This window comes from Lissotriton vulgaris, chromosome 3_1 (genome assembly GCF_964263255.1).
Source record: "Lissotriton vulgaris chromosome 3_1, aLisVul1.2, whole genome shotgun sequence".
Taxonomy (NCBI): domain Eukaryota; kingdom Metazoa; phylum Chordata; class Amphibia; order Caudata; family Salamandridae; genus Lissotriton; species Lissotriton vulgaris.
Genome location: NC_141689.1, coordinates 1,061,631,460 through 1,061,775,638, shown reverse-complemented (window position 1 = coordinate 1,061,775,638; position 144,179 = coordinate 1,061,631,460).

The following is a 144,179-nucleotide window of genomic DNA, read 5'->3' as shown; positions in this document are numbered from 1 at the left end:
TAATAAATCATTGTGTGTATAATTAAATGATTAACGAACCACTGAATTTAGAGTGATGATAAGATGCGTAACATGTTTGTGATACTGATTTCAAGTAAAAAGAAAAGATCACATACCTGAATGTCTGAAGCTGTTTTACGAGACAGTTTTATAATACTACTCAATCAATATAAATTCTATGTATACTATGATGCACTAAGGGATATGTAAACTGACTTGGACTATTATGACTATTCTGTGCCCTTGAGACGACATTGTTGGGCCTTCTCCTGGGTGGGCACGCCCTGGGAGCAATGCTGCCTTACATCTGTTGCTCAGCCTTGGAGTCTGTGACATTGGGCCCCAGGGCCTCTTGCCCCTCCTGCTGGGACCCTCGGCTGCTCATGCTGCTCCTGACATCTGGGAGCAAGTGAGCCAAGTGGTAACTCCCTGGACCTGCTTCCCCTGACTTCAACATTTGGCTTCCGCCCTTCGAGGCCAGATCTCCATGCCATGGGGAAGGACATAGGACCATCGACACATGCACAAACTAAGATGGAGAGATTTTCCACGGCCCGCATGAGAATGCAGAGTGGCAGAGGCCTCCTACTCTGACTGGCGAGTGGTAGAGCCCACAGATTTCACTGCCATACTGCAATCTATCCAGGCATTCCAGGACGCAGTTGAAAAAGGATAGGTGAGGTCAATGTGGACATTTCACTCCTCCAGCAAGACCTCTGGACTTGGGCCTTAGAGTAAATGCAGTGGACTAGAGGATCTCAACAGTGTAAGACGACATAAATTCACTCAAAACCAAAGTGGCCATCTACTATCCCTCACCGGCAGCCTGCAAAAGCATGCATTGGATGCCGAGAATAGATCAGCAACCTATGGTTCATGGGTTTTCTGGAGGAATCGGAATCCTCAGACCCTGTAGACTTTGTGTGTGGCTGACTACAGTTCTGGCTGCCCAAAGAAGCCATCTCACAGTGGTTTGTGATAAAAAGGGTCCACAGTATACTGGCCCAACGCCCTCCGCTAGAGGCACCCCGGCATCTGCCGATTGCTCAGATGCTTTATTACCAAGATAGCGACTCCACCTTGCTCGAGGCCATAAAGAGTAGGGACGCTGACATTTCAAGCTTCATTGATCACGCTATTCCCAGTCTGCACCTGTGAGAGTATATCATTCAACAAGGTGAAACAGAAGTTGTGAGCCATCAACCTTAAACACATGCTCATCTTTTAGGTAAAACTCAAGGTCCTACACAAGGGCCACTGTCACTTCTTTGACACTCCGGAGAAGGAATGGGAGTGGGCCGCCTAGTGAGTGCCTCTAGGCCACTCCAGGATGGACTCTCAGACATCCCTCAAAACAAGAGCATCACTGAGACCTCAGCCTCTGAAATCTAGGGAGCAGTAGCATGCTAGGTCACATCGAACACACGGCAACTTGGAGGTCTCCCCAGAATCTTCTGACACAGAGATCGAGGAGCACAGTCAATTGGCCATTCTGCAATCGCTGCAGGGATTCCCTCCTGATGGGGGCATACCCAGAGGGAGAGGAGACCTGCCTGGTGATTCTACAGGTGGGAGAGTGGGTGGAATTTAATGATCAGCTTCCAATCATGTGTCAACGAATGCTGCCAGCGAAGCTACCACTAGCGATACCCCTAGGACCAGCTACCTTTCTTTTGAGTTAACTGTTGGGTTTTGGGGTTTTTGGGTGACAGATGCTTCAGGGGAGGAAGTATGAGGTGGGTAGAGTTGGGAGATTAAAGACTGATTAGTTTCTCATTTCTATTGGTTTGTTTAGCTTGTTTAACCCACCTGCTGACTACTACACCAATGCTACTCACACAACCACAACCAGTGTCCACTCCCCAGCGTGAGCATGACCAATACACTATATATAAATGGAGACCCATAAGACCCTCACTTGGAATGTCAACAGCCTGCTAGATCGTATTAAAAGGACAGCAGCCCTGTGGTGCCCCAAGCACCTCCGTCCATTGGTACTGGTGCTCCAAGAAACACACCATCTGGGCTTGAACTGCCCTATCCTAAAACGATTTGGGTATGACAGAGTATTTAATGCTGAGTTCACCCAGGGCTCCAGTTGGGTGGCAATACTTCTGCATAAGTTCTTCCCTTTCTCAGTTACTTGTATGAATACTAACCCCCTGGGCAGATACATGGGAGTGGAGGACCTGCTAGAGGGATGCCCCAGCAATATCCTAAGCGTTTACATTTCCCCACACCTACCAACCCAAACTTATGAGGCCCTTAGGGACCTACTATCAGCCTTTCATGTAAGTCTTACTATTATGGGGAATGATTTTAGCGCCACTCCTAATTCCGAAATTGATACCACTGGAACCCCCATGGTGCATCGTTCCATGTGTGTGCGAGTAAACTTCAGGGGTGGATGGAGTTCTGTGATCTCTGTGAAATATGGAGGACCATGCACCTCTGGGATACAGTGTATACCCACACAGCTGTGTCTCACAAGAGGCTTTTCCCACATAGACCTTCTCCTGGTCCATGCAACCAACATGCAATATATTACCTGGGTGGATATCCTTCCTAGAGGTATCTCTGACCATTCTTCCATCGAACATTGCTTTGGTGGGCGTAGCCCTGTGGCACTCTCCCATCGGACTTTGCTTTGGTGGCTGTACCCTTTGGCACACCCCACTTGGCGCCTGAATACCTGCTTCCTACAAGATGACAGGTGTGTGGACTGTCATGCCACTGAGCTACAAGCGTACTTTGATGCTAATGCTGGCTCGGTGGACTCAGCAAGCATCCTTTGGGCCACTGTGAAGGCCCCAATGCAAGTGGTTGCCAAGGGCTACATGCGAGGGACGGAAAAAGCCTAGCAGGTAATGATTAACCCATAGATTCAGGTCTCTACCCTTGAATGCCAATATGTTAACAACCCCACGGGCGACATCAAGTTGAACTGGTTAGATCCACCCTTAAGCAGACAGCCCTTGAAGAAACTCGACTGTGTTAGAGGGCCTCTACCCGGCAGGTGGATGAGTTTGGGGACTAATCCTGAAACTCCTCTACTGGGTAGCTACCAGAAACATGGCAAATAGAATAGTACCTGAGATTATGGACTCTGATTGGCTCCTTCATCTCAACTCTATTGCAATAGAGGCCACACTAGCCGAATACTAGTATAGGCTGTACGCCCAGCGTCCTCTCCTGACTCTTCAGCGTTGTATGCCTCTTCTGACTCCCACAGCTGTCATCTTCGAGCGGATGGCTCTCAGTGGAGGAGATACAGGAAGCAGTAACTAGGTTGTCTTCGGGGAAAACTCCCTGGCCAGACCAGATGGCTATCCGCTTGAATAGTGCTGAAAGCAGTCAGGGACTTCCCCTTGCTTGAATATTGATTTAACCAAGAACTCATGAAGTTTTCAAAGAACTGAGTCTTTGATGACATTATTATGTCCAACCTTACGTCAAATTCGGCACCTTCAATGTATAAATATGCCCTCACTTGCCCAGGCAAACACACAGTGGTTTGGAGCAGTTCAACTATCTACCTACACAACACAGCTCGCCGAAGCAAGTGCTGAAGGAAGCCGACCCTCCAGCAGATGCACTGAGAGCGACGCTGTCTTTTCTCTTGCCGAGAAATCCAGCTCCAGTGTTTCCAATCTGCCCTTGCGGGTTGTTGGAAAATCGAGTCCGAGAGAGAGATACCAGACCTCCTTCATTCTAAACCAAGGTACGGAGCTGATTAGACCCTTAGAGAATTCTTGGATAGGTTCTTGGCAAAAGAATACTGAAACTAAGCTACACCTCACTTACTTCTTCCCTTGTACTAGACCTAGGTTAGGTACACCGGGGTAGGCGTATTTTAGTAGCACCAGTTGAGTACTTTTAGACTTTATTTATTAATGTATGTATTCTATGTATTTTATGGCTTAGAAACCATATCATGCTTTTACAGTATTATTTTATAATACTCTTCACACTGTACGCATTGTACTTTGCATCCAGTATTACGATTGTGGCAGTTCATTTCTCCTGCATGAGAAAGAAGACTGTTCAATAAATACTTTTTATTGAAAAAGCCAGTCTTTCTATTTCTCTGCACCTCTGGTGAAATAAGCATGCACGATTGACTAGGTGAAATATCGATCTATTGTTTCCGCGACTCTAGAGATACATTTCTTATTCTTGGGAAACAAAGTTGTCATGTTTATGCGGTTGTCAGAAACTAATCCCTTCTTTTTCATTCGAGAACGTTTCTAGTGACCTCTGAGCTAGCTGTCACTCACAATTAAGTCTAATATATTCAATAGAGACCTAGTAGACCACAGTCCTACGTCAAATCTATAGTATATATTATTCCAATGGTCAGATCCTATTGGGAGTATAGGAACTACACTACAATACATTCAAATATATATATTCATTTTTATAAAATAACAGATTTTAATATTTTCCCTATACTTTCCCATAAGGAGAGCTCCTCCATGGTGGCAGAAATCTCCGCTCACATGAAAAAAGTTACTAGTGCTGACTTAACACTCAGCAATTAATGTTGAAGGAGGCTCCAACTCCTGATTTGTGGGAGTGGGGATGCGCTATCCTATACCTAGGTGTAAAACTAAATTGGAAATTGTGAATGCAAAAAATTGTAGACTTGCACCTTGGTATAATGACAAATATTCAAGCAAGAAAATATACCTGTGTATATTGGCCTTTGTGAATAAGTCCCAAAGCGTGTACTGTGACTTCAGATACAAGAGTATTTCTTCTATTGATCATAATTTCATTTAAGCATGTAGCTCCTTTCCACATTTCCACAAAATGATTATTCTTTGCAAAGAATAATCATTTTGTGGAAATAATCGCCATTTTTTGCATTTGTAAAAGAAGTTTGTGCATAATTGTTTGTTTAACTGTATATATGTTATTTGTATAGTAGTTGTAAATAGGTGTCATTGTGTCTTGTAAATTGTTGTAAAGTGTTCTTCTCGCCTTTAAAATAGTTCAATATTGAAAATAAGTTCAAAAGGGCTAAATAAATTTACACTTACAAACAAATGATTCATTTTTTGTTTGTGGTCTCAAAATGTTTAGAGACTAAACAGTTGAGAGGGCCAGCAACTTCTTTTTCCTTGTGATATATATTGGTCCAGCTGCCCCCTCGTCCCAGGACCAGACTCCGTTGTTTTACAAACATCGATTTAATGGCATACAGTCATAGTGAGAAATAAGAAAGCAGTTTGACAGACTTTGACATGCTGGTGTTGTATGCAGTACATAACATGGATTGTATGATGCAGAAGTTTTCATGAATGGTTTTTCATTAAGCAATGTATGAAAAATCGCCAAACCCACCTTTGTCACCAAAGTGCGAAACATTTTTACTGCCTTCCTACGCTGTAGAATCCTTGTAAATAGGTGGATACTCGGGCCAAACTGGTGTTTCCCCTGGAGGCTGGAACTGTAGGGCCGGTTTTGCAGCAGTGGGGGCTGGCTTTGTTACTGGGGGCTGGTTTTGCAGAGGTTCTGCTATCAGCCCCCAGTAACAGAAGCATCACATAAGTGTTCCAGCCTCCCTGGATCAGGCAGTCCTTCCCCAGGGTAGGTCCGAGAAAATTGCCAGGGCTGCTTTGGGTTCTCACTTCAGCCCTGGGAATACTTATCAGCTCACAACATCCACCTTGTCAACCATCTCGCTGTCAAAAACTGTTTGAAAGTGACTTGCTCATTGTGCTATACTTCCTCTATAGGGAAATCCTCATTATTATCTTGTTGAAGCCAACCATTAATGTCACAAGACATTTGTAAACAAGGGCTTCCACCTCTTCGATGAAAACATCATTGATTAGCGTAAGGACCTTGGTAGCCCCTCATCGATGAGCAGAAAAGACCACTTCTCAAATGTATTTTCTCTATGATGACCCCTCCATGTACCAATATACAGATCTGGACACACACCTTATGCCATCTGCAATCCCTTTAGTTGCATGGGTGTTATGCATCAGGATTCCATCACAGCTTACTGTGTAAATGTTACTGGTAGAAAAGCCAAAAGAATTGGCATATTTCATTCACAGAAGAGTAGAAGATCCAGGAAAGTGACGCATTTTTGATTCATTGATGAGGAGGAAAGCTATTGTGCAGAACAGAATAAAACATTTTTCTAACCTGTTCATACACAACACTATTATCAGAGTTCCAGGATCTATCCATTTAGGTTCAGGCATATTGAATGAATTTTAGACAAAGTTCCTTACCACACTAAGAAGAGGAAGGTGATATGCATGCAGCCAAAAAGTGCCATGAGGACATTAAACCCGAAAAAGACATATCGGACAATGAGTGAGAGGATTATGCTGTCCTAGATAAGGGTATACAATAGCTGCCACCTGTTAACTCTTCCACACATGAAATCCCTGCATTCCATTTCCTATTTAAACGACCTGTTGCAAAATGTGATTTGCCCATTCTGGCCCAAGTGAAAATGTGATTTGCCCATGATGGCGCCAGAGAAGAAATGCTTCTTGAAGACCTTTAAAGAAAAAACAAGAAAAACAAATAAATCCACCCCAGAGCGTATCTACACATTGGTGGGCAGGCGCTAGTCATAATATTGAGTATTTCAGCAGTGATTATCAGATGGAAAAAAGAAACGAAGATCTGGACTCCAGCATGTCTAATGAGAAGCCCAGTCTCCCCTTGACAAAAACCGTCCTGACTATAATGATTAGTGCCCAAAAGCCTTCAATGTCTTTGTCACCTTAGCACCTTTGAAAAGTCTTGTAGTCAAATATGGTCATAATTTGTCATCCTTCATTAATTTGGTATCCAGAACATGAAAATATAGGATGCAAAGCAACTGAAGAAAGGGCAGTTATGACTGCCACTATCATAGAAATAGAAATAGAACTCATAGAGACAGCCTTGAATATTTGGTATTCTTTAAATATATCATTTGAAATCTCAAATTGGTGTGTGTTATACCCTTTTCTTTACTAGAATCATTGGTATGTGTTACATGTAAACCATATGTTTCTTGAACATTTAAAAGCAATTGAGATTCCCGACAGAACCATTTGTTTTGCTTAATACGTATACCCAGGTTCAGAGAGACACCGGGTCGCCCCATTATTTTTTCTAAAATACTAAGCTATCATAGAGACAGCGATGGATAGTTCAATTGCCACACTCACCTCCCCGTCATCAGACTTGTTATGCAAGTGGGAAGGGACATGTTGAATCTTTTGGAGACATGGATATCGATGAGACAGATGGGTCTTGGATTTTTCGAATCCACACACTCACGGGAATCCAAAGAAAGACCATGGCCACCTCTTCCAAACAATATTTACAAGCACCTGATGTCTTTAGGAGAATGATATCTTTGTCATGCTCTTTAATGGCTCCAAGGAAAAGAGACCACATGTCAAAAGAGCAAGGGGGTTTACTCCTAATACTACGTACTAAGGACGAAAAAAAGTGGCTGTGCCTATATTTGGAGGAACGTATTTGTCACTGGACTATCTATGGCAGAATTTCCCCGGGCCACAGGGATAGAATGATTGGATGAAATTCTACTGATGAGTGGATAATCATCCACAAATCTGAGGGTTTGCCGTTTCCAGTCAAGTTTAAATTGTCTCTGAGACTTTCGGGCAATCAAATCTGGTGGGATCATCTTCCGGGCTGTGCTAACAAGCAAACTGTTTCTTATCATGAAACAGCATGATGGATTGTGGCTTGCATCGTGCTCTGTCATAAAAAGTCAGTTAGCCACTCTGTACAAAAGTACAGCATTATGAAATGTGCAAAGCTGCAAGGTAAATAAATATGTGCCACATTCACACAGCATTACTGTTTGAATATGCAGCCCAAGGCAGAGTACTTTGTTTGTTGGCATTAATAAGAAATCTGTTTTTATTAAAGTGAAGAGTCATTCCCACCTTGCCTGTCTCCTTGTACGGTTTGGTACTCATAATCAAAGCATCTGAATCTATGAGAAATGTAATGATGGAGTAGAAACAGTCACTTAACGGTAATGTCAGCCACAGCTTTAAGTGGGCCGGGTCCTGCCAGTGCTCAGCACCAGGCAGTTCTTGAAAGCAGGTGCTGAGACGGATCCGTAATAGCCTCTCCATTTTTGCCCTCGCCCTCAGGGAGAAAAAAAAATCTTAACTCTGCAGCAGTACTGCCATTCAGTGCCTTTGAGGTAACTTCAAAGAGACTCATTTTAGTTCTTTCGCAGTCTCATCATTTCGGAACTGAAGCATTTTCAATATTATATACAACGAAGCCATAGAGCCATAGTTGTTGCTTATTTATCTTATGCAACTAGCAACCATGGAGAAAGCTAATAGTCCTGGCGTGTTGTATTTATAATGCTACTTGTGTCATATATCTGGATGCAATTACAGAAACATCAAACTACCAGTCGGGCGGCACTCTATGCCAAGCCAAGCGTTTTTTAGCTTATGTGTTTTAAGCCACGCCCCTGATTACATCGGCCACACCCCTTTGAGACATCCCCCCCCCAGTTTTTTTCATCCCACTTATCCTGAATTATGTTATTACTGTATCATTGAAAGATCCATGTGCGACCTCTCCTTTTCTACGAGGGTTTGATCTATCCCCTAGTGGGCACTACGAGAAAAAGAAGGTTTGATGTTCTCAAGGTGGTGTTTCTAGCCCCTGCTCATCGTTGGTGAAGTGCATACCAAACAATGCGGTCGATAGGCTACGAAACACTGTTGCTTATTATTTCACAGGTGTTTCCAGCAGTCTTATGGCGATGAATAATGAAAGCAGGCGAATTTATAAAAGATACCAGTAGTTACAGGTATGCAGTATTTTCTTTCAACATACTAAGAAAGATATACATACAGTTAAACTCCTGTGATAGAATTACATTAAAAGTATTTACACCCCGTGTACCTTTTTACAGTATTGCAAATTTTACAGGAAGAAAAAAATGACATTTTTATTCATGTATGATTGTATTGCATTTGTCAGTAAACCGGACACCCCTGCCTGCCTGGCTATATATTGCTAGTGGATTAAAAAGTGAAACCCCGCACAAAGACATCAGCCTAGTTAGTGAAGATGGCGTCTGCATCATCACCAGACTCTCCTGCAGGTCAGTTTTTAAGGTAGGTTCGTTTAATCTCATCCTTGGTAGTAGACTAAAAGCATGAGAATTAGTGTTTTTGAGGATAAATACTATATCTCTACCCCCATCAAAAGTTTATAAAGAAGCTTTATTTTAGTTATTTAAATTGATCTTTTAGGTCATACTTAGGCGTTCCTGTTTTCAGTTCCTTTTATTGGTAAATTCTGGTGGGGTTTTTTCATTGTTTTCAATACCTTTAAAAAAAACAGTGGTTATCAGTTGTTACACATTTTCGTGGCATTTAAAACAACAGAACCAATGTTTTTCCAATGTTTATAGAATGTTTTGCTTTTGTTATTGCTTGCTTTCTGCACTGGTTGTGCTTGGGTATAGTCAGGGATATGTGAGGTCCAAATATATTTTTACAAATCAAAATGACTGTAGTACACTATACAGTAATTCTTTAGTAAGTCTTCGGTCATGCGTGCTCGCTCTTTCCTTCCCATTTAAACATTTATCTGTGAAAAGGCCCTCTCAAATTTGGCACTTGAGCTGGGCGACGCCAAAACAGCTAGTACACAATTTGCTAACTCTGGCCACTGGCATAGCCCTTGCCAATATTGGTGCACCTGAAGATTGCAATTCTCTGGGACAGGTTCTGCAACATATGATTTGAGCTAAGCGCATGTGCCTCAGTTATTAAAGCAGTAAAAAATTAGGTAGTACTTTTCAAAGTCCGGGGAACATTCCCCTTTATGGAAGGGATCTAGAACTTGTGCAGAATACCTTAGTGAGGCTTTATTGACTTCAAATGTCATGGTTGGTGTAGGGGCACGTCTAGGCATCATTGCACACCATTTCTCATGCACTGTAAAATAAAATCCCCTGCATTGCTCCTCAACATTTCTTTGCTTACGAAGTGGCAAGAATTCTAACATGGAACATGTTGCAGTGCCAACGTCACTAAAAGTGTCGCCCAGCCTACTCTCGCGGAGATATTTCCAATCTACACCAATTACAATGAATGCTTGGTAGACAAGGGTGTTTTCAGACTCTAGTTTTTTGATCATGTTAACTACAGCAGTCATGTTTTTCTGTAAAAACCTAAGAATGCAGTAGAGTATACTATCAGTATGGAACCAAAGATCCTCACATTTCTTGCCTTTGGCATCACCACTAAGCAGAAATTCTGTAAACAGTCACCACATGGATAATGTAGCATTCACGGCCTCTAGGACCGAGAACCACCAGCAGAATTACGCGCTTGGGATGACTCTTTTCTTTGATGCTACACAAAGCACAAAATGAGAAATATTTGCATTCTAGTTCCTGAGCATAATGAAACAGTTCACCAGAATGGACTACAAAGTCAGTAGCATTCTTAATTAACTTTGAAGATTGTAAAGATGCTTTCAGCATACCATCTAGCAAGTGGCAAGGATCTCTGAAAGTGGCAAGGATCTCTGACAGTGAAGCACTTCAGCTCAGGGATCGATTTTGAACGGTTGTCACATAACCTTTTCATATACGTGGCTGAATTACTGCAAATACAAACAACATCACTCCAATCATTGTTGAATTTTGTAACAACTTTTTGCAGCAACATTCCAAGTGACACTGCGTTCCTTGTTTTCCAAACGTCTGGTGGCATGTTTTCACGTCTATCTCAGATGCTTGGTGACAGCACTTTTTTAAAATAGGCCTGTCATTACACCTTGCATTGAATGTTTAATGGGGTGTTTGGCAATTTACCTACTATTAATACTAACTCACTGGAGAAGGGGACTGATGTATCAAGGGTTTTACCCATACTCTGTATGTGGGTAAATGTGATGCTACATATTGGGAAAGATTCTTATGAAACTAGCCATTTTACCTATCAGTGAAAGAATTAAACTAGTCAAAATATCAAACATGATTTTGATATTTCTGATTCTGTACAGTTTATAAAATAAATAAGCCCTAAAGCATGCTTCTAATCCCTGCCTCTTTAGACCAGAGATCGCAAAACTGATAAAAGCAAAAGGAAGAAGCCACAATATTTTAGTGACATCCCTAAGCAACAAAACTTAAGCAGAATAATGTTAGCCCAGTCTTTCTTGCTGCAGTCTTTTATAACAAAGTTGCATTCTATCGGCCCCTTCAGAAAGAAATACAAATGACTCTTTCACTCACCTTTTCCTCTCTTTGAATGGCATTTAGTTTGTGGTTGCGAAGGTGTTTTTTCAGTGTTCATATATTTACACTGGTGAGGGCTATTTTCCTTTCGGTGGGGTTTTATCAGTTATTATAGGTTTAAACCTATAACAGGACAGCCTACTCATACTTCACAAACCGGAAGTTGTTGCTGTTTAGCATGATTGCGTAATGTAAAGCCAACTGTCTTATGGCAGTTTAGCAAATAGCTCTTGCTTTGCTCCTTTCCATGTCCTTTGGTTGTATTGTATACTGTTCATGCTGCATGGCGATCGGTCCCCTTTTGATGGCCAGTAAATAACAAGAATTATCCCATCAAATGGATTTGTTTGGGCAGTATGGCTGAAATCTAGGTTTAAGTATTGCAGAAGGTATGGGGCTCTGTTGAATTCAAAATGCTCTGTTCAAGCTAGGATCGGTGCTGTACCTGCTCTGTGTTATGTCAACGCCGGAGTAATGTGAAACTAAATATGTTGCAGTTTGGTGAAAAAAATATCCAAACACCAAAGAAGCAGAGGCACGTGACCCTTATCCTTGATAATGGTCACTTGGACCCTATTGAAATGTGGTCACACGATACAATAAGCTTTATTCGAACATTATACAATGGTCGTAAAAGCAGTACATTACAAGAACACATAATAAAAAAATAAACACAATAAAAAATTAAAATCATAAAAAACCCAAGTACATTAAAATGTTACATTCATCATCCCAACCCCATTAAAAAAAACACATTTAATTCCTCACACGTAAAGAATTTTTAAGAAACAGACAGTGTCATGAAACACTGGAGCGCTCTGCTTCTGTAAGTACAATAAGGCCAATTTACACTTCAACAATCCTGAGCCCCTTAAAAGACAGGAATTAGAAAATGGCTGGTGAATCATGAGTAAAATCTACAGAAAAATACAAAATGGAGCAGGTTTTGTGGAGAGCATTCATCGCCCGAGCAGGGAGGATGGATGCCTGAAGTGAGAAGCACAACTGCCATCTAATAAACCCTAATGGGAATCTAATAAGGAGAATCCAATCCCAAGAGTGAAATGCAGAATATAGATAGGTCTCTAGGCATAGGCTAATTTGGAATCAAATGTATTAATTGTTCTGGGTATTCACTAATTCAACCGACTCCCATTCTTGCTGTCTAAGATCCTTAAAGGCTTTTTCATCCATAGTCTTTCATCTTCAGGCTGGCTCTCCGGTTTAAAAAAAAAAAAAAAAAAAGTCGTTGGGGCGTGGCTTCTAGGGCGAAGATGGCGGACGCGGCTCTGTAGAGCTCCTGCCCGCCCGATCCTTATCCGCTAATTTATCCTTGCCCTACACCCTCTACCCTCGTCTCTACTGGTGCAGGAGTTTGCTGGAGTCCGGCGGAACACGGTGGTGTGGTTGTTGGAGCCCCGGACCTCCGCCGGCGCGGCCGTTGGAGTCCGTGCATGCTGGGCCTACTTGCCGCGTGGTGAGCCGGGACCTCGATTTTTTGTCCTGCCCGCCGGATATCCCTGGACGCCGGCTAGGCGTCATTCATCTCAGCCCGCACCACTGGAGCGGAGTCACTGGAGCTGTGGGACGAAGGGCCCGTTGGCCGCATCCGGTGGAGTGGTGTCCCGACGAATCGGTTGTGCGGACCCGAAGTTCATCCTGGTTGGCCTGCCCTAACGGACTCGAGGGGTCTGCTGCGCTACCTAGGGCGGACGGACTGGAGGCGCCAATCCGGCGGTTCCGCCCTGGGCCCCTGCCTTGTGATACCCGCGCCTTGGTGGAGTGCCTTTCCCGTGGTTCTGGCCTGTATCCCGACGGGCTGGGGGCGAGCTGGTCCCGAGGGATTGGTGTGCCGCGGAAGCCCCGGACCCTGCCCGCTGACTGTTCACGCGGGGTGACCCGTAGCGGGTGCATATCACCGGACTACCCCGGCGGCGGCCATGACGAGAGGCAGAGGCGGCCTTACTGCCGCCACGACGGGGCCCATCGACAAGTTCACCGGCCTCGGGGGTGGTGCCGGGGCAGCCGGAGGGGGTCAGACTGCTGGCCCGGACAATGCAGCGCTGCTGACGGCCATCACACAATCTCGCGATATGCTGGATGCGAAGATCGGCGCGGTGGGCGCCGATGTGAAGCTGTTGCGCCAGGACCTTCACAACGCGGTCGCTCGCATCACGGAGGCAGAGACCAGGGTCACGACGGTGGAGGGCGACGTCGGCGCCCTGAAGAAGAGAGTCGCCGACCTGGAGCAGACGCAGCGGGGCCTGGCGCTCCGTGTGGAGGATGCCGAAGGGCGGGCACGACGGAATAATCTGCGTTTTGTCGGCTTTCCGGAGGACTGCGAGAAGGGGCCTATGGATGTTTTCCTATCCCGGTGGCTGGAGAGTTGGCTACCCCCGGACGCCCTGTCGCGCTGTTTCGTGGTGGAGCGCGCCCACCGCGCCTTGACACAAAAGCCGCCGGCTGGGGAGCGGCCTCGCCCGATCATTGCTCGGATCCTTAACTACCACGACAGGGACGTCATCCTCCGGGAGGCTCGACTCAAGGACACCCTGCTGTTTGATAACTGTAAAATTATGATCTTCCCGGACTATACCAAGCTGGTCCAGCAGCAGAGACATTCCTTTCTGGCGGCCAAGGCCAAGCTGCGGGGCCTGAAGATCCAATACTCGCTGCTCTACCCGGCCCGCCTCCGCGTAATCTTCAACTCGAAGACCCACTTTTTTGATTCTCCGGAAGCTGTCTTCGCCTGGACTGACGAGACGGTCCGGCTTCGACCACATGTCCAGCCGGGGCTTCACTCCGGTTCCTCACGCAGTTCTTCTCAGGAACGGAGCGACCACCCGAACAAAGGGAAGCGGCATCGCAAGTCTCGTTCGAGGCGGAGGTCCTTGTCCCGAGACCCCCTCTTGGGGGACACACAGCCGGAGACGGATCACTCTGGCAGGGGGCCCTGACTACTGTTCACCGACTTTTGGCTCCTTGCTTTTCTTCTGTGGCCGTCCGCTGCGGCGACCGCCTGCCAGTCGACGGTTCAGGCATAACCTGGTGCAGTATTACCTGGCTCTTTGGCTTATGCTTGGGACTCAAGTGAACTAATGCTCTTTATCATGCACTGTTTTTGATTGTGCCTTATTCTGGGGGGGTGGGTTGGGGCATGTTCTAAGAGCTGCCTCCTCCTGTTGGGTCTGGGGGGTGTGTTTGGGAGTGTGCTTGGTTGGTGGTAGGGGGGTTGTTTGGGATCCATTGGCATGTCTGACTTTCGGCGCTATGTTCTGGGCCTGAAGTACCGCATGCCGCGACAGATACTTCATCGTTTCTTGAGGTATTGGGGTGGGGGAAGGGGGTCATGGGTTGTTGGATGGCTTGTTGGGGGGGTCTGTTCTTCGGGGGTTGTGGGTATCGGGGTCCTGTTTTATGGGGTGCACGTGGTCTTCCTGAACTTTGCAACTGTGGGGTCTGGGGCCTGGGCCGGGAGCCGGGATTGTGGGGCTGGGTGCGTTGTGCTAATGGTTGATGTCCCTCATTTAGCGCCTTCTAGCGCTTCCATGCATGTTCTTAGCTGGAATGTCCGGGGACTCTTGGACAAGATTAAACGGGGGGCGGTGCTTCGCTGGGCTAAGAGGGACCTGGCGGATGTGCTCCTTCTTCAAGAAACGCACATGCTAGGTACGAAGGCTCTGAGTCTGCAGCGCTTTGGCTTTCATCAGGTGTTCCATGCCGGGTTTACTAGGGGCTCCAGGGGGGTGGCCATTCTTATTCATAGGCGGCTGGCATATACTCACGAGCGTCAATGGCTCGACCCCCAGGGGCGTTTTGTGTTTGTTCAGGGGAAGGTTGGTGCGGAGCCTGTGGTATTTGGCTGTGTGTATGCTCCCCCCCCCCTGCAATGGGCCTTAGCTGAACGGTTGTTTGCCTTATGGACTGAACTCCCCCACTCCCTGGTTGTGATTGGTGGCGACTGGAACGATGTAGTGGATGTGGCTTTGGACCGGCAGTGGAGGCCCGGAGTGGCGCCTGTGTCCTCCCCTACGCGGTTGGGGGCTATGATTGATGGCCTGGGATGGGCAGATGTGTGGAGGCACTTGCATGCGGAGCGGCGAGAGTACACCTATGTCTCGGCTGTCCATGGCTCCCTTTCGCGCCTGGATTGTGTGTTTGTTCCGAGGGCCTTCCTTGCTAGAGTGAAGGGGGCGGCGATTCGGCCTCGCGGGCTCTCTGATCATTCCCCTGTGGCAGTCCAAATAGATCTGCACAAGGCACGCCAACCTTTCAGATGGCGGATGTCCACGTGGCACCTGCAGTGCCCTGATTACTCCCAGCATCTTCGTGGCGCGATCGCCCAATATTGGCAGGACAACCTTGCCGAGGGTATGGACGCGGTGACCGTCTGGGAGGCCATGAAGCCCACCCTGCGGGGTATAGATATTGCTTGGTGTGCATCTGCTCGCCGGACTCGGCTGGAAAGCATTGTTGCTGCTGCAGGGCGGGTGGAAGAACTTGAGGCTCGCCACAGAGAGACAGCTGATGATATCGCACTGCGGCTGCTCCTGCAGGCGCAGCAGTCTTACTCCTCGGTCTTATTAGACGAGGCTCGCCAGGCGTGGTTGGCCACCCGTAGCCGGGTGTACCAGTGGGGCGACAAGTCTTGCATCATGCTCCATAGGCTTTGTCAATAGAATTTGCAGCCTCTTACACTGCCGGGTCTTGTCGATGACGCAGGAGTGGCGATCACGGACCCGGCAACTCTTGCCACGAGCTTTGCGCTCTACTATGGGCGTCAATATGCCTCCCGGGAGACTCTCTCCCCTGCTGATATCGCGGATTATCTCGCGTCGGTTCCCCCATCTGCTGTGTCCGATGAGGTGCGCGATGCCCTGGATCTTCCATTGACGGCTGAGGAGCTAGGTGACGCGCTGGGTCAACTAAATGTAGGCAAGGCGCCGGGGCCGAGCGGATTCCCCAGCGAATTCTACACGAAATTCCATCTGCAGCTCGGGCCGCATTACTTGCGTGCCCTGGAGCAGGCGCGAGAACATGGCCGCCTCCCACCGGATTGGCACCATGCCGAAATCGTGGTGTTCCTGAAGCCGGGTAGGCCCCCAGATCGCCATGAATCTTATCGCCCCATATCCCTTATTAACTTCGAAGCCAAGCTCCTGGCCAAGGCGCTCGCGAACCGCTTGCTTCCACACATTTCAGCCCTTGTTCACCCTGATCAGGCAGGCTTTATGCCGCGCCGGGCAACGAGGCACAATATACGGCGGGCGCAGGCTACGATAGAAGCGATCGGGTCTTCGGAGGATCAGGCGGCGCTACTGTTGGCCGACATCGACAGTGCCTTTGATTCGGTCAGCTGGACCTTTCTTTTTACCCTTTTACCGCTGCTGAACCTCGGCCCGGTCTTCATCTCCTATGTCCGGCTGCTCTATACTGAGGTCACAGCCTCGGTGCGTGTCTCGGGGGCGGCTTCGGCTCGGTTCCCAGTGACCAGGGGCACGCGTCAAGGGTGTCCGCTCTCCCCTTACCTTTTCGCGCTGGCCATGGAGCCGCTGGCCGCCAGGGTACGCCATGATGTGCTCTATCGTGGCTTTGTATGGGGTGCGGATCATTCGGACCGCATAGCTTTATATGCGGACGACGTGCTGTTCTTCATGACTGACCTGCAGCGTACGGGCCTTCGTGTCCTGGAACTAATGCAGGACTTTGGTCGGGCGTCGGGGCTCTTCCTTAACCCACGCAAGTCGACCCTATGGGTGCTGGGGGGTGGCGCAGTGGAGTGTCGTTGGGCTGCATCCCTTCAGGTGGCTGTGGAGGGTGTGAAGTACCTGGGTTTTTTCCTCTCTGCTTCGCCCACAGTGGCGTGGGACCGGAACATCCAGCCGGTATGGGACCAGGTCCAGATGGACGTCAAGACATGGACGCGTATGCCTCTTAACATCTACGGCCGGTCGGCCATCTTTAAGATGGTGGCCTTGCCCCGTCTCCTCTACCAACTACAGAATCATCCCTTTCCGATTGATCCGCAGTGGTTCCGTAGTGTTGACTCTGTGCTGGGCCGGTTTCTGTGGGCTGGGGGTGCCTCCAGCGTGGCGCTACGCACATGCTTCCTCTCTACATACTGCGGCGGCTTGGCGACTGCGGATATTTTGTCCTACTATCAGGCCTCCCATCTCCTTGTGCTTAATGAGTGGTGGTATGGGGACCGCAGTGATCCGGCCTATGCCCTGGAACATTCTCTAATGGGTGACGCCTCCCTCCACACATTGCTGTACTCGGCCAGGCGGAAGCGACTGCTTCCCAGGGTCACCCAGGTGGTTTTCGCGGTCTGGCGGCGGGCCCTGCACCGTATGGGTTGGTGGGGTAGGCTGACCGCCGAGACTCCGTTGTGGCGTAATGGCCTGCTACCGGCGTTGGCGTCTTTGCAGGGGTTCGACGGCTGGGACGCGATCGGGGTCTCCTCCCTCGGGCATGTCCTCTCTGGCACTACCCTTAAATCCATTCAGGATCTCAGCTCTGAATTCAACATGCCCAGGTCCCAGTTCTTCCGTTACCTCCAATTTCGCCACGCTCTTACTCCTAGCCTGGTGGGCTTAGAGCAGCTCCCTGACTTCAGTCCCATCGAGGCGAAACTCTTTATGGGAGATCTGGGTGACAAGAAGGTCTCCCAGATATACCGTTCTCTGGTCACGCACTGCTCCCCTTCGCTCTCGACATTGAAGGCCTCGTGGGAGAATGATGTTGGTCCCCTGGATGAGGACGACTGGCGCGAGGCCCTTGAATCTCCCCGTGGTGCTGCTATAGCTGTCCGCGTCCCCTTCATCCGGTTCAAATACCGCCACCGAGCTTATTTCACTAGGGACCGTTTGTGGCGGGCGGGCCTTATTGCAACTCCGGTGTGCCTGAGGTGTGGTTCTGAAAGGGGCACCCTTTTTCATACTGTGTGGTCCTGTGAGAGACTAACTCGATTCTGGGCCGGGGTATGGGACTGTCTGTCTGAGGTGTTGGGGTGGGACCTGCCTCGTACCCCTAGATTGGGCCTGCTTCATGTTCTGGAAAACATTGGGGGCAACGTTTACAAGCGCCATTTGTTGTTGCTGGGGCTTGTGGTGGCGAAGAGGGATCTGGCGCAGGCCTGGAAGAGCGAGCGCGCCCCCCCACTTAGTGCCTGGAAGGCGGGCCTGGACTTCCTCATGGGTTTGGAGCAGCCTGTTTTCGAAGCTCGGGGGTGTCCCCGCAAACATTACAAAATTTGGAAACGGTGGGCGGACTACAGGGGCCTGACCCTCGACCCCCCCATGGACGTTGATAATGCACTGCCACTGGATGTTGATCCCACGCCCTAGGCTGCTGGCCGGCTCCACCTTTGTATGCCATCTCATGTTGCTGAACTGTGATCACGTGCACCGGGTTAGGGTGGGATAAGGGGTGGGTAGCTGCGGGAGGGGTTGGCGGGAGTTTTTGGGGTTGGGTGGGATTTGGTAGCTAGAAATATCTCGTTCTATAACACTGGGTTCAATGCTATGTCAATGCTGTGTCTTTTCGTATCTGTCGTTGACAGTCTCCTCCTGACTGTGGAGGGCTGTACTGAAACTTGCTTGAACTCATAATAAAAATAGTTTTGAAAAAAAAAAGTAGTTGGCCTGCCCCAGAGAAATACATGTCTTCCTAATATATTGTAGCCCCGGAATGAAATTGCCCCTGGCACAAGATAAGCAATCCTCAATACTTTCTCTATTAAACACAGCATGGGTGATTGCTCCAGACAGAGCACCACAACAAAAGAGAACAAGATTTATATGGTCTTTGACATACTCAGGACCTAATTCCACGTGCAATATATAAGAAAGCAGCTGGGCAGGAGGCCAAGTAGTCTTCTTCTACAGACCCTGTTTTCCTCTGCCTGGTGACTTTTGTAAAACCCCAAAGGCTTGACCCATATGGTAAAACAGAATGCAATTTCTCCTGTAAACCTCTAAAAAGGGGGCCATCAGCTTCTTGCCAATACTGGAAACTCAGTTGGTCAGTAACCCAACACTGCATAAAATGTGACCCAGCCTTAGAGATACATGAGGACCAAGAACCTAGAGAATTACAGGTGACTCCAAATATGAAAACTCACATGATGTTAGAATGGGCTTATCGACTATAGACAGTTGCCTCATTTTAGCACTCCTCAGATGACATGCCATCATGTAAATTTCATTGTCATTAACCTCCAGCTTCAAATTAGTAAAAATTTCAATGTAACTCACTATTAGGATTTTGAGCCCCCGGGCTGTCCTAGAGATCAAGACGGCATTGTACGCATAGGCTAGCACTGAGATCGGTGCATTTTTTTTTATAGCTAGGGTATCTATGCCTTGGCCGTCAGTGCCTTCTCCAACCCAGTGACATATATTAAAAAAAGGAATTGGTACGAGAACACACTTGGTGTACCCCTTGACCTAGCCCTAATAGGTCAGTGCACTACTTTTATTTATCAGTATCTCACCACAGCCAAGAAATCATAATGGAGAGCCCAGAGGAATGCCAGGAGTTTTTTTTTCGACCCCAATAGTCTCCAGTTGTTTCAATCTCCGTAGACCTGTTCCAACCCATTCTACAGTTTTGAAAGTACACACATATCCTCAACCCAAGTGACCAGCCTTTCAAGGGCAATCCTCCATACGATCATGACCATAGAATCTAAAAGAGATATTGGCTTACATCATCTTGTGGAGTTCTGGACTTTTTGGTTCCGTCCAGAGGTGTCAGGGATAACACCCGAAGACCCCGGAGTTCTACCTGTCTCGGTGCACAAATAAACAGAAACACGGGCTTCTCGATGGTGGCGTCAAAGACCAAAGGTTTATTACTGCAGGGACACAGAAGTCACAGAAACTACACACGGGCAGTGTCTAGGAGCCTGTTCGATTTGTACAAAAAGGGTTGCTCCTTATATACTAAAAATTGGGCTTGAGGCAAATTCTTTACATGTAATACATTCCCAAACCTTTGTGTCCTAAACAATAAATATTTGGCGTTGCACAGGAATCGTCGACAATGTCTGATGTCAAAACATTACGAACGAGGGGTTCCCACTTTTCCATCATAATCTCATGTCAACTTTTCATTCAAGACCCGGACCGCCTCATCGTAAATTTCGTTACCTCCCCCTAATAAAGGCCCAGAAGGAAAGGAGCAGAGCCAGGTGCAGAAGATAGAAAAGTAGGATAAGAGATGTTTGTGGGTCGTAAATGGGCAAGGCTACCAGCTTCGGCCGCCTAATCATGATCAGGCCAACGAACACGAGAACCAGTATAGCAGGACTGGCCTCAGGCAGAGGAGGCAGCTTCTGCCGAGTCATGCAGCCATGGCGTGTTCTGTTCTAAGGTGCACGTGTCACTGGAGAGGTGAATCTCCGGCTAAAGCCTACGTGTCCTTAATCGAAATGAAGTAATCAGAGGTCATTGCGTGTCCATTGTCTATGTGAGGGCAAGAAACACAAAATGGCTGCCATAATCTAAGATGGATGCCATGGGTAGATCAGAAATGTGTTTGTAACAGGAGTACTCTTACTCGTAGCATAGCGAAAACACCAGGATATGCTAAATGGATCATTTGCGGTTCACTGATACCAAAATTATGTATTTACGACAATGCTGAAAACACGGGTTCAAATCGTCACGGAACCTCACTTGTACCATTGGGCTTCCCCCTTTTAACCCCCTCCATGCTCATGACGGAACGGTTCCGTCATGAGCATAAGGTGGCCTGTGCTTATGACGGAACCGTTCCGTCATGGTTCCATAGACCCAATGGAACGTTCAGCACCGGGGGAAAATCTGCGCAGCACAGAAGGGGTTAAAGACTGATACTATGATGAGCATTTTCCAAGACTGTACTTAACCAGCTTTCAAATGGATATATATAGGTCCATTGGGACCCCGCCAGGCCCATGCACTTTTTTTTCGGGACTAATATTAATGGCCTCTATCACTTCTTTCAAAGAAAATTAGATATCTAGAGGACAGACTGGCAGCAACTGTGCACAAATTGCATTATTTATTTCACCAGAGGTATAAATCTTGCTGAAACGGCTAACCCACTGATCAGGGCTTATATAAACATCTAGTGTACTGTGACCACCTTTCTACAGTCTGGAATTATTAGCAGTATGCCAGAATAGTTTGACATCTTTCATTTTACAGGTGTAAACTAATTTTTCCGAGGCCGTCACTGAAAGGCCTTCACTGGCTTCCCATCCATGGCTGAATCAAGTTTAAAATATGCTATCTGATTCATAAAACCATCAACGATAGCGGGCCCAAGTATATGACTGTAAGCCTTTTCTCCTATCGACCCAGTAGATCCCTGCGTTCAAGTGGGAAGGCCCTGTTAGTAGTGCCTCGGGTCAACAAACTCTAAACTGGGGGCAAATCTTTTGCCTACGTAGCCCAGCATCTCTGGAACTCGCTCCCCAGTGCCTTACGTATGTGCTCTAACTTGGTTAATTTCAGAAAATTATTAAAAACATAACTTTTTAAAGATTGATTAACAGGAGTACTCTTACTCGTAGCATAGCGAAAACACCAGGATATGCTAAATGGATCATTTGCGGTTCACTGATACCAAAATTATGTATTTACGACAATGCTGAAAACACGGGTTCAAATCGTCACGGAACCTCAGACCCTCCTTTTGCCCTTACATAGGCAATTACTCAGTCTATGTCAGAGTCTAATTCTATGCTCATTAGGTCAGTGACATGCTGTTGTATCATCATCCTCTCTCGCGCCTTTTCTCCAAACGCAGGTGGTTTTCTGAAACATGTTGCAGCACAGAGACTACACAAAGCTGGACCACACTGGATAATCAGGCAGCATGAGAATAGGAATACTAAGATGACACCAATGACCATCAGAACCTTCCATCCCCACGCTGATATCAGAGTCCAAAACCACTCCATGAAGGACCAGTTTCCCTTGTCTACGTGTATAGAGTCGGAAATCTTGTGTAGCTTAGAGATCGCCTCATAGACTGTTGGAGCGTTATTGGGAATAAAGACACAGCAGCTCGATTGGATCATTCTGCATACCCCACCTCGATCTGCAAGTATTACGTCTAGAACCATACGGTTCTGCAACGTCATGAGTCGATCCGCCTGAAGCTCAGCTGTCAAGTTGCTAAGGGCACCAGCAGTTTCGGTAATAGTAGATTCAACTACCCGTGTTAGCTGACGTAGATTTCTACTATTGGCCATAGGCCCCCAGAACGGAAGGAAACCTTTGAAGAAGTCTCCAGCTTCCTGACCAGCGGTATCTTCCTTACTGAAGACACCTCTTGCTACTCTGGTCTTGTGATAGTCTGAAGAAGCAGTGTACGTTGGAGGCAACAGTCGAGCAATATAACATGAACCTGAAAAGTCAGCAGGCAACCATGTATACGCTCTGTCTTGACAAATGAAGTAGGTACCCCTAGCAGTAAGAAAGGCAGGGGAAGAGTTAGACGGAAACACGTAAGTCTCAACGCACTCACTCCTCCCTAGCTGAGCTCTCGGATTTCTCCCATTACCTTGCAAACAGACCTGACCTCGGTGAGGCACGACCCAGACTGGAGTGGAGCTTTTACGCTTGCTTTCTCCCAAACTAAGGCGATACTCTGTAGAATTCCAACTCAAATATACCCGTAATTCATCTCTAGGGTAAGATGGAGTATTATTGACGTCTTTTATCATGTCAGTAATTCCCTGGACTAAAGCTTTGTTGGCAGAGTTGTATTTAGTGGAACGTGGTAGACGCGGAGGATAGGTCTCAAGGGCATAGGCAAAAATGGTCTGAAAGGCCTGAAATGATCCATTATAGCTGAATGGCAAAACCAGATAGGGAATGCCTTTATCCATAGTGTTGGGTAACAAACCATACACCCAGCAGTCTGTAGTGTTGACTACCAGTTGGTGTTGGTGCAAGAGTTGTACAAATGTGTTATTGATAAACTCTGAGCGTCGAGCTTGTTCGTGTTCAGGAAATGAATGAAAAGAATGCATAGAAGAAACAGTAGAAGTAGCAGGATCAAGGGGAGGTACTGTAGTTACCGGCATAAAAATTAAATTCACACCAAAAACGATTCCACCCACCAACGTTATCAAAACAATTAAAAATGTAATAGCACATTGCATCAGAAAACATTTGCTATGAAGAATTCTGTAAAGTCTATTTCTGCGAACATAAATTACATTTTCTCGTTGCAGCTCAGGAAGCTCCATCTTCTACAATCCGCTCGCGACCACTGATGATGTGTACGTAGATGAAAATGCCTCTATCAGCCCTGGGAGTTCCCAGAACTAACAGAAAGATCGACCTTGTGTCTGACCCCCGCAGATTCAACTAGGCACACAGCCACGACCCTACGGCTACCCAGACGGCAAGGCAATTTTAAAACAATAAAACAATAGCAAACTTCCTGGCTGGAGGCAAAGTGCCAGAATTTCAAATGTGTAAAATAGGCAGTTTCCTGCTTTATTTGTCCATATTGCGAGATCGTAAATTGTATCTCAGTTTTGCAGGAGCTGTTTGATCTGGAAACAGTGTATTTTCAGCAGACGTTGCAATGTTTAAGTTCGCAGATGGCAAAGTTTCTTCTGATGCAGAGGACAAATGTTCAGAATTCAAAGGAGTAATTTCAGGAGGAGAGTCAGAGTTCGATGTGTCAGTTATTAGTTCGGCATCGCTGAAAGGGATGAACCTGGGAATCTGTTCAAACTCAGAGGCACTGATTCCCTTCTTCACCCAGTTATCGTAAGGAAGTGGCAGGGGCACACGTTTGACGTGCGTCGTGTGAATCCAGTTCTTCTGACCGGCCACACGAATAGCAGTTCTCGTCGCTAGCAGCACCTGGAAGGGGCCGACGAATCTGGGTTGAAGATTTTTCGTTCTTGCAAAATTCCGTACAACAACGTAGTCCCCTGGTTTCAGCTGATGACCTGGACTCTCCGGTGGCTTTGGCAATGCATCGAAAACCTGTTGGTGAATAAGACTCAATTTAGCAGTCAAGTCGTAAAGGTAATCAATCAACATTGGATATTCCAGAGAACAGAATTCTTTTGGCCTTGGCACTCCCCAAACATTAGCGGGACGACCAAAGACTATTTCATAAGGACTAAGCCCTACTCTAGAATGTACAGTTGCTCTCGTGGATAACAAAGCCAAGGGTAGTGCATCTGGCCAGGACAAACCCGTGGATGCCTGTATTTTAGCAAGTTTTAGTTTGAGGGTGCCATTGTAACCCTCAACTAAACCAGCAGACTGGGGATGGTTCGCACTGTGAAATTTCTGCCTGATCCCTAAACCGGCACACACACTCTGCATAACTTTCCCTACGAACTCACTTCCGTTATCTGACCATACAATCCGTGGCATTCCATACCTAGGGAAGTATTCTTTGAGAAGAATTTTGGCAGTTGACAAGGCAGTGTTGTCCTTCAGTGGATATGCTTCGATCCATCTGGAGAAAGCACAAACTACCACTAGGACGTATTTTAGGTTGTTGCAACGATCCATGTGAATGAAGTCTAACTGGATCACTTCAAAGGGGCAAGAAGGAGGAGCGAAGTGACCAGCAGGTGTAGGGATTCCCTTGCCAGGATTATGCATCAGGCATACCATACAATTTTTCACCACTCTCTCTGCACACTTACTAATCCCATCATTCTTCCAGACTGGAGCCAACATCTTACAAATCCCTTTAGAACTAATGTGCGCTGCTCCATGCGCCATTGTAACCACTGCAAGCACATACGCATCAGGCAACATCCAACGCTGTTGTTCCGACAAATCAATCCAACACCCACTTGAGTCCAATTTACCCGTACTCTCTTTCCATGCAAGCTTTTCCTCCTCAGTCGCTTCCTTCTGAATTTCTTTCACGCTTTCTACTGTGTCCTCACACATTCCAGACTCCGAAATCCATCTTGCAGACGTTGCAACATACATCCTACTCATCATATTCCTAGCTGTCTGTTTAGCGGTCTCATCAGCAAAAGCATTCCCACGACCAACATCATCCGTGATTGCTTTATGAGCGCTGCATTTCACAATCGCAACTTCAGTCGGCAAGGTTAGAGATTCCAACAAGTCGTTAACTAGTTGACCATGTTGAATCTTAGTCCCATGGGACGTAATGAAACCTCTCTCTTTCCACAAACGGCCAAAACTATGGGCCACGCCGAACGCGTACTGACTATCTGTGAACACATTCACTCTCTTTCCCTTTGCTAAAACACACGCTCTCGTTAGAGCGATCAATTCTGCAGCTTGGGCAGAATTCTGACTCACTCTTGCAGTCTCCACAATCGTACTCAGAGTCGTTACTGCATAGGCAGCAGTCACATCACCATTCTCCAATTTAAAGCATGACCCATCAACATACAACGTGCCATCTGGATCTGACAACGGAGTGTCTTTTAAATCAATTCGTCCTTTTGTCTCTTCCTCGGTTCTGAAACAACAATCATGGGGTTCAGAATCACTCGACTCCTGATTAGTCGGCAACAATGTTGCTGGATTCAATACATTGCATCTTTTGATCTGTATATGACTTGCTAGCAGTGTCAGCTCGTAGCCAGATAATCTAGCACTGGTAAGGTGTTGCGTCTTAGTTCGATTCATGAGTGTGTCCACAGCATGAGGAACCATGACCACTAGCATGTTATTCATCACCAAACCAGCAGATTGTCGAATGGAAGCCGCAGCTGCTGCTGTAGCTCTCAAACAACTAGGCAACGCTCTAGCTACCGGATCTAGTGTTGATGAAAAATACGCACAAGGGCGTTGTTTATCACCAAATCTCTGTGTCAGAACACTCAACGCGCAACCTTCTCTCTCGTGAACATAGAGCGTGAATGGCTTGCTGTAAACGGGTGTACCCAATACAGGAGCTGAACATAGTGCATTTCGTAACTCAGAAAAACTCTACTGACATTCAGCGGACCATGGCACGGACTCGGAACATTTTTCCCAGTCAAGGCTACCAATGATTTTGCTAAAAGAGAAAAATTTGGGATCCATTGCCTACAGTATGAGGTAATATCTAAAAAGGCACGTACTTCTCTCTGTGTGCGAGGAACATTCATCTGTGTAATTGCTTTTATTCTCTCTGGGGTCAACTTCCTTCCCTCCTTTGACAAGAGATGACCTAGGTAGGTTACTTCTTGGCAACAATATTGCATTTTCGAAGGTGACACCTTGTGATTCAAACTAGACAAATGATGCAATAAAGAAGTTGTAGCTGCTTTGCAAGTTTCCTGGAAAGGGGCGACCATTCGGTCCCCCCGAACGTATGGCGGAGTACCACGATCCCCCCGGGAAGCCATCTTGGGCGGGAGGCGAGTCTCGGCTGGTATGCCCGAAGCGGCGTAGCCGGGGCGCGCTCTTTTCCCGCCCTGGAGTGGGCTGGCCTAGACACTGACGTGGCCGGCCACGCCCTTTGGGGCAGGCAGGGGCGGGTTTACGCCCGCCCTGAAGACGGATAAAAGGAGCAACAAGCCAAGAAAGCATCCTCTTGTTCCTGTGCTCTAAAGCTGCACCTCCTCGCTGCACGTGAGCTCGAGACGGAACGAAGAGCCAATTTTGAGCGTGGTAATCTTTCTTTTTGTCTTACAGATACTCTGTCGGAGAATGCCTAAGAAAGTCGGAAAGCGAATGACTACCGACCAGATGCTGCGTATACTCATGAAAGAAGTGACCGATCTGAAGAAACGGATGGCGGATAGAGACGGGGAAGGGGGGCCGAAACGACCTTTGGCAGGAGCAGCTCCGGGAGGAAAAGGCAAGAGGCCCAGAAGGGGAGCAGCTGGGGGGGACATCCCGGTTCCCTGTGCCCCACTCGAAGAGCCAACTCCGGTGCCGGCAGAGGGGAATCCGATTCCCGTGGTGATCACCCCCGTGTCCGGGGGGGATATGCCGCCCGAGCTGGCAGCACAATTAGCAGCGTGGTTGGGGAAAGAAAGCGAGGGCGCCACGGCTGACGACGCACGGGTGTTGATGAAGCAACTGCGTGAAACGAGGGAGGCGGCGAAGGCATCATCGCCAGTTATCACGCCGGCTGCGGCAGTAGAAAAACCACCAGGAACAGGTCCAGCCGCAGATACAGCTTCCGGTTCAGGTAAGCGGCCATTGCCGATTGCGAGGGATGAGTCTGCACCTTCACGAAGGGAAAAGTTGGGTCAACATGTCCCTCTGGCTATTAAGGAGAAGATATGGGCAAATGAGTATATAAACATCTTCTCGTTGCTTACCGATCATTATGAGATGGAGCATGTTAAGAGCCAAAAGGAGCTCATGCATCCGAGTGTTTGGCGCGCAAAGATGGCCGCCTTTAAAGTTGATGAAAACATTGGCACTTGGGGGAAGGCGTGGGGAATTTTTACCTCCATCATGGGCGAACGTAGACCCGAGTTGCTGTCCGAATTGCCGATATACCAGACACGGATCATGGAATATTCTGTATCATATGGGGGCAATCAGTGGTTCTGTTACGATAATATTTTTAGAAAAGCAAAGGAACACGATAAAAACTTAACTTGGGATTGTTACGATTCTGTTTCATGGTCAAAAATGGAGAGTACTGGTATGTTAAAAGTACCATTAGTAGGGAGTAGCGGGGGTGAATCCTCCCGCCAATATGCCGGGACCCCCTTTCGATCAGGTACAGGTAACGAATACAACTCGAGGCCGAACGGCAACACAGGTAAAAGGGGGATTTGTTGGAACTTCAACAGAGGTAAATGTACGAGGCCCCAGGGGTCATGTAAATTCCATCACGAATGTGGAGGGTGTGGGCAGCCATCCCATCCGGAGTCCATGTGCAGAGCCAAAACGGGTGATAACGGGGGGAGAGGAGGCGCCAAACAGGTCTAAAATAGTCCGAGGGGCGCCTTTACCTACTCCGGTTGATACCTTGGCAATGATTCCTTGGCTCAGCAAATACCCGGATCACGCTTCCGCTGGGGTGTTGAGGAACGGGTTTTCATATGGTTTCCGCATCCCAGTGGGGGAGTTTCGGGGTGTAAGAAAATGTAAAAATCAAATATCGGTCTTGCAACATACGACCGTGGTACAGGAAAAGATTGGGAAAGAGGTTACTCGAGGTCGAGTCGCCGGTCCATTTGATGAGCCACCGTGTGCTAACTTTGTTTGTTCTCCTTTGGGGGTGGTCCCTAAGAAGGACCCGGGTGAGTTCCGACTGATACATAATTTATCAGCCCCACGTGGTCTGTCCGTAAATGATGCAATAGACCCGGATGTGTGTTCGGTGCGGTACGCATCTTTCGATGAGGCCGTGGCCATGTTGAATCGCCTAGGGCCCGGGGCGCTGATGGCAAAGTCAGATATTGAGTCAGCGTTCCGGTTGCTCCCGGTACACCCAGACGATCAGCGTCTCCTTGGTTTCATGTTTCAGGGTCAGTATTACATGGATAGATGTATGCCAATGGGTTGCTCTATTTCTTGTGCATATTTTGAACAGTTCAGTTGTTTTCTGCAATGGGTCCTCACAAAGAAGACGGGTTTACAGCATGTCATGCATTATCTCGATGATTTTTTGTTTCTGGGGGCGGCCGGGGGTCCGGAATGTGGACAGGCTTTGAATGAATTTTGTACTTTAATGAAGCATTTCGGTGTGCCATTGGCACCAGGTAAGACTGTGGGTCCCTCGACTTGCCTCGAGTTCCTGGGGATCGAACTCGACTCTGTGGAAGGTTGTTTTAGATTACCTAAAGAGAAGGTGATAAGATTCAGGGCTGCCCTGGAAGCTTGTATTAGCGAGTCCAAGGTCAGGCTGCATCAGTTGCAACAATTGGTGGGACAGCTGAATTTTGCCCTGAGAGTCATGCCGATGGCCCGCCCCTTTTCCCGCTCGATCGCTCAAGCCATGGTCGGCCTGAAGGAGGGTCATCATCGCACACGGTTATCGGCAGAGGTTTGTCAGGACATGCGCATTTGGTTGGCATTTCTGGCGGATTTCAATGGTCGAATTGTCTGGAACAAACCGGCGGTGTCCTCCGAGGAGCTGGGGCTGTGGACAGATTCGGCAGGGAGCACTGGTTTTGGTGCCATATTCGGCACACGATGGTCGGCTCAAAAATGGCCGTTATGGTGGCATGAGTGTGGACTGACAAGTAACATTGCCTTTTTGGAACTTTTTGCCATTCTTGTGGCCCTGAAAACTTGGCCCGAAGGGTTCAGAGATCACTCTGTGGTGTTTTGGTCTGATAACATGACCGTGGTTGAGTGTATCAACAGCCAGGCAGCACGATGCAAATGGATTCTGAGATTGCTCAAAGAAATTGTGTTATTATGTATGCAGTTGAACGTACTATTCAAAGCAAGACATGTGCCAGGGGTAAAGAATAAAGCGGCTGATGCGCTTTCTCGTTTTCGTATGCAGGCCTTCTGGGGTTTTCTGCCCACAGCGGACCCGGTGGCGGCACCCTTCCCCGAAGCTCTCTGGTCTCTCGGTGCCCCGAATTACAGAACCTCGTGGGAGAGAGTTTAGCACCCAGGACGAGGAAGGCATACCAAGGGGCGTTCCGATCCTACTGGGCCTTTGTGGGGGATGCTAGGAGGGAGCTTTGGGGCCAGGAAGAACTAGTAGTGGATTTTCTGCTGTCCTTACATCAGGCAGGCAAATCAGTGGCTACGGCCCAGAGGCATCGGGCCGCCATTTCCTTTATGGCAAGGGCTCATGGGATCCAGGACCCGACGGCGTCTTTCGTTGTGCAAAAAGCGCTACGTGGGTGGCAACGCCTTGAGGGTCGCAGAGTAGATGAAAGGCGCCCGATAGGTCTGGATAGGTTGGCTTTGTTGTTATCTGTACTTCCTGCAACGTGTTCATCCCAGTATGAAGCAGTGTTATTCCGAGCCGCTTTTGTGCTAGCATTCCATGGGGCTATGCGGGTAAGCGAACTAGTGGCAAGGAACAAGCAGGATACCATGGGGGGACTGTGCCGAGAGCACGTTCAGGTCAGGGGGGAGACAATGACTGTCTCATTTGTCAAGTCCAAGACCGATCAGGGTTCGATGGGGGACTGCATAATGATACAAAGGATTCCCGGGTCGTCCATGTGCCCGGTGGGTTGCGTTGAGGAATATTTAGCGCAAAGGGTGGCATCATGGGGGGGGACCTTGTTGAGACACGCTGACGCCACCCCACTGACGAGGTTTCAGTTTCAGCGGGTGTTTGCGATGTCGATTTCTGCCGCGGGCATGAACCCCGGCGAGTTTGGGACCCATTACTTTCGGATAGGGGCTGCTACCGAGGCTACAGCCAGGGGTCTGAATGTCGATCAAGTAAAACGTGTGGGGCGTTGGTCCTCGAATTGTTATAAAAGGTATGTGCGGTTGCACATGTTGTGAAGCTGTAATGATGTACTCACGCTTCTTGTTTTTGTTTGGTTTCAGTTGCGCAAGCCTACGAGGCGGGGCGGACTGTGCAGTCGACCCAACACCGGGCCAGCGGTCAGACATCACCGGCTGCGAAAAAGGAGGTGTGGGTCGTGGGCCACTCATACGTGAGGCGTGCCGCGGACGTATTCAAAGCAGGTGACATGATTCACGTGGCTGGGGAATACGGATACAGTGTGTCCTTCTACGGAAAGGGCGGGCTCTGTATTGACCAGTTTCGATCATTTTTCGAGGGTTTGTTAGGGCGGACAAGGTCACCGCCGTCTGTAGTCATAGTACATCTTGGGGGCAATGATTTGGTGACCACTGGTAGACGACTTCTTCTTGAGGCGATGCTTTCCACGGTAAGTTGGTTAGCGAGAAGAGTTCCAGGGTGCACAATTGCATGGTCCCATATGATCCCACGGAAAGTGTGGCGGGGGGCTCTTTCGGTCTCTGCTCTGAATCATTCAGTAAGGAAAATTAATAATAAAGTGAGTAGACTGTTCCGTTCAAGTACACTGCATTCTATTTCGCATGGTTGTATTAAAGGGGACAGTATGTATTTGGGGGATGGTGTTCATTTGTCTCGAATGGGGAACGAGTTACTCATAGGAGACCTGATAGCTTGGTTAAAAACTTTATTACATGACCTTTAGGCAGGAGTGTTGTGGGGGGTCCGGATAGCAGGTCAACTATCCGGCCTGTGGCGGTAAGGTCATGATCGGTGAGCAGTAATTGGAAGATCCCTATGGGTGGGCGTCACCCATTACGGATGGGAGCGCTCAAGGGAGGTGGCCATTGGCCCCTCAACGGGGAGGCGGTCCCTTCTAAGGATGGGCCGCCGAAAGAAAAGGAAAGGCGGTCAAGGCCCCTTCCTGGGTAGGAGGGGCTACAGCCCCCTCCTGGGGAATTTCCCGGGGCCAGGACATCTGCGACGGCAGATGTGGTAAGTTGTGTGGGGTTTGGGAGGGGGTCTACGCTACCTTCTAGATACCTCACACGAGTCCTCGGACGACCTTTAAATGGCGTCGAGTTTATTGGGGCCCCCGTCAAGTCAAGGGAAATTGGTAAATGCACTTGAGGTACACCTCTGTGCGGTCGCCCCTCACAAGTGAGGGGGATATGTCTGGTTTAGGGATCTTGACACCGGTTACGACCTTGCCGTTGGCCCTTAAACGTTAGGATGTACAATTTCAAGTTAAATGTTTTGTAGGATGTTAGTTCGGCTAGGAGAACCTTTGTATTAGAGAATATGTTAAGGTTAGCCAAACATCGCAATGTGGAAATGAAATTGTACATTAATATGAAACTGTTATTTTAATGTTTTAATTTTGTTTCATATTTTAATAAATACGGCCGGGAGGGTCACTCCCTCCCGTCTTCCAAAAGTTCAGAACCGTTTCCGGTGTCCCATCCTTGGGGATTGTGTTGAGAGGGGGTGGCGGGTATCTCAGCCATATGGAAAGGGGCGGCCATTCGGTCCCCCCGAACGTATGGCGGAGTACCACGATCCCCCCGGGAAGCCATCTTGGGCGGGAGGCGAGTCTCGGCTGGTATGCCCGAAGCGGCGTAGCCGGGGCGCGCTCTTTTCCCGCCCTGGAGTGGGCTGGCCTAGACACTGACGCGGCCGGCCACGCCCTTTGGGGCAGGCAGGGGCGGGTTTACGCCCGCCCTGAAGACGGATAAAAGGAGCAACAAGCCAAGAAAGCATCCTCTTGTTCCTGTGCTCTAAAGCTGCACCTCCTCGCTGCACGTGAGCTCGAGACGGAACGAAGAGCCAATTTTGACCCACCCACCAGCCCCTGAGGACAGCAAGTGGTTTTGAATAAAGTTTGATGTGGTAACGCTAATTTTTTGCAGGTTGTGATGATTGTCGTGATAACTTTGAATATGCAATAAAGAATGGTCAAATTGTAGTATGTTTTGCAAATAAAGTAATGATGCACTAGTGTTGATCAGTAATCATGCCTTTTAATAAGTGGTAATTGTTACTGTCTTTTAGTAATTTAGTCATTTAGTAATTTAGTTAGAATTGTCGTATTTATTTTGTTCGGGCGGTAAGGTCATGATCGGTGAGCAGTAATTGGAAGATCCCTATGGGTGGGCGTCACCCATTACGGATGGGAGCGCTCAAGGGAGGTGGCCATTGGCCCCTCAACGGGGAGGCGGTCCCTTCTAAGGATGGGCCGACGAAAGAAAAGGAAAGGCGGTCAAGGCCCCTTCCTGGGTAGGAGGGGCTACAGCCCCCTCCTGGGGAATTTCCCGGGGCCAGGACATCTGCGACGGCAGATGTGGTAAGTTGTGTGGGGTTTGGGAGGGGGTCTACGCTACCTTCTAGATACCTCACACGAGTCCTCGGACGACCTTTAAATGGCGTCGAGTTTATTGGGGCCCCCGTCAAGTCAAGGGAAATTGGTAAATGCACTTGAGGTACACCTCTGTGCGGTCGCCCCTCACAAGTGAGGGGGATATGTCTGGTTTAGGGATCTTGACACCGGTTACGACCTTGCCGTTGTCCCTTAAACGTTAGGATGTACAATTTCAAGTTAAATGTTTTGTAGGATGTTAGTTCGGCTAGGAGAACCTTTGTATTAGAGAATATGTTAAGGTTAGCCAAACATCGCAATGTGGAAATGAAATTGTACATTAATATGAAACTGTTATTTTAATGTTTTAATTTTGTTTCATATTTTAATAAATACGGCCGGGAGGGTCACTCCCTCCCGTCTTCCAAAAGTTCAGAACCGTTTCCGGTGTCCCATCCTTGGGGATTGTGTTGAGAGGGGGTGGCGGGTATCTCAGCCATATTGTCATCGGCAGCCACTAGAAGATCATCTACATACTGCACTAAAGCAGAACCAGGAGGAAGTACAAAGGAATCTAACTGGCTTTTTAATGCTTGACTGTAAATGGATGGGCTCTCACAATAGCCTTGTGGAGCACGTTTAAATCTGAAGCTTCGACCTCCTAGAGAGAAGCCGAAAATATCTCTGCTTTCCTCGGCTATCGGAATGCTGAAAAAGGCATTCTTCAAGTCGATGACTGAAAACCATGTGGCTGTTGCAGGAATCAACGTTAACAATGCAGTGATGTCTGGAACCACAGGAAACTGTGGAATCACAATTTTATTAACCTCTCTGAGATCGATAACAAACCTATATACTGGAGGCTTTGAAGGATCAGTACGCTTCAGAATTGGCAATACAGGACTGTTACAGACATTTCCTCTAGTTTCTTCAACCACGTCTTTCTTAATCAAATCTTGCACAATCAATAAAAGTGCACGTTCACCTTCACTAGAGATTTTGTATTGTGGGATTCGTGGAAATTTTACATTTGCTTTCAAAGTGACTACATATGGTGGAATTTCTAAAAGACCTACATCGTTAGGACCAGTCGCCCAAAGAGTATCAGGGAGAGAACGCAGCTCTGGTGGGAGCGCATCCATCGACAAGTACATTGGAGAGGTGATTCTTCTACCCAATGTAAGCTGTACTCCTTCCGGAGAACAGTACAATGTCGCATATAGTCGTTTTAACAAGTCTAAACCAAGCAGATTTTCATTACAACCTGTCGTCAAAATCAAGTGTGCTTTCAATTGACGGGGTCCAACAGAAATAGACAAAGGACCAGATACGGGGTTGTAAACAGGGGCGCCTGAAAAACCTACAGAAACATTTGTTAAGCCAGACAAAGGTGCGCCAGGGAGTTTCTCATGTATGATAGAACTTTTTGCTGCACCAGTATCCAACAGAAACGGTTAGACTACACCTGATGTTGCTACTGAGACATAAGGCCCACTCTGATCCACTGGAACTGATACTACTCCCTCTCTTTGTCCATGGCTGTCCTAGTACTCATTTTGCTGAAATCCCTCATCATTTTCACAATAGTCTTCAACATGATATTGCTGAGATCTATTTTGTTGAGCAGACTGTCCATTTCGTTGGTCAAAATGATTAGAAGGGCGATCATTTGTCTGTGGAGGCATAGCACCTCGTCCTCGACCCCTAGAATTTTGCACAAAACCACCACGACCTCTCTGAGCAGCTGCAGCGTTATTCTGTGCTAAGACTGGACACTCATTCTTATAATGACCTTCTTTCTTACAATACGCACATTGATTCCACTGGTATTGCGGTCTCTGAGAACCATAATCTGTCCTTTGATATGACCCTTGCTGTGTATTAGTCTGATTTGTGCGAGGCGGATATGCTTGCTGCAAAAGAACTTTAGTTTTTAAATCTTTCGTTTTCTTCTCTGACTTTTCCTTCTCCTCTTTATCCCTGTTTTCATAGTACTGGGCAGTTGCAAGAATTTGCGCAGTCGTAGAGACAGCCCAAGCACTTTCGGAATCTTTCAATTTATTACTAAGTTCTGGCAACAAATTGTGTACAAATTTATCAACGAATAGTCTCTGTCCTCTTTCTGTGCTCATATCCTGACCACTGTGATCTACAAAAGTCTCTTCGAACCTTGTGAAAAAGTCGGAGACACTTTCGTCTTTCTTTTGCCTGCATGCGGACAACTTGTCCCAGTTAACGCGCAATGCTGGCATCAGAGTCTTCATTAAGTCAATTATTCTACCTGGTAGGTTAGCAATTAGAGGTTCGGGTTTGGAACCACCTATTTGCTGACCATCCGCTGCAATTATAGCTGCCCAATCACCACCTAGGGCAACTGGATGATTCTCTTTTCGAATTTTTGCCCAAATTGGTTGCGGAACTACATTCCCGAATAACATGTCAATGTCCGCTAAATTCATCACACAAGCTTCAACTGTCTGCGCTAACTCCTTATAATATCCGGCTGGATTCTTACGCGGATCTGGCAAGGCCTGTTTCACTGCTAACACTTCGGCTCGTTTCCACGGAATGTGTATCCACACTCTCTGGAATTGCGCCGGAGCGGCAACAACACCATTCGGTACGTCAGCTTGTACAGCTTCGCGCCAAATTGGAGGAACCTCCCTCATTGGATATTGGCGATTCTGCTTAGTACTACTCTTCTCTAACTCCCTTGGTGAACGAAGTGATGGATCATTCCTATAACTTAAAATCAGTTCCATCGCTTCTTTTATATCCTGACCAACTATCATACCAGCAGCAAACTCTTTCTGAACACTAATTAATTCTTCTAAATTTGATTCAGAGTCATCTTCTTCTAATTCCTCACGTAAAAGGGAGCACATTTCGTCGAACACATATGGTTGTGTTGGTTCTTTCCATTGCATAAATGTATCTAATACATCTCTAGTACTATATCTCCTACTCTTCGAAATCCATCTAAGAGCTGTGGAATCTAATATTCCCCGTTCTTCAGTACTGGGAAGCTGACTGCGTCTCTGTACAGAGTCAGAAGTAGGAGTCTTAATCAGATTTTTATAGAAGGGAGATAGAATATTCGAGACAGAATCAGTGATTCTCCGACGAACAGAAAGTGGAGTCATAATACTGGCAGAAGCAGAAAACACGGTAGCAGTTGGAACAGATAGAACAGAAACAGTAGGAGTATCAGGCAAAGTAGCTTGTGAACTAGCAGGTGTAAGTGATACAGGTATAGGCAAAGAAGTCGGCAACCCTAGAAGAGGGGGTGCCGAAGGAACATTAACATTGACAACAGGAGGTACAGGAGCTTGATTCTGGGGAGCAGGAGCAGGAATACCAGGTTGTCCAGCAACCGGTAATTGAACATCACCCTGTGCATACGGTGGGGGTGACCGTAACAAGTAAGACAACAGAGGATCATTTTCGGGGTCCTCTACTATCTTAGCTGTACTCGATGGCAAGGCAGGATAGCACTTGTCTATCGCTAAATTACGCTCTCTATTGGCCACCTCCATTGCTTTCTCGGATTCGTTGACTTGCAGCTGCTTGACAGACTGCTCTAAAGTCAACTCTTGCTCTTTCTGTTCTTTCTTCAACTTTTTAATTTCTCTCTGTTTAGATTCTTTTCGCCAATAACGAAGAGAATCAAACATTGCCAGCCGGGCTTTCTTCTTGAACAATTTCGTTTCTAAATTATCAATGACTTGGGGTTCAAAACTACCATGCAGTGGCCAACTAAGGACACCGTCTTTTTCTGTATATCGGACCCATACCTCATTATAAGATATAGGACCCACTCCAAACTTACAATATAGATCATATAGAGGAGTTCCGATCGGAGGAACCAGACATGAGTCTTCCAACCGGGAATCACTGTTGCAACCAAAACACGATAACATACAATTTTTCCGACTTACCATTTTATAACCCGGAACACAGAACAAACAAAAACACGAACAGAAATGTGCACTCGAACCAAGAACTTAGGCCTACCAAAAGCGAACAAATGTATCGATACCCAAAACTAAACCAATAGATTATCGTAACTAGAACAACCAGTGATAATCTTACGAAACCAAACCAAACCAAGAACTAAAAGGATCTTATCCAAACAGGAACCACCCTTACGAAGTAACCAACTAGCAACCACTTAATACTTAACTGAGGCACTGAAGACGTCACCAAGGAGAAACCCGTCACGTCTCGCCGTACTAAGGACTGCACCTCGGGTCCAAGACAGGGCGACGGTCAAGGCAACGGACCACTGCAGCCGTCCTGAACGGGAACCCTCGTGTAAGAGAACGTCGGGCCACTTTTGCAATATGCCGGGATCGATGAAGTGGGGCGCCTCCCTCAGGAATCTTCACACGAAGCTTCTCGAACTCTTCAGGCTTTTGGACCGGTACCGAATGACGTCGCCCTACGTTGGGCGCCAATTGGAGTTCTGGACTTTTTGGTTCCGTCCAGAGGTGTCAGGGATAACACCCGAAGACCCCGGAGTTCTACCTGTCTCGGTGCACAAATAAACAGAAACACGGGCTTCTCGATGGTGGCGTTAAAGACCAAAGGTTTATTACTGCAGGGACACAGAAGTCACAGAAACTACACACGGGCAGTGTCTAGGAGCCTGTTCGATTTGTAAAAAAAGGGTTGCTCCTTATATACTAAAAATTGGGCTTGAGGCAAATTCTTTACATGTAATACATTCCCAAACCTTTGTGTCCTAAACAATAAATATTTGGCGTTGCACAGGAATCGTCGACAATGTCTGATGTCAAAACATTACGAACGAGGGGTTTCCACTTTTCCATCATAATCTCATGTCAACTTTTCATTCAAGACCCGGAACGCCTCATCGTAAATTTCGTTACCTCCCCCTAATAAAGGCCCAGAAGGAAAGGAGCAGAGCCAGGTGCAGAAGATAGAAAAGTAGGATAAGAGATGTTTGTGGGTCGTAAATGGGCAAGGCTACCAGCTTCGGCCGCCTAATCATGATCAGGCCAACGAACACGAGAACCAGTATAGCAGGACTGGCCTCAGGCAGAGGAGGCAGCTTCTGCCGAGTCATGCAGCCATGGCGTGTTCTGTTCTAAGGTGCACGTGTCACTGGAGAGGTGAATCTCCGGCTAAAGCCTACGTGTCCTTAATCGAAATGAAGTAATCAGAGGTCATTGCGTGTCCATTGTCTATGTGAGGGCAAGAAACACAAAATGGCTGCCATAATCTAAGATGGATGCCATGGGTAGATCAGAAATGTGTTTGTAACAGGAGTACTCTTACTCGTAGCATAGCGAAAACACCAGGATATGCTAAATGGATCATTTGCGGTTCACTGATACCAAAATTATGTATTTACGACAATGCTGAAAACACAGGTTCAAATCGTCACGGAACCTCACTTGTACCATTGGGCTTCCCCCTTTTAACCCCTTCCATGCTCATGACGGAACGGTTCCGTCATGAGCATAAGGTGGCCTGTGCTTATGACGGAACCGTTCCGTCATGGTTCCATAGACCCAATGGAACGTTCAGCACCGGGGGAAAATCTGCGCAGCACAGAAGGGGTTAAAGACTGATACTATGATGAGCATTTTCCAAGACTGTACTTAACCAGCTTTAAAATGGATATATATAGGTCCATTGGGACCCCGCCAGGCCCATGCACTTTTTTTTCGGGACTAATATTAATGGCCTCTATCACTTCTTTCAAAGAAAATTAGATATCTAGAGGACAGACTGGCAGCAACTGTGCACAAATTGCATTATTTATTTCACCAGAGGTATAAATCTTGCTGAAACGGCTAACCGACTGATCAGGGCTTATATAAACATCTAGTGTACTGTGACCACCTTTCTACAGTCTGGAATTATTAGCAGTATGCCAGAATAGTTTGACATCTTTCATTTTACAGGTGTAAACTAATTTTTCCGAGGCCGTCACTGAAAGGCCTTCACTGGCTTCCCATCCATGGCTGAATCAAGTTTAAAATATGCTATCTGATTCACAAAACCATCAACGATAGCGGGCCCAAGTATATGACTGTAAGCCTTTTCTCCTATCGACCCAGTAGATCCCTGCGTTCAAGTGGGAAGGCCCTGTTAGTAGTGCCTCGGGTCAACAAACTCTAAACTGGGGGCAAATCTTTTGCCTACGTAGCCCAGCATCTCTGGAACTCGCTCCCCAGTGCCTTACGTATGTGCTCTAACTTGGTTAATTTCAGAAAATTATTAAAAACATAACTTTTTAAAGATTGATTGCCCTCACTGCCTCCTCGCTTCTATCCGCTACTAGCATGAACATATCCCTGATGGGGTGAGTCCAGCGCTCTACAAATCCCTCATTCATTCATTCATTACGATGGAATTCTAGTTTTCTTTTCTTCAGACTTGATGTATACTCCTTCCTAGACCTGGAAATAGAGACACGACCCCTAGGTTCAGCCTGGAGAGCCCAGTGGAGTTGGACAACAGCCTTTCTACAACTATCCTCTAGCCAAGATGGGACCCTACCACCAGACCTCTGGCAGATTTCATTTAAAGGTCTGACAACTTGACCCAACTTTATATCCCGACACCAACTGCAGGCCCTCTAAATTAAGTGTTAACCTGCTGTTAATAAGAATCTGGTGCTCTGTGCTGAATCTAAGCAGAATCCCAGCCATATTTACCCTCCTCCAAATTAGTCTTCTGTCATTGTATTTGGTATCCAGATCACTCCAGCCTCCCTTCAAATCAGGCTGTTTCCCTACTGGAATTACCACAGCAATTGTTAGTTGATTATGGTCATTGTGCACACTGAGTTCAATTGCTCCATCGACTAACCGAGTCTCAAGGAGCCTGGAGACAAATATATAGTCAATCACTGATTGGCAGTCACCAGAAACATAGGTAAGGATGTTATGATATGAGTAACCTTTTAGCTCCATAGCATTACACTAATCAAACTTGGAGATGTATAGAGACAGACAGCTTCCACAACGGTCTAGTTTCTGGAGGCTGGCTTCCTCAAACAGCCTTTCATTAAAGATTTTGGATTCACCACCTAGCTTACCATTAAAATCACCAGCTAACATCACAATGGATCCCCTATTTGTATTAACATGCCCATCAATAGAATTATCAACAAAATCAAAAAGATGGATAAGATTAGGGTTAGTCACAGACGTGAAATTATTATTATAAAACTTAATAATAAACAAATCAAATTTGCTATCCCACATCAAATAGAATGCCTTGATCAAATACTAACCAGTGTTAATCAATTTTACAAGGCATCCCAGGGTTGTCTTAACACGTCACACAAATTTAGCTTCCTCATTGAGCCATTTTGTGTATGTGAGAGAAGTGTGTAGTGCTTCTGCCCTTCAGTGTCACTTGTTTGTGAGGGGAGCTTGAATTGCTACTACAACATAGTATCAATTGTGTGTTTGTGCCACACACTCTCTCCAGTACCATCTCTCTCTGCTTTAGAAGCTTACATTTCTCCTGTCTGTACTGTATCTTTTCAGTGTTTGTGTGGGAATCTTGGGTTGTGCCATGCCTGCCCATTCGGTGTTTGAGGGAACCATACATTGCTTCTGCCTGTATTATTTCTGTTGTGGTTGTGAGGACAATTCACTGGTGCTGTCCTGGACATAATGTATCTTTCATTTGCAGTCAAGCATTAGAAAACCTTTTCACTATACAACAAACACAACTATTGACTTAGGCAATATTAGTTAACCAATATTTTGGAGAAAGGCATGGATGCAGAATGTTTAAAATGTATGATTTATAAGAGGCATCAAAAAGCATCTGCCAATGCTTATGGTTTGTTTATGAAGTAAGAATGTTAAACTAAAGGAGTTGTAAAGCAGCTCTGATGGTTTACAAGCAGTAACATGTGAGTTGCATCATTTAGGGATTTATCCTCAGACATTTTAGGTGACTAGAAGAGAACCCTCTTCCAAAACTATTAGCTAAAAAATCATTGGCAAAGCCAATAGGTCTTGCTTTTGCATACTGGCACTGCTTAATTAAAAAAAGGAAAACACATGCTACTTCTTAATCATGACAGCCACATGCTTAAAATTAAAACTTTAAAGTAAAAAAAAATTACCATTACATGTTATTTAATAGAATAATATGGGTGCTTCTCAACACAAGCATACTTAAAACTAGGGGTGGGCAGTACTTGTGGAGTTTCACTCTGCGGAATTCTGTTGGGTTACATAAAAACTCTGCGAGAACCTATGGTGTTCCGCCAATGAATGGAATTATACATGCCAATTTAGCGCCACTAGTGCAAGCAGTGCTGAAAATCAGAACAAACTGTAGAGTGAGTTGATTCTGATGCTGCTAGAGTAGAAAATCTACTTGAGCACTGCAAATGCACTTGAGAAGCAACCCTCCTACTGCAACAGCTTACGACCGTAGGCATCAGAAAATGGTGCTAGGGAACTCCAAATCTCACACACATTTTTGGAGCCTTGTAGGAAAAAAGTTCACCACGTTGAACTTTTTAAAGATTGATTGCCCTCACTGCCTCCTCCTCACTGAGGAATTTGGCTGGAATTCCAATTGCCAAATTCCACCATTTCCATGGGTGGAATGAAATATTCCGCCCTCCTTGACTTAAACACTTTTTAGAAAATAAATATTTTATTTTTGAAACCATAACAAACAGTTACAGTGTGTCAGTAATAATCCATAAGCACACAAAGCAGTACGGTGCAGTGCACAAAAATTATTGTTATTCTAACAACAGTAAAACATGTGTAGCCATGCATAGGATTACATAGTTAAGACTATACTCACTCCATTGAGTGCACATTATCCCCATCAACTATATCCATTCCATGGTATTTTCACCAAAGACCCCAGATCTTAGCAAACGTATTTGGGGAACCTCTAATCATATATGTATCTTTCTCTGCTGCCATGTAGAGGTCCATTCCCATTCTCCCTTCCTGTGGCATGGAGGCTCTGGTGCTCCCCAGTGTTTGGCCAGATTCCTCTTTGGGACGACCAAACTTAAGTTGTAGAAGAGAAGCTGGGCTCTTGGGAGATCTACCTCTGTAGGATTGCCAAGGAAGATGTATTTAGGGTCTGCCTGGAGGGGTGCTGAAAGGATCTTGGCTAGCTCATCTAGAAGGTTTCCCCAATATACTTGAATGTCGAGGCAATTCCACAGCGTATGAAAGAATGTGCCATATTGTTTCCCGGATCTCAGGCAGTTTAGAAATACTTTTGACTTCTATTGCATATCACAGGAAAATAGCATTCTTATTGAGGTAAACAAAAGTTACTATTGGTTAAAGAAAGTTTAAAAATGATAACAAATGGAAACAAAAATGCACTGGCAATGTAGTGTGTCAACCAAACAGCCCTGGCATTGAAGTACACTTCTTTTTAGGCAAATGCACACATGTAATCAAGTCACAGTGCAAGAGAACTACATTGCTGAAATGGAGTGATCCACTGCCCCATGCTGTTTGCCATGGTGGGCAGAAGCAAGATGTAAGTGACAGTTGAACAGACCACTGGATGAAGAGAGCTGGTCTAAAGCCCTTTATTATAATACAGTGATAGCTGTTTCCCCTTTACCCTGTCCTCTTCCAGCTCCTTCTCTCTGCTTCCCTTATAGACAGTTCTTGTTGTGCCCAGTGAGCCAGCAGGACTTGTGACCCAGTTATACAAGGAAGAAGACATTGAGAGAAAATCTCACTGTCATGCCTATCAGGCATAAGGGTATTACAGGTACTGTGACCATGGCAATTTGCTCTGATTTTCCTTTGGTAGGACACAGTGTTCTCCCCTCACTTACAATTAGGTATTTTCCAATACAGAGGGCTGCTAATTAGTCTCCCTGAGACTGCCATTTGGCATATGTTAGCGGCAGGGGTTTTGACTGTAAGTCCTGTAGTGAGAGTGTGAAGGGCACTTTTGGAACATCAGTCTTTTGCCTCTCTGGAGCCTGGTAGACACCCAGACAAGGACAAATGAAAAGAGATCTGTCCCAAATTGGTTTTGAAAGGGCAGACAGAGAATCCACATCCTCTGCCATTCGTGTATAAGAGTACGTGTTAACCGACTAGTGGGTCCGGTCCCATGTTCTTATGGGCCAAGGGGTAGAGCTTCACAGAGTACCCAGAAGACTACTGTGCAAACAGAGCTGAGGTCTGCCTGACTTCCAGCTTCCCAAAGGTGATGGTACATCACCTGGAGTCTGATCTGAAGAGGTGCTGCTTGTCCTGGAAGATTGAGGAGTCCTGCCCAAGTGAGGGGGAAGGAGAAAACTGACCCTACATAAGTGGTGTGGACAGGAGCAATAGACCCTTGTGCTGTGGTCCTTTCATCAGAGACTCAAAGCTCATGTTACTGGTACACTATAGCCTGGTAGCCAGTCATTGAACTCCTCAGCTAAATCACAGCACTTCTGGATCATGTCCCAGTAGTCTCTGCTATTATTACCATAGTCGTAACGATGGCACTTACCCAATTGTGTCAGATCGGTCTTACCGACTGAAGAAGGGATAGAGGATGTCCTGCAGCTCCTGCTTTGTGTATATAATTAGGGCTGATGTGACCATGGCACCAACTGACCCTGGCCTAAGCTGTCACAGCTACCCAAGAATAATCCCGCAAACCCTTGGAGCCCACGCCTGGGTACCCTGCTGACCTGCCTGAGTAGCTAGCCTTGCACTGATCCAGAGCATGCTGAATGGACTTCACCACTCTAAAGAGCAATGGTGCTGCCTAGAGGGACACTGTGCCGAAGCACTGAGTGGCTGCTGTGGCCGATCTGATTTGGCCATCTGTGCCCCTAAGCAATTCATGTTTTTAAATCTCTGACAGAGTTCTGCACCCTGAGGAGTACTGTGACATCACTACATCCCAGTCAGCCCTTGTGCAGCTTATATTGAGTTTAATCAGATAGGAGTAACCAGGACCTCTGTGTCTGTCAGGCCCATCTGTCACTGTCCACCAAGAGCACAGAACAGGGTCACCATCAGAATCCAGTCACTCCCGCAGATGTCTTCAGGATTGTGCCAAGCTGCCTGTACCTGCTTGACTGGAGCAGTTCTTCTCAGCAGAACTCCAGTGAGCCAGACTTTAAGCAGAAGATCCTCCTCAGCCAGACACTATTTGGTTCTTCCAGCTAGAGAGAGACTACATGTACTAGCTACTATGCTACTAGACCAAAGATTGTCAGAATGGGGAATGGTAAATTGTGAACAATGACCAAATTTGAAGCCTATTGGACTTGCACCTGTACATAGGGTATCTGATACCTTCTTGGGTTGTGTGTGGTATTGTGCCTTAAACAGAACAAAGTACTTTTATTTACTTAAGAGAAGAACTGGACTAAGCAATCACATTATTGATCTGCTAGGTGCATTTTTCAATTTTGAGCCTGCTGTACTTCTACACTAAACTGCCTGAGGAGCCTGTGGATGATCACTATCAAGCCTGCTGAGAGTCAAGTGGGGAACTGGTTGTACTACTTGGCCCATTTCTTAGAGCCATAGTAGATCCAACTTCGGAATAATAGAGGCAAATGACTCCAGCCCCTGCAACTGTAGCCAACTAAGCCCCTGGTGCCACCAGAATGGTATCTGACAACTCCTTTAGAAGTATTTAGGTTCTGTTGAATGCTGTTCGTGTTGGCCTAGCTGCAGCAGTATTGCAACAGATTATGCCGAAGATTCTAGAAAGTCTCCTGAATGTGTTTTTTCTAGGGATGACATCCCGGTTTATAGGGATGACTTTGACCAACATTACATTACTTTAGTCAAAGCATAGGGAGGCTGGTCTTGCGTCGAGGAGGATTTAATGCCAGATTGATATGTGTTCAGTGTTTTATTTATGCCATTCTTTATTCAAGGATGGCATAAGACCCAAAATTGACTTGGTTGAAGCTTTTGGGAAAGCTCCTTCTCCTGTAGATAAAGATAAGCTCAAAATCTTTCTAGGCTTACCTGAGTATTCAAATTTTTAAAAAGGTTTTATAAACTTTGGGGAACTTTTTTGGGCTGTTCTTAGAAACATTGTGCATGTTGTGGTCCGATAGCTGCCACGTGGCACTCTCTAAGGTCAAACAGGAAATATTCACGGTTCCCACTTCATGGAGAATCGATAGCCTGAACCTGGAGCATTGGTGTGTTTCGGGGCTATGTAAAATTTTAAATTGTATCTGCGGTTTTTACATTTTGTTGTATGTGCAGAATACAAAGAGTTAGTATTTGCTTTCATCATGAAAGGTGCTGAACAAACCACCCAGTGTGTGACTTGGTGGTTGTAATTTGTGCATTGAACAGTTGCATAGGCTAAGTAACCTTGCCACAGGCTGCCTGTCATGCATGCCTGTAATTACCAGTGACAGTGGACAAGTCTATCAATGATGTGCTCCTGGCTGTGGTAGTCAAAGATATTTTTGAGTGTACAGGGGAAGCCAGAGATGAGGCAAATATGAATTCAAAGACTGTTAAAGAATGGATTAAAAAATTGCCGGCCTGGTAAAGATAACGTGTCAGTGAATATTCATGTGGTACTGGCAGGTAAGGGATGAGTTCAGCTTAGACAGTGAGGAGCTGCTCCATGGGCAGAAGGTAGTGCCGACAACTTCAATGAACAATATTACTGATCCTACTCATGGAGGACACACAGAGGGGAATTAAACTAAGAATAAAGTTAGGTCACAGTATTGTGATGAAGAATGGATTCGCTTATAGAACAGAAATTCAGATTGTGCATTTATTGTGCAGCCTGGGATACGGTCAGAGTGGTGTGCACACCCTTTCTGCCTCCATTATACCTGTTAGACTGTTAGATAATCCTTGGAGTATGCTATCTCTTGACATCTTTGGAACAGTATGTTTGTCTAGGAGCAAAGAGGAAATTCGACATTGTTCTAATAGACTACCATACGAGATGGGAAACAACCTTTACAACGCAACTTTTACAGCGCACTATCATTACAACAAAACTTTTACAATGCAACATCCATTACAATGCATGCCATTACAATTCAACCATTACAACGCATGACACTACAATGCATACCACTACAACGCATGTTATTACAACGCAGTCATTACAAGGCATACTATTACAACGCATACCATCACAACGCATAGTACCCTTACACTATCCAGCACTTACCCTACTGTTATCCCCCCTGAAGTTAGAATTGTAATTTTTACCCCTACACTATCCAACACTTACCCTACTGTTACACCCCCTGGAGTTAGAATAGTAATTTTTACCCCTACACTATCCAACACTTACCCTACTGTTGCACCCCCTGGAGTTAGAATAGTAATTTTTACCCCTACACTATCCAATGCTTACCATACATGCAATGTAATGGTATGCGTTGTAATGGTATGCGTTGTAAAGGTAGTATGCGTTGTAATGGAGTGCGTTGTAAAGGTAGTTTTTAAAAATTTACTGTAATGGCATGCGTTGTAATGGAATGCGTTGTAATGGATGTTGCATTGTAAAAAATGCGTTGTAAAGGTTTGTGTTGTAACGTCATACATTCATACGAGATGAGTGGTTACCAGGATGGTAAATAGTGCCACCCTTAGGGTTAATAAGGTATTTCTGAGATTCTAATCACAGATAACGGTGGATAGCTAACCTCAGAGTGCATGAAAGGCTTCCGTCAAGAAATGTAAAAAAAAATCTCAGGTCAGTCTTTGCTGTCCGAGAGCAAATGGGTTGGTTGAAAGAATAAATAGAATGGATAAAGAATGCATGCAGTGTAGCACAGTTGAATAGTATTCTGATAAGTAAGCCTTTCACAAAATAAAATGAGTATACCGCACTACATCTAACACTGTCAGTGGTGTATCTCCATTTTTGTTCCTAAGAGCATGAAGGCCTGTACCAAATTCAACCCTGGTTTATTGACAGAAAGAGAGAAGTGGTAAAAATGGAAAGCATCTGTGAAAAAGTGGAGAGGAAAAAAGAAAAAGAAAAAGCATGTTAAAATCACCAGAAGTATCTTAAAGAGATTAAATGGAGGGTGGTCATCATGGCCTATACGTTAGTTATCTTCATCCAGAAGCAGGCACATGAGTCTGGGGGATCTGAAGGCAGATCAAGGAAAAGAAATACAACATTTAATTACAGATGAAAGACTGGAGAAAGGTATAATAGACAGGGAAGAACAGGAACAGGAAGAAACACAGATTAAAACCAGGAAAAGGGAAGAATTGTGGGTTTTAAAAGCAAAAACTAAAGAAAAACCGGTAGGCACACAGGAGAGGAAGCATGCTGAGACCTGGAAAGAGTTCATAACTCATGACTGCGAGGAAGCTGGAACAAGGAAGCTGGAACACCCACTTCATGGACAACAAAAGAACTGTAGGAGTCTAGGCATGGTGCACAAATGACAAACCCACGATAAGAGGGAGGAATCCGATTTTCAGAGAAGAGTGGACCACTGAGGAGACTTAAGATGCCAAAGAGACAGACCAGAAGTAGGAGTATGGTGAAGAATGGCAGAATTCCTGTTACTCCGCCAAGAGGAACACCTACTACCTTCCATGGCTCATGGGCAAGTGACCTGGAGCATAAACGAAGGAGAGGAGGAGGAAAATGGGAGCTCTTCTGGAAAAGAATAATTCAAGTGTCTTGTAATTAAAGACAAGGTGCTATAAATAAAAGCAGTATTAGGGATCTATATGTACATGGTGAATGGCCTTAAATTTATACATTAGGAATTTACCTTTATAGAAGCATATTGGAAAAACAGGCCTTAAGAAGAAGGCAATGTAGGGGAACAGTGATAAAATATTAGCTTAGGTTTAACGCAATCTCCGACTTCTTTGGAACGATTTGAGTAGTAAGAACAGATACCATTAATCACCATTCGTGTCCTTAAAAGTGACAGGTCCCCTCGCAGGCCCCCGCCCCTATAGTGTGTCCTTAAAAGTGACATGTGTGGCTGCAAAGTGACATGTTTGTGTGTCCTTAAAAGTGCCAGCTGCGTGTCCTTAAAAGTGACAGGCCTCAAGCCCCCCAGGATGGCTGTAGATGCTATCTGGCCCCAAGGGGCTTGCATAGGGCGGTGCTTCTTTTGGAGACATCGGCGAACCATAGCCCTAAGACGCGTGTATGACATTGTTGTGAGTCGAGGGGCACACCTCTTTTTAGGATCTGTTTAGAATACATATAAGGCATCCTTAAGAGGATTGTACAGCAACAAAATACAACCCGGTCATAAAAAGCCCAATGTGGGGTGGCTCCCAGACCACTGTCGATAGATATTACCGCAGCTTAACACCCCTGGTGATGGATGAGAATGCTCAACAAGAAACACCTAGGGGTATGGCCTCGACGTTACTGGTTTTGGCGATGACTGGTTTCGGCGTATGGAAGCTCACAGTTTCAAGGATTGCGTATATGAGTGAGGCAACGTGTAATGACAGTGCATATGAAGGATTCCGTTTTGTGGAGCTGGACGGTTTGGAAGGTACGATAGTTCAACCTGACTCCCCCGTCTATGAAGACCTGGGCTTTCAGGAGGAAGCGGCTCCTGAGAAGGGCATTGTGCAACGGTCGGGTACAAGCGTCAAAGATGATTGGTCTTCGCAGGACATTAGCGACTCCCAAGATTTCAGAGCCACCGAAGAGAGCGGTGAAAATGCTGATGTTAGTAAGAAAATTTTATGACACGGCTGTTACATACTGGTCTATTTTATTTCTCCAACTAAAATAACGGCCTGTCAATCTTTCTTCTTTTACTCCTAGGGAGCAACCCCAAAAAGAACTCAGGTCGTGGAGCCTCCTACAAAAGCGGACAGCGTAACTTTTTACTGTCTATGTTGTGCCTAACAGACTGAAAGTTCCACAAGTTAAAGTGCTGATGTTCCTGTGAAGAGTGACTATGTCTCTAAGAGTGACGTGGATGTACAAGAAATTCAAGCAGTATCCTATGATGATATGAAGGCTGTTAAAGGTTACGCAGTTGCTGTGGTACAAGCTTGTGCCAAACATGACTATTACGGTCTTTTTTACGGGCATCAGATGAATGATCCTCAGCAGGAGGTGCATGAGTGCTCGTTGCATACAGAGACCGGGTAATCCGTAATATATGTAGTTTGTTAGACCCGATCAAGGTGTATAAACTGTTAAGGGTAGTTTACGGGTTGTCCGCTGAAAAGAAATATGTTCACCCTGATATGCTGAAGATCTTGACAGCGACACTCGAGGAAGTCCAACACGCCCATCATCCGGGCTTAAAACTGTTGTGTATGCGGGGGGGTGCACGGCTAATGATAGAAAGATGATAGAAAGACTTGTAGTAAGACGGATGTGTAAGCTGTATCTAAAAAATAGAAGAATAGGGTCTCTGGGCCCCCGAAGACTATTTTAAATAAATAATGTCTTACTTAACGTGACATGATAGCGTGTATTTAGAACCAAGTAGTAGAATGTTACACCTAGAGGTGACTATGGTTTAATCTGTCCTTACGACGTTTACTGTGAAAATGTAAAGTTCCTTCTGTTTATGTTTTGTTAAGATTCTTTATTTTTAATAAAATGGCCTTACGTAGAACACTTGTCATTCATTGCCTGTGGTGTAGCGGATGATAACATGCATGGGGCTCGGCTAAGAACATTGTATTACCATAAAGGGGGAATTTGGTAGTTTGGGAAGCGCCGAAGCTCTGTATGGAAGGGCTGTAGCTGAAAAATGAACCTGTAACCAGAGCCCTGGTCAAGACATGGCTCTCAGGAGAAGAGGCGTATTCACTCTATAAACCCTCCAGAAGACGTTTTAAGAGACGCCCTACAAACGTTAATGCACAAATAGATTATCAATGGCAGACTGATATCATAAGCCTTCAAGATATAGCAACACATAACAACGGCGCACATTATATATTAACCGTTATGGACCTGTTGTCCAAGTATGCCTACGCAGAAGCGTTACGTGATAAAAGTGGGACGAGCGTCACGGCCGCTTTTAAAGACATCTTCGAGAAGGGCCGAATTCCACAAAAACTACAAACAGACCCCAGTAAAAAAAAAATAAACAAGGCATTTTAGAAATTATTAAACCACCACGGTGTTCAGAATTGAAAGGTATCTTCACAAAGGGCTACCATCAGACTTTTAGCGACTAAATATTTATAGTGGAAAGTGTGGAGCTTAAAGAAGGGCTGTATGTCTACAGGTAAAAGGACTACGCAGGGGAAGCGGTGTCGGGGATCTTTTACAAGTAAGAGTTACAACTGGTACCTGATGACCCGAACCGCGTGTATAGGGTCGAAAAAGTTCTGAAAAGGAAAGGTAGAGAGGTTAACAACCAAATGGAGGGGCTGGCCGGAGAAATTTAACAGTAAATAAAGAAAATATTTTTTAAAGCATTGTAAACTAAACCATGGCCTGCGTACATTGCGCATCTGGTGAGTGCGCCAAATCTGAGTTAGACTTGTTCACTCTAAAACCAAAGTAGACAAGCATCGAAAACAGCTTCTTCATGGAGGTATTGCCTTTAGCTGCAGGGTCCACGGATATGTATTTTAATCTCAACAACACATTGCTGCATCTTGTGTGTAAAATCATGAAAGCGGATGGGTCCACCATAGCAGCAGACGTTAAAGTGGCGACGAACGCTTATCCCATAGCTACAATGTTTAATCAGGTGGACATCACCCTGGGTGATCAGCTCATCACACAGAACGACAACATGTACGCCTACAGAGCCTACCTTGAGAGTATTCTAAATTACAGCAGCGATGCCCTTGAAACACAGCTTTCAACGGGTCTCTTCTACAGGGATACATACGCCCAGTTTGAAGTCACGGCTTTGGACGGTGCCAATAAGGGTTTTGTAAAAAGAGCAGGGCAGCAGGCAGTCGCAACTTTGACCTCCTGGGATGCATACATTCAGACCTCTTCTTCCAAGATAAACTGCTCATCAACGGAATTGATCTTAAAATCAAACTCACTCATAACAAGGACTCATTCTGCCTCATCAGCGGGGATGGGGAACAGTACAAACTGGACATACTGTCTGTGAGTCTGTTTGTAAAGAGAGTGAAAGTGTCCCCGAACGTCTGGTTAGCGAACGCCGAAGCTTTACAAATATCAAACGCCAAGTACGCTGTGAAAAGAGTAGCTCTGAAAGTATTCAGTATCCCCGCAGGTACCCACTTAACACAACAGCAGAATTTATTTCTGGGGCAACTACCTAAACTCATCATCATCCGTTTTGTGGACAATACAGCTTTTAGCGGAACCTATGTCTCAGACCCCTTCAATTTTAAACACTACGGCATCAACTATGCTGCATTGGTTCAGGAGGGCAATGTGAATCCTGCAAAACCCTACACCCCCAGTTTTATAACCTCCAACTACACCCGGGAATATCAGGGGCTGGTTTTGATAACTGGGAAGCACCTAAGGGACTGCGGTGTAGCCGTGTCACGAGAAGGCTATGGGGCCAGATACACGTTGATCGCATTCGACCTTACACCCGACATGGCAGACGGGGATCACTACAACCTGGTCAAAAATGGAAATCTAAAAGCTGAAATACGATTCAGTAATCTGCTGCCTACGAATGTGAACATGGTCATATTCTCGATATTCCACAGTGTCATTCAGATCAACCACGCCAGACAGATTTTGTTTGACTATCTTTAAAACATTTGTGAAATGGACACTGGGCAGATACGTGACTTCATAAGCAGGCATAAATACACTAGGAAATCCTTTTTAGGTGTTTTCCCTAGTGATGGGCTACCGCTGAAGTAGGGTCTGAAAGACCACGCACCCTAGTCTTTAACACCGATCCGCATTACAAGGGTGGAACACACTGGGCGGCCGTGTTTATAGATAATGATAAGGTTACAGTTTTTGACAGTACAGCAGAGTTCTCTGAACACCGTCTATATACCCAACCCATATTCAAGTTTGTGAAAAAAGTTGCAGAGCGAGTGGTGTATAATAATGTGCGGTACAGGATTCTGTAGCCATGACATGCGCGGAACACTGTATTTATTTTATCAGTAAAATGTAAGAGGGTGTTTCGTTTAGAAATTTCTTAAATTTATATATTCGAGGGACCTTGTTAACTACGACAGTATAGCTGTGAAATACGTAAAAGAAAACACAAGGGCATCGGTCAGGCCTGTGAAAACAGAATATGTAGCTTGTCAAAATTGTAAGGGCTTATAACGTGTATGTGTTTAATGATGTACGTTTAAAATAAAGACATTGTTTTTAAAAACAGGCATTCAGACTCTGTATTTTATTGCTTATACATGCACCATAATTAAAAAATGTTTTAAAAAGATGCGTGAGATGGGTTGAAAAATTATAAAAGTGTTTATTACAAACATGGATGTAGGTTGCGCATTACATTGACAAACGTGGTTGAAGAAATATATGAAGAAAAATCAGGCACACTTATACACATAATAGGTACATTTCTTTATTTTAAAAACATTAAGGATGAATCCATGTAAGGGCTTTGGACAACAGTCTTTTTTGCCGTACAGATGGCGTCAGAGGGGTACTCCAAGAGGGGGATAACAGTGGAGCGTCAGAGCCTGCAGGCGATGGCAGGAGGGGGGTCTTTAGATTTTCAAGCAGACGCCTGTGATCGTTATTACCCATGAGCGTGGAAGGGATGTTGAGTTCAGCAGCGGCTCGCAGAACTGATCCCAGCTGCGAGGTGCATTTTGAGGCGTTAGGATTTTGGGGTGTGTGAGACCTTTGACTAGATCGTACATGTGCGACCCGACAACCGACTGTCCCTTGTAGAGAAATTCTCCTCGCTCATTCCAGGATGATAGTTCTTTAGAAGCAGACAGTTTACTCATCAACCTTTGCGTGACCCCTCTATGCCTTTGACTTATATTTTTTAAGAGGTCGTCAACAAAGGCATCTGAGAGTGGGGCAAGGTCCGGCGGTGTTTGCAGGGGTTGAGGGACATTCGAAGGGGCTGCTGGTTGTTCAGAGTCCGGGGTATATAGAGACAGATTGTTTTTCTCGGTATTCCACTTAAAAAGTTTTTAACGGTGCTGGTGTAAAGGTTAGCCTTGTCTTAGGGGTTTATATCAGTATGGTTCAAAATGTCTTTAATTTCAGCATACAGTCGTAGAGTCTCATTTCTGCGTATATCCCAGGCGTTGGCCGCGGAAGAGCCCAGCTGGTCCATTTGCTGTTTAGGAACTAAATACATGTTTGTGGCATGCTCCTTCACCGTCCCGAGAGGAGGCTTGTAATTACAGGTATAGCTATACCCAGCAAAGCGCATAAAGACCCCCAGACTGTTTCACCAGTTTCTTCTTGGTAATGAGTGAGGACCTTTTATTACTGAGCTTCTTGTTAAGATCCCTCTTCTTCTTCAGCACCTGTAACTGACTCGTTGATATAGGGATTTTGCCTTTTCGGGTGTTTAGGCTATTTCTGCATTGGCAGCCACTAAGTCGCCAGAAGCAGCATACAGGATGGCCTTTCTGTGTTGGGGACTGGCTGTAACAAGCATTTTCAGGAAAGCTAAATTACGTCGTAGACGGGCCGACATGGTCAACACCTTGTATTATAAGGGTCTGGCTGTAATGTCTCTAAAAGTCCTCAAAGCTGCTTTTTATAGGACCAGGGATTAGTATTTGGGGTGTAAACGACTGATAGCTCGGGGGAAAAATATCAGCCCTCAGTCTATAGTTTTCTAGAGTTTCATTTTTTAAGTCGACCAGTAGGTAACCATGGGGTTTTGCTGTAGCGTCGTTAAAGGCTTCCATGAAGAATTGGGTTTTTCCTGGGTACATTTGTTTAGCTATGACGGATATTTGTTGTTTGTCACCGGGATTTTTGAATAAAACAAGGTATGAAGCATTGAAAGCTATAGATCTGCTGTTCTTACCCTTGTAAAACAAGTTCTGCACAATATAGCATATGCTTAGATTGCGATGATATGAATATTGAGTAAAAGCTCTCTCTAACTCCGGATGATCGCCCCCTTCATGCATAAGGTCATCGATAATTATCATGTTTACATGGGACAGTGACAGTAACTCATCATCGTTGAGATTATCTGGTATACCTTCTATAAATCTGATATGGGGGAAACTACGGGCCAGGACTGTATAAAGAGGCTGCCTGCATGAATAAAGCCACACAATGTTATTAGGGGTCTGGGATAAGACAGTGGCAGCGCTTTCTAAGAGCTTTTTCATAAAATAGCTCTTACTGCAGTTTGAGGGTCCTGCTAGCACGCAGGAGAATGGATGCTGTAATCTGGAGTCCATGATGTGGGGTTTGTCTCTCTAATGGGGCTATTAACCATACAGCAGTGTTTTATAGTCAGTGGTCAGGACCCTATTGTCAAAAACAACGCGTAAGGTTTTATATAAGCGCTGTGCTGTAATTTCCCACTTCTTTTTGGATCTGACTATGCACGGCTGGTTCACAGCTATGGTTTTAGCATTTTCACAATCGGCTGGTGCCGCGTATTCATGCACCAGATTCTTTAGACTGCCAAAATTGATTTTTAGGGTGTTGCTGACATTTAGGGTTATGCCTTTGACCTTCATATACACTTTGTTCTTGTTTGTGCGGTAGGAGTATGTCTTAGGTCCGGAGGGGGTTTATTCTATTATATGCTCATCCTTATCGAGCTCGCTGGTCAAATTACCCAGATAATCCCCAAGAGGAGGGTTTTCATCTCCTGGTTTACTCAGAAAAATCACAGAGTCGGTATTGTGATACAAGCAGTGGTCTTGGAGTTTATCCATAACCCTGTAAAGCTCTAGACGAGCATGGGCGGTCGTGAAGTATGCTATGGAGATGTTTTTTTTGTTACACGTTGTGAGGTATGCTTTTGTGTATTGCCTACACAATGCTGCGGTCTCGTCATCGATACATTTGGAGCTGAACACCTTGTAACAAGGGGCAAATAGGTACTGTTATTAAGGTCATATTTGACAGATTTGTACGCTATGCAAATTTTCCCCATAAGGAGTTGAGGCAGAGTTTGGCTAACTACCCTTGTGAATGTAGTAGTCATCGATGTATTTCTGCTTTGCATCCTGACTAGTACCCCATTGGGGATACCCCGAGGCCTCCTGCTTATCTCTGAGAAACAGATTAATGTACGGGGCAAATAGTCGTGTAGTGATCCTCTTAAAATGCCATACCTCGTATATCCTCCAGAGCCTGTAACCTTTCTCTAGGGCCGCTTTTACATCGATGCTGCGCCAGGTCCCTGTGAGCATTCTTTGCTCGTCGGTGTGTCTACAACAGACAACCTTTTTAAACATAGCACATGTTCGACAGAGGGGGAACATTAGTTTACCATCGACTCTGTATGGTAACACAGGAAAGTAAAGCTGCCTCGGCGGATAGATTTTGCATTTGACTAGCCCAAAGTATTCAGATATGGGCTTAAAATCTCTATAGATGATGATGGGATACCCTAAGGGGTATACCTTCATTTTGTTCACAAATGGGTACAGACTGGTGAAATCATAGTAGTGTATTTTCTCACCCGCGGCCCTGTACAATTGTATGGTATTTGTACGGCCCCCGAATAAGACGTCGCGAGGTTCCAGGGGTTCTGGTAAATCACGACTCTGAAGGAAAGAGCAGAGGTTGGTGTCATTTGTTAACATCTCTAACCACTTGTGCTCCCAAATAACCCTCATAGCAAAGCCACATTTTTCAACATACTGGGCCTTCAACAGAGTTTGACTGTGTAAGTGTTCAAATTTGGCACCCAGCAATTTGTTATACTCGTGAAGCTTGTAACATTGAGGGCAGCCGTGGTAAAAACAGCTGTTGTATTCAAAGGCCGTTGGTACTCCATTAATTAAGGCATAGCCGTCCAGGTAATAGGGACCCACACGGTGTTCGACACCCTGTAAGGCGTGCTGAATCTGTATGTCTTTCTTCTCAGAGATGTACATGAGCCACCAGATAGAGGGAGTTGAATAACGTTTCTGTTTGCCATTATAGAGGTCTGGAGGGGCTAGAGCAATACTTTTTGGTCTTAAAAACATGTTTTTGTAGATGGACATACACATGGGCGCCAAAGTGATGTTTTGAAAAGGGTCGATGTATTCGACCTCCTTTGGTATTTGAGATGTCTTGGGTTTCAAGGTCCTGACTTTCTTTGTCATTTGAGGCTTCTTGGGTTTCAAAGCCCTGACTTTCTTTGTCCTTTGAGGCTGCTTGGGTGTCAGCATCCTGACTTTCTTAGTCATCTCCACCACAACATCTCTGAAGAGGTTTCACGCTTGTCATAGGATCATTACATCAGCCTGACAATAAGCTTTCAACTCTGTTTGAAAATGAAACTCCTTTTCACGGTTTTCAGAGTACCATTGTAGAAAGTTCTCTTTCTCGGCTGGCATCATCTATTCAACCCCGTAACTGTCAGGAGGTGGCATGAGGCACACATAATTCTGGTTAGCCCAGGTATTAAAAAAGTGTGGAAAATAACCTTTACACCCAGGGAATGCAAAGACATTTGGAAGCTTGCTCAATTTCATAGGTAGAAAATTCAGGGTGTCTATAAACCTTATTTGTAACTGACCGGCTGTTAACAACATCAGCTTGGAACCCTGAGTGATGAGTTCTACTTGTACCTTTTCACGAATCATATTTTGTAAAATAAAGAATGAGTTATAGGCTTTTGAGTTGTGGGCCAACATGGTGTACCCTTTGAACTCGATTTGAATGAAAGTGTTAAGGAAATCACCAACGCATGTTCTACCTTCAAACTCCCAGCTGGCGTCGAAAGTTAGATGGTGTTCGTAAATATAGTTAGGTTGGTATACTCCCGTCTCTTGTGTGCACTCTATATCAAACATGATGTAGGCTTCAGTCTTGGTCTGGGGTCTGCCTTTAACTATGTAGCACCGATGGTTGGTACCCGTCTCAAAAGACGTCTGGCACTGGGGGCATTTCATGCCCTTGCATTTGTGATCATCAGCCACATACTGACCACACTCAAAGCAATCAATTTTAGGGCTGCATCTAACAGCTTTCCTATGGATGCTCAAACAGTCTTGAGAGCGACAAAACATCTTACAGGTGCGACACCTCACCTTCAGGGTTGCGCCTACGACTCACCCATCCCTCTGGCACATCTTACAATTCATTTCACACTGATGGCGTTCCTTACTACTGTATATGTGGTTGTAATGTGTGGACAAGTACTTGACTCCCAGAAAACCTTTAATGTCAGATCCTGCTTCCTGGCGCATTTGTAGGATCACTCTTTTACACAGGTCAACCCTATGCAGTATCTTCTGCTGTGCCTCCACCATGGACCTGCCACCGCTACCCCCCAGCCCCAGTTTAAAGGTTGCTGTGATCGCTTGGCATTTTAGTTTTCTGACCGTCAATTGTATATCCTTTACATGCGCATCTAGAACCGGTTTTGGTTTTACAGTCATAGTGTGGTAGGTTGGGGACGAATATATGGCTTGGGTGTATAGCAGCCTCTAACACCCCAGGGGCCGATCTCGGTCCTTCAAAACCAGCACCATTCTGTAGCTGCGGGCCTGGGGGTATCATATAAATAGGATCCCAATGCAAACAATCTGTACTATGATTTGCCCAGTCGTCCCAGCTCGTATTGTTATGGGTGTGTATTTCAGGGGGTAATACGTGGTTTACACTGATCACAGGGGTGGTGGGGTCGTACGCTCCCGAAGGGGTGATAGGTGACATAAGGCACGGTGAGTGTAAATGACTGTCGCAATAATCGAGGGTCCTAGCGGCTAAGGCCATGTCATGGTGGGGGGTGGGTGAATGTGTAACAGACGTCTGCAAAACCCCGTTGTATGTGTTAGAAGGTCCTCCGTACGCTGCTTCTGAGGGTCCATCAAGGCTGTCTACCGACCCTGTCACCGTCTTGTGACACCTTTGGCTGTCAGTATAACTTCCTCCTAAGGGGCACCCATTTTCAGACACGTTGTCCCTAAATACGGCAAGAGCGACTATAGAAGTTTTTGGGGGTTGGTCTATGGGGCATTCCTCTGCAGGCTTCATTAGTTTGTTTGAAATTTCCAAAGGTTTCAGAGGATGAGAAGGTGTATACGGTGTACCAGGTTTGATTAAGGACACTTCAGGTGTTTCTACTTCTAATACCTCTAACCTATGCTTATTCTTAAGATATTTTCTTGAAAACCTGTTGACTTTAGAGGTTTGGGGTTGTAACAGAGCTTCCGCAACCGACGTCGCAGTTGGCTGGTCCTTAGAGAGCACTGGGGTAGAGGGATGATTCCCTTGCTTAGCAACATTTTTTAAAGATAGATCTAAAGGAGTCGTCAGGGGTTCAGGGACCACAGGTTTCTTGCCGAGGTCAGAAGGGTCTGCTTGGGACACAGGGAGCATCTTCTTCTTGTGGTTTAAAGGACCTGTTTGGGTTTACGGGGTTCAGCTGCTTTTTCTTAAGGGATGGTTTGCCCGAGATGAGCTTCCCTTTTGAGGCCTTGAGAGGTTTCATATACGCTGTTGCGCTTTTACACAGAACAGGCCTTACATTGTCAATGGCTGTGAGCACTGCTCTGCTGTTGACGCCCTCCCCGCGCAAAATAGACAATCCTGTAGGGGTGTTAAGCATGTTGGTGATTGGTTTAATTTTGCGTTTCAAAGCTGTCCCTGTTCTCTGTTGCATATGTTTGTAATAAGAGCAGAGCTTATCCTGGCGAACACGCCTACTCACACCTTTTGCTGCAGGCCCAGTGTTCAGGACACTGTTATATCCCCCAGCGGTTTTGTGGCCCCCTTAGCCTTATGCGTATCTTCGTTGATGTTCTTTTGAGCAGCTCCTTGAAATGTAACATAAAAAAATATATATTAGAAACACGCAGGAACCTTGTATAAGATGCTTACACTACCCGCCGTAGGACCACAGGTACTAAAGGGGGCTGTGGCCCTGTTGATTAAGAGCATAAAACCCTGAGAGTTCGTTTTTCACACTCTTTTGTAAAAGCACACCTTTTAGATGAGTTTTCCCAGATCCTTTCTTTGTCACAGCTCCGTCTTTCGATGCTGTACATTTCCTTTTCACAGGTCTCTCTTTTGGGCATTGCGGTGTCTCTTGCACTATCACGGTGTCCTGGCATGACTCCGAGGACCATGTAAAGAAAAAAAAAATCACATTTGTAGTATAAACCAGACCTTAGCAGACCCCTATGAGGAGCGTTCCTATAGTTCACAGGGGTGTTTTTTTGGGGGGGAGGGGTGTGGGGGCCTAGACACTCCCAAGTCTTAGAATGTTTAAAGAACCACAGCCTTTTTGATTTACCTGTAAGAACAGGGTTATCCTGTGCACGCAGCGACGCGTCTTGAGCCCTCATGCGGCATTGTAGATCATTAAGAATCCTTTGAATTTTGGGATCCAAACCTATAAAACCACACATAAAGGAGAACCCATTAGAAAATCAGAGCTTCTAAGATACAGGTGTATGAGACTACTCAAAACTATATGTCTCTCAATGCATATACCTGTCTCTAGGGCTTGCATTTTAGAGTCTGTGAGGATTAATTCCGACAGGTTCTGAGTCTGAGTTATATAAAAAGAAAAAGACATAAAAAAAAATCGAAATTGAAAACAAAACATATGCATTTATGGCTATGTACACATTCTTTACAGCATGGGTATTTGATGCACCCTCAAAGCATCCGCTATACAAAATCATATATCCCACTCTAGAATGTGTATTAATCATCAGAGTTACGCTGACATTCACTTATTTATTTTTATTTTAACCTGTAAGCAGAGGCAACATTTATTGGGGTACCTGATGCCTTTATAATAAATAAGCCCTTAAGCTTTGGGCGGCCATTCATGTTTTGAAAAAAAAACAAGATATATGTATATATGGTTCGAGATATATATATATATATATATATATATATATATATATATATATATATATATATATATATGTATATATATATATATATTTTTTTTTTTTACATGTAATGTTTCTGACAATGTGTCCTGCTATATGATGCAACAAGTAACACCATCAGGACTATTGGCTTTGTCACTGAATGTTAGTTGTATCAGATGGGGCTATTGACTTTTACACTGGTTGCTATTTGTATGAGGTAGAACTATTGGCTTTGTTACTTGCTGTTATTTGCTTATGGTAAATAAGCAGCAAGTTAGGCGTGCATATAATATTGAAAAAAGCTTCCATTTACACCCTAGTGACACCACGACAATACTACCTCACTGGGGAATCCTTACAAGGAGCTCCCCTCTCCGTGAAGGCCTCTGCAGGAACCGCCCCTTCAGTGATGTCAGGGGAGCCCATTGACATCACTGAAGGGGCGTGTCCTACTGCAGCAGCCACGGTGGGGAAGCTCCCTGCACCAGCCATCGGGATCCTCGTGGGAGCCTTGAAATCGCTGCCATACACTCTAGAGCAGCGCCTATGGTAAGCGGGCTCTGGGGCATTTTTTTTTATGGCTTGTGGCCTCGCGCCCCACCCAATCACTAGGGCTTAGAAGCCCGCACACCGCTGCACAAACCACCCGGAGCCCTGCATGCTTGTGGAACACATTAACACTCTTTCGTTATACTCTCATACCAGTCCAAAACGGGGAGTAAATGAAGACACGTGCAAGTTTGAAATATTTATTTCTAATGCTGTGTTCTCAGGCGCAGTATCTTAGCTAATACAAGCAGATATATTATAAGCAACAAGATTATCAGCATAGTTAGTATTCCATAAAATACAAAGGGAGAAAGCATGTTAAAATGCTAAATGGAAATAGGCTAGATTCCACCTAGATATCAAACTCCCTTGCTAGTAGGGTATTTTATATCTACAGAAGGTCTCTTGGGTTTACAAGGGCGGCCCCATACCTCTGGCCAAGTAGAAATGGATCACATAATTTTCTACACCGGCTCTCTGCATGCAAATTTTCTCCAAGTGTGAGAGCATGTCTGCGCAGTGGATTATTAAACGCGCCAAAATCAGAGGTGGCCACTGTGTTGAAATAACCTTGAAGGCCTTGGCACTCACTGTTCAGACAAAGCTTACCAAGCAAGGCTGCTACTATAGGAAAACATATTATTCTTGTGTGAAGCAAAACAGTCTCCTAGACTCTAAACATTTCTAATAATGTGTGCCGTGTGCAAAGGCAGCAGAAAGGAAAAATGGCGTTTAAACTTCTAATAAGCTCATGCTAACTTAACACAGTGTAAATGCAAGGCTCATCCCCATGACACCCTCCCTTGATCCGAGCACGGATGAGACAAAGGGCAAATTTGGAAATCAGAGATCAAGAACAACTGTCAGAACCAAGTTCAAATTGCCACAGGGAAAAAACGGGAACAAAAAACTCCATAATTTGAATGTACTTCTAGCCATGGACATAATGAAGTCAATATGTCTGGGCAGAAAAAAATGAAGCTGAGAGAAAAGAAGATAAAAAATATCCGATGTCCAGCTTGTTACCTCGGTCATGGAAGAGAGAGAAGCGATGAAACATCTCAATCCAACAATGTATATGCAAAATACGTAGCAGCAGCCTCCAATAGGAAGTCACTGTTCTCATCCGAAAAGATGTCAGCCATCCAATTTAGCAAAGGGAAAGAACATACATGTTCTTCAATTACCGGAGCCTCTAGCACCATCAGAGGACAACTCAGTGTTTCTTCAATGAAGCTGCGTGCCAAGAAATCTTGCGCCGCTGCGAAAACATTCCAATGTACCAGGACTCCATGCATCGCTGTAAAAGCCATAATCCCTCCGCCAGAACAAAGCAATTCATGAGCAACTAAGGGGCTCATAAGCTGATCCTAATCCGCATTGGGAGACACCGTGTTGCAGAGACACAAATCCAGGGCACAGTCGAAATCGCAACTCAGACAATAAAAGACAGGCTGGACGTATGTAAAGTAGGAAAATCGAAACGATAATCCATAAGCCGTACTCAATGTAGCAAGAGGCAACTCTCCATAATACTCAAGCATTCGGCTGCGGAGCAGCAGCAGTTGTGACAGATCTTCTTGCAATACAGGATGTACATACATTTTGAAATAAACAAAACAGCAGAAGTACTCCTGCAACCAGAGCCAGCATTAAGGGAAATCCACCAAACAGGCTGGAAAAAATGGAATGAAGAAATGCCGGGAACACACCAAATATAGTTTGAAAAGAAGTCACAAGGCCACTGCTAACAACTTTAAAAAAGTGAGCCAGCCCTGTGGTGGAAGATGCATTAAATATAGTGTGAATTAACTCACCGAAATGCAAGGGCAAATCAGTATTTAATAAAGCATGCACCTCCGTGCGGGTGCTTACCACGTGAAGGACGAATGTTTCACGAGCAGATGTGAGGCCAACTTCCTTCTGGGACAATAGAGCTCTTATGCGACTCATCTTGTTGAACTCTGCTTTCAAGGTCAGAATCGTCGGCCAGATGGAAACATCAAGCTTCCCATGCGAAGGAGGGAACATTACATTTTTACAGCAAACCACACGCTCACTGATGGTAACCACGTAAGGAATTCCTGCTACCATCCCACAACAATCTTCATTATTTAAAATTAAATATCTCCTGTTTGCAGTAATGTGAATGTTGGTATGATAGCAGGTGCTGGTGTACCTTTCAAAATCCAGGCTAAATTCGGCTCGTTCTGGTTACAAGAGCCATGCAATTGGATATTCCTACAGATTAATGAGTGATCTGGTGTTGTAGTACAATCCTCACCATTCAAGTAAACCTCTTTTCCCTCCCTAAGGCATCTATAGGTAAATGGTAGCGACCAAGCCTCATGGAGATAAGCGATGCTCAGAGATTCATATCTGCCAATTGCATAGTACCTCATACAGGCTTCGAATTTGAAAACGGGAAAAGGTAGAGTTATTAAGCAGTGGATAAGCCACATTGCCGAATTGGTATCAGACACGGAAAATGGTAACGGTTCTAACTTTTCAATGTGTAACATAGAAAAAGTTGCATCTTTCATTGACGTAAAACGTTGTTTTCGCAGTCAAATTAAATGGGGCAAATAATGATGACATATTCATGTAGTGCCATGGCACTTTTCCAGCTTTTAAGGTTTGCAAGGTCCATGCAAACTGCATAATAGAACGCAATTGATTTTGCCCATGGTACAAAACAGACACTGCATCTTGCACAATGTCAACAACAGATGACACAACATTATCTAACGTGTAAATGCGGGAAGAAAGCTTGTTAATGCTGTGATCTACAACTGCTAGCACTTTTTGTAAATTTGCTTGATCTATATCTCTAATGCGGGAAGCCACCTCAATCTGGGACAGTTTCCAGACTTCGTTGTAAATAGCAGATATCCATCTTTTAGATCTGCCGGAAGCCGGGCCTTTTACAAAATCATTCAGATCAACATCGTCAGTCAATTTGGATAAATGCATCTTAACTGATGCCAAAGTGGAATGTTTGAGCCAACTCTGGCATAATTTTCCCACAGAATAGGTAGTCACAGAATGGCCACTTTTAAAACGGGGATCCACCCTGACCTGTGTGTAGCCTGGAGCTAAACCCAGAAAACGATGCTGGCAAGAATCAGCACTTCTGTGCCACAGCAGCCAACCCTTAGGATCCAAACTGGATATGTTAAAGGAAGAATTCAGTAACAGAGTCTGTAATTCTCTGATGGAAAACTTTGTATTATTATTCCAACCGGAATATTCTTCTGATTCAGGAAAAGAAGGACCATTTAATTTTTTAGTGGTAGCCAATCCAAAGCAAGTTGTTTGTGAAATTGTAGAATTCAAAAACAACATATGGTTCGGGACGAGGCATGCACGATGCAAAGCCTCAGTGCCTTGCACTTGCCAACTTTTAGAACCCCAAACAGATTTAAGATCAATAATATCTTTCCACAGCTTGTAGCCTCCAACAGCCAATTGGTCTAAAAAGGACTTCGAATACAATAATTTTGTGTGGGTAAGTCTAACCTTGGAGATGGACTTATATATATATATATTTTTACATGTAATGTTTCTGACAATGTGTCCTGCTATATGATGCAACAAGTAACACCATCAGGACTATTGGCTTTGTCACTGAATGTTAGTTGTATCAGATGGGGCTATTGACTTTTACACTGGTTGCTATTTGTATGAGGTAGAACTATTGGCTTTGTTACTTGCTGTTATTTGCTTATGGTAAATAAGCAGCAAGTTAGGCGTGTATATAATATTGAAAAAAGCTTCCATTTACACCCTAGTGACACCACGACAATACTACCTCACTGGGGAATCCTTACAAGGAGCTCCCCTCTCCGTGAAGGCCTCTGCAGGAACCGCCCCTTCAGTGATGTCAGGGGAGCCCATTGACATCACTGAAGGGGCGTGTCCTACTGCAGCAGCCACGGTGGGGAAGCTCCCTGCACCAGCCATCGGGATCCTCGTGGGAGCCTTGAAATCGCTGCCATACACTCTAGAGCAGCGCCTATGGTAAGCGGGCTCTGGGGCATTTTTTTTTATGGCTTGTGGCCTCGCGCCCCACCCAATCACTAGGGCTTAGAAGCCCGCACACCGCTGCACAAACCACCCGGAGCCCTGCATGCTTGTGGAACACATTAACACTCTTTCGTTATACTCTCATACCAGTCCAAAACGGGGAGTAAATGAAGACATGTGCAAGTTTGAAATATTTATTTCTAATGCTGTGTTCTCAGGCACAGTATCTTAGCTAATACAAGCAGATATATTATAAGCAACAAGATTATCAGCATAGTTAGTATTCCATAAAATACAAAGGGAGAAAGCATGTTAAAATGCTAAATGGAAATAGGCTAGATTCCACCTAGATATCAAACTCCCTTGCTAGTAGGGTATTTTATATCTACAGAAGGTCTCTTGGGTTTACAAGGGCGGCCCCATACCTCTGGCCAAGTAGAAATGGATCACATAATTTTCTACACCGGCTCTCTGCATGCAAATTTTCTCCAAGTGTGAGAGCATGTCTGCGCAGTGGATTATTAAACGCGCCAAAATCAGAGGTGGCCACTGTGTTGAAATAACCTTGAAGGCCTTGGCACTCACTGTTCAGACAAAGCTTACCAAGCAAGGCTGCTACTATAGGAAAACATATTATTCTTGTGTGAAGCAAAACAGTCTCCTAGACTCTAAACATTTCTAATAATGTGTGCCGTGTGCAAAGGCAGCAGAAAGGAAAAATGGCGTTTAAACTTCTAATAAGCTCATGCTAACTTAACACAGTGTAAATGCAAGGCTCATCCCCATGACACCCTCCCTTGATCCGAGCACGGATGAGACAAAGGGCAAATTTGGAAATCAGAGATCAAGAACAACTGTCAGAACCAAGTTCAAATTGCCACAGGGAAAAAACGGGAACAAAAAACTCCATAATTTGAATGTACTTCTAGCCATGGACATAATGAAGTCAATATGTCTGGGCAGAAAAAAATGAAGCTGAGAGAAAAGAAGATAAAAAATATCCGATGTCCAGCTTGTTACCTCGGTCATGGAAGAGAGAGAAGCGATGAAACATCTCAATCCAACAATGTATATGCAAAATACGTAGCAGCAGCCTCCAATAGGAAGTCACTGTTCTCATCCGAAAAGATGTCAGCCATCCAATTTAGCAAAGGGAAAGAACATACATGTTCTTCAATTACCGGAGCCTCTAGCACCATCAGAGGACAACTCAGTGTTTCTTCAATGAAGCTGCGTGCCAAGAAATCTTGCGCCGCTGCGAAAACATTCCAATGTACCAGGACTCCATGCATCGCTGTAAAAGCCATAATCCCTCCGCCAGAACAAAGCAATTCATGAGCAACTAAGGGGCTCATAAGCTGATCCTAATCCGCATTGGGAGACACCGTGTTGCAGAGACACAAATCCAGGGCACAGTCGAAATCGCAACTCAGACAATAAAAGACAGGCTGGACGTATGTAAAGTAGGAAAATCGAAACGATAATCCATAAGCCGTACTCAATGTAGCAAGAGGCAACTCTCCATAATACTCAAGCATTCGGCTGCGGAGCAGCAGCAGTTGTGACAGATCTTCTTGCAATACAGGATGTACATACATTTTGAAATAAACAAAACAGCAGAAGTACTCCTGCAACCAGAGCCAGCATTAAGGGAAATCCACCAAACAGGCTGGAGAAAATGGAATGAAGAAATGCCGGGAACACACCAAATATAGTTTGAAAAGAAGTCACAAGGCCACTGCTAACAACTTTAAAAAAGTGAGCCAGCCCTGTGGTGGAAGATGCATTAAATATAGTGTGAATTAACTCACCGAAATGCAAGGGCAAATCAGTATTTAATAAAGCATGCACCTCCGTGCGGGTGCTTACCACGTGAAGGACGAATGTTTCACGAGCAGATGTGAGGCCAACTTCCTTCTGGGACAATAGAGCTCTTATGCGACTCATCTTGTTGAACTCTGCTTTCAAGGTCAGAATCGTCGGCCAGATGGAAACATCAAGCTTCCCATGCGAAGGAGGGAACATTACATTTTTACAGCAAACCACACGCTCACTGATGGTAACCACGTAAGGAATTCCTGCTACCATCCCACAACAATCTTTATTATTTAAAATTAAATATCTCCTGTTTGCAGTAATGTGAATGTTGGTATGATAGCAGGTGCTGGTGTACCTTTCAAAATCCAGGCTAAATTCGGCTCGTTCTGGTTACAAGAGCCATGCAATTGGATATTCCTACAGATTAATGAGTGATCTGGTGTTGTAGTACAATCCTCACCATTCAAGTAAACCTCTTTTCCCTCCCTAAGGCATCTATAGGTAAATGGTAGCGACCAAGCCTCATGGAGATAAGCGATGCTCAGAGTTTCATATCTGCCAATTGCATAGTACCTCATACAGGCTTCGAATTTGAAAACGGGAAAAGGTAGAGTTATTAAGCAGTGGATAAGCCACATTGCCGAATTGGTATCAGACACGGAAAATGGTAACGGTTCTAACTTTTCAATGTGTAACATAGAAAAAGTTGCATCTTTCATTGACGTAAAACGTTGTTTTCGCAGTCAAATTAAATGGGGCAAATAATGATGACATATTCATGTAGTGCCATGGCACTTTTCCAGCTTTTAAGGTTTGCAAGGTCCATGCAAACTGCATAATAGAACGCAATTGATTTTGCCCATGGTACAAAACAGACACTGCATCTTGCACAATGTCAACAACAGATGACACAACATTATCTAACATGTAAATGCGGGAAGAAAGCTTGTTAATGCTGTGATCTACAACTGCTAGCACTTTTTGTAAATTTGCTTGATCTATATCTCTAATGCGGGAAGCCACCTCAATCTGGGACAGTTTCCAGACTTCGTTGTAAATAGCAGATATCCATCTTTTAGATCTGCCGGAAGCCGGGCCTTTTACAAAATCATTCAGATCAACATCGTCAGTCAATTTGGATAAATGCATCTTAACTGATGCCAAAGTGGAATGTTTGAGCCAACTCTGGCATAATTTTCCCACAGAATAGGTAGTCACAGAATGGCCACTTTTAAAACGGGGATCCACCCTGACCTGTGTGTAGCCTGGAGCTAAACCCAGAAAACGATGCTGGCAAGAATCAGCACTTCTGTGCCACAGCAGCCAACCCTTAGGATCCAAACTGGATATGTTAAAGGAAGAATTCAGTAACAGAGTCTGTAATTCTCTGATGGAAAACTTTGTATTATTATTCCAACCGGAATATTCTTCTGATTCAGGAAAAGAAGGACCATTTAATTTTTTAGTGGTAGCCAATCCAAAGCAAGTTGTTTGTGAAATTGTAGAATTCAAAAACAACATATGGTTCGGGACGAGGCATGCACGATGCAAAGCCTCAGTGCCTTGCACTTGCCAACTTTTAGAACCCCAAACAGATTTAAGATCAATAATATCTTTCCACAGCTTGTAGCCTCCAACAGCCAATTGGTCTAAAAAGGACTTCGAATACAATAATTTTGTGTGGGTAAGTCTAACCTTGGAGATGGACTTTTCAGTCATTTTAAAATAAAATGCATTGGGATTTGACTGATTAAAATCAGTAAAATAAGTGAACCTCTTTAAAAAAGAAGTGGAACTGCCTTGGACAGGAGCGGGACAATGCTCCCATTGTGTATAATGACCAGTATTACTCCTCGTATTTGCTTTATGCAGGTAGTGATTGCCAAAATGTTGATAACAAAACAAATCACCATAATTTGCGGAATCTAGATACAAATCTTCAGCATCAAAGGCAGCATAATATTTCAAATCAGAAAACAAAGCTTCTACGGCTGAACATCCCAATCATCAGAACGTATATTTTGTTTAATTACATCCCCATAGAAACTCTTAGGAGATTTGGGACATTTATAACCTCAGTGGGCCCATGGATTTGAAATCTAATAGCATCCCACACAATCCCATCTAAGACGGGCCAAGCAGTGATATTAACAAAAGCCAGGTCCCTCTTCAATCTATTTGATGAGGAATGGGGAGCAAATGTTCTATTAATATGTCGAATGCATGTTCTTTCTTCAACATAGTGTCCTTTGACAAGGTGGAAAAAATACACCACAAATCCAATAGACATGAACAGGTAAAGCGAAAAAAGCACCAACCAAATGTAGGTCCAAGTAGGAATCAAAAAATGTTTTTTAAACAGCTTTGCAAGAAGAGAAATCTTGGAAGGGTCTTCGATATGTGAGAGTCAGTGTCAAATGACAATCTGCATTCTGTAGCCAAACAAGTTTGCAAATCAGGCATCGATAAGTCAGTGGGGTAAGTATATTCAGTCTCATCAAGGTGAGCACCAGGTAGTGAACTCAATAAAGGAAATGAAACTGCAGGCATCTCGAGGGCAACATCAGGCCTGGGGTTAGGAGCCGGGCCCAAACAGAATTTCTCAAAATCGATGGACATGAGACTGCCGGAGTCATACTAAGAAGAATCGGCCACTCTGTGTAGTTTGACATTGTCAATGGAGATATACCTTTTATCTTTATGACCTGGAAGTGGTGGTAAAATGACTGTTCTTGTGCCCCTCACGCCAAGCACTGGAACTGAAGCTCGATATGAGGGACCACATTCCTTCTTGTTTTCGATCTTCTCTCGAACCAGTTCTCCAACTTAGGGGGAAGCCAGCCAACTGCCGGAATCTGCAACGCAGCCTCAGATGTGGAGGGCAAGTGTTCCTTTGCAAGACTGTCTCTCGTCTTTTGTAGATCCTGTAAAACATTGCAATGTTCATCTACGTCAAAGGAGGCAGCAACTGCCACCTGGTCTAGACCATCAGGGTCCGGGACAAACATCTTGATACCAAAGAGCATTTCGTATGGGGTCCGCCCACCAAGAGACCTTCTAGGGAGATTGTTAAGGGCACGCTGCACGCTATTGAGGTGGGTCAGCAAGTTTCTGCCAGTGCCTATAACCCTAGCTGTCAAAAACTGCTTTAAGTCGCGGTTCATTCATTCCACAACACAATTACCCTCAGGTCTGTATGGAGAGGAAAACATGACTTGGACCCCAACGAAGTCATGGCATCCCTATACGCCTTAGAGGCGAAAGCAGGACCCTGATCCGAATTGAAGGTGCCATAGGCAAAAAACCCCTACAAAGACACGCAAGTCTCTTATGACAGTCCGTGAATCAGCGCTGCGGTGTGGCCACACCCACACAAAGCGTGTGCATGATTCAACTGCTACTAGGATGTACGTATACGCAGTATCAGAAGAAAAAGGACCGCAGTGATTTAAGTAAACACAACCAAGTGGCTTATTAGAAATGTACAACTGTGTCTGGGGGGGACGCGCAGCTGTCGAAGGTTTAATCTGCTGGCAAATGTCATATTGAAGGACATATTCAGGCATCTGTTTGTACAGTCCCCGCCACCAGAAACGTTATTGTAACTGAGATACAGTAGCCGAAACGCCTGCATGCGCAGACGGAACACCTTCATGGGCAGCTGTAATCAGTGTGGACCTGCGGTCCGCGTTGTGAATTAACTTTTCACCAACGTCCGGTAGTTTCACATAAGGAACTTTATCAGGACTTAAGTGGTATGAATACTTTGAAGGGAAACCCCTTAGGATATTTATTTCCCTTCTCAGTCGCGGCTACAGCCGCCAAGATATCATCATCAATCTTACTTTTGGAACGTGTAACTGCTGCAACCAAATATGTCGATACTTCTGATTTTGCGGCCTCATCGGCCAAACTATTGCCAACATTGTGAACTCCCATGCTCTGATGACCGAGAGTGTGAATTACATACACGAGTGGCAACTGCTCTTTAAGCTCAGCCACTCGGACCCAGATTATTTTATGTTTTATTGTGCTATCTTTGGAGTCCCGAAAATCATTCTGAATCCAAAAGAACAGGTTCTCATTGTAAGACTGTACACAGTAGTAAGAATCACTCACAATAAGATTCGTCACACTAGGATCAGCGTACTCCAATGCAAGCATCAGAGCACGGAGCTCTGCCAGTTGTTCGGTACAGTGCCCTAAAGTCTGCGTGTGCACGACTTTGGACTTGAATTCATGATTCACCATGGTACCTACCACAATTTCGCAAGCGGAAACGTATGCATGCTTAGACCCATGCGCAACTTGCGCTGAACCATCAGTGTAAATGATGCAATGGAAATCCTCCAAAGAAGGCATAGTCAATGGTGCAGGATGAACAAATTCATACTGCAAAAACTCTTGTGAGTGTACGGAGGCATCAAAAAGAAACGTGACATCCGAAGACGTCAAAGATGCTGCCCATTGTATCCACCATGGGCGCAAAGCTTTAGAATTTGGTACACTGGCCTTCGTCACTGCTGAACACAATTTTGCTGGCTTTTAGAACTTTGTGCACTTTTGCGCTGCTAAACAGTGCTAAAGTGCTTGCGCTCTCTCCTTAAAACATGGTTAAAGTGGTAAACGCCTGATTGATACATTCATTTTCTCATAAGTCTCCATTATGTGGTACTACATGTACACTGGGCCTGTAAACCAAATGCTAATAGTGGGCTGCATTACTCATTGTGCCGCCCACTAAAGTAGCCATTTTAAAACATCTCAAGCCTGGCATTGGAGCCTGTAGTGCAGTTTTAAACTGCCATTTCAAACTGACAAAATAAATCTTTTTCTAGGCCTAAATCGTCCATTTTAAAACTTAGAAGTGACCCCTGAGCTAGGCCATAACCACCCCAAGGGCAGGTTTAATGGCATCTTAAAAGTATGACATGAGTGTTTAAGTTTTATCTATCCTGGCAGTGAAAATCTCCTAACTTAATTTTTCACTGTTTCTCTATATCTCTAATAGATTAGCAGTGGGTTGCCTTATTACACTTAATGTGTTAACGTCAGACTGGAAGCAGGTAGAGATATCGTGTTAGCATTCAAATGAATTGTCATTTAAAATCCAATTTAATAATACGTCTGATCTTAACAAACTCTTCTGAAAATGCAACTTTGACAAAGTTGGAATTTTCTTGCCCAAACCAACTTGGCACTTCTGCGAGTGGACTGGAACACATGCCTGGGAATGGCTCTGCTGTTGGAGTTGGCGCATTGCTTCCAGACAGTGAGAGAAAAGAAGCCTAGGTATGAGGGCAGAGGGTCTTCCTGAGAGACTGTCTGAGAGGGGATGTATCCTGCCCTAATTATATTTCAAAGGGCCCTCTCTAGCCACACATACAAAGGAACCTGACACCAGGCCTGCCCTGCCTTGTGTCATTCTAGACAGTTTGGAGCCAAACCAAGGCAGAGAACTGACCAGAACCTGTTTTGGGGTAGGTCAGGGGATTTCACCATTCAAAGGCTGGCACCAGGTGTAAAAATGGGACCTTCAGAAGCTACCATCAGAACACTCATGGACCTGTGGGAGATTCAGATGAAGGACTACCCTGCTGCCAGAAGAACTGTGCTGCTGTTTGAAGGACTGCCTTGCAGTCTGAAGAAGGAAGATTGAACCTGCTTGACTTGATTCCAGGCTACCCAGAGGGACTTCAAAGGTCAGTTTGCTGAGCTCTTCTGTTAGCTACAGGGACCCAGCAAGCTTTTTGTCCAGAGGCCTCCCTTCAACTGCCCAGCTTACCAGCATCAACTTGACCTGCCAGAGCTCTGCTACTGGCTTCTCCTGGAGTGCGTCCCTAAGTGGTGCTTCCTAGGTCCTTGACCCTTGGCTAGCATCAATATTGGGCCCAGTCCCATAACCTCTAATGTTCCCCAAAGATATCTCCAACACACCCGGTCAAAGGCTTTAGCAGCGTCGATTGCAACTACTGCTAATGGATCAGACTTAGCTATTGCAAGATCAATATTGCCTATAAGGAGCTGGGTTTGTTCTGATCTTGATTAATTAAGTTGGATGCCAATTTCGCCAATCTCCCTGCTAAAATGGCCATAAAGATCTTGTAATCGTAACCCCCCCAGATAAAGAAGACTGGCTTAGAGTAGCAGTTAATATGTCAAGATTGGAATTAGACACTGGAAACGACGACCCCCCTAACATATGGCAGCCCTTCACAAGATGGGCACGACAAAGACATCTGATTATTTAACTAAAGTCCCATGGCTGAAGACGGCTGGAATGCCAGAAACCGGTCCTCGGAAGCTTGTTTCCGTTCCGGGGAAGACATGGCTTGGCAGTTCGGGCTGGACTGTTCCCATGAGGCACAGGGTCAGACTGATTTGCATATAGCCATGTCTGAACTGGGGTGGCAGAGTGGGCTACAGAACGGTGATGGATTAAATCCAGATCTTTTGACTGGGTGTGAGTGTTTGATTGATTCAGATGCTCCGTCCATCACCACCCCCTTTTGTACTGCTTTTGACCCCCATAAGTGTGACAGGGTATGCTCAGACGTGAGTCCCTTGCTCACTTTGCCACTGGATTCAAGCAAGCCGGGCGGAAGACGGCTAGAATGCCAGAAACTGGTCCTCGGAAGCTTGTTTCCGGTCCAGGGAAGACATGGCTTGGCAGTTCGGGCTGGACTGTTCCCATGAGGCACAGGGTCAGACTGATTTGCATATAGCCATGTCTGAACTGGGGTGGCAGAGTGGGCTAAAGAACGGTGATGGATTAAACCCAGATATTTTGACTGGGTGTGAGTGTTTGATTGATTCAGATGCTCCGTCCATCACCACCCCCTTTTGTACACATGAAAAGGGGCATATGCTAAACCCTATTTTTAAAAATGACCCAAAGATCCAGTTTCTCAGCCTGGTCCCAGTCCCATGGTCCAACCTCCACTTTATCCCCTTCCTTTACACTAAACCACCTAGGCAGATTAGGTCAGGTGGTGACTTAAGGTCGGGCAGGAAGTGGCCAAGGGTTGTTTCAGAGAAATGGATCAACTTCCTAAAGTCTGGCCCACCATTTCTAAAAGATGATCCCAACGAGGCCCACTTATGCTGGGCGGACTGGATCAAGGACTCAGTGGAAAAATGCTTTAGGATTCCTAATATGAAAACAATGTCATCACAGAAGAGCACCCTTTGTTCAACTGCCGCTTAGCGTCCCAAAAGAAAATATCTAAGAGACTAGAAAGGAACTGGAGGAAGGCTTATGCCCTGAACTTAAGACACTGTACTAAAACACGATCAGACAATATCACAATGATATTAAGGAAGCTCAGTCCCAAAACAATGTAGAAAGGATCAATATGGCCGCCGACTCCCCCAAAGAGCTTTTCAAAATCGTAAAGTCCCTTACTACAATAGAACAGAGCTCATCCTCCCGACAATCCTCTGAAGAGAGGTACAACGAGTTTGTCACTGTTTTTAAGAATAAAATGGAAATAATCTACAATTCACTGCACTTGAACCCTTTGGTTGACTCTTAAGTCATGCTGGAAATCTCTGATAGCAAGATATTCCAGATCTATTGTAGGAAAGTGGTTTTCTGTTGCAGTAACCCCCCCACTTTTTGCCAGACTACTGATGCACTTTTCCTTGTGGACCCTGGGTCCCTGCCAATCAGGTTCACAGGGCCTGTGTTCTCCACCCAAAAACGAACCCAATTGGCATCTCTGGCCACAGGTCAGCCCCTGGTAAGTGGTACCACAGGTCCCCCGGGCACTGTGACCAGGGAAGACCTCTAAGGGCTGCAGCACTTATTGTGCCACCCTTAGAGACCCTGTACCCGGACACTCACACACTGCCTTGGCAGGCTGCATGTCTTGGTGCAAAACAAAGTGAAGAGTCCACATGGCACACATCCCTGTGTGAAAAAAAATTCATTGGGGCATGAGTATTTCATTGCAAAAATCATTGGTTTCATTTTGAAAAGAAATTGCAAAAAAGTGAATATATATTGTGTTTATCTATAATCTGTATTGCACGCAGTGATTCAAGCAAATACTATGCTTGAGTTTTTTTCACATTTCCTTATGTGGGACGGGCAGCCCATAGATCTCTGCGTAGCACACTCAGCGTGTCTAGTATGAAACTTTGCAATAGCCTTCTATGTTTGTTATTTAAACCGAGGTGTCCCCATTCATTTTCTCACTAGTTTACACATCCCTGTGTGCTGTGCCTACAAAACACTGCCCAGGCATACATCAGTCACCCCTCTAACTGGGTGTCCTATGCCAGTGGTGAGGGTATAGGTGCATGAGCCCTGTACCCTGGTCCATTCCTGGGCACTATAAGTGCAGTGCTGCATTAAGAGTATATGGCGCTGGGAGTTTGTCATTACGAACTCCACAGCACCATAATGGCTGCACTGAAGACTGGGAAGTTTGGTATCAAACTTCTCAGCACATTAAACCAACACTGATGCCAGTGTGGGATTTAATGTAAAATGCATGACAGAGGGCATCTTAGAGATTCCCCCTGAAACTCGACCAACTCCTAGTGACCAGACTGAGTGGCTGCCTAGGCTGCCACCAACAGACACGTTTCTGGACCCCTGGGTCGAGAGCTGGCTGAAATAATGCCTGAAACAATGAATGCACATCCTGGGACGAGGTGCCAAACCTGAAACAATGGGGGCCTGAAACAATGCATATCCTGGGACGAGGTGCCAAGCCGCCTCCCCCAGGATGGGCAGGTTTCACGAAGGAGACACTTCAAAGGCATACCGCCTTTGTGAGACTCTCCAGACCACTTGCTATACTCAGCAACTGGTCCCCCCTGGTTCTACCCCACCACTTTGGGCAGGAGAACCAGCGGCAAAAACAAGTGAGGAAGAGAGGTGTGCCCACCTCTGCCAACTCCACCGCTAAGGTGGGGGAGGTGAGGTGAAGCACAACCTCGAGACCCCGCCATCTTGAGGATGGGGGGACCCAGCCAACCAGGGACAGGCTCCTGCCCCGTTCACACTGGAGAGTGGCAGAATAGGGAGTCTACCCACCCCAGGGAAGGGACCCATTGGTTCCTACCCTTTACCTACCTGTAATGCCCCTAAATTTAGTATTTAGGGGCACCCTGAACCTTCCTTCCTTAGATCCAGCAACCACAAGAAAAGAAGGAGAAGAAGGGCGAGAACAGTGCAGAGCTAACAAGAGGATGACTCCCACTGACTTGGCCACAGCCCTACAGGCCTGTCTCCCCTCTAACCTGCTCCTGCAAAACCCCGGTGTGTCCAGCGGCCAGCAACCTCAAAAACCCCGAAGGACCTGCCTGCATTCACTTTCAAAACTGTTTCTCCTGTGAACACCGGACGTGTTTGAACTGCAGCTTCTGGTGCCAGCCAGGAACCGCAAATCCAGCCCACTCTGCACCCGCCAAGCCCAGACAGAGTTTGAGTGAACAAACACCACAAGGAGGTCCCCCTGGCAATCCTGACCTGAGATCTGGTGACCCCTGACCTGCCTCAAGCCTCCAGATGACGCCTGTAGCCTCAATCCAGAGGACCCCTCCTACCACGACCAGAGCGGGTAAGAAAATCCGACATCCCAAGGCACCCCTGTACCCGACGCCCAACGGCCTTGTGTGCCCAATCCAGTGGTGCCTAACCAACCCTCTACAGCTCTACTTACCACTCGAAGTATTGGTCGCTTTAGGAAGATCCTCGTCCCCGAGCCTGCAGTGCTTCTTTGTCCCGGAGAATCTCCATTGAAATCAACAGAGCACCCAACCTCAAAACAGCACCCTGCACCCGGCCGCCCTAGTGCAGTTGAGGGTGCCCCTTCTGTGCTAATATAGCCCCAACTTGCCCTGAGCCTAACCCTAGGAGCTTTGCTCCCACAAACCTGTGGCCTGCTTGCCAGTAGCCAGTAGCCACCAACCGGAGTCCCCCTCTCCTCCATAGGATAACATTGGACCTCAACACTCTGCACACGGCTGCCCGAGTGCCGCTGAGGGTGTAACAACAGTGCATCACTGACCCTGGGAGACCCCTGAGTCTAACCCCAGGACCCTAACTCCAAGGACCGCTTACCTACCTGGAAAGCCATAACCTCTTTTTCCTCATGGACCAACAGTGACACTTTTTCTCCCAAAAAGTTTCTTAGTGTCGACTTTTGAAAACTACAAATATTCCTTAAAAATCAGCTGAATAACCAAAACACATTTTCTCAACTGTTTTCAGGAAATGTCCAAGTGCTGAATCTAGAATCCAGCACTGAGTAAGAAAAAGTATTGATAACCTACCTTACCTGCTGAGTGAATTTCCTCCCATAGGATAACATTGGTGACTCTATGTGAAAAAGTTTCTAGGTGTCAACTTTTGAAATATAATAATATTCTTTAACAAGCACTGGCGTTGCCAATAGGTCTCGCATTAGGAAAGTGTGAGCTATTGGTATTGTAAATGACGATTATTTTTTTAATATGTGTTGGCATTGAAAATATATAAATTAATAGCATTGTTATTTACAAAGCCAATAGCTTACACTTTCCTAATGCGAGTCCTATTGGCTATGGGAATGCTTGTTGTTAGCCAGCAAGGACAGTGCTGTTGTGGTGCTGAGTGATGCTGTTATGGTGCTGAGTGATGTGGTGGTGTATTAGAGTGATGTGGTGGAGTCCCAGAGTGATGTGGTGGTGTCCCAGAGTGATGTGGTGGTGTCCCAGAGTGATGTGGTGGTGTCCATGAGTGATGTGGTGGTGTCCCAGAGTGATGTGGTGGTGTCCCTGAGTGGTGTGGTGGTGTCCCTGAGTGGTGTGGTGGTGTCCCTGAGTGATGTGGTGGTGTCCTTGATTGATTTTGTGGTGTACATTAGTGATGTGGTGGTCTCCCTGAGTGCTGTGTTGGTGTCCCTAAGGTCTGCGGTGGTGTCCCTGAGTGCTGTGTTGGTATCCCTGAGTGGTGTGGTGGTGTCCCTGAGTGATGTGGTGGTGTCCCTGAGTAGTTTGGTGGTGTCCCTGAGTAGTGTGGTGGTGTCCCTGAGTGTTGTGGTGGTGTCCCTGAGTGGTGTGGTGATGTCCCTGAGTGGTGTGGTTGTGTTGTTGAGTGGTGTGATGGTGTCCCTGAGTGCTGTGGTGGTGTCCCTGAGTGGTGTGGTGATGTCCCTAAGGTCTGCGGTGGTGTCCCTGAGTGCTGTGTTGGTATCCCTGAGTGGTGTGGTGGTGTCCCTGAGTGATGTGGTGGTGTCCCTGAGTAGTTTGGTGGTGTCCCTGAGTAGTGTGGTGGTGTCCCTGAGTGTTGTGGTGGTGTCCCTGAGTGATGTGGTGATGTCCCTGAGTGGTGTGGTTGTGTTGTTGAGTGGTGTGATGGTGTCCCTGAGTGCTGTGGTGGTGTCCCTTAATATTTAACACAGAAACTGTAGTAATGGCCCGGACTACATTGCAACATTCTGCTTAACAGTATCTAAGGGGATATTTTTTAAGCAAACGAGCCTGTGGACAAATATGTCAAGTAATACCATCCTAAGGGTTTCAATCTATCCATATGAGGTGCTGCGTTACTTAAAAAAGTAGACCAAATCAAGTAATGGGAATTTGGCTAACTTCAGTGGTGTGATCAGAATTTCACCCTGGCCTGATTTTATAGGAGCTGGAGTATGGCGAGATTGGAGTATGGCGAGAATGGAGTATGGCGAGAATGGAGGATGGTGAGAATTGAAAGTCAGTGAGGGACACAGTAAAAAGAGGGCAGACAAACTTTTGGGATTGTTTAAAAAACATGTTTTTTTCTTTTTTGGGCATCGGAGTTCAAGAGGCGTCAAGAGCTGCCCTTCAAGAGAAGTACATTCTATGATAGTGTGGACGAAGGGAGGTACCCCGCAGCGGATGTCGGTGCCAAGAAAGGGAGCAGGGGGTGAAAGGAATAGAATAGGCTGTGTGGAGTAGAAGTTGGCAGCGGATTTCGGAGGAGGGGAGAGGGTAGTGAGTGCGTGCGAAGAGGAGTACAGTAGAGAGAAAGGGAGTGGATGGGAGGAGGCCCCATGGAGGAGGAGGAGCGAGAGAGAGAGAGAATGGAATGTGCTTGTGAGATAAGTGCGTGTGTGCACGAGAGACAGAGCCGCTGAGAGTCTTCCAAGAGCACATGAACGCCGGTGATCAGGTCTGTCTCGTGGCCCCTTTCTTGCTGAGTAATCTTAAGAACTCTGCCTGTAATCAAAGCCTATGTCAGCATCTTTACTGCTTGAGCAATGATGAAAAAGACGAACAGATTATCACTTTTGCGCTGTGGACCCGTCTCCCACTAACTGCATGTCTGAAGTCAAGAATGTTAACACTAGTGTGGAGCCACAACCAGAACATGTAACTTATTTGCCCTTAAATTCAGAAACTGAATGTACCGGGATAGGTAAAGTGACACGTTCAACTTGTGGCTATAAGCCTGTGCAATGCCATCGCACATTGAAGCCATGGCATGCTTTTAAAACACACACAAGTGCTTGTGCCTGTTTAGAATGGATTCAAAGTAGCATTGGCGAACAGGAATGAAAACAAGAAAATACGAGAAGGGAGGGGGGAGGAGAGAGTGCGATGCGAGCAGCAGCAGGGAAGGCAATCAAGCGGAAAACGAAAGCCGCCGGGAGAGCCTGGGTCGGGAATGCGAGCGAGGGGAGGCAGGCAGATTACGAGGGAAGCCGGATGGGGGCGGGAGAGCCTGGAGGGGGAGCGTGAATGCGCGAGGGGAGGCAGGCGGATTGGGAGGGAAGCCTGATGGGGGCGGGAGAGCCTGGTGGGTGGGCGTGAATGCGAGAGAGGGGAGGTGCTGGAGAGAGAGAATGGAATGTGCTTGTGAGATAAGTGCGTGTGTGCACGAGAGACAGAGCCGCTGAGAGTCTTCCAAGAGCACATGAACGCCGGTGATGAGGTCTGTCTCGTGGCCCCTTTCTTGCTGAGTAATCTTAAGAACTCTGCCTGTAATCAAAGCCTATGTCAGCATCTTTACTGCTTGAGCAATGATGAAAAAGACGAACAGATTATCACTTTTGCGCTGTGGACCCGTCTCCCACTAACTGCATGTCTGAAGTCAAGAATGTTAACACTAGTGTGGAGCCACAACCAGAACATGTAACTTATTTGCCCTTAAATTCAGAAACTGAATGTACCGGGATAGGTAAAGTGACACGTTCAACTTGTGGCTATAAGCCTGTGCAATGCCATCGCACATTGAAGCCATGGCATGCTTTTAAAACACACACAAGTGCTTTTGCCTGTTTAGAATGGATTCAAAGTAGCATTGGCGAACAGGAATGAAAACAAGAAAATACGAGAAGGGAGGGGGGAGGAGAGAGTGCGATGCGAGCAGCAGCAGGGAAGGCAATCAAGCGGAAAACGAAAGCCGCCGGGAGAGCCTGGGTCGGGAATGCGAGCGAGGGGAGGCAGGCAGTCAAGAATGTTAACACTAGTGTGGAGCCACAACCAGAACATGTAACTTATTTGCCCTTAAATTCAGAAACTGAATGTACCGGGATAGGTAAAGTGACACGTTCAACTTGTGGCTATAAGCCTGTGCAATGCCATCGCACATTGAAGCCATGGCATGCTTTTAAAACACACACGAGTGCTTTTACCTGTTTAGAATCGATTCAAAGTAGCATTGGCGAACAGGAATGAAAACAAGAAAATACGAGAAGGGAGGGGGGAGGAGAGAGTGCGATGCGAGAAGCCGGATGGGGGCGGGAGAGCCTGGAGGGGGAGCGTGAATGCGCGAGGGGAGGCAGGCGGATTGGGAGGGAAGCCTGATGGGGGCGGGAGAGCCTGGTGGGTGGGCGTGAATGCGAGAGAGGGGAGGTGCTGGTGTGGGAGGGGGGAGATGCTGGTGTGGGAGGAGTGCTGCTAGGGGAGGAGAAGCCGGATGGCGCGAATGCGAGAGAGGGGAGGTGCTGGTGTGGGAGGGGGAAGTTGCTGGCGTGGGAGGAGTGCTGCTAGGGGAGGACTGGGCTGGGCTTGGATGCGATGCGCGTGCATGTACACGGGCACTGCATGAAAACCGCGGGGCTGAAAGCCCTTTGGTTTGAAGATGTTTTCGCCACATGAATTCTCGCTACGCTCGATGCGCTTGCGCGCATCGATAGGTCGCGAGACCTAAAAATCGTACCTCTAACTCAAAAGCATTTACTCACCTGTTTTCAGGAAATTTCCCAGGGCTTAATCTAGGATACAGCCCTGTGTTAGCAAATGTAATCTGAAAAGTAATTAACTGCATTTTACTTACAAAGCCATTTATTAGAATGTACAATACCTGCAATGTGTTGCAAACTACCTACTTAAAACTGTAACCAAAACCAGTACAAGTAACACTGCAATTTTTAACTGTGTTCATACAAGTAATTTACTACTGAAAAGTATTTTTATGCTTACCTGTACCAGGCTTGCTTGGTTCTAGAAATAAAACAACAGTATATTTTTTATACAAAACAATCAGCCTAGAGTTCAGTTCTTGAGTGTGTGAATTCATTTGCTGACTGAGTGTGTACATCAAATGCTTAACACTGTCCTCTGATACTGCCTTACTGCTCAACCAAGCTACCACTTTAAAGAATAAGGTTCTATCTAACTTTAACCTTTTCCAAATCTCTGGAGACCCTTGGACTCTATACACACTGTACCTCACTTTGGTGCAGTATTTATAGAGGCAGTTTCTTACACCTAACTCCCCTTTTAACTGCCCCAACCCTTGACTCCTTTCCGGCCTTAAGTACGCTTAAGTAACAGCTGGGTCTTAGCCTACAGAACGGCAGTACTATTAGTAAGGCCCGCCAGACCTTCCCTTGCGGCCTCCATGGAAAACAACAGCAGTCAAGGACTCGGCTCCATTACTGCTGTTGTGATTCCTCGGGCCGCATTTGCCGAGAAGAGGTCAAAGGGGCATGCGCAGACAAGTAGTGTCACGCATGCTCACCGGCGGCCCCCACCCTTATCTGCCCCTGTGAGGTCATAGGCTTGGGTCACGGCAGGTGAGGATTTTAAAAGAAGGCATGCAAGTTGCTGCCTTTCTTTATCTGCCCTTATTTATTGTGAGTGGTTTTGCATGTTAATTTACGTGAATGTGACAGTAGGTGGCGCTGTTGTGACCAATTGTGAGTTAATCATCAGCTACATTTACTTTTTAATGCGAGTTTGTTCTCATGGAGTTAACTGGCAGGGCTTTTAGTGGGCCAGGTGCTTCAAAGCAGATGCTGAGACGGGTAGCTATGGGGGGCTCCATTTTTGCCTTCAGGGTGGAAATATATATATATATTAACTCGGTAACAGGACTACTGCCCAGAAAGCCTTTATCAGTTCAAATCGACAAGTTTTCATTCTTTCAGTCTCGACATTTCAGACCTGAAGCATTTTCAATATTATATACAACAAAGCCATAGTTTTTTTTTATCTCATGCAACAGGAAGATAGGAATGTGGGGTTATGAAGCCTATATTCCTCACCCTGAGCTCCCCTGAATGGTAAAGATCAGCCATGTCACTATATTCCAGGCTGCTAGCATGGGTCGTTTATGAACCGAAACACTCAGTGGTAAAATCTTCATTGGAGAGTTTTTCATCACTGTGCCTTCCCCTGCCTGGTTGTTTATCCACAAACCCTGCAGGAGTCGTCTTCGCTAAGCGATACACACTGTAAGACCTATTAACCCAGGGTCCTTGTCCCAACATGAAATATTAGTAGCACCAACACACTTTGCCAGTAGCTAACACAGTGCCAAAGGCCAAGCATATTTCAGTGTGTCACACTTCAAGAGTACTAAACACTAATGAGATGCGTGACTTGGACTGCCTACAGCACTCATGCATCTATCGGAGTTCCAATGCTTCTGGGCAGCCCCTCTTTTATCCAACTCTATTGGTCACATTAGATACCCCTCTTACCTAAATTACAACAGAGCACCCTAGGATACACTACCACGTCCCTAAATAACGTGCATGCTTCGTTGTATTGGGCAGAGGCAACCACTTCCTTTTAAAAATGGAGAAAAACACGCCCTCTGGTTCTCCTCGCCACACAAAATATTCTTCCAGGAGAGAACTATTAACTGTGATATTTCTTCCGGATGGACTGAGTGAACTCGAGTGATGAAGTAGAGGTGGGCGAGCCTCAAATTAACAGGGAGAGCGGAGATTAGAGTGGGCTCTGGCTTTAAGAGCCCATGCAAGGAGTCTTGAAAATATATGGTTGCAAATAATGCAACAAGCATCAAGTTAGACTATTATAAGGTGTCTTCAAAATTTAAAAATGGGGCTGTTGTGACCATTTTTGCCTTCAGGGTGAAATTTATATTCAACAAAGCCATAGTTCATAGTTATTGCTTATTTATCTCACGCAACTAACAACTATTGGCAAAGCCAAAAGTCCTGACTTGTTGCAGGTATAATGTTACTGGTTGTATCTGATTTATCTGGATCCAATGACAAACAGCAACATACCAGTAGGGTGACACACTATGCTAAACAAAGATTTTTGTTTACATGTTTTTAAGCCAACCCCTTAATTTTATCGGTCATGACCCTTTGAGAGAACCCTCAGGTTTTTCATACCACTAGTAGCCCTGAAACCAGGCAATCAATGTCAGTTATGTGTTAATATCGTCGTAGTTTGATCTAAAAATCTATTTTTAGGTTCTATTGCGTGTCTGTTAATAGTAGAGAAATACTGCTATTTAAAGAGAGAGAGAGAGAGAGACTGACTGACTGACTATGAGAGAGACTGACTAAGAGAGAGTCTGACTGAGAGGGAGAGACCGACAGAGAGAGAGAGAGACTGGCTCAGGGAGAGAGACTAACTGACTGACTCATGGAGAGAGACTGACTGGCAGAGAGAGAGACTGACAGAGAGAGTGACTGATTGACAGAGAGAGAGAGACTGACAGAGAGAGAGACTGACTGACAGAGAGACTTACTGAGAGATAGAGACTGACTGAGAGAGAGAGACTGACTGAGAGAGGGAGACTGATTGATGGAGAGACTTACTGGTTGAGAGAGAGCGACTGACTGAGAGAGAGACTGACTGACAGAGAGACTTACTGGCTGAGAGATAGAGACACTGACTGAGAGAGAGAGAGAGAGAGAGAGAGACTGGTGGAATTGGGGTCAAAGTGTGTATGGAGCTATGCAATGCCTCTTAAGATTGCTTTTGTCTGCTAATAAGAATATATTGTCAAAATGTGCCCTTTGTAGTTCCATCTGCTTTTGAAATATAGCATTGTCACATTGGCTTAATGTTTTAAATCGGGTTTGATTTTTTTTACTCTAGCCTCACCCCCCCCCCTGACCCTGCCCCCACTGACCCCGCCTCTACTGGTGCGGCCCTCGGCCACAACCCACACTGTAATTTTGGCCCCCGACAGAAGGTTTGTGAGTATCCATGCTACAGAACATCAAATCAGGCTCACCTCTCGACCCTGTCCTCCCTGTCTTTCTTATTCAAGGAGGGGAGACGGTTTTCACCTCAATGGCAGATCTCATTTCGTTATCCCTGAACTTTGGGATAGTGACAAACAAATGGAAGCACGCCAGTGTAAAGCCTGCGTTCAAGAAGCCCCTTCTTGATCCTACTTCATTGGGGAACCACTGCCCCATCTCATTGCTCCCTATTCTAGGCAAAGTCATTGAGAAACATGTTAATAGCATAATCTCACAATTCCTAGAGGAGAATAATATTCTGCATCAGTCCCAGATGGGGTTCCGCCCTGAATACAGCATGAAATCTGCTCTCCTCCTAGTTACTGAGAAACTTAAAATGATACTGGACCAAGGGGGTACTGCTGCCATCCTTCTTTGTGATTTAAGTGCAGCTTTTGATACTGTTGACCACAGTATCTTGATACATAGACTACGAGAGATCGGGATTTAGGATAAGGTCATCCGATGGCTGTCTGCCTTTATAAGTGAAAGAACCTTCCAATGCATGTAATCAGGCTTCTTTTCGGACATGGTCAATGCCCCATCGGAGTCCCTCAGGGATCGGCACTCAGTCCCACCTTGTTCAACATTTATATGAGTCCTCTGGCACAAATTGTAGAGGAGTTTAGACTGTTAACTGTGTCTTATGCTGATGACGCACAATTGGTAATCTCAGTGTCTGATGCTATTAACTCTTATCAACTGCAGCTAGTCCCATGCATGAAAAAAACGCTACATGGATGGCCAACTGCAGTTTAAAACTCAATGAGGAGAAAACTGAGCTAATGTTCCAGTGTAACTGGACTGACCACTGGAAAAGAATCGGCTGGCCAGACCACTGGGGTGCCCCCCCACCGAGGCCTTGCATCAAGAACTTGGGGATATGGCTTGACCAGAATCTTTCTATGGATACCCAAGCTAAAAAACTTTCAGCCACCTGCTTTGGTATTCTTCGCTTGATTCTTTAGATCATAAAGCTTTTCCAAGATCAGGCGCAGAGAACGGTGATTCAGGCACCAGAGGTCTCCAGATTGGACTACGGTAACTCATTGTACCTAGGGGCCCCAAAATATGTAGTGAACAGGCTGCAGGTTGTTCACAATGTGGCAGCCAGAATGATACAAAAAATTCCCAAGCAGGAGTCAGTGAAAGCCTCTTTGAGCAAACTACACTGGCTCCCTATCCAATCCAGGGTCAAATTTAAGGCACTTTGTCTAGCCCACAAAGCCATGCATGGCCGGGTCTATCCCTGTTACGGTCTCTCATCTCCACTTATGTACTCAATAGGTCTCTCAGGTCCTCGTTTGATTCTCTAATGACCACAACTAGGATAAAAAGAGCCAGATGGGGAGGGAGATCCTTCACACATCTGGTCCCAAAACTGTGGAACTCAATGACCATTGAATTGAGACTTCCGTGATTACCCCTCCACACTGATCTGTCACTGTCTCAGCAGCGCTGGGAAGCCCTTGGGCAGCCATGCGCTCTACAAATCACATAAACATAAACATAGAAGAAGCAATTCATAAAGCTCCAGCTCCAACAATAAAGGATAATGTGAGATATTTTTAGCGTCTAGACTAATTTTGTTCTAGATATGTGTGTAATTCTGCTGAATACAACACCTTTAAAATAAGACTACATTTGAATGGAAAGAAATGTACCAAGGAGATTGTGGTTTTGTCAAAGACGCCATTGCTATTGCTCTTGCATTGACAGGATTTTCAATTTTTTTGTGACCATTGATGCAAGCTTGAAAGGTTTAGGTGCAGCCTTAATGCAGAAGGGGCAGAATTGCGTTGAAGTAACAATGACAGTCGCCTTAAGTTCCCAATCTCCAACAGAAGAGAAATATTCTGTTACAGAGAGGGAGGCACAAGTGTGTGTGTGTGTGCACGTGTGTGTGTGTGCATGTGTGTGTGTGTGCATGTGTGTGCGTGTGTGTGTGTGTGTGGGTGTGTGTGTGTGTTTGTGTACGTGCTTTGGAGCAATTCCAAATGTACCTATTGGGTAAACATTTTATTGTTTGCAGTGCTCATAAACCGTTAGTAAAATTACTCACACCTGAAGGGATAATTAAAGCATCTGCGAGAACAGCAAGATTCTCTGAGTTTGCTGGAATTTATATTCCGGATGGTATATGTACAAGGAAAAAGCAATGTAGTATCGGAATTTTTGTCAAGTATGCCCAAAGGCACATTAAGAATTTTCTACAGTAAAGCCATACTCATTCAAAACCTCAATAATTGTTTTTTAGTTTTGGATTTTGTTTTATCAAATTCTCCCAAATGCAAAGTATATATTCCTGGAAACAGAAAGTCCTTCAGAATTTTCCAAATAGTTTCAATACTAAGCACTGAAATACAGGTGCTGCTGATGCTCGCCTAAAAGACCTACATTCAAACTGCAAACACCCTTCATGTGTGATGAATACTGTAGGTTTCTGCTTTCCCCTTTCAAGAGAATTTAATGGTAAGATGAACATAAATTAATTTTCCTGGAAAGATCTTGCACTTCTGACTAAACATTACATTTCAGAAATTTTAGGTAAAGGCAATTGATCTACAGGATGTTACTGTTTAAATGGCAAAAGTCAATACAAACCCAATAAGATGCAAATCCATTAATCTTTGTAACTGATTAAAAACCTCACCTCCCACCGACAATGGAAATGTGTTATTTTATGAACCTTTGGAATAGCATCACTCTTCAATAACAATTTTTGTTCAAAGCCCAACAATTTGCAGGCTCCTCCATTGAAAACTTAGGAAACATTTCCAACATCCTCCTACTGACTATCCATCATCGAAAACGAAAACGTTTTCATCATTATTTGGATCTCACAGTATGCAGAATTCACCTTAGTCATGGCATCAGGTTGGAAAATGGCCCTCTCTGAAGGGTCACCCAAAACGTTTTGCTTTCCTCCGCCTCTTTTTCTTACTTTGCTTTTGTTGGCTTTAGGACTCTGAGCACAATAACCACTGCCAACCAGTGCTGAAATGCATGTGTATTTCCCCTAAAATAGTGGTTGATTGACTTAGCCACAACTGGCATATTTAATTTACCTATAACTTCCTAGTAGAGTGCACTGCATGTGCCCGGGGTCTGTCAATTAAATGCAGCCTGTGGGCCTGCAGCATTGATTGTGACACCCACACAAGTAGCACTTTAAACATTTGTCAGGCCGGCCACTGAGGAGCTTGGGTGTGCAGTTTACACTGCCATGTTGACTTGGCTTTTAAATCCCCTTGTCAAGCCTTAAACTCCCATTTCAATGCATATGAGTGACCCTTCGGGTAGGCCCCAGGTAGGCCATAGGGCATGGTGCTGCACAATCAAAAGGTAGGACATATATGTTTAGGTTTCGCATGTCCTAGAAGTTAAAAACACCCAAATTCGTTTTTCACTACTGTGAGGCCTATCCCTCTCATAGGTTAACATTGGGAATTCCTTATAACACTTATAAGCTGGTATTCCTGAATGAGAAAGAGTAGCTCTATCATGTTTCATATCATTGGAATGGTAATGATAAATCCTCTTTATTGGTAAAGATTAATTTATTGCTACGCTTTTAAAAATGCCACTTTTAGATAATTGGCATTGTTCAGCTTCAATTAGGTGCAGTCGGGTTTGCTTTCTCCGCCCTCTGGATGAGAGGCTGTTTACTCCCCTTCACCAGACAGGAGTACAGACAAAGAATCTGAGAATTATTCCGGCAAGGAGTCAGCAGGATGAAGCCGGATTATGGTGGAGTGCTGGGGAAGTCCCTGCTAGCACATCTTGTCAGCCATCTTGCATGGTCAATGGACCCCGTTAGGTCATGATCCATAACCTTGTATAACGTAAGGACTGGCAATACGTCACAAATCTGCAACACAAGCCATTACCAGACACTTTACACTGGTGACCGTTGCAACCGCTTTCCATGACAGTTGGTCAGTCAAATAAAGCCACCCTGCACTAGCATCCAGCTCACTGTGCTGTGGAAAAAATGCCCCCCAATACTTCTCTACATACCATTTTCACCTTAAGCCCCCACGTGGTTGTTAGAAGAAGTTTCTTATCCATACTAATATAATAAAGAGAGAGCCCAAACCTTTGAGGCGGGTAATCTCAGGAACCACAACACTAATCACAACACCCAATACAGCATTGGAAAGGGCAGTTGCAGCAGAAGGACATAGGCTATGCAGGCGCCCACCATATACATTTAAAAGGTAAAAGTGCCAGCAAAGTAGTCCCTTGTGGGCGTGTCTGCGTTGTGCTGTGGGCGTGTGCTGGGGGCGTGACAAACGCTGGGGTCGTGTGGTACATTCCGCCCTTCATGCCATGCCTCATATCGTGTGCTAATCCCACCCTGCTCCCTTTAAATACCCCAGCAGCCCATAATCATAACCCACCCTTACTCCTTAAAATACCCCAACACCCTTAAACACTAACCCATCTTAACCCTATAAATATACCCTATACCCCAAAACCCAAACCTATCCCTAAACCCTAAAAATACTCCTGTGCCCCAAAACCCAAACCTAGCCCTGAACCCTATAAATACCCCTGTACCTCAAAACCCAAACCTACCCCTGAACCCTAAAAATACCCCTGTACCCCAAAACCCAAACCTAGCGCTGAACCCTAAAAATACCACTGTACCCCAAAACCCAAACCTACCCCTGAACCCTAAAAATACCCCTGTGCCCCAAAATCCAAACCTAGCCCTGAACCCTAAAAATAACCCTGTACCCCAAAACCCAAACCTACCCCTGAACCCTAAAAATACCCCTGTACCCCAAACCCAAACCAAGCCCTGAACCCTAAAAATAACCCTGCACCCCAAAACCCAAACCTATCCCTGAACCCTAAAATACCCTGTACCCCAAACCCCAAACCTAGACCTGAACCCTAAAAATACCCCTGTACCCCAAAACCCAAACCTACCCCATAACCCTAAAAATACCCCCATACCCCAAAACCCTAAACCTATCTCTGAACCCTACAAATACCCCTGTACCCCAAAACCCATACCTATCCCTAAACCCTAAAACTACCCATGTACCCCATAACCCAAAACTATATCTGGACCCTTAAAATACCCAAACACCCCAAAACATATGCCTCAGTACCCCAAAACATATACCCCTATACCCATACTTACCTTATCCAAACATTAAAAAAAATATGCTTTTACCATTCATGCATTTACAACGAATTTCGTTGTAAATGGATGCGTGGTAAAAGCATATAAAATGTAATGCCATGCGTTATAATGGCATTGCGGAGTCATGGTACTTTTGTAATGAAAGTATGCGGAGTGATGGTATACTGAAAGAAAGTTGCGGAATAATGGGTGTTTACCCTCCCCCGGTAAGTACATTGGTGGCACGGCGGCCCACATCTCCAGCAACATACTCATATTTTTTCACCACCCATTTGAAAAATGCACAGGTCTCTCTCATTGATGGCCAGCACCGACATACACTTTTAGACACACCTCCCGCCACAAGTTTTAGAATTGCGAACTTTAGAGCTGGGGAGCTACGTTTGAATCTCGGCATCAGTTCAACATCCTGTAATTCCAGGCAAATCGCTTTGTCTCCCCGTGCCTACCACAAATGAATGTGTTCTTCTGTAATGTAAATTGTGCTCATGCCATGTTGTCGAGTTCGCTCTATATAATATTGCAAGGAAAAATAAGGTAGGGAAACTTGAGTTCACACACTACTGAACGCGCACTCTTAAGTGCATCAGCAGTGCACTGTGAATCGGAGCGTTTCACAGGCCTGTCACAGATAAGAAATGCTATCAAAACGAAATCCTACAAAACAATGTACTACTGGCCGGCAGCAATTCATACCCAGACAACGTCGGGACGGGCTGCTAGTTCTTTATAATGTGACGATGAATGGTAGAGTCAAGCAGTCAACGGGGGCTTGCTGTCCAGATCGCTGCAAGCACAGCTCATTACCACATTCGAATTAGAAATTTATTGCATGAAGTGATAAGTATACTGATAATTTTTTTGCAACCTGACAAAAGCAAGTGATCCTTCCACCACAAGCACCGGCCTCCAAATGACCAAAGGAATTACTATGACATTCCAATTCTAGAATGACAATAAGATCAGAGCTCGTGGTGGAAGGATGAGAGCCCATACAATAAAATACATAATACAAAAGAAATAATACAAAATATGAACTTACGTACACATTAGTATGCTTCAAACCTCCGAAGCTTTTGCTTATATCCCCTCTCATCTGAAGTAGGGGATCATGTGTGAGAATGCTTTTGGTGTGAGTTATAGCGCCATACACTGAATAAAACCTCTTGAAATGATGTCAATCATCTTTACAGCACTCAACTATGTTTGTACATAAGTATGTCGTTTTGTATTTTTTTTAATTACATGAGCCTTTTGTGGAGTGAAAGCTGTATATAGGCCAGATCTAAAAAAAAGGTAGGGGTTCTTAGAAAAATCTTTCCTATCCATTGCTTCTGCTTGTTTGACCCAAAACGGCTTTATCGAGGAAAGGAATATGCCACAAGCATCTTTTCTACTAGTATGAAATGTTAGATCTCGACAGTTCTGCTCGACAGAATTTGCGGAAAGGTGAATAGAAACTCCCTGATGTGTTATCACAAAAAAAGCATTCAACTTTATGGCTCATTATACATTGTAGGGAAAGACTCCTCTTTGCTTCAAGATCAACAGCATAAACAGAAGTGAAATACGCATGCCTCGCGTGGTACAGATTGTTTACAGTGATGTGTATTATGACTTCCAATTGTGAAGAGTCTGCATTGTTGTGTCATAGCTCCTCCTCAGTGTCACTGCAATTATGAGGTAGTTGCGATGTCACGTGATGGTTCTCAACAGATCTTTGACGAGGGACTTGTGGGCATAGTTACCATTGGAAGGGCTGTGACAACTGACAAGTATGTGAGCCAGGAGATCAGGCTAACCTCATACGGGAGCCCCTGCTTCATTAAGAACGAAACCGAGAGGCCAAGGAGGATTTCATAAGGTAAACATGGACTCTGGTTGACTGTTGTACATCTCATTCATATTCTTTTATTTCTGTGCGTATTGCAGTTATTTTTCTCACACAACCGAGGCTTACAACAAGCATATTCTCTTCTCTCTCCCTCTCTCTCGTGTGTGTGTGTGTATATATATATATATATATATATATATATATATATATATATATATATATATATATATATATATATATATACACACACACATATAGACAAACACATAAAATGTTATATATGTGTTCATTTATAAAGTTTGATACACCTGTCACCTCGCATCCCGCTCACAATATTTGATGGAGCCAGGTTACCTATCTCTGGTAAATAGTCAACGGTAGCCCGAGTTACTTGAAAATCTCAAGAATGCCTAAATGCATTGCTAATTTTTTTTATTATTACGAGGGCACTCTGGCTGGGAGCCACGTTATATTAGAAGTGTGGAACACATTTGATAGAAGGCCCAGGCCACATGCTGGCAAACAAAGACTTTTACAAAAAGGGTATTCTCTCCCTAAGTATCGACAAGTTGGTATACATGTACATCATTTGCAATAAGTGTTAAGCGCTGTATTTTAACTGGCTTTCGCCATGATTCTTCTTGCTGACCTTGCAGTATATCTTAATCTTAGATGCTGGGAGAGGCGTGGGTGTTGGGGTTGGGGTTCAGGTGCAACATGCTGCGAGCTACTATAGATAGTTTAGGCCTCTACGACAGAAATCTTCTGCATGAATTACAGTGTTTTAATATGAAAAGTATCCACTGCCAAGCTCTACAGATATAGTAGATGTTTTTTATGCGAGGAGATGTTTTACTGTAATATTAGACATGGATTATGCCCATAGGACAAACAAAACTACATTATACTATTTGAGAAGAGTTGTAGAATATATCTACAGGCAAATACACAACATGTGCAGATTTTAGGCTCCTCCAGTAAGAACCATTGTCAAAAATGTGCACTTGAAACTTTTTAGTCTTTTAAAACTCTCCATTTAGGAAGAAAACCATAGCATTCATTATCACTATTCTCTCCATTTGTCGTCCATCTTGAACTTGATCCGATATTTCCGTGGTTTTTATAAAGTTAGATGTTTGGAGGATTCCCTTTACAATACAGTTCGAAATACATTGGAGCCATATATTCTACATTGCTTTTTCCCTTTTCGCTTGTTCTCTCAGCCTTTGTCTTTGAATTAATATAGGTCAAGAAAGAAGTGTCGGAAATACACTACTTTCCACTCGTACACAGGGAGTCATTCACAAAGGCATTTACAAGTATGAGAAGTAATCTTTCATTGCCGCTTCATGTACTCCAGTCATGTAGGTGCATTGATCTATGCCTTTGACCATCCGAGCTCTTATATTCAGACTTTTCCTATGTGAGTGCTTAGAATTTCTCACACGTAGTTCTACGTTTTAGGTGTAAATGCTGGAGTGGCAATGAGGAATGGCTGAAAAAAGGAGATTATATACTGTATATTGCAAAGTGGGAGGAAGCTAGTGAGAGGGCCGGGCTCATACGGTTCTGGACCTATTCTAGAGTCACAATCCAGTGGTTCTTTTTAGCAGCATGAAAGCGTAGAGGGGAGAAAATCGGGTATTATTGTCAATCCAATCATCTAGAAATCCTTTTGACACCTAATGGTTACAACCACACTGTAAGGGTAATTAATTTATTATAATGTCAAAACCAACTTAACATAAAGACACCTTGTTGGACTTGGCCTTTCTGGCAGGTCCACCCCAGAAGTTTTTGCTTGTTATATGTAACCTGGGGATGGTGATTCCCACTCTGAGTGCGTGTAGTGAGAGAGGCCTGCCCTCCCATAGGAAGGCATGGGGAATGTATGTGTCCCTGGTAGTTCCTGATGCATGGGGTGTGCAGGGTCGAGTCTGGTATGTGCGAACTCGTGAGAGTGAATGCTGCGCAATGGTATATGCGGTGTGATTGTGTCTAGTATAGAAGCACCACTTTTAGAAGTTGGCATATGTGTGTAATTTGTGTCTGGCATGTGATTGGCTGAGGCGGGCTGGTGAGCCTGGCTCCAAAAGTCTGGGAGGGTCTGCCCCGGTGGTGAATGGAGTGTTTAGCATGCTGATGTGAGGGGAGGAGTGAGCCTGGGCCTGCTTGTGGATTGACTGTCTGGTTTGAGGGTCCTGAATGAGGCTGGGTTTTCCTCACACAATGCTGGCTCCACCCCCTGGGGTGCGTCTGATGTCCCTAGCCTGGCCAGTGAAAAGAATCCCCCATAACCAGTTCTAGCTGGTTCTCCCCCTGCCTGCCCCTTGAGACAAAGGATGTTGTGTATAAAAAGGGTGCTGTGACACTCTGAAAATGTTCTGGTTTCTGTCTTGAATCCTGCCAGGGGCGTGCTGCTGCTTGGGCTCAGGGGAAGGCTTGCCTCCCTGAGCCCTGCCCAGCCCCTGGATCCCTGATGGATGCATGGCGGGCTTCTGGGGGAACCCCTCTGTCTTGCTGGGCTGATTGGGAGACTTTTGCTTTGGCTTTACTGCATCCCCCGAAGAAACTCTGCTGCTGCTATTTCCCTAGTGCCTGAAAGCGCTTTTTATCTGGCGCTTGAGCGAGCTCTTCGTGTCCCTAACGCTGGAAGCGCTGTTTACCAAGCCGGTGCCCACCCGGCATTTGCCCCGTTCGTGTGAAGGGCCCTGGGCCCCCAGCGAGTGCCTACCTCGCTTTATATCATTAATTCTCGAGGGAGCCTACCTCCCGTCATTCCCCCTGAGTTCACCGCCGCCAGCCCGGGAATCCTCGTGGTGTGTCCCCCGGGCCGCGCTGGGATTGGCTGCCAGCCCGGGACTCTGGATGATGCCTTCCCCCGGGGCCGTGCCGTGATTGGCTGCCGGCCCGGGATTCCCCAGTGACGCTGTCCCCGGGCCGCGCCGTGATTGGCTTCCAGCCCGAGGACTCTGAAGTCCGGCACCGACAAGCAGGAAGAAGCAGGTAGCGGCGGGAGCCTATTCCGCGCTCCTGCGTTGCCCCGAGATGCCGCCGACCCCCCCCCCCTCCGGGGCTCCCGAGAGTAGGGAGAGCCCCAGAGAGTGAGAGGAGGCCGGCGGAACAGAGGAGACCGGTAAGTGCAGAGAAGGGGAGGGGGCGTCAGGGCACATTGCCGGGGCCGCCCCTCCCCTCCAGTGAATCACTCGTGTGGCCAGAGGCCCGTGGGGCCCCCTGTGATATAGAGTCCCCCGAGAGGGACTCCGCCTACCTTTGCCCTGACGAGCCTGCGAGGCTCGGTCCCAGCATCTTCGTGATCGAGCCCGGAGAGGCTCGAGTGCCAGTCCTTGTTCTTAAGAGCCCGAGAGGCTCAGTTGGGCAGTGCTTCACCTAGAGTCCCCCGAGAGGGACTCCCCCAACCTCCCCTGGTTATCCATGAGCCGAGAGGCTCAAGAGTGGCCCGGTTGTTCTCGAGCCACAGAGGCTCCACCTTTCTGCCTTATGGAGCCCTCCTCATCATCCTCTACAGCTGCCCAGCACTTCGTGGGCAGCTGCCACGTTTAGGTTCATTTGTTGGCTACCTGCAGCCTGTCCTGACATTGAGACTTTGGGGCGTCCTAGTCCTATAGAGGCCAGATGGCCTGTTGAAGGTGTGAGCTAATGTTAATGTGATTTCCTGAGAGTTCTTATGTGTGGCACCTCTGAAGGTGCCTCTGATGTGTTATGTACCTTGTCATTCCTTCCCTCCTGAATATCCTAAGTCCCATGGATGTTGCTTCTGGTTAGAGTGAGTTCTACTGCTAGTTCTATGAAGCTCCTGGTTGTTATGTGTTCGAGTACTAGTTCTATGAAGCTCCCAGTTGTTATATGTTCTAATGCCAATTCCACCAAGTGCATATTCCTGGCAGTGGCCCCCTCAATATAAGCGTGTAGAAATCAGCATAAAGCCAAATTGGCGCATCCAATTGAGGCGTTGTAGCATAAACAAGACAATTCACTCAAACAAAATGCTGAGGATCAAAATGCATGAGTCCAAATTTCCTTGCATTGAGGATTGGTGAATACAAAACAATAATCTATACCTACTCTACCACTAAATGACATCCCTACTTCAGCATCTTCAAGAACAAAAGTTAAAAGCCATCAGCATCTTATGTCTTCCTAAAAAGTCTCTCCACTGTTATGGGTCATATAGCATAAAGCTACAGAGACAGAGCTTGCTCTAAGATGCTCTCTCTCCGAAGGCAAGAAAGAAGTGGGCACTTTCCCTACTCTCAACCTCGCATTATTACAGGCATCTTTCCCAAGAGTATTTGCAGGGCACGCCATCTGCTCTGAGTACGATCTTGAAGGTAGTTTTCCATGGGATAACTGTGTTCTCGGGTTGCAACAAGTTGATCTTGGTTCCCAGGCCTTCTCCTGTGTGAAACACTACAGCCTTTCTTTATCAACTCAAGTTTTTGATGTAAGTTCTTCTCTCCTTCCCTGACTAATAAAACAGAGACATTATTCTAGCTAACAAAAGCGCTTCTTTCACCTTCAACACAAAATGTGAGAAAGAACAAATTCCAGGGCACACTTGAAATTCAGCCAGTAATTCTAAAGCGAATTTTTTTTAGGGAAATGCATTTCAGGCCTACAAGATTCAGCTAACAGGAAACCAGCATATGAACTTTACGATTTTGCATAGGGAAATAAGGCACATTCAATTAATACATTTACCTACATGTAAAATTGTACAATTAATAAACACTTTTTAGTACATGAATAAATGTCATTATCCCAACACAAGCTCTCCATGTTAATATGTTCTGCTAGTTACATTCACTTTGTATGGTAATTCTCCATGTTACTTTTCAATGGTCCACACATCTCACGTTTCAAGTTAATACATTTAACAATCCTAACACTTCATGTTACTACGACAAAAGATTATATGTGGGTGCCCTCTACAGGTGTGATTATAATGCACCCCTACAAATAAATGGGATTTCTGCTACATCAATTCTCCCCTCTGAAGATGGTGAATCATCATAAAACACTTTAAATCCCTGTAGAGTAGACCGATCTAAAGAGATGTTGTAGCTAGTCTCCTCTGTCGATCTATCCTCCAAACCTTCCAAATCTTCCACATGATATATCTTTGGAAATACATCACAGGATAACTGCTGGGTTGAAACTGAAGGTTTATTGTAGAAACACAATCTGGTTTCAAGTCATTTCGAGGAGCCAGGGCCAGCTCACTCCTCTGGAGTGTTATCAGCTTCACATTCTAGGATTATCATTTGAATAAATACAGTTACATCATAACACATCACCCTCCCTTACACAAATATAAGCAAACCCTAATATATTTAAGAACAGGGGTAAAAGCACAAAGCTAAAATATGAGAATCGAAAACAAAATATAAGATAACTTACCCAAAAGTAAAAACACAAACATAAAGTACCCTCAGAACACCTTAAAACATACACCTATGAGACACATCACCTTCTCTCATAATCCTGCAAATAAGAGGGAGGGCTGCAAACTGTGACCTCACCCCCTATCCTGGAACCACTTTCTCCATCCCGTACAATGCCTTGTTCCTCACACCACTGATCATTAATGGCTTCTTCCTCACACATAAAAATAGCTCCTGAACAGCCTTCCTCTTCATCCCTCTTTAAACAATATCCTCCCCTCTGGTACAGTGCCACATTCTGCAAGTTCCGCCTTTCACCACCTTGAATGACCACAAAAAACTTTCCAATATTTTCAACATGGAAGGGACCCCTAAATTTGCATTGACCTCCTTTCACCCTACCAGATCTTATTTTGAGCGAATCACCTGTCTTGAACTTGGCACTACCTGGTGCATGGACATGATTACCGCCCAAAACTGCCCATTCCTTTAACCATGCAGGAACTAACCTAGTTCCCAGGGAATGGTTCCTCAATTGTTGAAAAGGATATCTGTGTGTGGCAATATGTACCATGGTGTGATACGCCCATAATATGTTGGCTATGTTTTTTCTAATAGATTGTCCATTGGACAACACAAGTTCAATAGTACCTTTGACTAATCTATTGGCCCTCTCCACGATTCAATTACCCATGGGATTGTAGAGAGGTGTGCAAGAATGTTTGATCCCATATTGTTCTAAAAATTGTCGCATTTAATTGTGAGTTAACCGTGCGCGATTATCAGTGAGTAATGTTTTGGGAACACTTCCCTCCACAAAATTGCTCCCCAAGTTTGCAATGGTGGATTTTGTTGTCACATTCTTCATAAACTTCACAATTAACCACCTAGATTGGACATCTACAATAACTACAGAAAACCTCATTTCACAAGGTAACTCTGACATGGGGCCTATAAAATCTAAGCATATTCTGCAAAACTTTATAAAGCCTACGGCTTGTGAAAGCTCAGATGACTTCTCGCAGGATTTGTGCGACAAAGTCTCGCTGTTTTTTGAGGATAAAATCAACATCATCTATGAAAAAATAGTAGCTGCCAACAATATTAGCAAAAATAAAACTAAAATCTGCCCCACCACAAATCCCACCATAGACAATAAACCCTCTTTGACGTCTTTCCCTTACATTACTCATACAGAGGTTCTTACTCTCTGTAACCATATAAAATCAGGATCCCCCAATGACCTCGTTCCAGCTAAAATGGTTGGTCCTTTGATCTCTTTATTAGGTCCCTATATACTTCAAATGGTCAACATCTCCCTTAGGACAGGCCAGGTCCCGGCAGATTGGAAAAAGGCAGTGGTGATGGTGAACCCGATAAGAAAAAAGGCATCATCTCCCTGGACAGACCTATCCAACCTACGTCCCATCTCTCTCCTACCTTACTTGGGCAAGATCACGGAGAAGCACGTGAACACCTATCTTTCCCAACATCTTGAAGCGACGGAAGGCCTGGACCATTCCCAATCTGGGTTCAGGCCGAACCACAGCACAGAATCAGCACTTCAAACAGTGACCAATAACATCAAAATGGCACTGGATGATGGTTGCTCTATGATTCTGGTGCTGTTGGATCTCTCCGCCGCTTTTGATACGGTGTCACACAGGGTGCTTCTCCATCGCCTAAAGGAGGTGGGAATAGAGGGAGAGGCTTTGGCATGGTTGGAGAGTTTCCTGTCCGGGCGCTCCCAAGAGGTTAGGCTGGGCTCCCATATATCCACCCACAGAGAGCTCAATAAGGGGGTGCCACAGGGCTCTTGTTTGAGCCCCACACTCTTCAACATATATGTGGCCCCCCTTGCCAACCTAGCAAGATCTTTCGGGTTCACCCCCGTGTCGTACGCTGACGACACCCAACTCCTTTTTCCCTTTAAAAATCTCACACCTGCAATAAAAAGATCTTTTGCAGATGGCATGAGAGCTATTGCAGACTGGATGCCATCAAACTGTCTGCAGTGTAATGTCGGGAAAACCGAAGTTATGTTGTTCGGTCAAGCGATGACACACTGGTCATCAGACTGGTGGCCTCAAGAACTGGGTCCTGTCCCCACCCCCAAAAGTAAGGTTAGAAACTTGGGAGTATTATTTGACCAACAACTTACTTTTAAGGACCACGTCAATCAAGTAGCCGGCACCTGTTTCCGGGCTATAGGGATGCTAAGACGTGTCTTCCCCTATCTTCCGGATCACCACAGAAAAACTCTGGTGCAGGCTCTTGTTATCAGTAGGGTTGACTACTGCAACGGATTGCTCCATGGAGCCAACGAGGAGCAACTCAAGAAATTGCAGGTTATTCAAAACACTGCCGCAAGGATCGTCATGAATGTTCCACCAAGGACACCATCCTGCCCCCTACTGACTCAGCTTCACTGGCTTCCAGTGAAGAAGCGAGTCCAGTTCAAGACCCTGTGTACCATACACAAGAGCCTTACGGGGATGGGCCCTAAGTATTTCATTGACATCTTTCAGCCCTACATCCCAGGACGCTCTTTGCGTTCCAGTAACCAGCAACTACTTAAAATACCCAGAATTAAGAAAACCAGACAAGGTGGCCGTGCATTGGCCTACACCGGACCCACACTGTGGAACTCACTACCGCTTGAACTGAGGTCAATCACCAACCATATGATGTTTAGAAAAAATCTAAAAACCTACCTGTTTCCCAGCTATTAATGTCACTTTATTCCTGGATACACTTTTACTCTCACTTTCATCTGCAGTTATAGCGCGGAGATACCCCTTCGGGGGTCTAGTCTGGCGCTTTATAAGCATATAAAATAAAATAAATAAATAAATAAATATGGTGTGCCAAGCTACTCCTGGATCATAAATATGACCACCCACACTCTGACTGCCCACGCTCAACCTTTTCTCGCTTTCTATACAAATACCACAATTTTCCACCCACCTCTTGATTTGATTGTCTAGACCAGGCCACCAAAATTCTTCTTTAATCCTCCTGCCTGTCATACCTTGCCCGAAGTGCCACTCAGGTGCTAATTTGAATATGTGAACTCTCAATCCCACAGGTGGTACAGAACGATTACCTCTCATGAATATGTCCAAACTACTCCCTGATAATTTGTCCAACACCTTCCAGTATTGCCAAGTTGGCATAGACACCGTGTTTTCCCTTGCAGCACCTTTCTTGATCATTACCATGACCTCTTTCAACATTTTGTCCGAGCACATTTCCTCTTCAAATTCCACCCTTGTAAAAGCTCCTATGCTGCTGTGAACCACATCATGAACAGACGCTACTGCCCCTTCAGAATCTGAACTCCTAACAGCAAACCCATCCACAGTCTACCAATCCAAATAAATGCGCGACAGACAATCCGCCTGCGCATTCTTCCAACCAGGTATAAATTCAACATCATAAAGATATTCCTTTAATCTGACAGCAAATCTGCCCAACCTTGCAGACCCTTTAACAACACCAACAGCAGATAAAATTTTGATCAGAGGTTTATGATCTATTCTTAAAACAAACCTCATACCCAACAAATACACTCGTAAATATTCCTCACCCCATGCTGAAGCTTGGGCCTTCCTTTCAATTAAGGAATAGTTCTTCTCTGCTTGCGTGAGGGTGCACAAAGCAAAAGCTACTGTCCTCTCTGTTTCATCTTGCCTTTGCAACAGTACAACACCAATCCCGGTAGCACTGGCGCCAACAGTAAGAAACGATTTGCACTTTGTATCAAATGAAGCAAGAATCCTGCTTTACTTATTTCCTCCTTAATGTTCTCAAAACAATTTTGTTGTTCTTCCCAGACAAATTTGTTGCCCTTCGCAAAAGTTTCCTCATATTCTCAGTTTTATCAGCAAATCCTCTCACAAATTTAGAATAATATTTAACGAGACCTAGAAAAAAAGATCTCAACTGGACTGTGTCTGTAGGACATGGTGCAGTTCTTAAAGCCTCCAATAAGCAGCGTATAGGCTTTATTCCACCACTAGATATTGTGTAACCTAAAGATTGTACTTGCTCAGTTAAGAATACACATTTATAGCGGCTCACAGTCATGCCAATGTCCTCCAACCTCCTTAAAACCTGCCTTAAAATGGCATTAGGTTGTTCAACTGTCCTCCCTGAAATAAAAATGTCATCTTGAAAGTATACAATGCTTTCCATGCCCTCAAATATGTTTGCCATCATCCTCTGAAATAAGCTTGCTGCCAACGCTAAGCCAAATGGCATTCTCGTAAATTTGTATGCCACTTCAGTGGCGATGACAGCAGTTACAGCTTTTGAATCTTTGTGTAGTCTAATGTGATGATAAGCACACCTCAGATCTAATTTGGAGAAATACTTGCCATCTCTAACTGATAGTAATAGTTTATTAATATTAGGGAGAGGATAAGTGTGAGTTACAATGTCACGATTAAGGGATCTCAAATCAATACAAAATCTCAACCGGCCATCATATTTTTGAGTAATGACCCCCGGAGAAATCCAAGCGAGGCTTCCACTGGCTCTATCACTATCCCTATAATATTTACTGCAACATTTCTTTGAGACCATCTCTCACTGAGCTTGGAACCCTCCTGAGTTTGTGCTGTACTGGCTTACAATCTTGTATAAGCACAATTTTGTGTACATCACCCTTTAGACAACCCAGTCTGTTTTAAAAAATCTTATGCGCTTGATGCAAAATGTCCTTTAACCGAAGATCTTCCACCACCATGATCTGGCAGGGTGGCCTCGGATTAATTACAATGTTGAGATCATACTGATACATCCAATCAAGTATGGGTGGACCATCTCTAGAAACATACACTTTACCTTCAATACATTTCGCTCCAAACCATACAGAACCTGTACCCTACAATGTCTATGGATTGACCCAGGTACTCAACAGGATCAATATCCAAAGAGTTCAAGGAGACATTTTGCACAGTTTCTTAATTAATAGCTCAAAAATGATGGTGTACATGGACCTTGAATCAATAATGAGCTCTATATTGCATCTACACACTTCAAACATAGCAGCAGGTCTCATCAACCTGTTTGCCCCCAAACGATTACACACAGGCATCTAAACAAAATTCAGTTGGATCAAATTGAAAGGACCCCCTGACCTGGCAATGTGGCTCAGAGCAACAACAGTTTTCTTTCCAGCATTCATCTGTTGGCATGTGACACACTGTTGGCCCACTGCTTCCGTAATCACCCGAAACCTAGGATTTAACCAAGTCTGTCTGAACAATATCACCATTGCATCCCTTTTTTTATGAGCTGCTCCATGAATCTGCCTTGCTATTGGGTTTAACAGACAATACAAAAGCACCTCCCTACCTTCGTTTGAAAACTATATGCCATTTTCTCCTTTCTCACAACCGGCTCTGATCCAACTCGCCTGACTTCAACCCATGTGTCTGCGATAGCTAGTATCATGCTGAGTTCAGTCTACTCTGCCCTCTCACCAACAAATTCCTGATTGAAAATGCATGCCCGTGTAGCCCAAAAACGAGCAGCTTCATCCGCATAGCAGTTAACCGTTGTGACAAAGTCGTCCCCCTTCCCATGAGCTTCGCACTTAATGACAGCCACTTCCTTTGGTAACTGCAATGCTTCCAACAGTTTTCTCACATATTCCTAGTTCCTAATGGGAGAGCATGATGATGTTAGGAAACCTCTCTGCGACCATAGCTATCCGAAGTGATGAACCACACTAAAACCGTACTGGCTTTTAGTGCAGATAGTAACTCAGATCCGCTCAGAAACAAGTCATGCATCAAGGGAATGATTTCGGCCACAAGTCCGGAGTGTACTCGTTGTAAACAGGCGACTTCCACCACTCCAGAGATGGTACAAACAACAAACTCTGCTCTCCAATGACCTTCATTGTCTCTTAGACATGAACCATCAACAAAAAGTACCGGAATGGGATCTGGCAATGGTTCATCGACAATGTCAGGTCTCAGCTTGGTGCAAAGCTCAGTGACATCTAGACAGTCATGGTCTTCACAATCCTCACCATCAGCATTTGGAACAGGCAACAGGGTAGCAGGTTTTAACACAGAACAGCGCTTCAGAGTGACATTTTCTGCAGCAAGCAACACCTGCTCATGTTTTGTCAATCTGTTTTTAGTCAAATGCTGTGTTTTGGTCCTCGTCATGAGAAGCTTAACTGAGTGCGGTACGTACACAATAGGTGGATGACCCATCACAATGCTCTCACATCGCTCAATACTGACAGCTGTTGCAGCAACCGATTTGAGACATCCGTGTAAAGCTGAAGCTACAGGATCTAATGCAGCTGAGAAATAGGCCACTCGTCTACGGGCACCTCCATGTGTCTGGGTGAGTACAAAAAGAGTACAACCTTCCCTTTCGTGGCAGAACAGTGAAAATGCTTTGTTGTTATCAGGCATTCCTAAGGCAGGAGCATGACACAGGCACTCTCTCAACTCCAGGAAAGCAAGCAAACAGTTGTTATCCCAAGGTACCTGATCACACACATCCTTGTGAGTCAACATCTGCAAAGGTTTTGGCCTCAATGAGAAATTCGGGATCTATTGATGGCAGTAGCTAACCATTCCCAAAAACATCTTAACCTCTTTCTGGGTGGTAGATGGATTCATTTTCATGATCGCCTCCACTCGCTCTGGTGACACCTTCCTCTTACCTCTCTCAATACAATGACAAATACTGAACTTCAGTCAGACAGTACTGCAGTTTGTTCGGAGAGATACCTTATGCCTATTGTCAGCCAAATTATTCAGTAAGGCGATGGTAACATCCGTACAAGACTCCCATATTTCTCATGCAATGAGGAGGTCATCAATATACTGAATGAGTACCGAGCGTTGGGGCAGAATAAAGCTCTCAATGTTCTTTTTCAATACCTGGTTGAATATAGATGGACTTTCAGTATACACTTTAGGGATGCAACTCCACATTAAGACACAATTCTCCGGACAGAAATAAAATAAAAATAAAAAATTGGCTTTCCTCATGCAATGGGATGGAAAAAAATGCTTGACAGAGATTGATCACTGTGAACCATGCAGCTTCACAAGGAATCTGAAATAGGTTCACAGATGGATTCGTAACCACAGGACAACATGGAAACACAATGTTATTCACCTTTCTATGGTCCTGAACAATGCAATATTTTCTGCTTGGTTTTTGCCCTCTCGTAATAAGTGAATGGCATAGACTTCCTATGATCTCCTTCAGAATGCCCTGCGCAATCAAGAACTCAATTACAGGTATAAACTCTACCACCGGTTCTGGGGGCAGGTTGTATGCGGTGTTCTCAGGAATGTTGCATTAAGCTTAATCTGTATGCAGACTGACTCAACTTCTCGAATCAGTCCGATATCCTCTCCTGTGAAGTTCCATACCACCGGAGGGACGGTGTCTCTCAAGTCCTTCTGGATGCCTTCCACTGTCAGTAAGGGAAACATGGCTACACAATGATTTTGATTTGCCAACTTGAAGGCAATGTCTTCATCATTAGTCTGCAGTTCAATTCCCTTTGGGGTACAATAGATGGTACAATTCAATTTGCACAAGAGGTCACTCCCTAGTAAACAGACTAGACTTGAATCACAAACCACGGATTGATGGTGATCCTGAAAGGTTCCAGTTTTCACTGGTACCTCTTCTGCCTATGGGTTTGTCATTCTTTTATTAACAACTCCTACAACTTGGGATCAATTTTCCAGAAATAAGTAGGTTGAGGACTACTGCAGCTCTCACAGTAGAATGGGTAGCACCAGTATCAATCAAGAATCTAATGGGATGACCATCTACGTCTGCTTCTACAAATGGTTCATTCTGGTCTACCTATAAGATGGCGCAAAGTGTGCAGTCTCCCTACATCCTCAGGTACCTTCATCAGGATGGATCAAATCCTTCCAGCGCTTCTATGTGTTGCATCTGATGGTATGTTCGGTTACCGGGTGAGAATCTTGGAGGTTGGAGCACTTGCACTAACTGGTCTATTGATTCTTGACCTAGTCACTGTCGGTAACTGATTTACCACATCTGTCACTTGCACAAGTTCTCTCTCTTGCACTTGATTTTCCAGATTTAAGCGGCACTCATGCTTCCAAAGTCCAATATTGTGACAAAAATGACAGGAAGTGGTCTTCTTCAGCATTGCAAAATCGATCCCTGTTTTAGGGTCCACAGGGACATCTCTTCCTCTTCCCAGTCCTGTCTGTCCTGCAACTGATGTTACTTGGACACCTCCTGAGAAATTCATTCCCTTGATTGCAAACTACTGTTCCTCTGGTTGCCTGTACCTGCTCTTCCTTCTGTGCATTTAGCAGTTGAACCAAAATTAACTTTTCCTTTATACTCCTTTGTTTGGAATCCACCTCATCACTTCAATACTTGGCATACCGCAGAATTTTGTCCCCTGACTTATTTTGCAAGCAGATGAAATGTTGCTGGATCAGGAGGCTGATTTCCGGCCTCAGTTCTGTCACAAATTTTGAGATAAATTGGCCCAAGTGTGTCTAACCCACTGTACTTCTTAAAGGCTTGCATGAGCCTTTTGTAATAGGCATGCACTGACTCTATAGGTGTCTGGGTCTATTTTGGACTGCAACCATTTTATTTATTTTAATTTTATTTTTTTAGTTTTATATTGTGCTTACAAGGCACACAGGGGTATCAGAGCTCTTTACATCGTACATGTTAAAGAAACATAAACATTTGAATACAGTGAGTAGTATCAGAGTGCTGGAGGTCCTATAGAATCAAGGTCATTGACTAGATGTATAGAAATGAAGTTTGAGGAGAAATTCTTTTAGTTGTCTCTTGAAGTTCGTGAAGGAAGGATTGGTTCTGATGTGGGTAGGGAGAGGGTACCAGATTTTTGGAGCGTTCCCTGAGAAGGAGTGGGAGAGGGCTTTTTGTTTTTGTCTTTTTGGGGGGATTATGAGGAGCGAGTTGGAGCTTCTTAGGTTTCTTGATTGTCCATCTTTTGTTAGTTTGGATACAAGGTAGTCCAGTTTGCCTGTATGTAAGGTTTTATAGGTGACACAGCCAGTTTTGAAAGTGCAGGTTGCTTCGATGGGTAGCCATTTTAGGGTCTGTTTTGCAGGGGTGATGTGGTCGTATTTCTTGGTACCTGTGATAATTCTTGCTGCTGCGTTTAGGGTGGTTTTCATGGGGACTATGTGTGTTTTAGGTGTCCCAGTTAGTGTGGCATTTCCATAGTTAAGTCTGGACAGAAACAGAGATTGGATTGCGATTTTTAGGTCATTGGGGGTATGAAAGGTTGGATTTTGTTGAGGAGTTTTAGGCTGCAGAGGGCTGTAGAGGGCACTTTTGCGGTGGAGTTTCTGTGAGATCTCATGTTGAGATTTGAGTCTAGATCACCTGCTCATACATTTTCATAACCAAGAGCGAAGGACCATGAGTTTCAGGATCCGTCTCTGGCTCAGCAACAGGCCATTCAATAGTAATTTTGCATGCAGACCATAGATCATTAGGAACCACAATTTCAAACAGAGTATTTAAGTCAATCCACAACACCTGTGAGAGCTTAACAAAATGATTGACTTGTTTGTACCATTCAGCTTCTCAACCTGGGGAAATAATTTGTAAATGCAGCTAGGTCACCCGTACTTCAATGGACATGCACATACCCCCACTAGAAAACTTCCGTAGTGGATATGCCTCAACTCCCGACGTTCCCTCTCCTGGTGGTAGTATTTCCCCTGTCACCCTTCTCATACTCTTCTGCTTAGACCACCTTTCTTCCCACTTATCCAGCATACTCCAGCTCTTATTCCTATAACAAACTCTCAGATATGTGCTTTCAATCCCATCACTCTCTTTTCCTCCAGCTCCTTGTCACTGTAGTTAAGCCTATGATTTCCCTGTAACCTTTTCATTTGAGACAAATCTACGACGTACCGCTGAGCTAACTCTGACAACTTCTCATGCGCTCTTCTTGCTTTGCGGGTGACATCCTTCGCTACAAGCAACAGGTCATCTGGCTCATCGATCTCTATTCTTTCCAAAGGTAGGTTCCCACTGATGATCTCATCTGCCTTTGCCTTCAACCTCACCACATCCAATAACTTTGACTTTGCCTTCACAGCAGCCTTGATAGTTCCTAGACTTGATGTATAATTCAGACTCTCCTTGCCGTTTTTGTGATCCCTTAACCGGGACTCTAGGTCTGAAACATCCAAGACATGTTGATATCAAGCGGCTCCTTGACTTACACTTGCTTCCGAGATTGCACCAATTGGTCCTCTCACTAGAGAGTCCCACATCTGTAAGTCTGAACTAGTGCTTGCCATAGGTAAAGACCGTTTAGTATTGGAACCAATGCGTACTCCTGAAGGATCGGCAGTAGCTGCTAATGGGGTACTAGACTCCCTAAGCACTAAGGATGGACCATTCCCATTTGTGCTCCCTGTTCTCCCCAATCCAGTTCCATTGATCTGTACGGGCTGACTCTGAGTAAGGCTTCTTACTGAGCTTGGGTCATACACAGGAACAACAGGACCAATAGTGACGGGTACTATAAGGGCTTCCGGTAACCATGAAGCAGCATTGATTCCGTTCTCTTCCATACCTCATAAGGTGGACTCTCCTGCCCCCCCCTCTTCCTGCTGGCATCCTCCCCACAACTCCTATGCCAGGACTCACTTGAGCTGGTGCACTTCCTACTATTTCTGCACTTCCAGAATATTGCCCTCCGTCACCTGATTGTGGATTATAAGGTGGAGGACGCTCAGATAAAGACACATCCAACAAGCTGTCATCACTGTCACCACCATTGTTTCCATTTGCCCTTTTATTCCTGTTCTGAGAATCTCCCTCTCCTAACAACATTTGATACAACCTTTCTCCCTCAATAGTATCCACTCTCCATCTCTTGAGCTGTGCATCCCTTGCGCATGCTGACATGCATGCCCTCAAAGCTTTCCTCTACTTCCCTTGGTATTTCTTCCTCTTCCTAGCATGTGCTGCACACATCCATGCGTCTAACGCCTCAAACTGTATTGGTCTAGGCAAAGGTTGCAGTGCACATTACTCCTCTCGACTGGTGCAATACATCCAACTAAAATAAACCAAAACGTGAAAATGACAATTCACCCTCTTTTTCAGTGATTTTATTCCAATTTTGGAGCCAAGTTATAGTATGGAGCCCTACTTTTGTCATCATATATTGTGCTGGAGCATCCTCGGGTGGCACCTCTTCTCCCACTCGAGTAACAACCTCTTGATCGCCCCTGAAAAGATCCCACAACACCCTAAAATACACACGATTTCAAATGCAATTTGTTCAAACAGTTCAATGGGCAGGTTCTTCAACCACAACTTCCCGATTGACAACCAACCAATCCCAGTGCGGCGTTACACCAACCAGCCTATCACAGTGCTTCACTCTCTGACATCACCTTCTCTCCTTGCAGCGGCTCACCCTCCATCACAATTTGTCCGTACACATTCACTCACACAATCGTCTGAACTCGGTAATTGTTTGCCATCTAAAAGATCGATAAAATTCACATATCCAAAGAACATTCACACATGGTGACCCACAACCTGCGCCAGTCACCTGAATCAGTATTGAGTCACCTCTGTACACAAGGGCCACTAAACATATCCCATACATCCCATTCACACAAAGTTCCCTGTCATAGGTGGAGCTTCCAATGACTTCTCACGCTGACTCATCATTTCTTCAGTCAGACAATCACAATCAATCTCCCTATTGTTGCTCACTCCTCCGTTTGCCACTGACCTCGCCGCACCATCAAACTCCTTCAGTCTATGCCAGATTCCGTCCCCTTCTGTTCTTGGTCATTGAGCTCTATTTTGGGACTTTGGGGTTCAAGGTTCCTCTTTCTACATTAGTTCTTGTTCTCCCGTTGCCTCATGTGCTAACCGTGCAAAATGCAGAAGATCAAAAAGCATGAGTCTAAATTTCCCTGCATCGAGGATTGGTGAATAAAAGCATTAATCTATCCCTACTCTACCTCTAAATGACATCCCTACTTCAGCATCTTCATGAAGGAAAGGTAAAAGGTGTCAGCATGTTGAGTCTTCCTAAGGAGTCTCTCCACAGTTATAGGTCATATAGCATAAAGCTACCAATGCAGACCTTGCTCTAAGATGCTCTCTCTCCGAAGTCAGGAAAGAAGTAGGCACTTTCCGTACTTCTCCACATGGCATCATTACAGGTATCTTTCCCAAGAGTCTTTGCGGGTCACGCCATCTGCTCTGAGTACAATCTTAAAGGTAGTTTTCCATGGGATAACTGTGTTCTCGGGTTGCACCAAGATGACCTTGGTTCCTAGTCCTTCTCCTGTGTGAAACACAACAGCCTTCCTTCATCGACTCAATTTTACGATGTAACTTCTTCTCTCCTTCTCTGACTTATAATTCAAAGACATTAGTCTAGCTAACAAGAGCGCTTTTTTCACCTGCAACACAAAATGTGAGAAAGAACAAATTCCAGGACACACTTGAAATTCAGCTACTAATTCTAAAGCAAGAGTTTTCAGGGAAATGCATTTCAGGTCTACAAGGTTCAGCCGACATAAGAAACCAGCATATGAACTTTAACGCCTTAACCGCAGCGGCAATTCCGCCGCGGTGCTGGCGTTTTAATGAGTGGGCGGGGCTGCAACAGCCGTTGGCAGTTCGCAGCACCAGGGGGGAGTCCGACGAGAGCATGGAAGGGGTTAAGAGTTTGCAAAGGGAAATAAGGCACATTCAATTAATACATTTACCTAGATGTAAACTGACACAATTAATAAACACTTTTTAGTACATCAATAAATGTCTTTATCACAACATGATCTCTCCACTGTAATATTTTCTGTTAGTTACATTTACTTTCTACGTTAATTCTCCATGTTACTTTTCAAGGGTCTACACATCTCCCAGTTTCAAGGTAATACATTTCACAATTGTAACACCTCATGTTAATATGACAAAAGATTATATGTGGGTGGGCTCTATATGTGTGATTATAATGCCCCCCTACAAATAAATGTGATTTCTGCTACATAACTAGGAGAAGTTGAGGAGTACAGAGAGGGTCATGCAAATACAAAAATGAACAAAAGGGTAAGTCACTGTTAATTAAGCTCCACTGCTGCATACGACCTGGAAGCCTCCATTTCCCCAGGCATTCTGTTTTTCCTGTGTTCCCTGACCTTTGATTTCCCTAAACTCCTTGTTACTTGTACTTTACTGTCCCTAAAATCCTTGTTCTTCAGTTCTCCACTTGTCTCTATTGTCAATTGATACTTGTATAGCGCACTACTCACCTGCAAGGGTCTCAAGGCACTTGTACGAATACCGCTGTGGAACCCATTATGGCTTTCCCTGTGAGGCGTCCACTCCTGGGCACCCTCAAGGTGGAGGCCAGGCATCCTTAGCGTTGTGGGGGCCGTTGTGGAGATTAAGCAAGCTATTGCCCAGAGTTGCAGAGTGGGACTCCATGATTGAAATAGGCACCGAGGCGAGAATTATCAGGTCCGTGGAAATTTGAGCCCAAGACCCGCCGAGGCGAGGAATTGAACCCTGGTCCCGGGCTAGACCTCTGCATCAGGGTCTGCCGCTCTAACCACGTCTCTAGGCTGGTTCTTTTCCTCTCCATCTTTAACCTTCCTGTACCTGATTCCTATAGTACATCTTTTCATTTAACTTCTTCACCTAGCTGTGGACTATTTCTTCAACTCCTTCTGCGTTCTAGCTGTAAGAAAATGGGTTACTGGTTGAGAGGGTGAAACCCTACTCAAGCAGCAACCACAATCCTTGTCAAAGTGAAGTCACAAGGAAACCTCAACTTAACACGTGCTTAATTCTCAGGTAGGTTGGCACAGAGCAGTCAGGCCTAGCTTAGAGGCAATGTGTAAAGTATTATTGCAGCAAGAAACACAGCACAAGAACAATCCCACACCACTTTAGGAAAATATAGACATTTTTAGTAAATAATTTAAGACCAAAACAATACACATCCAATCACTAGAACAGGAGATATGAAATTGTAATGTGAATACCTGTATTGAGGATGTATCGCACAGCCCCAATGAGGTGCAGGGTGCAATGCTAAGACCTGTGCCATTGTCGAGGATGCCGTTCACAAGAGGCTTGCAATGAAAAGGCCTGAATTGAGGATGCATTGAGCAGCAGCGGTTCGGATTAGACTGCAGGCTGTGATGTGAAGTCTGGCATAGGGCATGCAATGCACTGCAGCGGATCTGAAGCGGCTGCGAGGAGATGCATCACACTGCGTCTATTCTGCTTACATGACCCCAAGTTGGGCTGGCAGGGCACCTTCAGGAGTACTTCCCAGGGTCCAGGACTGGGGTGGCACCACTTAGGGGGCAAGACCAAAGCCAGTAAAGTCAAGGTGCTGTATTCAAGACAGTAAAAAGATATGGTTACTGATTGAAGCGGGATGAAGTCATAAGTAACCCCAAATTATCCTGTGCTCAACCCTGTGTTAGCTTGGCACAGAGCAGACAGGCTTAACTTAGAAGCAATGTGTATAAAGTATTTATGCAGTGAGTCAAACAGTAATAAATTGAAACATAACACGAGCAAAATCCGACACCAATTAAGAAAATAAAGTAAAATTTAAAATAATGTAAGGCCAAAATGACAACAATCTAATTAGTAGAATCCGAGATATGCAGTTTTAAACATTTAAGTGAAAATAGTGTCATAAAGCACCAACTGTGATTATCTGGTTGTGGCCAACAGTGATGGAGCACTGGCCAGCTACAGGGACTAATTTAGGCCCACTGAACAACAGTACCTTAAACCCTGGTTGCGGAACGTTGTGAGATTCCCCATCTAGGACGTGTCGCGCAGTCGAGGTGATGCAAGGTTTTTGTGTGTAGATGTGTCACACAGCGATGATTCCAGAAAGCTACGAGGCCGCGATGCGAGGGTCTGTGTCATCAATAAGGAGCTTGCGATTCAAATTCAAGCATGAAAGGTATGTTGCGCACCGGCTGATTCCAAAGAAATTGTGGGGCTTGTGATGTGAAGACCTGCATCTAGGATGCATCGCACAACGGCGGTTCCAAGGAGGTTGCAGGCCACAATGTGAAGTCCTGCTCCTGGGATGCATTATACAGTGGTTCCAATGTAGATTTAGTCGAGGTGATGCATCATACTGCCGTTTCGATGAGGTGTTCTTGGAGGCGATGCGTTGTGATGCATTGGTTCTCCTGAGACCACAGCTGGGTTAGTAGAGCACCTTCAGGCCCACTTCCAAGAGTCTAGGACTAGAATGGAAACCGTTGGGGGCAGGACTCACAGCTGTCAGAGTTCTGATGCTAGATACAAGGATGTTGGAGCATGTCCAGTCCCTGATACTCAGATTAGGAGCCAGTCAACTAGCCCTTGGAGTCACTCTGGCGGTCCTGGGTTCAAGATACAGGCCCAGTCCTTCTCACTCAGGCAGGAGGGCAGCAGGGCAGCACAGCAGGGCAGCAGAGTGACAGTCCTTCTAACAGCAAAGCAGCACAGCAGTCCTTCTGAGTCTTCAACAGGTCCAGATATGTAATGAAGAGTTGAGTCTGAGAGGGTGCAATATTTATACCTGGGGTTCACTTTGAAGTAGAAGAATGTTACAGAGGCTTCCACCCCACTACGATGTTAGGCATCCCCTTCCTGTCCTGGTCTCATCTTGTCTGGGGCCACAAATGACTAGTGACAAACCCTTCGAGAGTGTGTTCAAGCAGATCCTTTGTGAAGTACAAGTATGGTAGATGACAGCCCCTCCTACTCGTTAAGTCAGAGTGGACCATCCTTCCAACGACAAGTCTTCCTCTATCCTACTAACTCGGAGCCATACACAAACGCCAGCTGCACTTGGCCATGTGACCCAGGAAGCAGGCTTCAGGCACTAAATAAGGCAAGAGAGTGCCAACTTCCTAAAAGTGTGTTTTGACACGACAAGGGAAACCCAAAAGGAATCACACTAGGGTCCTTGGGCAGTAGACTATTGTACAGAACAGGGGACCCTAGAAATTGAGGATCAAATAAATAATAGACATATACTTAATAGTATATATGACCTCTGCCCAGCCGGACAGGTTTTTAAATTATGCAATTTTTTAGTGTTATTCCGTATAAATGACAGTTATACAAAAGTGGGCACAGCCTGTGACCCACAAGGGACAAGGACAAAACAAGTGACACAAACACTTGTTTAGAAACGCTCAAAAGCGGTCTGTACTCATTCCTTGGTAATACAGACTAGTTTACAATCATAGCAACCCATTGTTGTTCAGAAATTATGAGGTCAAATCAACATGTGGTGCATTTAGGTCGACGACGTTTCGATGCAATTACACAATACTTGCATCATCATCAGGACAGGAAATAATATGTCATGTTTGTCTGGAATTTTGATTACAACCACAAAGCCTTGTGAATGTTCAGGCGATCACCGCCAGAATCCCCTCGTCCAGCCATCATGCTGTAGCAGATTATCCCCCATATGAAGTTATAACCACCAGGACTATACGCATTGAACTGCTGAATTAACTTTCCCTTAGTCCCCGCGGAAAGCGTAATCATTTGGTTATCGCTGTGCGGAATCCTTACTATGGACCCATTCTGAACATTCACGAGGCTTTGTGGTTGTAATCAAAATTCCAGACAAACATGACATATTATTTCCTGTCCTGATGATGATGCAAGTATTGTGTAATTGCATCGAAACGTCGTCGACCTAAATGCACCATATGTTGATTTGACCTCATAATTTCTGAACAACAATGGGTTGCTATGATTGTAAACTAGTCTGTATTACCAAGGAATGAGTACAGACCGCTTTTGAGCGTTTCTACATAATTGTTTGTGTCACTTGTTTTGTCCTTGTCCCTTGTGGGTCACAGGCTGTGCCCACTTTTGTATAACTGTCATTTATACGGAATAACACTAAAAAATTGCATAATTAAAAAACCTGTTCGGCTGGGCAGAGGTCATATATACTATTAAGTATATGTCTATTATTTATTTGATCCTCAATTTCTAGGGTCCCCTGTTTTGTACAATAACTTCCTAAAAGTGGCATTTTCAGAACTGTGGCTTAAAATCCGACTTTACCATTAAAGAGTGCTTTACATTACAACTCTTTAGACACCAGACTTAATATTTCGTCCTGCTCCCAATTGAAAGTTATCACTTATAAAATGTAATAAGGTGACCCAATGTAATCCTATGGGAGAGGTAGGCCTTGCAGTAGGGAAAAACACATTTAAGAATTTTTCTCTACCAGGATATGTACAACTTAAACGTACAAGTCCAACCTTTGAAATACACTGCACCGTGCCCTCTGGGATGTTCAGGTCCTACTCTAGGAGTGACTTATATGTATTAAAAAGAAAGTTTTGGGCCGGGCAAAAGGTTTATTTTACCAGCAACATTTGCAGTCCTATTGTTGGTTGTACAGAAGAATGATCCCAGGATGTAACTTAGAAAGAGAGATAATCTAACAAGTGGAAAATACGGAGTGAGCAGGCACAGTGGAATGGGAGTGAGAGGGGAAAGAGCAGTTAGTGGGTCAATGTTGTTCGGGATCTTCTGTTCCGGGCCTCTGTTGACATACACTCCCAGGTATTTCAGGCGGTCTGCTTTCCATTTAAATCTATTGTTTAGTAACCTGGGACAGCAGTAGAGCTTTGCTTTTGTCCCATTTGATTTTATAATCTGAAATAACTATTCTTTGATAGCGGACATAAGCACCGGTAGGGAGGTGAGCAGGTCGGTAAGTGTGAGCAATATGTTACCTGCATAAAGGAACATTTTGGCGGCACCCGCTGTTGTAGGGGCTCTGCAATCTGTATTGCCATTTAATAGCCGTTAGCGGTTCTAGCGTGAGGAAAGGGGCGAAAGGAGACGATTCTGGTGGGTCACTGACTGCACCTGTGAGTGCTCAGAGAGGAACCCTCTACAATTAACCTGCATGGAATGAGCCTCATAGAGTCATTTGATATGACCAGGTTGTAAAGTTGGAGGGGGGTATGATCGAGTCCAGACTGAGGGCTATGCAGCATATGGTATTTTGTTGTTGGTAGGCAGAAGGGGGTGTGAATAAAGGAGGAGAGGATAAGGAGAGGGAGATGTGAAGCCCAAATGGTAGTCTACTGATTCACAGATGGGTGGGATCATATCATAGAGGTGAGGAAATAAGCTAGCCAATATGGGCAATATTGACAACTTACTGAAAATACTCATCTGCCTTCAGCCAACAGCCACAGAGGTATTCTAATAAGTCTCTTATTAGTGTATTGTGACGGCTTCTGAGCCCATCTTGATTTGTTCCTGGTGTTGTCCAGGGTGAGCTCCTCCGCACAATGGACAACCCTATCCCTATCAGTCTCCTTCTTGAACTAACGATCATGTAGTCTGCCAACAAGGTTGGCAGGAGATCATTTCTATGGCAGGAATTTGGGGGATTCTCCAGTCCAGGATAATGGCAGGGAGAGGTCCATTCATTGTTCTTCCAGACTGTCAAGGAAAACAGCTCAAACCATCCAGTAGTCTCTCAGCTTCCCATCCATTGTGATCTACTTTGTGACTGGTTCTCAAAGGCCTCCACTTAATGTTCCATGTACGGAGCCCCAGCATAAGTTGTACAAAGACTTCCTGTTTGCCAATAGTTTCAACTGAATAATCTATATTATTCAGAATTTTGTAGTCATTCAGATCATAAGGCCATGTTTCCAGGCAACAGTTAAATTCAGGTGGGCCTATTTGTGATGTAAAATGCAAATTGATCAGGCTTGGTATCCCTAGCGGGGTTCTGGTGCATATTCTGCAGGCCCTTTGTAGTTCAAGACGGTAGGTGAAAGTCACGCCAAATCGCTGTGGTAGAAAGTCCATCAACAAGCTCTACACATCATTATTTTTTCCATTTTTTCTTGGATTCCATATTATCTTTTGCTCTCTTGTTGCACCGTGCCTTCCAAATCATTCACTTTTTGTTTGAGGTGCCAGATATTCGGGCCCCAAGAGTGCACTTTGTCCAATCTTTCTTCCAGCAGTGTGGTACGAATATTATATGGAATAACAGAGAGGCCTAACCATATAATATTATCACAATACCCCAAAGATGGTCCTTGGATTCACACTAATAAATCCTTAGCTCAGTCCTAGTAGAGTAGCTAAGAGCAGTCAAGCTTTACTAGCGGAGCATGTGGTAAGCATTTCAGAGTACCAACAAGGCCAATAAGTAATTGACTTGACTTAAGAGAAATCCAATGCCAATTTATAAAATTGGAGTTTATTTTTATCTTATTTCAGACACCAAAATGAACGGGATATCATACATATAACCAGATTTGTAGATTTTTTAAGCACTATTAAATCAGTTAAGTAAAATACATAGACAAAATAACACTGCGGTCAGTGGCAAAATCCACTAGTGATAATCGGTCACTTGCTAGTTTAGTTACTTGGAAACCTTATAGGGGTATGGTCATGCGGGCCCCCGGACCAGGCCAAAACAGTCAGATCAATTTTATCTGACCAGTGGAGTCCGGGTGCAGAGTTGTTCTGGCTTTCCCTGGTGCTGAATGGGTGCCGCGGGTGTTGCTGTTTGTACCGCTTACATGATGCTGCAAGAAACAAAATGCAAAAACACAACAGGCACACAGCTGCTGACATCAGATGAAGATTTCACAGTGTTCTCTATAGCTGCAGCGTCGAGTGTGGGGATCGGTTACCCGTCTGGTGACCAACAAGCCTTGGCAGTAGTAAGCACAACAAAAAGCTTTGGGAACTTCACTGGGTCTGGGGAAGTAACATAGCAGACTGAGACGTAGAGCAGGCAGGACTACAACCCTCACAATGCACTGGACCACCTGTATTTGGGTGATCCCTTGGAGGGCCCGATGGCCAACGATTCTTTAGATCGGGTGTGTGTTTTTACCTGCAACTTGCATGGGACTAGTGCCGCTAGCCTAGGTGAGAATGAGAGGGCTTCTGGCTTCCACAATGGTCCCTCTCTTCAGGAGTGCTGAGTGTTAGCCAAGGAAGAGGGTCTTCACTCAATTCCAAGTCTGTTGCCTCAGGGTCGAAGTACCCCTCTTTTACTTTGTGCTGGTGGGCAAAGTACTCTTGTCAGCAACACATGTCTCCTCTTGGACCTTCCTTAAAGTAAGTTGTTCAGATCTTAGGTTCTGCTGTCAGGGGCGTCCCTTAGATTCTAGATTTAGGGGAGTTAGGTGTGTGGGAGCTAGTAGCCAATGGCCAGCTAGTCCCTGCAGCTAATCCATCTCTGAGGTGACCACACCTGGTGGTGTAGGTCACTTTTTCTACATATAACCCACTATTTCTGCCCTCCTAAAAATGGCAGAATTCGCCTATAGGTGTACAGACCAGGTGCCCACCCTAGAAGTGTGGCCAGCATTCCTGGGGGTGTGCACCTCCTGCTTAGGTAATTTCCTGCTGTGCCCGGGTGCAAGCGCACATGGGGCAAGGGGAGGGCTGTTTCCTCCTCGGGGGACAGCCAAGATGCATATCAGAGGTAGTGTAACCTTTGAAGCTCACTGCTCTGATGTGCCAATTCACTAGATGTATGAGGAAGAGGGAGGTGTGACCTTTTTCCTGCCCAGCCTTTGCTCTGACTTCTGGGAGTGATCACACCTCCTGCAGGAGGTCAGAATCTTGTCTTGGTACCAGCTGGTCTGGTCAGCCAAAATAGAGTAAAGCTGGAGGCAACCAGGGTTAATCTCTAAGGTGCCCTCTGGGTGCATGCAACATCACCCAGGGCACAAGAATCATGTCAGAGGTTAGAAGGCATATTGTTTGATACCAAACATGACTGATTTTAGGGGTACCATAATAGAGCTGCTAATCTCGGGGGTGCCCGGTTGGCAGATTAAATTATTCTATGGACCGAAAACAGATATAGTGGTTTCCAATGAGGAACAGCACTATATGGACAAATAGGATTGCACTTACATGTCCACACCTTAAATATAATGTACCCTGCCTCCAGGGATAAGGAGGCCTTCATTAGGGGGCTTTTAATACCATTAAAGGCAGTGTAGGTGACTGTGCCACACATATTGAGGGCACAGGCGAGTTTGAGCAGTTTGCACTGCTCCTGCAGTCTGCAGTTGTAGGCCTGCTGTCAGTAGGTTGCATGGGTCACCCTTGGTGGCACAAACAGGTGCTGCAGCTCTGGTGTTCCCTTTATTACTCATGCCCTAGTTACCCCTGGTAGCATATACTTACACAGGGTAAAGTTTTTGCCAATTTGGGATTACCAAGTCAAACATAACCGTTTTAGGAGACCCCACAGGCACTGGGATCTGGGCAGCAGACTCCAGTACAGTATCAACGCCATAACCATCAGCATTTGGAGCAAAATGTGGGGGTGACCATGCAAAAAAGGGAAACTTTCCTACAATTCCCACCACCAACATTTCCTTACCAATGAGTTCCATGGAAGCCTCCTGCGAGGTTGTGTTTGTTGTGCTTGATGGTTTAGTGTCCCCTACCACCTCTGTAAAGAGGAGTTGCCTTGTGGCTTTGCCTCTAGCCATGTCAGTAGTCAGTATGTATCTAGGAGGGGAAAATAGGAAATATTTTGCTGCTCTTAACGTGGTGTGCCCAGAAAGGAGAGGCGACTTCCACTAGTCAGCACCAGTCTGTCTCTCTGAGTTAATCCGCAGGTGTGGGGAGTCACTACAACAAAGCAGAGCCAAAGTACTCTCTCAGGAGGTCTGGGTTGGTCTATTGCACTCAGTTATTTTTGGGATGGCCTTCAGACTTCTCAGCAGTTAAGGCAGGAGTTTGGGGAGTCTGTATGACGATTACTGGCAATCACTTCAGCTTATGGGCAGATGATGGTTCTGACTTGTCGCTGCTGTATGCTTGGTAAGGAGATCTACCTGGATCCATGTTGAAAGCAGGAGAGGAGTGCGATTGGCTTCAGCCCCACTCTAAAGCTCCCTGTGTCTGCTGAGGAAGTGCTGGGCTGGCAGTAACGTGCCATTTGTGATGCCCTAAAGCAGTAGCAAGCAAGAGGGGTTCCAACAGGGTAAACAAACAAGACATTCCATCCCTTTCACTCCTATTTTCGGGGTCCCACATAATAGGCGGTACAGGCGGTCACCAGCACAGCCCACACATGGCTCGTGACGGAACGGTTCCGTCACGAGCATGGAAGAGGTTAATATTAACTAAGATTTAAAAACAACACAAACAAGCATTGGAAATCCAATAGGGTTCGCATTAGGAAAGTTTGAGCTATTGGTCTTATAAATTAATTTTTTTTATTTATGTGTTTTTTTAAAAAAAAAGCTAAATTAATAGCTTTGTCATTTACAATGCCAATAGTTATAACTTTCGCAAATGTGACACCTATAGCATTTGTAATGCAACATGTTTTGTATTTACGTGACTTAGATGTATTGATATTACAAATAACAATGGCTTTCAATTTTTTTAAATAATTAATACTTAAATAATTTATTTATTTGTAATGGCAATAGCTTAAACTTTTGTAAATAATTTTTGTGAAGATTATGTTCAGTGTTTTTTATTGTGACGAAAATCCAAAAACAGAAGTGAAATATTAACATCTTTTTGTGATTTGTAATAAAGCGTGAAAGCTTGAAAACAGCTTGAAACATTGAAAGAACATATTTGAAACAGTGATGCTGTGGTTGCGCTGAGTGATGCTGTGGATGCGCTGAGTGATGTGTGGTTGCGCTGAGTGGTGTGTGCATCGGTGGAGCTTAGTGGGTGCATTGGTGGAGCTGTTTGGTGGGTGCATTGGTGGAGCTTAGTTGGAGCATCGGTGGAGCTGTGTGGTGGGTGTATCGGTGGAGCTGTGTGGTGGGTGCCTCGGCGGAGCTGTGTGGTGGGTGCTTCGGCGGAGCTGTGTGGTGGGTGCATCGGCGGAGCTGTGTGGTGGGTGCATCGGTGGAGCTGTGTGGTGGGTGCTAACGGTGGAGCTGTGTGGTGGGTGCATCTGTGGAGCTGTGTGGTGGGTGCATCTGTGGAGTTGTGTGGTGGGTGCATCTGTGGAGCTGTGTGGTGGGTACCTCGGTGGAGCTGTGTGCTGGGTGCATCGGTGGAGCTTTGTGGTGGGTGCCTTGGTGGAGCTTTCTGGTCGGTGCCTCGGTGGAGCTGTGTGGTGGGTGCATCGGTGGAGCTGTGTGGTGGGTGCAAAGGTGGAGCTGTGTCGGTGGAGCTGTGTGGTGGGTGCATTGGTGGAGCTGGTTGGTGGGTGCATCGGTGGAGCTGTGTCAGTGGAGCTGTGGGGTGGCTGCATCGGTGGAGCTGTGTGGTGGGTGCATCGGTCGAGCTGTATGGTGGGTGCCTCGGTGGAGCTGTGTGGTGGGTGCATTGGTGGAGCTGTCTGGTGGGTGCATCGGTGGAGCTGTGTAGGTGGAGCTGTGCGGTGGGTGCATCGGTGGAGCTGTGTGGTGGGTGCAGTGGTGGAGCTGTGTGGTGGGTGCATCGGTCCAGCTGTGTGGTGGGTGCCTCGGTGGAAGCTCTGTGGTGGGTGCATCGGTGAAGCTGTGTGGTGGGTGCATCGGTGGAGCTTAGTGGGTGCATTGGTGGAGCTTAGTTGGAGCATCGGTGGAGCTGTGTGGTGGGTGCATCGGTGGAGCTCTGTGGTGGGTGCATCAGTGGATCTGTGTGGTGGGTGCATCGGTGAAGCTGTGTCGGCGGAGCTGTGTGGTGGGTGCATTGGTGGAGCTGGGTGGTGGGTGCATCAGTGGAGCTGTGTAGGTGGAGCTGTGTGGTGGGTGCATCGGTGGAGCTGAGTGGTGGGTGCATCAGTGGAGCTGTGTGGTGGGTGCATTGGTGGAGCTTAGTGGGTGCATTGGTGGAGCGGTGTGGTGGGTGCATCGGTGGAGCTTAGTTGGTGCATCAGTGGAACTGTGTGGTGGGTTCATCGGTGGAGCTGTGTGGTGGGTGCCTCGGCGTAGCTGTGTGGTGGGTGCATCGGTGGAGCTGTGTGGTGGCTGCATCGGTGGAGCTGTATGGTTGGTGCCTCGGTGGAGCTGTGTGGTGGGTGCATTGGTGGAGCTGTGTGGTGGGTGCATCAGTGGAGCTGTGTAGGTGGAGCTGTGTGGTGGGTGCATCGGTGGAGCTGTGTGGTGGGTGCAGTGGTGGAGCTGTGTGGTGGGTGCATCGGTCGAGCTGTGTGGTGGGTGCCTCGGTGGAGCTCTGTGGTGGGTGCATCGGTGAAGCTGTGTGGTGGGTGCATCGGTGGAGCTTAGTGGGTGCATTGGTGGAGCTTAGTTGGAGCATCGGTGAAGCTGTGTGGTCGGTGCATCGGTGGAGCTCTGTGGTGGGTGCATCAGTGGAGCTGTGTGGTGGGTGCATCGGTGGAGCTGTGTCGGTGGAGCTGCGTGGTGGGTGCATCGGTGGAGCTGGGTGGTGGGTGCATCGGTGGAGCTGTGTAGGTGGAGCTGTGTGGTGGGTGCATCAGTGGAGCTGGGTGGTGGGTGCATCAGTGGAGCTGTGTGGTGGGTGCATTGGTGAAGCTTAGTGGGTGCATTGGTGGAACTGTGTGGTGGGTGCATCAGTGGAGCTTAGTTGGTACATCAGTGGAGCTGTGTGGTGGGTTCATCGGTGGAGCTGTGTGGTGCGTGCCTCGGCGTAGCTGTGGTGGGTACATCGGTGGAGCTGTGTCGGTGGAGCTGTGTGGTGGGTGCATCGGTGGAGCTGGGTGGTGGGTGCATCGGTGGAGCTGTGTAGGTGGAGCTGTGTGGTGGGTGCATCAGTGGAGCTGGGTGGTGGGTGCATCAGTGGAGCTGTGTGGTGGGTGCATCAGTGGAGCTGTGTGGTGGGTGCATCGGTGGAGCTTAGTGGGTGCATTTGTGGAGCTGTGTGGTGGGTGCATCGGTGGAGCTTAGTTGGTGCATCAGTGGAGATGTGTGGTGGGTGCATCGGTGGAGCTTTGTGGTGGGTGCCTCGGCGGAGCTGTGTGGTGGGTGCCTCGGCGGAGCTGTGTGGTGGGTGCATCGGCAGAGCTGTGTGGTGGGTGCATCGGTTGAGCTGTGTGGTGGGTGCATCAATGGAGCTGTGTGGTGGGTGCCTTGGTGGAGCTGTATAGTGGGTGTCTCGGTGGAGCTGTGTGGTGAGTGCATCGGTGAAGCTGTGTGGTGAGTGCATCAATGGAGCTGTTTGGTGGGTGCATCGGTGGAGCTGTGTGGTGGGTGCCTTGGTGGAGCTGTGTGGTGGGTGCATCGGTGGAGCTGTGTGGTGGGTGCATCGGTGGAGCTGTGTGGTGGGTGCATCTGTGGAGCTGTATAGTGGGTGCCTCGGTGGAGCTGTGTGGTGAGTGCATCGGTGAAGCTGTGTGGTGGGTGCATCAATGGAGCTGTGTGGTGGGTGTATCTGTGGAGCTGTGTGGTGGGTGCCTCGGTGGAGCTGTGTGGTGGGTGCATCAGTGGAGCTGTGTGGTGGGTGCCTTGGTGGAGCTGTATAGTGGGTGCCTCGATGGAGCTGTGTGGTGAGTGCATCGGTGAAGCTGTGTGGTGGGTGCATCAATGGAGCTGTGTGGTGGGTGCATCGGTGGAGCTGTGTGGTGGGTGCCTTGGTGGAGCTGTGTGGTGGGTGCATCGGTGGAGCTGTGTGGTGGGTGCATCGGTGGAGCTGTGTGGTGGGTGCATCTGTGGAGCTGTATAATGGGTGCCTCGGTGGAGCTGTGTGGTGAGTGCATCGGTGAAGCTGTGTGGTGGGTGCATCAATGGAGCTGTGTGGTGGGTGCATAGGTGGAGCTTTGTGGTGGGTGCATCGGTGGAGCTGTGTGGTAGGTGCCTTGGTGGAGCTGTGTGGTGGGTGCCTTGGTGGAGCTGTGTGGTGGGTGCATCGGTGGAGCTGTGTGGTGGGGGCATCTGTGGAGCTCTGTGGTGGGTGCATCGGTGGAGCTGTGTCGGTGGAGCTGTGTGGTGGTTGCATCAGTGGAGCTGTGTGGTGGGTGCCTCGGTGGAGCTGTGTGGTGGGTGCATCAGTGGAGCTGTGTGGTGGGTGCATCAGTGGAGCTGTGTGGTGGGGGCATCTGTGGAGCTGTGTGGTGGGTGCATCTGTGGAGCTGTGTGGTGGGTGCATCAGTGGAGCTGTGTGGTGGGTGCATCGGTGGAGCTGTGTGGTGGGTGCATCGGTGGAGCTGTATGGTGGGTGCCTCGGTGGAGCTGCGTGGTGGGTGCATCGGTGGAGCTGAGTGGTGGGTGCCTCGGTGGAGCTGTGTGGTGGGTGCATCGGTGGAGCTGTGTGGTGGCTGCATCGCTGGAGCTGTGTGGTGGGTGCATTGGTGAAGCTGTGTGGTGGGTGCATCGGTGGAGCTGCGTGGTGGGTGCATCGGTGGAGCTGTGTGGTGGGTGCTTCGGTGGAGCTGTGTGGTGGGTGTCTCTGTGGAGCTGTGTGGTGGGTGCATCTGTTGAGCTGTGTGGTGGGTGCCTCGGTGGAGCTGTGTGGTGGATGCATAGGTGGAGCTGTGTGGTGGGTGTATCGGTGGAGCTGTGTGGTGGGTGCCTCGGTGGAGCTATTTGGTTGGTGCCTCAGTGGAGTTGTGTCGGTGGAGCTGTGTGGTGGTTGCATCAGTGGAGCTGTGTGGTGGGTGCATCAGTGGAGCTTTGTCGGTGGAGCTGTGTGGTGGTTGCATCGGTGGAGCTGTGTGGTGGGTGAATCGGTGGAGCTGTGTGGTGGGTGCCTCGGTGGAGCTGTGTGGTGGGTGCATCGGTGGAGCTGTGTGGTGGGGGCATCTGTGGAGCTCTGTGGTGGGTGCATCGGTGGAGCTGTGTCGGTGGAGCTGTGTGGTGGTTGCATCAGTGGAGCTGTGTGGTGGGTGCCTCGGTGGAGCTGTGTGGTGGGTACGTCGGTGGAGCTGTGTGGTGGGTGCGTCGGTGGAGCTGTGTGGTGGGTGCATCAGTGGAGCTGTGTGGTGGGGCATCTGTGGAGCTGTGTGGTGGGTGCATCTGTGGAGCTGTGTGGTGGGTGCATCGGTGGAGCTGTGTGGTGGGTGCATCGGTGGAGCTGTATGGTGGGTGCCTCGGTGGAGCTGTGTGGTGGGTGCATCGGTGGAGCTGAGTGGTGGGTGCCTCGGTGGAGCTGTGTGGTGGGTGCATTGGTGGAGCTGTGTGGTGGCTGCATCGCTGGAGCTGTGTGGTGGGTGCATTGGTGAAGCTGTGTGGTGGGTGCATCGGTGGAGCTGTGTGGTGGGTGCATCGGTGGAGCTGTGTGGGGGGTGCTTTGGTGGAGCTGTGTGGTGGGTGCCTCTGTGGAGCTGTGTGGTGGGTGGATCTCTTGAGCTGTGTGGTGGGTGCCTCGGTGGAGCTGTGTGGTGGATGCATAGGTGGAGCTGTGTGGTGGGTGTATCGGTGGAGCTGTGTGGTGGGTGCCTCGGTGGAGCTATGTGGTGGGTGCCTCGGTGGAGCTGTGTCGGTGGAGCTGTGTGGTGGTTCCATCAGTGGAGCTGTGTGGTGGGTGCATCAGGGGAGCTGTGTCGGTGGAGCTGTGTGGTGGTTGCATCAGTGGAGCTGTGTGGTGGGTGAATCGGTGGAGCTGTGTCGGTGGAGCTGTGTGGTGGGTGCATTGGTGGAGCTGGGTGGTTGGTGCATCAGTGGAGGTGTGTGGTGGGTGCATCGGTGGAGCTGGATGGTGGGTGCATCGGTGGAGCTGGGTGGTGGGTGCATCGGTGGAGCTGTGTGGTGGGTGCATCTGTGGAGCTGTGTGGTGGGTGCATCTGTGGAGCTGTGTGGTGGGTGCCTCGGTGGAGCTGTGTGGTGGGTGCATCAGTGGAGCTGTGTGGTGGGTGCATCAGTGGAACTGTGTGGTGGGTGCATCAGTGGAGCTGTGTGGTGGGTGCATCGGTGGAGCTGGGTAGGTGGAGCTGTGTGGTGGGTGGCACTTTTTATAAATCATTAGTAAAAGAGATCAAAGAAATTCAACTAAAACCCATATATAGCAGAAGAGGAGAAAGCTCTAGTAACGGGATTCAGGATGAATATATTCCTTTGAAGCAAATCGCCAGCATATGAAAGGTGTAAAATAGCAATCAGCATAAAACGAAAATGCCAGCAAAAGACTTTATAAAATTCCGTGTGGCCCTGATAAAATAATTAGAGCGTTTAATTATATCATGACCAACAACGGTTATTGTTTTAAGAGCAGCGTGTGAGATGGTTAGGCTGCAATGTAAACAAGCCCTCGGCATTGCCGTGGTGGGAAGGGGGGGGCGGGGAGAGGCAAGAAGGGAAGAATAGGGGCTGGGAGCAGCAGCCTTTGATATGCCGGCCGGCTGTGCAGTGAATAATTAGGGGAGGAAAAATGCCGGCTGGGGGAAGCTTGAGATGCCTGAGGAGGTATGCGTGCTAAAAGTACGCGTTGTAACATCATACATCCGGCTTTGATGTGCACGCGCTCTCAGGCACTGCAACAAATCGCCGAGATGGTTAAACTCTGTTTAAGCCACAATATAGCCCGCCAGCTATGCGCTTGAGCGCATCAGCAGGCGAGCCCTAAAAAGGACTAAGGGGTGTAAGCAGGAGGAAGAGAATTTATAAACATGTCTCAGGAAAGAAAGGACTGGGTTCTACCAACCACAAAATGAGGAAAGCGTGTCAGAATACAGAGAAATAGACAGACAAAACTAATTAACTAACTGGGAAGGCAAGGCAGTGACCAACAACAAAGAAAAGTGGATAAGCAATTGGAGAAAAGTTTAACAGTATGCTAAGACCAAGGCACTCTGGTATACATGAAAAAGAATTGAGAATGCAAGCAAAAAAAGGAGTGGAAGGTTACCATAGAACAAAGAACACTGGAATACAGGACTAGGAATCTGCATACAAACAAGAGCAGTGTTGAAAGTATGCAGACAGATGGGCTCAGCAGTGCAAGAAGAAAAGGATTGGAAGTACAGAGCTATAGCATCAAAGAACAAGCAACAGAAGCAGAGGTATAGCAACAAGACTGTAAATGGAAAATCGAATAGCAATGTAAATGCAAAGCACACAGAAGCTAGGAATAGGCCTTCAAGCAAAGCAGCAAGACCAAGTTCATACAGTGTCTTAGCATTAAGACGGTTGCAAGAACTCTGAACACAAGGCTCACTGAGATGGTATAGATGGCTGCTTAGGGGAGGAGCACAGATGCAGGAAGATACCCAAGTGAAAGCAATTATCAAGGTGCTGGAAATCAGTCCTCCATCTCAATAGAGTACTTTAGAATGGGACTTGGAGAAAGAAAGGTTATAAAAGCCAGAAGGCACAAGAAGGGAAACGGAACCCAGGAGCAATTTGTGGATCAGACACTGATGAAAGTCCACAAACCATCTATGTTTGGTTTAGTGAATCTTACGAACCATGACAACAGACAGGGATCCACCTCTAGTGTGATCTTTGCAAGGTTGAAGGACAGAAACAACTATAAGGACCATAATGCTTCAGAATAGTGGTGTGGAAACAAGGACAGCTTTGAGCTGTGGAGCAAGGTGTGCAATGTGTCTGTGAGTTCTGTGTGAAACAGAGGACCACAGAGCCCTTATGAGCGTCACGTTGTGGTGGGATAACATCCTGACAGCTCACCACACACACTTTTCCCTTAACTCTGCCTTACTAGTCAGTCTGCATTCCCAAAAGTGAGCTAAAAACATCCTAATGGAAAACTTGGTGTAGAAAGTGCTATTAAGATCAAGACTGAAGCCTCCTTCTAAAGTAGCTCAGTAGGTGTGCTCAACACAAGTCGTTTAGTTTGCAGTTGAAACTTTAAAGATTGTGTAAGGTTGCTAGTATTTATCTCATTATTCAGTTCACCTTCTTTAATTCCCTTTGATTATCACACAAAGTCTATTACTATCCTCCTTTAGTGTTCAGTTGTATATTAGAGTTGTATGTTAGAGATTTTGACTTTCTTCCTTGATTGGCCTCTATAAAAGTGTCCTATCTCCCTACAGAAGAGTAGAGGGCATACATTTTTTCAATTTACTTTTCTTCTATAGTTGGAATTCATTTAAAATAATTTATCATTTATCTAATATGACAAGACACTTCCTCATTAGTAAAGTTAGTTACATAATTTAATGTTGCTCAATTAGTCACCGTGGGCCTGATTCTTAAAAAGGATTGTGTAGGAGCAAACGTTGATGGTGTAAAATATGCTTTTAAAAAGCCTGCAAATTGTGCATGTTTTAAGTGTTAAAATAATTGATACATGCTTTAGTTACGTTGAACATATCACAACGTTGAGAATCTATTTATCACCAATATTGAATTTTGGATCATGAAAAAAGATCAGAACCATTTCCATTTGCTAAATTGGCAGAAACCTCCTTCACCTGCACCCGTTCACATTCTATCCCGATTGGACATTACATTGTGCACTTCTTAAGTGCCACATCTGCCACCTGATGTCCCGGAAACTTCTCTTTTGGTGCCTTTAAGGGCTGCTCCATCTCAAACCATGCGAGAAGTAAAACACAAGAAGGACACATGTTACAAAGGATTTAGCAATGAAACACCTTCTGTGAAATGCCACATAGAACAAAGACCCATGACAACAATGGGCTGGACACCAATATCTTCACAGGCAGTACATTCTAGGGAAGTAGCTCTGAAGAGATTGTGCTTCACATGAGAAGCATACATTTTTCTTTTTACTGGAGAACTACTCCAAAATGATTTCCTGGGGCACTATAAAGAATCGGATTCACAGTTTTGTCCCAGAAAGTCCACTCCAGTTACTTTTCCTAAAAAAATGCCTTATGAACCTAGATTTTATTTTTTCACCACAAATCACATATTCCATACCTGCTTGGTTATCTCCTGTGGATGATATAATCTTCAACCCAGTGGACAAATAGGGCAGGCCACTGCTCTTCCGATTCAGACCTCAGTTATCTGTGGGACTCTCCAAAAAAACAGCACGTAAAAACTGGGCTTGCTAGAACTTCTGTTGGACACCTCACTCACCTATTTTTGGTTCATTGACTAAAATGGGATTAGTCGCGAAATATGGACCAGCTGACTTCGACCTGAATTTCCTGAGGGAGCATAAGGCTGCAGATTCACTAGTCTTATCTGGACCTAGGAAGAGGTATGATGCATTGGGCTCAACCACACTTGCTATTCCCAAAAAACAATTGCATACCATGACAACCATTATGAAGGAGGCCAGCTCTTCCACCTGCCTAGGTCTCTATGAGCAGGCTTAATGGGACTCTTTGGAATGGTTCAATGTATACTTACCCAGAATAAAAAGGGAGGAATGAAAGAATTTCTCACTGAGACCATGTATTCAGTTCTGCAAAAGAAACATACCTCTGTGAATGAGTATCTACATGGGCTCAATAAGAAATTCCTCTTGAATGTGTCTCCTTAACACTGCAATATTACAAACAACAGGAGAACCCCGTACACCCAGCTTAGACCTGGGTATATTTAGTATCATATAACAATGTCCCAATGGGTATCAATTGAAAGGGCACAAATTGGAATAACTTAATCATAGAAGAAACAATAACGCTAAGCCCCAACGTATTATCAATGCAATTGCATTTTTTCAACAGATGCTAAATAATGCTTCATGAGGTATAAAGCAGCATCAGCATTGAATAAGAATTATATGTTATGTGCTGAGGGAACACATTGTGCTTGTGAGAGAACATTAAACGGCACAAGTGAACCAAGAGAGAGTGAAAGTAAAACGGCATTGTATGGAAATATTTCAATAATAATTATGCATGAATGTTTTGGATACAATATTATTTTCACGAAATCATGTCATAATTATAGACCCATAAATTTGCTGATACATGTCAACAGTGTTACGACCTTCATGAACTGAGGTCTTCATCAGGTCAATAATAACACAACAAGGAGAGGATTGCTGTCTAAGAAAAAACTGCAAAAAAAGTCAATTTAAAGCTGGTTCAGCGTGAAACTGGACCAATGATTTGCAAGGAAGGGAACATGTTTGAGGTACCTGAATGATATTCAGAGAACCTAATGGGACAAACTAGAAAAGATACGCTAGTGTTAACTGCAAATAGTGAACTACGGGTAAGTAATTGAATTAAATAAGAGCCGCTAATACACTCACGCAGAGAGAAGATATCCCGCTGGTGTATATAGGCATCTGTTAAAAATGGGTTTTTCTAATTTGCAAAGATATGCCCCTTTGTCTGTCAAGACCCTTACTTCTAGTCAGGGTAGGGGAGTTACACACAGATAACAGCTGCTCACCCCCTTGGTAGCTTTGCACAAGCAAAAAGGCTTCTCCCAAAACAATGTGTAAAGTATTTGTACCCCAAAAATACAGTAACACATTGAAAACCCCACAAATGGACACCACACCAGTTTAGAAAAAATAACATATTTGTATCTAAACCGAACAAGACCAAAACTACGAAAATCCAATATACATGTATCCAGGTATCACTTTTAGAATGCTTATTTAAAAAGAAAAAAAAAACAGTTGAAACAAAATAGCTCGTGCTGGGGCTATTACAATGTTGTGACAGACACAAATCCAAAGTACGATTCCAACCGCGAGGTGCACGTGCCGGGTACGAAGTCACACGGACCCCCAAACAACAGTACCATGGAAAGGAAGTCAACAGGCGATGCACAGCGTTGTGAGGGTGAAGCATCAGTGCCAAGGAGAAGTCAGTTCCCTTCTGCCACGGGGGAGGTGAGGCATCAAGTCTGTAAGGAGGTGAGGCGACGGTTCCAGTGAAGTGATGCTACGTCAAACAGTTCTTGAAGGCAGCCTCGTCAGTTATTAGCTCCACGATAACGTAATGCTGGTGCTGGCAGTGACAGTGTTGGTGAGAGGGCTGGCATCGGGAAGGCCGATAAGTGCAAGTGTCAGCAGGCGTCGAAGGGCGTCCGAGCTGCAGTGCAGGCGGGGTGGTGCGTTGTGCACTTCACGAGCGGTGGCCTTGGTGCAGGTCTCGGTGTAACTGGTGGCATTGCGGATGGCGTCAGAGTTGTTCTTCTTTATTCTCAGCACCAACCTCACAATTCTCAGGGCCCAGGAACTGGAATTGTCGCCCTTTCGAATATATAGGAGTCCACAGGGGAGTCCAGGTGCTAGTCAGTGGGTGCAGGTGAAGTCTGAGAGCAAGAGGCAAGCACACACAAGCCCTTGAAGATTCTTCTTTAAGCAGGTGCACAGCAAAGTTCTAGTCTTTATCCTCTCCATGGCAGAAGCAGCAACTGCAGGCCAACCCAGCAAAGCACACACAGCAAAGGGGCAGTACTCCTCCTTTCAGCTCTCCAGCTTATCTCCTTGGCAGAGGTTCCACTTGAGTGCAAAAGTGATCTATTCTCGGGGGTTTAAGGTCCAATACTTATACCCCATTTTCTCTTTGTTCTCTTTGTGGCAAGGGTCTCTGAGCCCAGTCTAAACCAGTTCCGCCCTCTCTTTTCGAGTTCACTTCAAGAGGTGGAGACAGCATTGTGCACATGAGACATAGCCCATTCAGGTGCTAGTGAAACTCCTCCCGCTACTCCAAATGCAGCCCAGGCCTTTATAGCCCAACTATAAGTCACCCAGGCAAGGCAGGGCACATGTCAGCGCCCCATCTGACCTCTCTAGAGTGAATGCAGCTCCTGCCACTCTAAAACCAGACAGTGAATACCCAAACAAGCAGAGGCACACAGTATTGTTAGACAAGAAAATGCCCACTTTCTAAAAGTAGCATTTTCAAACACACAATTTAAAAACCACCTTTACTAAAAGATGTGTTAGTAAATCCTCAGTTCAGAGAGCCTAAGCCTAAGAGAGCCTAAGCCCCATTTCTCTGTCTTGTCCCAATGGAAAGTTACACTTGTAAGATGTTACAGTGCAGCTACAATGCTATCTTATGGGACAGACAGCCTTTCAATTGGAAGAAACAAAATTGGCAGTATTTCAATATCAGGACATGTAAAACACATCAGTGCATGTCCTACCTTTTATATACACTGCACCCTGCCCATGGGGGTACCTTGGGCCTATCTTAGAGGTGCCTCACATGTAAGAAAAGGGAAGGTTAGGGCCTAGCTAGTGGGTGCACCTGTCCAGTCTGCATGGCAGTTAAAAAACACAGGTACGTCTGAGACACATTTACAGGGCTTATCATGTGGGTGACACAACTAGGGTTGCAAGCCCACTAGTAGCATTTGATTAACACGCCCTGGCTCAATCAGTGCACTTTACTAGGGACTTACTAATAAATCAAATATGCCAATCATAGATAACCAATCGTAATCAAAATTTAGACAGGGAGCACTTGCACTTTGACACTGTTCAGCAGTGGCAAAGTGCCCAAAGCATCTAAGCCAGCAAAAACGAAATCCATCACACACTGGCGGTAGAGGCAAAAATCAGGGGAAACCACACCAAGGTTGCCAAGTCTAACAGTATCTGTCCTGGGACAGCCTAGCTGGTCACATGGATAAGTACAAATAACCAGTCGCGGCCAGTAGTGGGAGTACCTGCCGGGCGGTGATGTGGGGAGGGGGAGGGGCAGGTTGGGGGGTAGTAATGTATGGATTACGGACCTTAACAGGTAAGTAAACATGTAAATGAATAAAACAAATTTTGTTGCGTGCACTGCATCACCAAATGCGATGCAGTGCGCGCAACAAAATTCGTTTTATTTATTTATATGTTTACTTACCTGTTAAGGTCCGTAATCCATACATTACTACCCTCCACCCTGCCCCTCCCCTCCCGACGTCACCGCCCGGCAGGTACTCCCAGTACTGGCCGCAGCTGCAAATAACTCCACAAGTACTTGGTCAGAAAAGGAATTGTGGAAGAGCCAATGGGATCAAACCCCAATGGATCAAGGAGTAATTTAATCACTATACCAGATGACAAACCATTTCTGAAAGGGAAGTAGAAAAACAGTGCTGGCTATCAGAGAGGTGTACCAATTATGCGTTTGTTGAAAACCCAGTGCGACTTCCAACATTATTCCTTGACACCACAGACACAGAAAAACCTTATACACCTACCTTTGTCTGACTTCATACTTTTCATATCCCACACACGTTAAAATATAAAAAAGGGTATCAGGAACTATATCATTGAAGTCAATGAACTAGGGAAAAAGGGGATACTTCCCCAAATTTCAGTTCAGGGACTCACATTTCAGCAACAACCAGTTCATTACCCACCTGCAAACTCGTGTTGCACCATCAGTACCACAGAGCCAATAACTAAAGACATTTTAATACCAGGAAAAGACAAGCTAGGGGACGTAGAAACAAACATCAAACAAACAAAGATTATCTATCTTATCCTCCCAGTACAATGGAAAAAGCCTGTCATACTAACAGACTATGCCCCTGTTATCCTGCCCCCCACCTTCAGCACCATAATAGCCATGAGCATAATCGTCCTTCTCCCATTTTAGCAGAGGATAACAGGAGATAGATAAAAGATGAGAGATATATTTTGTAGAATGGCTACAATAAACTGTTTTAAGGTTCTGTACCCAGTATTCGACAAGTGCATGAAAACCTTTGTTTTTCAGTCAGCTGATAGAAGAGTTGCAGATTCCTATAAAGAAAGTGATTTTATGTGCTTGGTGACTGCAAAGAAACCGATAACCCTCTAAATCCTGAAAGAAGGGATCAACAGCGGGAGTTTTATACTAGCCTAGATTAAAACTGTGAACTGATGGGTCAGGAGAAATAAGTTCAGAATTTTAGCCCTCTGCCAGATATAACCTTAAGCTTGCCTCAAGGAGACTGAAAACGTGTCATCCGTCTTAGGAATGCTTATTTTGACTTCTCGGGCTGAACAAAACTTAAGTGCTTCCTGAGGTAGTAGATTGGTCTGAATTTCGAACAATAAAACGCCTTCCGTTGGGTCTGAAGTCAGCTTAGTAAAGTTTCTCTTTTAAAGGTATAACAGTGATAATTTGTCGCAAAGTAATCTTCATCTATTTTTACCTAGATGAATGGCTACTTAAGGCTACCTCTAAATGAAAAGTACTGCAGGATCCACAAACAATGTCAGTACTCCTTCAAGGCCTAGGTCTCCACATCAGTGGAGACAAATGTACCCTCTCCCTCGAGTTTAGCTCATTCAGCAAGAAGGTCAAGGACGGAAAGCAGTAGTGGTTGTTGTCCACAGGAGCAGTCTTAGCAAGTCATCTCTTGTACTGAGGAAGTTGCTCAGACACTGCTCTTCTGTGCTTGTTCTTATTCCTTTCCTTGATCGATAGTTGACGTCAGGTGCACTGACCGACTGTGTGAAAAATAAGGCAGGGCCCCACCAAAGTGACCTGCACTACACATGTAGACCTTACGTGCCAGAGGCTTCAACTCTTATATATGAACTGCTACCTTCACAATGACCACAGTCTCCATCGTGCTCTTCCCTGCTGTTGAAATCTCCCGATTTCACCTCTTCCCCTGTGACAAGAGTCATAACAACAGAGCCCAAAAAGTGATCAGCGGGTTTAAGGTAGTGCACAGCAAAGATGACAGTAAGAGCTCCTGATTGGCCTGGTTTGTGGTTCAACCCAGATGTCCTCCAACTATCAATTTAGCCTCAGTGAAAACTTATAACCAGGCTGAGACCTTTCTTTAGCCAGTCGGGTAAAGGGCAGGAGCACAGCATTCTAAGGCTGAACTTGAACTCTTTTTTTCCTGAATATTTACTGTCTGATCACATGAATCGTCCAGAGGACAGAGGGCACCATTTTAACATGAGTGAAGTACCTTCACAAACGATGATCTTGTTCAATTAAGTGGAAGAGATGTCTGGAGCAGCAGGTGGATCTGAGAATTTTCAAAGAAGAAAGTTAAGGCCTTAGCTAATAAAATACATTTCACACAAATAGCCCAATAATGACTTTCGGCGGTGCTGGGGCCAAGAGTTGCTGCAACCTGCCTGCCATATTACACGTTTTTTGTAGCCTGGCTGTTCCCGCTGTAGTGCCTTTAAAAAAAGCACCACAATGGGAACGCCTCACAAGGTTCCTTGCACTGTATGGACTGAAAAGTCCATGCCATGTATGAACTTGTGTGCATACACACGGGGGACACATGTTGTGCCCCTCTGTGTGCATACACTATACGCAGAGGCACAAGAGGTCCTAGTAGGGCCCCTTTGTTTCCTGTCTCTGCCAGGGTTTTCATGGGGTTGGAGCCGCCATGAAAACCCTGGCGGATATGAAATTTGTAATATGCTTGCTGGGATTACAGAGGTTCTGCCATGCATATTGTAGCCTCTGACCGCTGCACCACTGCTAGGAAACTATAGTTCCCTGGAAGCGTCAGCGGTCCCAGGGTGGTCTGACTGCCAAACTCGTAATGGGGCGGTCGGACCGCCGGTGCGGCGGTAGCTGGACTGCCACAGCTACGCCACCATGAGTCTAGCGGTCCTTTGAACGCTAGACTCGTAATTTGCCCCAAAGTGATTGCAAATTGTGCACTGAATTTTTGCAACAAGTCTTTAATTTGCGATGCGTCCCAAATATTATTAGGTTTCACCACAAAATCGTCTATCACAGAGTCACAGAAAGACCTGCCAACTGAATATTTTATTCACCCCCCGTTGATTAGTTGAAAACAATGGATGATGGCCTGCAAAGAATAGCATACCAAACATCATTTTGTTCCCTCAAGGTGTCTGTTCCCTCAAGGTGTCAATGTTGCTTTAAAAACAAATAATGTTTGCATGTACACTTGTGGGAACATTTAGTGGTCCCCTGGACCACTGCCTGCTCCCCGTAAGCTTGCATGACATGGTGCCTTAAAGGAAAGCTGTCCAAAGGAGCCAGCTTCCCATTAGTGGGTCAGTTACCACCACCAGTTACCACCACCTTTGAAGTAGTGTGGCTCACTGGTTAGAGACGGCAGACCCGAGAGCAGAGGACGGCCCGGGACCAGGGTTCGATTCCCGGCGCGGCAGGTTTCTGGACCAGGGTCAGCGGACTCGATAATTCTCTCGCCTCGGTGCCCACTCTGATCAGCGATCACACTCGGCAACTCTGGGCATTAGCTTGCCTCATCTTCACTAACGGCCCCACCAGACCGCCGGGGATGCCTGGTCTCACCCTGGAGATACCCATTAAGGGACCATCTCTCAGGGAAGCCAGGAAGGGTTTCGCAGCGGTCGAAGCGCCTTGGGACCCTACGGGTAAGTAGTGCGCTATATAAATGCCAATACATTTACATTTACATTTACATTTGAGGAGCCGGTAACTATTCAACGTTTTACAACCGCAGTCACAAACAATGGATTGATACTATACCAAAAGGTAAGTAGAAGGGGTTCCCCTTTCACTCTTTTTCCTAATTGAGATTAGGTATGGGTCAGTAAATTTATTTTGTAAGTTGGAAATGCTTATCCAACTTGCAAGATTGTTTAATATAAACCAAAAAGGCATTTTGCGGTCACAAACCGTGGGATTTTGTGAATCACAGGATTTACAACTACAAAACGGGTTGGTGCTTCACGTCCTTCTTGCTTACCTTCATTATTCGCAAAATCAGGCTCAGAGATCTCCACTATTTAGGCAAGGCACATTTGGCTAATATTACTGTTTATAAGAAATATTTTTCTTCCTGTGATCAAAGATTTACTATTTAGAACATACTAGAACGGTTTTCCCTAGTTTAGAAAATATCTTCTTTTTGGGATGCCTGTAATGGGTCCCATTTTGAGAAAGTGCCCCAATCAGACCTACATAATCTTTTCTGTAATATCCTAAATCTCCAGCTAGAAGAATGATGAGCATCAGCCTTTTTGCACCAGTTAACCAGTATTCCATTCCAATAAGTTTATGCTTTGGGCTTACACTTCTTTTCTTTCCGACGACCTTTTTATGCTTACAATTAACTGAACAATCTCATTAGCATCTTTCTTTCCAAACTCGTCAATGTCATTGGAAAGCCTTACATATTTACAGGTCCCTAGAGTATTATTTAGAGAAAAACGAGAATCTATGCAGGGCCAAGAAGCTAATGCTGCAGGGGTGGCTGTTTCTGAGCAGTCCATTGTTTAAATAGTTTCCTGCAATACCACCTACCTCCAAATCAACAACAGACGTTGTTAGCTAAACCAAGGGATCTCTCCATCAGTAGAAAAGCAGTAACTGCTGCTCTGCGGAATGTCGCAAGTCCAGCAAGTCCCAGAGCTGCCAACTGGAGATCAGTCCATAAATGTTCTAAGCATTACTACATAGACGTGGTCTCTGAAACAGATAAACTGCCTCTGATGTAGAAATGAAAAATGTAGCAAGTCAGAATTTGAAAAAATGAACGTGTGAACTAATAGGATTTGAATTTGTAAAACAAGAAATTGTAACAAGCGATTCGAATCCTGCCACGTATTGACCCCCACATCGATTCCATTGTGGCCAGCAAGAAGACAAGGGATGAAGGAAACCCGGCAACAAAGAGCTGGTGGAGTGTCACTTGAAGTTGTTTGTCTTGAACTCGTAGGCTACCAAAAAGCAGATATGGCATTCAATCTGCCAGAGAATAAAGTCATTTGGAGTCATAACCCGCACAATGAACTTTTGACAGAATTCAAAAGAGGCATGATCTCTGTTCACCTGCAAAGAAAAGACAGGCAAGAGGATGCTGCAATAGATGGAGTGCCCAAAACGCCTCCATATAGGAACTCAAGAGTACCTTCGAGGCTAAGGAGATAACTGGAATGAGCAATTTAGATATATTTGCACTTGCACCCGCTGTACTAAACTTGTAACAGTCTAACATATACAGTGAGGTAGATAGTGGGGCATGATAGACTACACCTTACATGAAAATGGACTTCTGAACGAAGTACCTCCCACAAAGCCTCACAACAACCATGTACCAAGTCATGCCATGTCAGTCACACACAGTACACCACTGGGTATACGTAGTCCATGAAATATTCCCCCTGCCCACCTACGTATTGATGTTCCAATGCATGTGCTACTGAATGCATAGTAAATGCCACTCATAATCTACAAACCTGAAAAGTCCAAGAAGGGAGCCATGTACACCAGGTAGATAAAGGATGACAACCCAATAACATGGGCCAATAGGCCTGCTAGAACAAAAAGTGAAAAACATCCTTATGTGTTCCTCAGCCTGTCCAGGGACCAACATCACCAACACTTGTGTCATCCAAAGCAGTAGTCAGCTACAACTTCTCTGTCCACAGAAAGAAGCTGTGAACTAGGTGTTGGTAAACACAGCAACCAATGCACGGGCAAGCCAGTACCAACAGGAGAGGGCAGACATTAATGGCATCAGATGAAAGTGATGTTACACCTTCAGCGAGAAAATGTAGGGTCCCGGGGAGGGCAACGCAGAAGTTGGATGGTGGATGATTTGAACATGAGTGTAACAAATGGCTTTGAAGGATTAACATGTAAGCCCTCATTACAATATATGCAGAATAGGGTGAGGTATTTACTACTCTGCATATTTGGCCTTTTTAACATGCTTTTTCCCCCACATTAAATTCTGCACATTTGACATGCCGGAACCTACCTCTATCAGGGGGAAACTGTGAGGGTGTGATAATTATCAAGCAATTCGTAATTCTGATCTCTGTGCAAACGTTTGCACAGGGATCATAATTTAGCCCTGCACTTGTAATGTGGGTCTAAGTGTGACAGTAATGTGTCAGTCAGGCGCTGTGCTGTGCTGGAGGACTCTGTGCTGGAGGACTCTGTGGTTGTACACTCTACTCTGGTACTGTCGCCAAACTTCTGGGAGAGCTGTGAACAACTACCCAGTACCACAGCCACCGGATGCAGTGTGTACTTCCAGATGAAGGTGGAGCAGTAAAATGGGGATGTGTCTGGGGCAGAGGACACAGATGATAAATGCTCTTAAGGATCACCAAACCTCAATTTATGTTACTTAGACAGCTCTTATCTCTTTGATTTTTTAAAAGGTTTTTATAGTACTGGCTAGCCCCTGAGGTATCAGCGCTTTACATGAGTGTCAGACCATAGTTGCAGGTTACATTGTTACAAAGGTTACACAGTTATTAGAGCCTGGCAACATAGTTACATGTAAGGTTGAGACAAACAAAAAGGACATATACGTAAGGGAAAAAGCTGGCAAAGGGGAAAATTCAGGGGAGGGGGGTATGATCAGGGGAAGTAGACAGAGAATGAGGAAGGGAAAGAGGAGGGGAGGGTGAGAGACACATCATGGACAGAGGAGGGGGAGGGTGACGGGGACACAAAACGGTAGAAGAGTCAAAGCTGCGTCCAAAGTCCAGTAGGCTGTGATCCCAGGGGAAGTGGTATCATTTCCCCATGTCTGTTGCAAGAGGCTCCCTATATGCAGTGGACTCTCTCAGAGGGGTCTCTGAGACTCCAAGGCCTACATACTGGATCCTTCCCCAAAAAGGGGAGAGGGAGTACTTTGGCAAGGGGTGCCATACCATACCTCAACTATGAGTGTCTCCCATGGCGCTGTGGACTCTCTCAGCGGGTTTGCTGAGACTCCAGAGTATAAATATTGGATCTTACCCCAACAAGGGGAGAAGGAGTGCTTAGTCAAAGGGCACAAAAGGACAAGGGGCTTGGCCGTGTAGCAGGCAAGGGGAGAGATTCAGGGGAGAAGGGATAGGAGCAAAGGAAGTAGACAAAGAAAGAAAGGAGTACTAAATGGGAACAGATAGCATCATTTAATGGGACAGACTGTTTTATCTCTGTGGCCATGAGTTTGCCCGATCTCTAAAGTAAAAGCCTAGCACAGGCCATTCCAGAAACGTTACTGTCCAGGTCATGAAGCACCCAGTTTGTAATTCAAATTATTTTTCACAATTCACAGAAGTTTATAGTACACTGCACATCAGCAATCCAGATGTTTTCAAATTAGGTTCTTGGATGCAGAGGATGATGCTCAGAACTAACAGTGTTTAACACAGTCATCATCCAGGAGAGATAGTTTAGAATCATTAGGCTGAGGTAAAAGATCATGAACCCAATGAAGGCCAAAGCAGGCATAGGTTTTCCAGGAACAAGACGTGGTAAGTGCGGGTGGAACGTGACGTGGTACGATAATGATTCCAGTAGGCCACAGCCACCAGGAAGCAGGATGCAGAGTAGAAGCAACTGCAGAAGCGTCAAACATACCTTTGAGGGCTTTCCCATCCTCCAACTCGCCCCCAGGTCAGGAGTGGTGAGAGGAGGGGTGGAAGGAACAGTTTCAAAGTCTGCAGATCTTCCCCACTGCAAGGCATTAATTACACAGGAAGCCATTAGACACACAGGTGTAAGGTGAATCGCTGATTTGGATGGAGCAAGATCTGTGAGGGACTAACACACAGGTAAGAACTGAACAACACAGGTGTAAGTCGCCATCTTGTGATCAGTCTGTAGTCGGTTGCGTTTGCCAGCACAGATCATAGATGAGTCACTGGGCAGTTGCAGATTGTAGTAGTCAAAGTTACAATTATAACAGAGCAGTAGCCTCCAACGCAGAGCACTGGAAAGTTGGTGCACTGCCTTACACATTGCACATATTGCGGCGAGAAAAGAACAGACGCGATTGGGGAAATTAACCACTGCCATTTGAAAGTCAGGCAGTGCCGAACACCGTGGACGAAAGTGACAAGCACCAGACCCCAAAAAAATAAAAAACAAACAAAAAAATAAAAACAAGGTGTACCTTGAGCAGAGAGGTGTAAACAGCTTCCCTCATAAGCAGCAGCTGCTCAGTAAAGGCAATATAAGTACTCCTAGGCTGGCGGTGCGCCCACCATTTTGAAGCCGATGCCCGCCATCCCTTCTCTTCAAGGGATTTCACAGAGTGAACAGAAAATGTCTCCAATCATCGCTGCACGGTAACTGAATTGTAGGCGCTGCTATTAGAAATCCACAATATGTGTTAAAAAATATTTAAATATGTAAATATGAACCTCCTCTGCCGTGGGATGCAGGCTCCAGCTTTAGCAATGGTTTGGTGGTGGGAAGGACAGCAGGGGGCACTAAAAGTCGCCTTGGGGACATTGTTGGCACAGGCACAGTCCTCCCAAGTGAGAGGCCTAGATTGGGCAGAGTAGAAGGAAGATAGACTGAAGCAATGTTGCACCAGAGTTGTTGTTTTCTTTCGTTTTCATAATTATCTGTAAAATAATAGTACGCACAGTCAATGTATACATTGAGTGCAGCTAATACGTTTACTGTGTGTTATCTTTCAAACTATAAATAAACCAGCTCTGGTTATGAGCTAGTCTTTGCTAATGTGACTGACCTCAGAAATAGTTGTTTCTAAGGTCTACCCTGCATGCTCTATCTATCATCAGTACTTTTAGAAAAACAGTGGTTCAGGGGTGGCCAGATAAGGTCCTAAAGAGAATAAAGCGAATAATTAATTAACGCTGGGGAGCTAGAGATGTAGGTTCATATGGAATCTTTTATTTAATTTCTTTTTTTATATATACAATTCTCATAATGTTTTTCAGGTGCTCAAATGAGTGACAAGGTGCAGAACGTGACACAAGTGAACATAGTGAAAAAACGAAATGTCACACAACAACAAGGCTAAAAACCACAGAGATATATACAATGAAGTGGGGGTATTTCCTTGGGTAGGTCAATGACGTTTCGATCTGTATGAATTTAGATCATCATCAGGACTGATGAGCCTCCTGAAACTGCAAGAGTTGATAGGAATTAAAGTTAGCATTTGGACCTACAGAATCATTTTCTTAGCTTTTTTGATACTTGTGCTCCCAGTGTCATGATTAACTTTCATGCACATTTAGATCAAAGTGGATGAGGGGGCGCTTAGCAATCTCACCAAATGTGTGCTGCGCGTATTTATCTAAAAACGGGGGGTAGCATGTGAATGCATGCAATAACTACATCTCCAGCTCCCCAGCGTTAATTAATTATTCTCTTTATTCTCTTTAGGACCTTATCTGGCCACCCTGAACCACTGTTTTTCTAAAAGTACATATCCACCCCAGGTTCCCTTTATGGGGTACCCTTGTTCTCAAAATATACTATCTATCATCAGCACATCTCACAGCATCTTTGCCTGGAAGTGGTGGCAAATGATGGGTTGGGTTCATCATCATCACTTGAGTCGTCATACAGATGTTGATGTTGAAGACCCCATCTGATGGTGATCATTGCACATGCAGCTATATTTTGACAACATGTACAAGTTATACACAGAGGCACTGACACTTTCACGTAGGCAGCAGAATCTGCCTTTCAGAATGCTACATGTGGGTTCCACCCCTTACCTGCTATAACTTAGTATGGTGTTGTAAGTTGTAACTCCAATTTTCTGGTGTTACTTTCTGTGGTAAGTATCCTGACTGGTGGATATACCTCTTATTCACTGTTACCTGCAACAAAGGTAAATTAGTTTACCAAGGTGCTAGGCATGCAGCGGGAAGCATATTGAAAGTGTAGTGGTAGGAACATATCTAACAACCACCTATCTTCTATCCCTTTTCTAACAAGACTAATTGTCCCTGACTGTTGGTACTATACTGCTGCCCTCTATTTCATTCCCCCTTCCCGTCCTGTTAGTGTTAGCTGCTGCAGCATATCTCAATGCATCCTCTAGTACCGTGGCAGTGGCTTCTTAAACTGCAGAGTAGAAGCATTACATAGTGTGCCTACTTTTGTATGGAAATTGTCTTTAACTGGGAGTTATTGTATGTGTGTCCTGAAGAAGGTGATGGTCGTATTATAGTACCCACCAAAACGCGTTGATGCTTTGATAAGGAAGACTCACTACAAATCTATGTGGACATGTGTTATTGAGGATGTAATGTGATGTAATATGATAAAGAAATCTCTCACAGCTCAAGAAAAATTGTCTTTTGATCCATACAAGATTTAGTGGTCTCTTCTATGATAAGGAATCATTTTCCTACGTGTTCTCCCAACTATACACTGTTGTTTCAGCAAAATATGTGTCAGGTGTTTTAAATAGTATACTATATATTCTTTCGGTCTTTTTGAAGAGTTAGCATTAAAGAATGTATAAAGTGATTGTGAATTTTGACATGGTTTTAATATGAAATCTGTATATTGTATCATATATACGTTTATTGAATACATTTGTACTGATTTTTTTTTTACGACTAAAGTCTAATCTTGTACCCTTCTCCTTTGGTGTTTGGGTCCCTCTCTTCCTTTTTGAGACAAATTGTGATTTATGCATTTATGCGTGTGCAAATGTTTGAATGTGGCAGTGCTTAATTTGTAAAACAAATAAGTGCCAGGGCCCTCACTAGGAGCCCACTGCAACTTGCACTATCCATAGCTCCTGCCAGCGCTGCCAATGGCAGTACCAACACAACTACAAAGTATTACATTCCTACAAGAGTCACAATTCAGACTATTTCAGGCCCCCAACGCTATATGAATGGTTGGAGGCAGGTATCAGCCAATTTTAAGGTATATTGAATCAATATACAACTGTTTTTGTACTCATCCGTAAATTAGACAGACAGCGCCACTATGCGGCAGACTGTTATGAACACCGATGTTGACAATTAAGTGCCGGTGCCAAGCACAGGAAACCTCTGGCTCAAATTAGGCACTGGATTGTTCTCTTCAGACCAGATGCCACTTAGTTTAGATATGCCTATATGGTCCTAGAAGGAGGAACCCTATAGACCCACAATGTGTTTGAGCTGATTACCAGACCATAGCAGTGCCTCCGCAGTCAGGACTCTCTTCCACTTAATCCAGCAAAGCTCTTGATGCCAAAACCACAACAACGTCATGGTAGAGGAGAACATTAATTTTGTTTAATTAACCATTGAATAGGTTAAGTATACCATAGATTTCTGAACATACTAGTTTGGAGAAAATAGATGTCTCATCATGATCTGCATGAATCCAATCATTATTAGGTATAATGTGGCTGGCCCAATATTATAATTTGATGCGACTGTCCCTAACTATCCATCGTAAGTACACTTCTGAAATGAAATTCATGGGTGCTTTCCAGCCCACAAAAACCCTGTGATTGCCAATTGTAATAACCGGTTGGGCATCACAGCCAGTCTTTGCTAGTGCTTTGAATTGGCAGTTACCGCAGGCTGTTGATGCTCTAGTGTAAAATGCAGATCTTACATTGTTATTTATCGCTGCCGGTCACTTTAGCGTAAAGAGTAGGATTCACTGGAGCTTTGCATAAGCAATCCTCATGGGTGGTAGAGTCTTGGCACGAACACACCGGCCCGTGGTAGCGTTGAGCCCACAACTTCAGGATTTCTCTCTTTCTTTCAGAGGAGTGTACTCTGATACCAAGCAAGGGTCCTTGACCTGGGGACGCACCATGGGTGGTAGAGTCTTGGCACGAACACACCGGCCCGTGGTAGCGTTGAGCCCACAACTTCAGGATTTCTCTCTTTCTTTCAGAGGAGTGTACTCTGATACCAAGCAAGGGTCCTTGACCTGGGGACGCAACAGTTGGGGATCAGGGACTCAGATTGGCAGAGGCCGGCAGGGCTCAGCCAAGTCAATTTCAGGTCCAGGTAGGTCCAGTTGCAACAGATCAGCTGGGCAGTAGCAGGAATGCCTCTGAAGCTTGTCCCCTGTCCTCGTAACTCAGAACAGGAGATTATCCAACTGACCCTTGGATTTACACTGGTATTCCTGGGAACAAGGAGATGGTTCTCTCTCCTTCAAGCAGCAAGACAGGCCTCAAGCACCATAGGCCCTTCTGTAGGGAAAACATCCTTTACATTGCAGTGATTACACTGCGATGCATTTAGAACGCTGCCACTACAATGCAAGCGTTACATCGACTTTCACTGGAGGGCGCTATAGCCTAAGGAATAGTAAGATTTACTATTCCAACACCTTCCCTACTGTACGTAGACTGGTTTTGGAATAGTAAATCTTACTGCTCCTAAATACAGCGCCCTGCAGCGCAAGTCGTTGTAACAACTGCGTTGTAAAAACTGCGATGTTACATACCCCAATCCTTTTGATCGCGTTGTAACATCACATATTCTTCTGTAGGAAAAGGCAGGCCTGAAGCAGCACAGCAGTCTACTGATAGCAGCAGGGCAGTCCTCTGTGAAACAAGGCAGACCTCCAGCAGCAGGGCAGTCCTTCTGAATACTTCCACAGGTTCAGGAGTGTACTGAAGAGTTGGTCTAAGAATCCAACATTTATACCAGGTGCCAGTTTTTGAAGTGGAAAATCTTCTAGACTTCCTCCCACATCTGTTTATGGAATTTCCTTCCTCCCAAGCCAAGGCTTCAAGGGGTCTAGGGTGACTATGGACTGAGATCAAGTTATTTGTGAGTGTGATGAGGCAGCCCTTTTGATTTGTAAGTGTGGTAGGGAACAGTTCTGTCCTTCACTTTCTGGCAGGATTGCCCATCCACTAGCACCTAGTCCCCTTTTATTTCATTATCTGGCAAGAATACACAAAACCTACAAAAACATAAAAGGTAAGAAAATGAGTCTGCTCCTTTTCTGTGACATTCGACAGAGTACTTAGCTGAAAAACAGAAAGCTCTGTATGTAGGCATGGGATACCCATGTGTTGTCAGTTCGGAATATACAAAAGCCAACTGCCAACCACACCTAGTCATGTGACCCAGGACACAGGCTGCAGGGGCCAAATGGCTTAGACAAGAAAATGTCAATTTTCCAAAAGTGGCTTTGTCAGAATTGAGACTTAAAATCCAGCTTTACGTTAAAGAGGGTTTTATATTACAATTTGTTTGAGTGTAAACATGATATTTCTACCTGCTCCCAATCAAGAGTTATTGCTTATGTATTATAATAGGGTAACCTAATGTTATCCTATGGGTCCGGACCTCCTCCTCGCCATCCCGGAAGGGTATGCGCTACACAGATTGGACAGAGTGAAACGTTGGGGAGGAGGATTGGCGATTCTTTATAAAGCTTCCTTCTCGTGTCACATAAAAGCTCTCTCTGGGCCGTCTGATTCATTTCAGGCTTTATATTTCGTTATTTAGTCTTCTCCTACATCTTTCTTTACCGGCCTCCTTATTTATAGACCCCCGGGCCCTAGATTTAGTTTTTCTCATGATTTATTTAGAATCATGGAGCCCTACTTCGGTAAACCTTATCTCACTATTCTAGGAGATTTAAATTTCC